This window comes from Daphnia pulicaria, chromosome 4 (assembly GCF_021234035.1).
Source record: "Daphnia pulicaria isolate SC F1-1A chromosome 4, SC_F0-13Bv2, whole genome shotgun sequence".
Lineage (NCBI taxonomy): Eukaryota > Metazoa > Arthropoda > Branchiopoda > Diplostraca > Daphniidae > Daphnia > Daphnia pulicaria.
This window is the reverse complement of record NC_060916.1, coordinates 20,040,053-20,161,540: the sequence shown is the minus strand read 5'-3', so window position 1 is coordinate 20,161,540 and position 121,488 is coordinate 20,040,053. Positions and strand designations below refer to the sequence as shown.

The window sequence follows — 121,488 nt, the reverse complement described above, 5'->3', positions numbered from 1 at the left end:
GCCAGGTGTCTAGTGACTGCCTGAACCACAGTGTGAAATGTGCAGGCGATGGAAAAACGACTCTGACCCGAGATAAGAAAACGAACACGCCAGCTGAGGGGGGCGCGGCGATTTCACGCTTCCAGCGTTCGGAAACCTATCGATTGAGGGGGAAGCGTGCAGGAGAGAAAAAAGCCTGAAAACTTCGTCGACTACGGTGCCGGCGGGGGGAATTTCTTTGAGTCGCTGCACGGTATATTAAACACAAAACCCCGAGGCGGCTTAAAAAGTATAGAAACAGAAATCAACATAGAGAGGTGAATATATCGTTATCATTTAAGAGTCGGCAATAACTTGTTGATTACCTGCCCCCTTCCTGTCGGCCACACTATTACGTCTTAACACAAATGTGGAAATTTTTGATATGGCCAGCACTAAAGATCCCTGGGAAATCAAGTAATCTAGATAAGGGAAAAGAGGTCGCGCCACGACTCTTGAATGAGATGCAGGGGATTAGATAAGAAAATCCAATTGGTCACGGACGAAACCATTCTTATTACATAAATTAATTGGATTCGGTGTGTCGTTAACAACTAATTGATGAAGCGGCCCTCGCCCTTTTTTATTTTACGAAGATTGATTCATTCCTGCGACGCCTTTATCGCCCAGAGGTCAAACAGAAAAGCTGCTATGCCCAGTAAGCTGCTATAAATTCACGATAATACCCTCTCCCAGTGTAGAGTCTGCGAAGCCTAGTTCCACCTATCACGCCAATAAATCCTTCTCTTTTCGATCTTCTATAATCTAGTTAAGGAACTTAGTGTGTAGAAGAGGAAAGCGAGAAAAAAAGAAAAGAAAAGAAAAAAGAATTGGAATTAGCCAGCCTGATTTTTCGCCCGTTTTCTTTGTACTAGTGATATTTTTCTGGGAAAAATAAAAAGAATTGCGGGTGAGTGGGCGGATGGCTGCCTTATGCACGTAAACCCCAGCTGGCCCACTCGTGATTGACGAGCTATGCACGTTGGGGGTTTTTACAATCAACTGTGAATCAGGCAAAGCTTCCTTATTAACGGGCGAACGGAACGAGTTGTTATTGCGAGCTTATTATAAGGTTAAAACCGTTCTCTCTTTCTCCCCCTCCCACTGCGACCGAGAGAGAGAGAGAGAGAGAGAGGGAGGGAGGAGTAGATCTTGGTGAGTTGTAGCGCCACTTGTGGATGCCAATCAGCACGATAGTCTCGTGAGAACACGCGAAAAAACGAGTGGAAGATAAAGCGAGGCCCATGTAAACGATTATTACACCAGGAGAGCATAGGGTTATAAATATAACCCCGGTCTCGCGTGTCCTGTTTACTTTGGCTGTTAAATAGGAACTGTGCTGTTGGCCAGCTAGCACAGAGCTTTACTTGCTCGTCGGTGTAATGTGGGGCCAGTCGTCGTTGTATCAACCCCCCTGCTGTTTTGCAGACCCCACCGCCCCAGCAAACCCGCCCCCGCTCTCTGCTGGCAGAATAATATTGGGATCCTTTCGCTGTCATCACCAGCCCCATGCCTTCGTTCGTTCCCCTCCAAACTTCCTCCTTGTTAAATCTCTGAGAAAAGAACCAGCTAGCGAGAAGCCACAGCCACACGGGGGGCTGAAATGGAGCGAAAAGAAAAATAATAAGAAACATTGGAAAAACACAGACGACCAGACCAGAGAGTAAAAAGTTTAAAAAAGAATAAACGAAACTATTTCTGGGATGAGCGTGTTTGCCTTCTTTCTTCTCTTCCAAATCTCCCTCCGCGGAGAGTTCTCCGTGGCATTTCTACTCCCTTATCTTTTTTCCATCTTTATTCGCTCTGTTGTATTGCCATCAAATAATTCAAGTTTATCTTCTCCTGGCTATGTGAAATCAAGAGCATAAAAACACGACACGACGACTACAATGGCTTTTCTCACCTGTTTCTCTCTATACATGGAAGATTATGTGCTTCGGCATTGACGAGACATCTGCTAAGCTTCCCCTTCTGAGAAAGATGTCACCACCTGGGGAGAAACCTCCTTTTTCTCTCGCTTCAACAGATACGTGACATTGTAAATATACGACATGCTTACAGGTTTTTTTTTTTTTCGTTCAATTTAAACTTATCTTATGCTCCAACATATCTAAATAGTAGGGTATTACATAAGGCGCATTATTTTCTGTATTGATCGACACTTTAGTAATCGTTTCGGCTATTGAAACCTTATGAGTCTAGAGTTCAGACCCCAATTAGAATCATGGTGTGGGATAGAGAAAAAAAAACTGATAATGTTTGTTGTACATTGCACGGATTAAGAATTTTAATTTTGTGTGGTTGTGTTTTATCCTAGTTTCATTAATTACTACTTAACTAACCAAGTTCGTTTCTGTCGATGATCCTAAGAGGAGAGAGTTCGACGAGTTGGATTGATTGCAGCCTTCGCATTTTCACGATTGGAATTCCAGATTCAGGGCACGAGCCAAAAACGCAAAGACCTCACTGTGTTCGTCAATCTGTCCAGACCAAGTGAAAAAAGAAGTAAGGGAAGAAGAAAAAAAAGAAAACGGCATCAGGTTCTTGTTATCTTATGCAGAAAAAGAAAACGTGAAATCAAATGAAATGAAATTGCGTCTCCTTTTAAGGAGGTTCTTACGATTTTCGAGGTGGGTTTGTTGGCACCATGACCGGCTTTAGTTTCGATGCGTATCATGAGCGGGTTGGTCTGTGTGGCAATCACATTGGCATATGGAAGAAACAACAAATATTTTTTTATTTTTCTTTGTTTAGTAAAATTGTGGTTAGACCTCATTTGAAAGAACCCCCGTACCTGTTTTGGACAGTCCCTGAACGTGTGATGCATCTGGGCCATATATTTAAGCGAGTGCAACGGCACGACACGGTCGTCGTGATCGGCCGTGAGCAACAGCATCGCCGGGTATTGGCCAGTTTCAGGTACTTTCAAGTTATGTAGCGGTGAGAATTTCAACAAATTCTCAAATGCCGCCTTCTCTTCGGGACTGCCGTAGTCGGACACCCAACAATAACCCACGGTAAACTTGTGGAACCGCAGCATGTCCATTACACTGGACGCACAAGAAGAAATTAACGAGAGCCAGAAATAGGATTAAGTTTCGTGAGTTGGAATAATGAGTCTTTGTTACCCGACGTGGGCAATGCCAGCGGCGTACAGCTCAGGACGTTGGTTGACGCAAGCTCCTATCAACAAACCACCATTAGATGCACCTTGTATAGCTAACTTTGAGCGGGAAGTGTAGCCATTGGCGATTAGATATTCAGCGGCCGAATGGAAGTCATCAAATGAGTTCTGTTTGTTGAATAGACGCCCACCATCGTGCCACGCTTCACCATACTCTCTGTAAATTGTTTAGATGAATTTAACCCCAATTTGGAAAAACAAATTACAAAAATAAACCCACCCTCCTCCACGTATGTTGGGAACAGCGAACACGCCGTTGAAATGTTGCATGAACACGATTCGGGTCACACTGAAGGCTGGCTATTCAACGAAACATCGAAAGGGTTATCATTAATACAGTTATCAATAAACGAGTTTCTGTCTTATTTATTATTTACGTACTTCAAGACTGATGTTGAACCCGCCATATCCATACATAAGACAAGGATTAGTCCCATCCAAGACGACAGTCTGGAAAAGGGGGAGACAAATTTAATTAATACGTGATAACGAGACAAAACAAAACCAAAAATCGATAACCTTTTTCTTGACGATGAACATTGGGATGCGTGAGCCGTCTTTGGACGGGTAAAAAACTTGCTGAGTCTCAAAAAGAGATGGATCGAATCCGTTAAGTTCAATTTGGCGGAAAACGGTTGGCTCGGCTTCCACCGATTCTCCGATATCACATCGATAAATGACGCCAGGAGTTAAAAACGAACCAAATTGGAAGAAAAATTCGGACGAAGTGTTTTTTCCAGAGAACTCACGCACGGTACCCATTTCAAGAGCATACGTTTTCAATAGTTGACCATTTTGCAAATCGCGCAATTGCAAAATATTCTGAAACGTAATAATGCCAAATAAAGAGAAACGATAATAACAAAAATTCAATTCATTGATCAATACTCATTTCGAACCTTGACATCGTGCATATAGCAGACGATGAGTTTATCTTTGTTTATGCAAGCGACCCAATCTAAAACGTCTGAGGGATCAGCTTCCAGCAGAGTTTTCCATTGCTCACGTTCCGGTTGATTGAAGTCAATTTGAATCAATCGATAGTTGGGGGCATCCTTGTTGGTACGGAAAACCACCACTGAACCGGTATTAGTTACATACTAAAGAAATATACAATAAATGCGATAAAGTAGTTCCCAAAAAGAATAATAAAAATATTTGAGGCTATTACTTCGTAATCCGCTTCCATCTTGTCAACTACGGTGGTCAGTTCGAGTTTACCGCTGATTGCTTGATTTGGCAAGGCAGTGAGATCACAAAAGTAGACGTTGTTGTATTGGCAGTCTCGTCCGGTTGTTACTATTAAATAACGTCCACAGTCGGTAACTCCTCCTTGACTGCAAAGTAATATCTTTCACTTTTAAAATCACATTTCAGCTAAATTAAACAAAAGAAAATATAATTTACATTCGCCATTTGGGTTCTTCCGGAAATTCTACAACAAGAATATCTTCACTTTGTTGCGTTCCAATCCGATGATAAAATAACTTGTGGTTTTCATTAGATGTGGTTTCTGAACCATCAGTTTTTCCTTGTTGTTCAGGATAGCATGAGTAGAACACTCCTTTGTGATCATGGGTCCATGATATTGAAGAAAATTTTATCTTTTCAAGAACTTCAGGAAAATCTTCACCTGTGGAAGTTTTGCCAACATATCTTTTAGAATTGAGAACCAATAACAAGTCACAAATGTTTTACCAGTTTTGACACATTTGAAATGTATGGAGTTCCAGTCTGAGCCACTCTGACTAAGACCATACGCAAAGATTTCACCATCTTCTGAAAATTTTTTCATTGAAAGAGATACAGTTCCATCATCTGATAAGGTATTGGGATCCAAAAAGATCCTGGGTTCCGACTCTAAAGAGTCTTGCACAAACAGAACACTGCCAAATTGATAAAGAATTATATTTTTGAATATGTGTCAATTACATCTATTATTCTTACCTGTGGTTTTGGAGGCCAGAGTTTTTATAAAAGAAGTAATGATTCCCCTTTTTTGTTGGGCAAGAATATTTGGGAAAATTCCACAGCTCTGTCAGTCTTGTTTTGATACTGGACAAAGCTGGACTCCCCTGAATATAGGGTGTTGTGAGCTCATTCTGAAGACGAACAAATTCCTGTGTTTCAGCAGAGTCTGGGTCTTCAAGCCAGCGGTAGGGATCTTCAACCTTGTAAAAAATTTCAAATTAGACATTGACATCTTAGAGTAAGTGAACAATAACAAATAAACAGATTCCAGCTGACATCTATCGAAAGAATAAGCTTTTTGGTTGTTTTACCGCAATTCCGTGCAAGTTTTCAGAAAAATCTGTGCGTTTAGCAATTGGATACGTAAACGACGACATGGTGCTTGAAAAACGAATTTGAGTAACACTTAATCTGGATTTGAAATCAGAAGGAGATAAGACCAAGCGGCTTTTGATATCTGTTTGATGCCGAGGAAAGCGATTTCGATTTCGAACGAAGAGAAAGAGAGATCGACTGCTGTGTGCTGTTGATAAAGAGTGCCTTACTGGGACTCCACAAATAGATCTCCACAGTAATCTAATATTTATCATAATTATACAAGAAACAAATGTTTATTCTCTACAAATTTATCTACTTTTGATGTAAGCTAAAAATAGTATTTCACTTATTTTGGTATAAAGCCTTTGACGGCGGTTTGTTGAAATCTGGCATCGTGTATCCATCTGTCAGAAAGTGAATTGGCGCGCGGTAATTTCTTTTTCGATTTTTCGTGAAGTATATTACTTTTAGGAGTTTGCTATAAAAAATGAACTCGTATATATTTGAAAAGGTCACAAAATATACTTGAATATATATGTAATTTAAAAACGCAAAATTCGTGGTCTGGATGAAACTTCAACAATTATTTCTTGCACGGATAGATAGTACCATTCTATGGGCTTTCTCACAACTTATTCCATATGTTTGAATAAAATATCAGAGTTTAAATTACTTACGTGGTGTAACTTTAACGCCTTTCAAACATTTTCAAATTTTAACGAAAGTCAGATAATTTATTTGCAGAATGACTGAACTGATCGTTTTTTTTTTAATTGCGATATTGTGAGACATTGACAATTACTTATGTTGTTTAGATCAGACGTCAGTGTCTGTAAGGAAAAGGACGAAAATAACAAGATTGAAAGATTATGTCGCATAACAGTTATAAAATCTTTAACAATTGCAACAACGGATGCAGGAAGTTGAATTCACGTTCATGTTAAAAAGTCCTGTTGGTTTATTTTCTCATTGACCATTTGGATTTTATGTCTCCCTTGTCACGACAAACATTGGCAACGAACAAAACATATTGTATGGGCAACAATAAACCGTTGTTCTACGTACGATGCTTCGGTTGACGAAATTTTCAAGTTACCAACCGACTCTTCCAATTTTATATCAGTGGCCACCTATCCAATGATGAATCCCCTTAAAAATAACTGCTTAATATTCAAGCAAATGCCCGACGAAAGTCATCTCTGCTTTATGACATTACGCTTACAACGAAAGAGCTCACAAATATTTCTCCTTAATTCTTTTGTACAATTTTGTTTTCCAGAGTTTTAGCATCCTGTCCTTGGCTTTTGATTCGGTACGATTTCTCGGGAAAACATTACCTTTTTTTGCCACCGTTCACCCCAACTAATGAAAGACGTGCCGCCCTTCGGTGGCTTGGGAGGGTATATTATATCCAGATATTAGATAAGTTGGAACCAGAAGGAAAAACAGTAGGGGGGTGGAGAGTGATCAAAAGAATTTTTATGAAAAGGCATTCGAGTCCATCGTGAGCACCCGTGCCTACGACGAACTTGAAAGCACTTTTGATCGGCTTCTACCTGTCCGTTGTCAATAATAAAATGAGAAAGATGACTCGACAAAAAAATCCATCTTTTTTACGTTAGTCACAGTGTATTTGCACGCAGCTGATCGTCATCACGACAATGCATCAAGGCGAATGAATTAAAATACTTGAAAACAAAATTTTGTTATATAGAATATGCAAGAAATGTAAAAATGATAGCGACGCCCACCAACATTCATTCAATGTGATTATTTCTGATCTTTTCCCCTCCACTAAACCTTTATAGAAAGTTGTTACCATCAACGCATTAATCAAGAAACCGCATTGGAAAACGAAATCCTAAAAAAAAGCCCACACGAATTAACAAATTACCGGTTCGTTATGTTCAATTTAACCCATCCGCTTATTTTAAAAAAGGGTTTAAAAAAAACGCGCGCGAACGAAAACAAAAAAGAAGCGTCAAATTGTTCAAATTTTTTTAAAAGCGGATCATGTAAATGGCTGTTTTTTTGTTGGTTGATGCCTTGTTGGGCTGATGTGATTTTAAGCTACTGAAAATTGGATCGATGTTTGTGGCTGCCAAACTGACTGTCGACAGATGGAGGTGGTCCGTAGTGCTGGTGATAGAGGGAGCTTTCCGACTGCGAGCGGTGACGCAAACGCACGCACAGAATGCACAAGACGATACTCAAGATCGTGCAAATCAAGACAGATAAACCTGCAACATTATTCGAATCATAAAAATTTGTTTGCACCCATGAAACGTCTCAAGTGTTTTGATAACATTACCAACAAGAGCTCCGATGGCGACAGGTTTGAGGCAAATGTGATCTGAATCAGATCCACTCTGACTCGTCTTTTGATCAGCCGTGAAATTATTGGATAACTCATCAGCTGCCGTCTCATCATCAGCGATGACTTGCAGGGCCTGGAACAAGCTGAGATTTTCGGACAGGGTCGTGTTGGCTTTAGCGCTTCTTGCGACAGAATTCGTGTCACGCTTTGTTAGCTCGCGACTGTTCCTCCAGTAGCACGGTTGAGTCTGCATTATTGATATTACAAGTGAGGATATAAAGAAAAAACGAAATCGTGAAGTCGAGAGAGCGTTGGAATGTTACCGGGCAGTGTCCGTGACACATTCGAATGTCGCACTCAAGGTACAGAGCTGGACTTCCAGTGAACCGGAAAGCTTTCATGTAGGCGAAGACTTGAGTTTCGTATAGTCCCGCATCCGTCCATGTGCCCCGGAATCGACTTATGAGCTTTTCGTTGATTGGACACCTATAATTTAAATCGATTGTTTGTTATGTCGTCGTTCATTTGCTTATTAATTTGTACGAAAAATCTTACCCGTTCTCATCAATTAATTGGATCTTTTTAGTAGCACCGTTGTGAGCGAAGCAGTTGCTAACGATGACATCAAATCCATCTAATGCGACAATTGTTGTTCCATAAATCCTATTCTATAGATTATTAAATGTCATCATAGTAGCCTACCAAATTGGCTACGCATGTAGACGACCAATGTCAATGGATCACCAACGCGAACCGGTCCAGTGACTCGTGCACCTGTTGTACCGTAGCCGGAACGGATTTCCATGTGGGCTTCTGGCGGGGTGAGCGTGAACGTCATCGGATTACCGGTTGCCACCCTGTCGGGAAAAAAAAATCGTTCACTTCTCAAATGGCCAATATTTCAATTGAATTAAAGCGAAACAACGACTCACCCCACGTCTAAAAAAGGAAAAGTGACCGTTTTCCAGTAATCGTAGCCATATTCGCAAGTCATCTTGTAATGCTCGTCCCATTCTTCCTCGATGAGCGCACTATACTGGATGCTCAGCGTGTTCCACATGAAATTTTTCTAATTGTTTCAATACGACAATTAGAGAAAAGTGAAGGAAAATCAAGAGTCGAATTAGAAACGCTGTCAGTCCAATTTCAAGGATGGTCGGGTTTGAATTTGCCGGGTCTGTGCTGTCTTGGTGAACTTTGGTATCGGAGGCTCGGAGCAATGACACTCTCGGGTTTTATTTAACCAAATTGTTTTTCTGCGGTGACAACCCTGGGATGATTTCCTTTTCTATCTATCGCCGATTCAATATCAGCAGAAAGGCTTGACGGAGAGGGAAATGAATCACACAAAGGGACCGTATCATGTATACACGGTCGGCATTGAATGTTGAATAGTGACGACAAAATAAAGCGGAGCGGGAGAGAGAGAGAAAATAAAAAATAAAAAGTAAAAAAAAAAAAAAAAATCGAGTCACGCAGCCAGCGCAAGGTTCTTAAACTCACTGCCTCTACTAGCTTATCGGACTCGGGGCTTGTTGTCAATCCTGCCCGTCATCTCTCTCCCGCGATCTGCCCGCGTGCGCCCCCGTAACGGTCCCTCGCCGGCCAACAACCCCCAAGTCTTGCCATCTATTGTCCTATCGATACTGTAAAGAGACTATGCATGCAGAGGCTCTGACATTGCGTCACGCCAAGTTGCCCTTCAATGCAAAACTTACCCTTTTTGTCAAAAGTTTCTTTCCCTTTTTCTTTCTCCGTTCTTTCTTTGCTCATTTTCTATGCACTCGAACTTGACTAAACCGTCCAAAGATTCTACACCAGCACATATCACCCAACGAGTGTACGACAACCCTGTTGTTTCCACGTCGAAGCAGAGAACTGATCGGCCCAGTCGTTCCAAGCCACTTAATTCAAAAAGCTTACCGTCGGTTGTTTGCGGCTGTCCAGATTGTGCGTGTTGCCACCCAGTGTACCGCAACGGTTCAGTTGGATGTAGAATTCGTAGTAATCACGACCGGTCCCGTTGACGTAGACGCAGAGTGGATCGTAAGCAAACCCTAGTTTTATTTCGGAGAAAATAAATGTTCATGAAAGATGTAAAATATTAAAAAAAAAATGTTCTTTCAAGTGAAAATACCGGTGGAGTAGATGATGCCGCTGAAGGATCCGTTAAAACGCAGTTTGATCTTCATGTAGTCATTCTGACACTCAGCTTCAATATCTTTCAAAGAAATTAATAAAAATTTGTCAGCTAGCTAATATTAAAAAAGGATAAAGTTAAAATACTGCTATATACTTAGAACTCGAGTCATGTTGAAACGCTGATTGGCCGCTTTTTCTTTTTCCCATCGGTTGGGTTTGTTCCAGTGATCGGGAGACGGTATTTCACCATCTGGATTAGGAACTGGTCGTTGCGGAAAACTTGGGAAGAGGCCGATACCCTGATCGGTTGTAGTGGGCCGTGGTGGTAGTCCGAAGGGTCTAGCGTTGTATGGCCGTCCGAAAATAGAGCCAACCGATGTTTCCGTCTTCACAAAACAAAATTGTCTTATTGCTAATAGAGATTTATTCTGAGCTAAAAAACAAAACATACGTGATCAGGAAAATTGCCTAGCGAAGGTCTGATGGGATGTTTGAGTTTAGCGTATAGCACCTGATGGTCTCCTTCATCATCAGGGTCTGTTCTCCGGTGATGGACGTCTAAGTTGGTCGACGAAGTGTTTAGATCATCATCTTCCTTGATTACTTCTTCGTGAATAGACTTTAAATGGGAAAAAAAATCTCGATTTGATTAAAAACTGAATGGTAGTTAAACGAATTTTTAGATCCCTTACCGAAGATGTGTCAATTAGAATAGCTGAAGTGTCGGCAGCTTCACCAATCCGAGCTACGATGTTCTGTTCGGTACTAGGAACGGTAGAGGCCATTTCGGTTGAGTACGAAGGAGCCGATGTTGAAGTGAATAATCCGCTTTCGGTGCTATGGAATCGCTCATCTGTCACCGCTTCTTCGGTTTCTCCCGTCTCATTGGTTTCATCGGTCGCCTGTTCCGTCGCATCTTGTTCGCTTTCAGTTTCGTGTTCAATCAGATCGATGGGTTCTTCTAACGCACGGGCTGTAATGATGAACCGTGGTCTGATGGCGTCTTCTTGGCCGACATAGATTGGATGGACCTCCTGAACGGATTTGTCGTCCAATTCTAATGCCAAAATCGCTGGCTTTAAACGGAAAATGAACATTAGACGACCGCTATATCTATATCAAAGACGTGAAATGAGTTCACTTTACCATTAAGATGAAAAGCAGTGATATCCAGATGCATTTCTTGTCGATGGCGCCCATCTTCCTTCCACCGTCGACTTCTGCAAAATGTCAATGTCAATTGCTAAAAAAGTTAGTTATTTAAGAATTTTTAAAATAAAATATAAATAAAGGATGAAACGAACGCGATGGCAATGTAGGAAAACTGCTTATCACTGTCCTGTTATTGTTCTTCGATCGCATAAAGTCTATGTATTATATTTATACGGTGTAACGCGCTGGACACGCTGAGCATTTTTATTCACGGTCAGCACAGAGAAGGAGATCAGACATTTTTTTTATTTTTTTAAATTTAAGGATGAAGCTAAAACCCCCCAAAGACTTGTCGAAGAGAAAAGATGTATAAAGTCCGGTAAAGAAGAATTCTTTTGACAATGAATTTCAAAAGTAAAAAGGAAGGAGGAGTTTGAGGTATTACACGATTTTGTCTTTTATTACTGTTTGTAGATAAGTGACGTCAGCAACTTCCTGTTCTTGTCTGTGTTGCTTTTTAACTCGTAGATCATATATCTCATTATAGAAATGTCTTTGTACAAGAAAATGGGAGGTCTTTCTTGACCTTTTTCTCCAAAAGTTGACGGGGGTCTCCTGTTTTCACTTTTCCCATGTCAACTTTCAATCCATTTCTACCACTTTCTATGTTTCGCCCTCTATTGTCCACCGGTAGCCTGTTATTAACCTGTTGGCTAGTGACTTAGGTCGTAACTGGCCCCATTTGGCGATTTCAGGAAATTCAAACACGCATACGTCCGTTGGTCCGTATGAATAAGGGGGAAAGGGGGAAAAGGGTTCCCGGGTATACGAAATCACTCTCGGTCTTTGCATCCGCTCTTTGCGTTTCGTTTTCATTCAGGAGGGACACCGCAAAGGTAAAGGTCAGCAACTAAAGACACTTTTATCTTTGGAAATAAACTCTTTTAGGAGTATCAAATAATTAACTGAATTCCAATTTTGATCCACGAAGATACGCCAATGAATTTAAATATGAATTAACAAATAATATTCCTACAAACGAACTGCGGACCTCGGAAAATCTAGGGAAATACATCCTGCGATGCGTTTGAAAATTTCAACTTACGTTGGATGGTTGTGGAAATTTGCGGTCGATACTGATCCTTAAGGTTTGTCTTGTCGATGGGAGGACGACAAGAAACAACTGGAGATGATCTCGATGGTCTGGTAGAAGTTTCACTGTTGTTGGATTTAAGTAATGATACACTGGCAACTCTTGAGATTGAGGAAGAGTCTGTTCACTTTCTCGCCACAACTGAGTCGCACTCGAAAGTAAATTTTTCAGCCGCTCTGCTCCAGCTTTTATAAGGATGTCGTGAGCGCGCGCCCGCTCGCCCCCGCCGCTGGTTCAACCCGGCCGTCGTGTTATTTCACGGGAAACGATGTTCTACCTGGAGCGACTCCGCCCCATAAAACCTCCCTCTCTCCATCAGCTGCCACCTTCTTTAACATCAAGTCAGTTTGACCAGCCAATGACAGCCATTCCATCTCGATGCAAAATGATCTCATCTTTCTTATCCCGGACTTTAAAATTATTTTGCCGAGCTATATTTTTGAATTGCGGTATTTTAGCCAACATAGGACAAGACCGTTGCTTGATGAATACGCCAAACAGGGGCTTAAACTTTTTCCAGGAACATGTTCAAGGGGGGGATCAGTGGGATCACCTATAAGTATATCGAATCGAATTTTTTGGTGGTGACATGTTGTTTGTTTATTTCCCGGATGTGTAGAACTCGCGCTGTTAGGATTAGATGACATATCTTTTTCTCAAGGGTGTACTATGTACAATACGCATTCTTTACGCATAGTATAAGGTGTATCTTCTAGACCGCAGGCTCGAATTCAATGAACCATGTTTATTTCATCAAAAGAATAGCTCTATCATCAAAGTTCACAGTCTTGCTGTTAATGACTCCATCCAAAAAAATTCTGAATTTAAATTCCGGTAGGTATAGTTGACAATCAACTAAAACATTAATTAAAAATTGATTGCGATATTAATTTGGTCCTGCGGGAAGGGTGTAGTGCTGGACCGTGCGAGTAACTAAATGTTTTGCAATTTCACACGAATTTGTCACGCGGCGGCAATCGATCGATTTTTCAAGACCAGTTGATAATCTCCTCTTTTTCTTCTTTATTCTGGCCGCCACCGCAACAGGTTATGCGGTGCCGGCCAAGGCCGTCGGAAATCAGTGTATTGTCTCTTCTCCCAAAAAGAAAATAAGATGATGAAGCATCAAAGCAAAACAATCGTTTGTCTGGGATTTTTCTGTCTCCGGGAGTGAAAGAACTGCAGACATGAGAGGGAAACTCTCATCACGATATAACCACCTCAGATATTAGACGACCGCGGGCCCAGCAGTTTGTTATAAACTATTCTTTGAAACACGGAGACACTCAGGATGTAATCGAATAGAAAAGAGATTTTTAAACCGAAACGAATTTCAAAAGAGCCCCAATATTTTTGTTTTTCTACTCTGCATAATGGAAAGGGTCAGTTGGGCCGTTGGGCTCCACGTCCCACCCCAAAAAACGAAAGTCGAATCTAAGGGAAGACATTAGTTATTGTCTATTGTCGCAACAACTTTCCTAATAGGCGTCTATAATAGAAACAGAAAGGGTATGATGCAAGAATTGCCCCTCGACTCTACGGTTGAGTATTTCCTCCGACGATGTATACTTACCCTTGGGATATTCCACTCTTTCCTATATTCGAAAATGTGAACTGCAAATTCATTGGAAAACTTTACGAACATAAATGCGGAAATTGTGTGTTGATATTCGAACTTTTTCCCACACTATCCAAATAACAACATCCAACTTCCGCTGAAATTCCAGTACGTGGAATCGCCATGGATAGTCAAAGGAAGCCCGTATGAAAACGCCCCTTTGATTAATCACTGATAATTGAAGGATATAAGCTTGATTAATTTTCCAATGATTTTCGCCATCAAAATTCGGACATGATTATTACTGACTTAGCATAAATTTATCACTGAGAAATGAATGGTTTTTCTTTGATTTTCAAATCATATATTCACTTACTTTTTACTGATTTAAAGTGAAGTTTTCAATGCTTTTTTATTGATTAGTTTTTCAATGCTTTTTTATTGATTGATTTTTCAATGCTTTTATCCAATGACTTTTTTTAGAAAATTCAAAAGCTAAATTTTACTAGTTTTCTTTCTCTACCAGTTTTGAACTCCTGTTGTCGGTTTTCCTTACCCTTTTTCTCCTTTTTTATTTTACTTACTTACCTATTATCTGTTAGAACCAATTGTATCATTGGTTGAATTTTTCCGTATCGGGACTTGAACCATCGCAACATCGAGTGGTAGCCAGACTCTATAACCAACTACCTATGACGTTGGACATTCGATAAATTTAGTCAGTTCAAGTATCTAATTCATACGTATAGGGCGTTGTGATAAACAATTTTTTTTTCGAAGAAAAAGAAAAACGTGTTGGTGGTGTGTTTGGTATTTTTATAATCATTAAAAAATCTTTCACAAAATCATGAAATAACATATAAGAAAAATGCTAGAAGTAGGATAGAGTCCAGAAACGAAATATTTGTCATTGCAAAATCAATTAGCGGATAGAAATTATAACCGAGCCCGAAAAAAATCATTCATTTATCACTAGAAATATCATTTGTCATTTAGGATATTATCGATTAAAGTAGGTCTCAAAATTATGGTATCTACCTTCATATTTACGATGATTGCGCTGTTCGCCTAGGAGTCGCTTTCGCGTTAAACCAAGACTACCACCCGTCTTACCATCATCATATGAAGAAGATTGATTCATTTTTATAAGCCCCGATCTGGGATTGAACACGGTACCTTTCGATCCATAGGAGCGTGCGATAACCATTGGCCTATGGTTGCACATTCGATTCTATATTAACCATGTTGACAACGCCGTATGTTTCTTACATATGGAAATTCACCCTTAATATCATTGATTTCGACGCAACAAAATAATATAAGTCAATGATTCTTCATAAGAAGAACGTGAAAAGCATTCCAAAGGCCTTTCAGTGATAATTTATTGATATTTGAGAAATCATTTGTAATGGTATTCATTCACTATGTTCACTATTTAGTAATAATCGGCAATAAAGTCAATGAACTATCAGGAAAATATTAATCGGGATAACTAATGATTTACATTGATAATCAGTGAAAATCAAATGATTCTGGAAATCCCTGTCGTGATATTTGTCAACTGTGCTAGGCTGCTAGCCACTGAAATATCATTAAAATTTATGTTGGGAAAACTTAGTGATTTAAACGGAGCAGTATTCAATCAATCAATAGAAATCATTGGATAAAAAATCATTCTCAGTGATAATTCTCAGTGGTAATCCCTGAAATATCACTGAAATCTGAGGAAAGCTCAGTGATATGAACTGAGAAGTAATTATAAAAATCAATAGCAAGCTGTATAAAAATCATTATAAAATCAAAATTACCGTTTGGGACTCATTGAACAATCATTTATTAATCATTGGAATGATTTCTTAGTGATAAATAGATGCTGATTATTGATTTGTAGGTGTCGATGAAGTATGGCAATAAAATGATAAGAAATTCAAAGGTTTACTGAAAATTACTGAAAATGTAAATATCAGTAGAAAATCAGTAATTTTTCAAAAGAAAATATTCCATGGATTTTTACGTTATGTTCATTGATTAGTTCAATGACTAAGTTAAGTTTAATCACTGCAAAATACTTCATTTTCTGGATCTAATGATAAACCAATGAGTTTTTTGGACTCTGTTCTAATTTTTGAAATATCTTTGATTTTCCAACGATTTGTTACTGACTTTGTAAATTGATTTATCATAGAAAATCATCGCCAGTGATAATTGCGTGACATTCTTACTGACATTCTATGACATTTCAGACTGTCTATTGATTAGTTTATGCTTTTCATTGATCTGCAGTGATTTTCATTGACTCATTTCCATACGGGAAGAATAACATCATCGCGCAGAGAAGATCTGAGAGTCGTGATGCATCGACAGCATTCTGGCCATCTTAAGAAAAAGAGTATAGTTCTATTTACTTGGATAGTGATGAGGCCAACGTCAACACACGGTTTGGGTGGCTATTATTAACGTGATGCTGTTATCTCAATAACGTGCGGTCACGACAGACGAAGTGACTGTGAATTATATCGTCGTCACAATGACCAGCAGCAGCTAGACGTTCAAATATTAAAGAAGATTGCGGCGGTTGCTTCTGTTATTTAGTCTCTTCCCACTTGACTAACTTCTATACGTCATCACCACCGCCGATTCGTTCACCCGCGGAGATGACGGCAACGTCCTTTGACCGCGTCCTTGCTAACTTTCCATAGAAACAAGGAAACAACAATGTCAACAGCTTGCGCACAATGCACTGTCTTATTTCATACCTCCTGCAGAAAATGTCACATAGGAGTCGTCCGGCGCCGGAACAGGCAAAGAGTTTTCGGGTGGCGAATTAGTCGACCTGTTTATCTCGAACAACTCTTTGTTTGCTGATGAATTGATGATTTTGGACTACCGCTGAGCCGCACGGGCTAATGTACTTTATGTATGGATTCTCACAATTCTATATATACCATCACCTTCAGTACATACCGACGTTCTTTCGTCTTTTGACCCCCGTGCGGTAGGCGAGGTATAGCTAACACGCAGACTCGCGCGGTCGGTTTCAATAATAGAAGACTACACAGAGAGAAAAATATTCAAGAGACGTGCAATCGACAACAATGGCTAGTTCCTTTGAATTGTGCTACCGTGAACATATTATTTAGTTTTGTGTCGTTGTTCTTCTTCCTGGCTGTCTCTCTGTATATGTATCGCTCTAACTTGAGTTCCTCAACTGATTCGACTCCGTTGAGACTTAAAAAATTTCTTCATTTCCCGACAACCAGAAAAAGTTCACCCTCCCTCTCTCCTTTCTCTTTTATGATTCACTCTCGCTGACAGGGTCGTCCGGGGGTTCACGATGGAAACCGAAATCCCAACCCAACAAAGGAATCAGACTATCCAGATCTAATACACTATAATATAGCGTATATATTGCTACTACTGTTTGGAGCCTTATTTGAGGGTCGCTTATAATGTTGTTGGAAAGGCACAAGAAATTCTCCCAGAAGCTCGGCTCAGTATTCACCATCAGCTGTCGGAAGTTAGTCGAAACCAGAATAAACAAAAGTGAAACTGGTGGCTTTTGAGATGATACCTGCTGGGAAAAGTATAAGAAAAGACTAGCTCTATTCTTCTCCGACTTTATATTTACTATGCATCCACTTCTGCCTGTCTATCTTGCTATTAGGCTGTTCTCCTAGCTGCTTATGTACTGAAATGGAAATACAAGAGTATAGGCTGTGTAATGACAACAAGATGGAAAGAATAAGACAGAGACGAATAATAATAAAACCAGTAAAAGAATCATTATACGTACACAATATAAAATACTGTTGATATACCCTTTGCGTATTAAATGATGCAAGTGCAGGTGCTCTCTCGTCGATGGAGCACCAAGCAGATGACACGACAACAACAATACCAAACCCAAATAAAAGAAATCATTGAAATGATTACAGAAATTCTGTATATAACCTGCTGCAATCAGAAGCAGAATAATCTAATAGTGTATAGCGGTATATCCAGGAGCAGGAAATGTTATGTATTCATACCGGTCAAAACTGTTGGCAAGCTGCTGACGGGTGAGCGAACAAATAAAGCGGCCGTCGCAACAACCTTCGTACAAAAGACATGATGCAACAACAAAAGATCCGGCCATGCGAAGACTCTTGCGCCGAGCCGGAGCTAATAGTAATACGAGGGATATTTTTAAGAGTATATCTCTTTTTTGAAAAACCCAGAACGAACTTTGCTGTTATGAGCATAAATAATCTGTCTGGAAGTACAACACTTACTTCAAAAGCGGGTCATGCTGTAAAAACACCCGGCCGGCACCCCGGCAATTGATACGCTATCGAATATTTGCTTTCACTTGAATCGGCAGTTTCCGAGTAGAATATTATCGATCCCATCAGGTTGGATCAGCATTGTCCTTCTCAATCCATCCTTGCAACACTGTTATATATACTTGTGTGTTAATACCTGGGAGGTGATCACGACGACCTGTCTTATTACACACGCCGAGCTGGGAATAACTTTTCCGAGTATGTTCAGAATTGTTTATTGCTCGGTAATAGTGATGTCACTTCACAGCAAGTTTATCGAAATAAAAAGTCACGCTATTTTTCGCCCCAAATCAGTTAGAAACATATAAGTAAAGTAATAATCAGTTTAGTGTTGCTTCAATGCCAACAACAGCAGCAGCTGATTGTCAAATTTCAGGGATGACGTCAACAATTTATATTTTTTGGATATAACTGCTCAGAGTAAATATATTTTTGAAGCCAATAAAAAATCCCCAGCACATACTACATTCAACAATTGTCCAAAGAATATAAAGATATAAAAGATATAAAGAATAACACTTTTCAAGCCAAATGGAAAAATTTGAAATTGATGTGCCTTCTTTTGTAGTCACAAGAACACGGTATCTTACATATCCCATGAGGATGTCGACAAATTCTACAGCGGACAAACTGTAGTTCTAGTTCTAGTCCGCTGTAGAAATCGTCGACATGCGCATGGGATATGTAAGATACCGTATTCTTCCATTAGGAACGTGTTAACGTCGCACGTATTGTTCACAGTTTTCGATGCCCATGGCCACATGGGCATATGCTATGTGAGGATAAAGAAGGACTAATTAAGAAAACAGCCGAAGGTGTACCACTTGGTGCACGGCTGTTTTTCTAATAAGTCCGGCCTTATCCCTCAAAATTCCGGTTATGTAGACCTCTTCTAAATAATAAACAGGCGTTGTTTGAATGGCCGACAATAGTTGGAGGATGGTACTTTTGTGCATCAAATAGGCAGGCCCATCAAAGTAGTACGGATACGTGCTCCATGCTTGGCCACTCATCTAACGCAACCATCTTGTCCCCACCTTTAATCAAAAGAAATCGATTATGTTTAAAATCTAGGGGAAAACAGTTCACTTTTATCTGTAGACACGCATACTACTTCTCTTGGGCTTGGGCTTGTTTTGCTGGCCAATACTCTCATCCACTTTCTGACTGTAAATGACCATTTTGGAAATATTGCCAAATGGATAAAAGTCTTGAACATAGTATGCTAGTTTGTGTACGTTGACATAGATGTCATCTGCGACTTTAAATAGAAATTCGATTTGGGGACAGCGGGGAGCGGGAGTAGATCCAATTGATAATTCCAGGAATCGTCATAGAACTAGGAAACTCTTGAGTATTCGAAATCTGAATGATGTCCTCATATTTTTTGCTTTCTTCTATAATACTGATTTGGGTTGATCTATTTGACGTTAATCCTTAAAAAAATGCAAATTAAATCGTGCACCGTCCAGGCGAGGTTATCCCTGCAACTGCTGTTTCTAATTTTATTAATTCGATTGACATGATTTTTCCATGTCTTGATTGAAAATGTGAGAAACTATTTAAAATTTAAATTGCGAGAATTTTAAGTATAATGTATATGCCATTTACCTCTCTTGTTTGTAATCAAGTTAAGAAGTTTCCCTCTTAATATAAAAATTAATACCTTTATATTGCCAACCGGTTTTGCACTAATTATTTTCGCAAAACGAACAAATGCTAACACGAGACAGAGACACACAGCACGAGTCTTGCTTGCTCCCTGTCTGACCCTCCAATCTCAGAGTGAAAGGGTTTGTTCCACAGCGCAATTTTTGTTTATATACAGTGGCACAATTGGATTTCAGTACGAACGTGATGGGCGCCTGCATTATTATACGTAATACAATACTACATAACGATCGCTTGCACGATAGATCCATAACGGACCACACACGATCACCTGAATGAACGCAAACACGCAATTTAAATCACAACGAAATTTTGAGTGAAATTGGATAAATAACCGAATTCAAATCAAACGAGATTCGTCGTCGGATTTCGTGGTGGCGTCATGATGCGCCATATAATCTCAACGATCGCCTTACCAGGCGTGGCCGGACGCGGTCGTCTCTCCCGCGATCCTCGTGAGAAAGACTAGCTCAGATATGCCCAAAAACAAATACAATAGTTTTGAAAGCGACTAAAAGAATCACACCATCACGAATGTGTCTCATGGAGAACGTCAAAGCGATGAAGCTGGAAAAAACCATCGTCACGCATCCATAAATAGACCTGCTGATGCTATGAGATTTAATTTAAAAAAAAAAAAAAGATTGATGACAGAAGCCGGCCAATGAACTTGGCACGGATAATTCCGGTTGAATTGATTTCCATCGTGATCTTTTCACAGCGAACGTTGTGCACTATACCCTTTTTTTGTCTAATGTTTTATTTTAATCTTTTCTCTTAGATAAATGAAGAACAAACAAGTCGCGCCTTCGCTTGAAAATGCTGGAATGACATTGCCGAGAGAAAGCAACGTACTTCACGCCGCACGGTTCAATAATAATGGCGAAAATGTTCACTAATATTTTATTGTTATTATCATTCAATGTTGAAATATTTTCGATACATAACAAGGCTGTAGTTATCAAGTGAGCCCTCGACTGGAACCTAACCAAAAATCTGAAATGTAATATATAAAGAAAAACACAAACAATACAAAAATCAACAGTTAAGCACACGATTTTGAACGAGGTGAGCTAAAAGGAATTTTTCAACAGCCTTCTTTAGAAATTGTCGACTCAAATTCTCGGCGTGCTATGTTTTCCTTATTTCCTCAATCTTCTGGGTGAGGAGGTCTAGCGGCCACGGAAGATGACCGGTTTCTTTGATGGTATCTTGACTTCTTGAGCGCCCAAATAAACACCATTATGGCCACATCTCTCAACAAGAAACAAATTTCAATGGGGCCTCGGACCGCTAAATTACCGCATATTTTTAAACGTTTGATGTGAACATTAAGGCCCTATATCAGTTGAGGAAAAGCTGGACTATTTCATTGCACGAATCGTTACCGTTTCTGTATCATTCGACTTCTTATCCCTTTTGTTATACCTCCTAGCTCCAACTCAATTCGTGAGCTGTTGGAGGAGCACACGAAGTCAAGGTACCGTACACCACCGTATACACAAACTGTATGCACAGCAAGGCTCAGAGTGCAATCACCTTTTCCATCCACGCCCCATGCCAACCATAAACCTTAGGAAAAAAGCGGACATGACGACGATGTCAATCAAAAGGCATTTCTCCAACACGACCTTATCCACTATACAGCAGTACCAGCAAAACTGTGTTTCTTTCCTCTTTCATGGTCTCTTCTCTCGAGGTATAAATATTCAACCAGTGCTGGTGTACCTGTACCCACTCTTTTTGGGCGCTGTATTCTTTGACGCATATCGAGATGAAAGATGCAGCCGTGCATGAAAGATGCCAGAGACGGCAGAGAGGGCCCCGCAGCAGAGATTTTCATTTTTCTCAATTCCAAATTCTCGCTGACTGAACTAGAACCGTTTGCGATGCCATTTCATTTCATTTACACAATTCTCCTTTTGAATAAAAGACAAATTTTAATACGGAAGAAGAACACCAAGTTTTGTTTGTTTATTTGTCTCTGTGCTTTTATGGGAGGCCGTCACGGCCTGCACCGGTGTAAGAGATAAGGAAAAAAAACGATATTACGTTCACCGTTAGAAGTTGTCACCATATACGAATGTAAAATCTCTTGCACCGCAAGTGAATAACTTAATCATCCATTTACATTTATTGGGAACTTAATCGTCCATTTACATTTGTTGGGAAAATTCCGAACATTTTTTAACGAAGGGAAGTGCAATAGCAGAGTGTGTACGACGCTGAAGAATTATTGCCGAATTATATTGTCTTTTTTTCTCGTGAAACTGATAATAATGGCTAAAAACAGTTTCCCCCAACCAGCAACTATTATCTTATCATTTTCCCTTTTTTATCCCAAAAGAACGGATCGAGGAAGCATGCCGTCACGCTGATTTCCTCTTCTTAGTTGACAGTGTATCTATCTATAACTTTTCCCAAAACATTTGCTGGACCCCGTCGGCCCGTCCTTCGTTCTGAATAGCCATAGCTTCGGTACTTTCGGTCACCAACCATCACTACGACCATCAGCATAGGCTACAACAACATCCGCCAACATAATGGCTTATACCGGCAGCAATAACAGCTGCTGAACAGTACCGCCACGATTTGAAGTATCATCCGAAATCGCATCTGCAATGCCCGAGAATGCAGTTATATCTTTTGATGCGACCGCGCATTCAAGAGAATATTTCAATGGAGAAAAGAAACGGTTTCATCACCTGAAAGCACAACCATTGAGTTGTGAGCACATCAGCAGTTGGATATTTTGAATATCGCTCTGGCTTTTCAATGATTTTAACATTTTTGAATCCGTTAATCCGATACTTTTGAGACTTTGTTTAGTGGGTATCATAATCGTGATGATGATCACTGACGTGCGAAAAATTTATCGTGGGTGGCCGCACATCAGGATTTCAGCAAAAATTGTCCAAGGAACAAATTATGTACGTGTAAAAATATGTACAACAAGAAGAAACACATGTAATGTGAGATAGAGCTGGCGGTCTTTGTGGGACCATTGTCGTCGAACAAAATACCCGTTTGGCGACATTGTAAAAGAATCGCCGCTTAAAAGGAACGTAATGAACTCGATGACCGACACTCTTAGCTACTTCCAGTGTGAAATTGACTTCTAAGAAATTGCTCATTTTGCCTGTGCACCTCATCTCAGTCTGGGCTAAAAGACGAATTCCTCGGCGGTTCAAGACAAGTGAACGTTGTGTGAAATGGCGATGAAAAACTATTTTTTTAAGACTCCTGGAAACTGGAAAGGGAAGCGTGGCTGATTTCGAGACCGAAAAGAAGAGTTGGTTACTTCCCTAGCATAAATATGTTTCGACATGTTTTGTTATATATTTCATTCCGGCCTTGAATTTTTGAATTATGCATTTAACCGAAAAAAATGTTATACATTTACACCCGCACCGTCCATTATTCGACTAGAATGAGAGCGTCGTGCGAAGAACACAAGGTCGTTTTTGTATCAACTATTTCATTATCTCATTCGCGGCCGACAGAAAAGAAAATGTACACAATAGAGACGCTTGACCAGAGACTAGAACGCAGCAGTTCCCTACTGAAAGATTAATAAAATAATAATAATAATAAAAAAAAAACATCCTTCGTTTTTTTATTTAAACGATCTAAAAAAAGAAGATTTTTTTTCTAAATTCTACACAGCTGGACGGTGGACCTACCAGCGAGTTGCGCTTTGCTCAATAGCTTGTTTTGGGCTTCAAAATGGGTTCTGTTCAGGACTTCAGGTTCAGCTATTCAGTCTTTATTTGAAAAGGATTCCTCAATCACAAAATAAGTCAAATATGACTAAATTTATAATGTTGATTTATTATCATGAATGTATTATTTGTAATTCTATTTTCTAAAAACATAAACAGGTAAAAGAAAATCTGTAACTTTAAATGTGTGGCAATGCTGTCCGATTATTCTGCAAATTGTTTTCGAATTCGTTTCTACGTTTCCATTTTCCAGATTGTTAAATATTTCGTTTGCAATAGAAATCAAGTGAAATGAAAATAATTAAACAATATGTAAAAGTGAGTAAAGCAAGTTCTGTCCTTGGTAGACTTTGGAAAACATCAAGTGGTATGTATATGCTTATCAAGAGTTTACCTAGGTGTAACCATAACAAAAGCTAAATTTTCACCAGAACTGAATCTGTTAATGAGTTATTTTTGCTTGTAATTACAGAAACAATGGAAAGATTTTACAGGCAGTCTCATTTCAAAAGGATCGGGTAAATAATAAAAAAATTTCTTTTCTTGGCAACTGTACATAGCCTTTATACTCAAAGCTCCAAAATGTGTAACACAAATAACATAAAATGTTCAAATAATATGCCTGATTTACAAAAGAGTCAAGCCTTGAAAAACTACACCCATCTCAAATGATTTTCTTGTCATCATGTGTTTACATCATAAACTAAGTATAATTATATTTTTTTTTTGTGTTCCTTAGTTTGTAGCAACTGCCAATTGATCCAACAACACTCAGAGAAACTCAACTCCTCCAACGTCCAGGCAGTAGTGTGAATAATACAAACATGTCCGAGGATGTGTGGCTGGAGTGTGATGACGAAGTCATTCGTGTACTGCGTATGCGGGAACTCGAGGATCTACTAAGTCGTAAATCACGAACTTCTGCCCTTACACCATACCTTTTGTTTTATGTTCAGGTAAAACTAAATATTTTAATAATAAAAACACAAGTGATCCGATTGATAGACCATCTTTGTACAATATTTCAGATAAACCAATCTGGAGCTAATGTGAAGTAGTCCCTGAACAAAGTGTTATGAGCCAGTTGAAAATTCATTTATTGCTTGCACATTTCTTTATATTAGTTTTTTGCTATGATTTTTCCACCTTGCTTTAAATTATCTGATCAAGTGGTGTAATAAATTGTATTAAAACATTCATTTAATCACATGAGGACACGTTTTTTTTTAATGGATAACTTAGCAAAATTACTTCTTCAATCCAGTACAACAGTTGTTTATATGGCTATTGATTGCAATCAAGGTTTAACGGGTGTGGGACTGTGGGTATGCCACAAAATGATGTAGCAGAAATGGGTTGCTGGTCGTGACGTTTCTCTCGATGGAAATTAAAAGGTATTTTTTGTTGATATCCAAGTGTTATCGAATTTAAAATGTTGGTTAGCATTATGAACTGAACGGAAAATGATAAAAGACTATGCCGTCTAGCGTAAAAGAAAGAAACGTTTGACAGTAACATGGTAACATGAAAACAAAACAATATCCGCTCGTTAACACTTGACACTCAATTGAAAGAACTAACAAAAAAAGGCAAGTAACTTTGATAATCACTTGGCTTAATATTCTCCCTTCCAAATTTGGGAAAATTGATGGACGAATCAGATTGATGAAAAGTTATTTTTAGAACGGAATCATTTTATTGAAACGGTGAGAGCGACTAAATACATTCAACATATAAAAGTCGATCCCCTTTTTTTAAAAATTAAGCACATAAAATCTTCAAAGAATTTCCTAGTTACCCATTTCTAGATTATGAATGAACGGACGTTCAACACCAATTTGACGACCACTAACTTAGTATTGATAGGCACTTCACGAAGTTTGTAAGTTGGTGAAACATTTTACACTTCAATGAAACAGTTTCAGAGGTACATTTTCAGCCGGTTTAGTCTTGTCCGAGGATATTTTGACCATCGTGGTCAGAGCAGGCGACACTTGTTTGATCTTCATCTGTACTAATCGATTCAAATTCATCGTCAGAACTTTCTTTAACGTCATCCTCCTGATCCCGAGAAAGATTCTTCGTAATTGTGTGATAAGATCTAAGTTCGGCTGGACTTAATGCCTAAATACAAAATTCGTTTAGTTAAAAATCAACATATAAAAAAGTGACACTTCAATTTACCCTGACGAATTTTTCAATTTCATAAACAACATAGTCTTTACGCTTCTTTTTGTGTTCTTCAATGCACTTCTTCTTTTGTTTCTTTGGCACCTTTCCCCAAAGAACATCAATTTCAGCAGGAGTAAGATTACCCAATTCGGAATGATGCGTCATAACGTAATAAGCAGCAGCACTCCTAGTAATGAAAAATAATTCAATCGTGCCGTCACTCTACAGTACAACAGAAGTTTAATTACGATGGTATTTGAAGTGGTTCAGTCATCTTCTCTGCTTTGAACAACGATTGATTAGTAGCCAAAGTAGATTTCAGGTCATGTTTGGTCAGCTTGGGATGTTTAGAGTACTTATCCATATAGGAATTGCAATACATTTCAAGTGAAGAATTTGGCTTTTGAAAAGTGGTCTTGGGGGGGATTTCTAAATCCTCATCACTATCTACATCTTCCTCACGCTTGACAGTTTTCTTTGAAGTTTCGGATGCCTCATCGTCCCAGCAGGCGACACTTGTTTGACTTTCATTTGAATTACTCGATTCTTCTTCGGATTCCTCATCGTCCCAGCAGGTACCACTCGTTTGCTCTTCATTTGAACTACTCGATTCTTCGTTAGAACTTTCTTTAACTTCATCCTCCTGATCCCGAGCACGATTCTTTGTAATTGTGTGAAAAGATTTAAGTTCGGCTGGACTTAAGGCCTAAATACAAAATTCGTTTAGTTAAAAATCAACATATAAAAAAGTGGACACTTCAATTTACCCTGAGGAATTTTTCAAATTCATAAACATAGTCTTTACGCTTCTTTTTGTGTTCTTCAATGCACGTCTTCTTCTGTTTATCTGACACCTTTCCCCAAAGAACATCAATTTCAGCAGGAGTAAGATTGTCCAATTTGGAATGATGCGTCATAACGTAATAAGCAGTAGCACTCCTAGTAATGAAAAATAATTCAATGGTGCTGTCACTCTACAGTACAACAGAAGTTTAATTACGATGGTATTTGAAGTGGTTCAGTCATCTTCTCTGCTTTGAACAACGATTGATTAGTAGCCAAAGTAGATTTCAGGTCTTGTTTGGTCAGCTTGGGATGTTTAGAGTACTTATCCATATAGGAATTGCAATACATTTCAAGTGAAGAATTTGGCTTTTGAAAAGTGGTCTTGGGGGGGATTTCTAAATCCTCATCACTATCTACATCTTCCTCACGCTTGACAGTTTTCTTTGAAGTTTCGGATGCCTCATCGTCCCAGCAGGCGACACTTGTTTGACCTTCATTTGAATTACTCAATTCTTCTTCGGATTCCTCATCGTCCCAGCAGGCACCACTCGTTTGCTCTTCATTTGAACTACTCGATTCTTCGTCAGAACTTTCTTTAACTTCATCCTCCTGATCCCGAGCACGATTCTTTGTAATTGTGTGAAAATATTTAAGTTCGGCTGGACTTAATGCCTAAATACAAAATTCGTTTAGTTAAAAATCAACATATAAAAAAGTTACACTTCAATTTACCCTGACGAATTTTTCAATTTCATAAACAACATAGTCTTTACGCTTCTTTTTGTGTTCTTCAATGCACTTCTTCTTTTGTTTCTTTGGCACCTTTCCCCAAAGAACATCAATTTCAGCAGGAGTAAGATTGTCCAATTCGGAATGATGCGTCATAAAGTAATAAGCAGCAGCACTCCTAGTAATGAAAAATAATTCAATGGTGCCATCACTCTACAGTACAACAGAAGTTTTAATTACGCTGGTGGTTTAAGTGGTTCAGTCATCTTCTCTGCTTTGAACAACGATTGATGAGCCAACGATATATTCGCAGGGACATCAACATCTGGGTGTTCGAATTCTTCCATCTCCTCCCACAGAAAATAATGTTCAATCCTGATTATTTTAGTTCTAGACGTATTTGGTTTTCTTTCGTTTGCCATTCTAACATATCTGAAATGTAAAAAAAAAATCGTTGAGCCAACACTCATACTTGAATAACAGGGTGACCGTTTTTAATGAGCGAAGTCGATCGATAAAGCAATTTTTTATCATTCAAAAGCATTTGCATAATTTCAATGAAAAACTAAAGGGCTAAACTTAACTTTAAAGTCACTATTGGTACTACAAAACCATTACTGCGAATGTTAAAACATGCACGGTCATTGGCGAGAGACTCTCATACGAGGCCGAGAGATGAGAAGATGAGAGTTGAGCCCGGAGACCCACCATGTTTGCATGGAAACCTCGCTTGACGCTTCAGCCACTTATTCAAAAAATTCGAATGGCCATGCCACTTACAATAAAACATCATAACATAGTTAATTATTTGAGAGGAAACAAAAGATTAGATTAGATTACCGAAATTGAAGAGCCAAATAACGTGTGACTGGCGTGAGACGTTAACTCTGACGAGAATGCACAGACAGGCACAGTGAATGTAGAAACTAAAAGTCTAAAAGCCTGAAAGGGACGCTATCTCCTCTCGAACTCGCTCCTCTTTTTTGGGGCGTCCCTAAACTGCGAAAGCGAAACGCGAAACGCGAAACGCCTAAAATGCGAAACAGCTGTGCGAAACGGACCCAAAAGTTGGGACCCTGTTTCGCATTTTAGTCTTTGGGTCCGTACTAAACTGCGAAATCGGTGTTTGCGAAACGTCGCAGTGTAAACGTCTTGGTAGCAGACGACAATGGACGCCGTCAACAAACAAATTGTTAAGTTTCAAATTTTCGAGTTTCGCGCACCTTATGGCTGGTCTATTTGTGTGTTGACTATGAATGGAGTAGTTGGACATCCTGCGTTGCGCATTCTCCGCAAATGCGAAAATCTCATTTGTGTCCAAGTAAGTCTGTGTCGCCTACAGCGTCTTATGGAAAAACCAATTTCTCCTCGGCAAAAAAATTGTTTTCTTATCTATGACTCTGATTTCCCCCCCTTTTCTTCTTAACAGTGAATACTTTATTCATTTCTCTATTACCTAATTTTTATTGCTATCCCCAATTCAATCTGGTTTATTTTTAATTAATTTTTGTTTATGACTGTTTCTTTTTGTTCGTCTCCTGTAGCAGACGATTCTAGACGTTTCCATACAGAATCGACCACGCTACGAACGAAATTCTTCTGCTACAGGAGACAACAAAAAAACCAGTCACAAACAAAAATTAATTAAAAATAAACCAGATTGAATTGGGGATAGAAATAAAAATTAGGTAATAGAGAAATGAATAAAGTATTCACTGTTAAGAAGAAAAGGTGGGAAATCATAGTTATAGGTAAGAAAACCATTTTTTTGCCGAGGAGAAGTTGGTTTTTCCATAAGACGCTGTAGGCGACACAGACTTATTTGGACACAAATGAGATTTTCGCATATGCGGAGAATGCGCAACGCAGGATGTCCAACTACTCCATACGGAATACCTTGAATGCAATATGCAATAGGTGTTTTTAATTAGAAGATTGGTATAAAAAAATTAATGGAACTTCTCGTTTCCATGTATCAGTATCAATCAGATTAACATTCTTAATTTTAAGGGAAGTTTTAGTTGATTAAATTTTAGCTTGATTTGGAACATGGTAGCTTTGATTTTTAGTTTGATATAAGGCACTCATACTGTTATGACCGATTATTTCTTTGTGCACGTATCTACTGGTTGATTTAAATTATTTAATGTAATGTATAATCCCTGGGCCATTACCTAATATTTTATTATTTAAAAATATCACCATATCGTGCTGCTCTATGCCTTTCATTAGTTTAATAATCGTAAAATGCGCATTAAAACATACAGGGGAAGTGGCGAAGAAATCGAATTTGATTGCCCCCCTTCCTCCTTTAATGCCTCATCATAGCGGGAGACAATGAAAAATGGCGGCAAGCTCCTTCAATTTGGACCTCTGTGGAGAAAAGGAAAACTTTTTGTTTCGCAAGATGTTTCGCTCTTTAGTATGCCCTCCGGCATTTGGTCCCGCGAAACGGTTCCAAAATTTTGGTCCGTTTCGCACAGCTGTTTCGCATTTTAGGCGTTTCGCGTTTCGCGTTTCGCGTTTCGCTTTCGCAGTTTAGGGACGCCCTCTTTTTTGTACGCTTGAAACAAGTATGACTTTACTGCCACCTAGCGGCCATACTGTAAATCATATGAATTTCAGGATTTAATGTGTTCATTTGAATTTGAATCGTAACGTTATAATTATGATATAATAAATTATAATTATATTAATAATACAATACACCACATGATCATCCAACATTCAATTATTTAATATTAAATGCTTTTATTACATGTATTTATAATTCATAACTTAAAATTGTTAGGTACTGTATTTTTTAAATTTTACCTCTATATCGCCACCATGTGAAAATTCCGCTCTGACGGAATCTTCTGACCGCCGTTAAAAGCGATAAGACTGATTGTATTTGAGCCAAACTAATTCCGTTGAAACTCGTCACACTTATTACGTGATAAAATATGGATGTCTCTTATATATGGTTATGGTCTCTTTTTCTGTATATTGTGTTCTTGTGTGTCTGTTGTTCGGTTTGTCCCGTCAGTCCTGGACTCCTGTCAGACTAAAACTCTGTTGATGCTGGGTAGTATATAGGGCTTGGGACGGTGTAAGATTCAATTCTGGTCTAAACTTTGCTGATTCAACTCTGATTTAACTCTGTGTAAAATCGTGAATTCTGATTCAATCATTCGAGAAATATTTCTATTAAAATTGGCACAATTAATTTTTATTCTCTCGATTCTCTAATCAAATCTTCTATTGTTAAAACTCTGAAATCACATTGTCTATGATCGTTGGAATAAGGTTCTTTAAGTGGGCGACCGTAACGGCACAAGAGCCGATCTCTACTCTAACAATTTCAGTTAGGGAGATAAAGGCTACAGCTGGTCCACCATTGATTGCTTGTCTTGGTAGATACTCGGGTGCTAAAGAATCCTCGTGTTTGGAAAAACTACCGGATCCATTGCCGGAATACTTTCCTGCCTTTGAAATTACTTGGCTCTTCTAAGCTAAGGCTAAATAATGGCTCCGCTTTGAAATTGCAGATTCACTTTTGAATTCGAATTCGGTATTCAAGCCACCGGGTACGTCCGCTTAAAAATTCTACGAAATCTTAACCTCACAGGCCGAAAGACAATTTATTTTCCCGCTTAACGGTGGCAGAAGGATGCGCCTATTAGGCGTAATTCTTCAACTAACTGTAGTTGCTATTTGCCAACCTGGCCTAAGTCTCCTTCCTACCACCCGGCCAATAGACTTATTCCAGAGTTTATAGAATACTAGAGGATTTGAAAAGATTTCGAATTCCATAAACCGCAATACTTTCAGATATGTCCTAATCTAATAGACGTAGAATGATTTAACTCAGCTCAAAGATTATAACCAGTCAAGAGTTTAATCGTACACAATTACTAACGGTGCGAGGCTGCACTGCCAGTGCTAGCAAGCAACACACTGATGCACTGATGTCAATCATCCTGAAAACAAGCTTTATGTGACAATTATAAATGGTGTCTATTTTTAAAAGCAAGGAATTTCTGAAAATTTTCTGCTAATCCCATGAAAGCGAACTGCAGACCAGCGAGACGGTGATCGAGTACGTGCTGCTTCGCTGATTTCGCCAAATTTAAGGTATCAGTCACGAGGACTATGACAATATCCAAATTTATTCCGAACAAAGACAAATTTGCGTTTTAAAATATATTGTAGAGATCGTCAACTAAATTGTACCTCGTACCAACAATGGGCTTGCGCTTGTATACAAATTGATAAATATTTAATAAGAAATAAGGCCTATAAAGAACATACTATTAAGTTGCCTTTGAGATAGGACAGTTTTTAATGCAGGAAATAAGATTGTTAGCATCATTCTTGTATTCAATGGAGCGTCCATCCTTTCCATTAGTATAAATTTGCCGACACAAATTTCAAGTACGGTTCTGGGGAAACCCAAGCGATTAAAAGAAAGGAAGCGCAAACCCCCCACTGACATCAAAGCCTCGAACAGTTTTCCAGCTATTGTCATCGAATATTGACGAACTGAAAGTCTTCTGAAAACTTTTTTTTTCTGTAATAGAATAAAGCATTACAAACTCCCAATCTACGATGACAAATCAAAAATCCAAGACCGTGTCCCTTATTCCCCTTCTCCTTCTCCTCCCCTATGACGTGTATTAGTCGAAACGGAAAAAATAAAGACGATCGTCAATGTACCGCGAATCAAATATTTTGGAAGGACGAGGAGAGCTGTTACAAAAGAAACTAATTAAAAAGAGACCACCACCGACGATTCTTTGTTAGGAAAACGTTTGTACACACAAATCAAACAATGTCGGGAAAAAACATTGTCCTTCATATATTTATAGGAAAAAGGTCGTGACCAGAACTGGTGTCCGGCATGGATGCAGAACAGGTACAAATAACTGATAACTTAGTTGGTGGTCATAAAAGAAGAGCCAAGTCAAATGCGAATTTGTTTTTTTCAAATGCGAAAGGGGCGCGGGTGTTTTAAAAATTATTCTATTTAAAAACACGCATGTAAGGTGCAGCAGAATTTTGATGCCGGTTGAAATTCAATTGCAGTTGATGTCGGCTGTTGAAACTGCCTGGATGGCGCATACAAGCTGGATTGTATGCCTGCGTTGGGGGACAAGGTGATGAGCTGAGAAACCGCGGTGGTGATGACGCTGAATACGGATTGTGCCTTTGTTGTTGCTGCTGTTGTTGTTGTTGGTTCTTTTGGTTATTCTTACTCGTCTTGATGCGGATGCAAACGCACACGGCAAATAGCATGGCGGATATCAACACGGCGAAGAGTATTCCGAACGCCTGTAGTACAGAATAATCGTTAAAATTTGCGATAGGGAAATTAAATAGTAATTTAGGTCACAACGAACCATAAACAATTTTGATGGCGTCAGACAGAAAATTGCTTCCTCGGATGAACCGTCTGAAAAGTCCTCGTCTAAAAATGTAAAATGTGTCAATTAAGATTTTATTGCGTTGCTATATTTTGAATGTGATTATACCCGAAATGGACTTGGACGTGTATCCTCTAATTGCATCATCAGTATTTTTGGTCGAAGTGGCCACACGAATTTCGACGCTATTAAAAACGTCCACTTTGTCGATAATGGCGCCGTAATTCGGAATACTGTTGATTGCTAATGTCAGATTGCTGCTACGTAGTGATCCAGATCTGAGTCTAGATTTCGAATCAGTAAAAGTACTGAGCGATCGATCACTGTTTCTCCCTCGTGACTGAAGATTAATGAAACAAACAAAAAATTATCTTTCAATTCAGCGGAAATGACGTCACACGTTTTAATTACCGGACGGGTAGCGGCTTCCGACATTTCCTGGGCACTCAATTGACGTATGGATCCGAGTTGGCCGAAGCCTTTTCCTTCTGTAACTTTGCTGGAATTTGTTGCTCTCCCTTTCCGCCGGATCAAATTGCACGGGTTCTGTGTGCCGTTCAAAATAGTCGAGTTAGAATTTGTTAATCAGACCGCTAGATGGTTCCACCGTGAGTCGGAACTCGAGTGAAAAACCAGCGAAGGTTGAAAAATGGGAAATAGGAGAAAGCGGGGCAAGTGTAACGGTCTGGAACCAAAACTGTAATAACAATCTTAAAAAAAAAAGACTTATATCCATATTTTTCCAACTGCTCTTTGGCCTTTCATTGTCTGAAAAATTAGGGCTCGAGCTGAAATAACGACAACACTCTACGCGACAATAGGCAATTTCGATATATGCGCATATTTGAAATAGTTCGGTTGTGGATCAAATTCCCATGACGCATTGATTTTGTTTCGAGACTCCCAAACATAAGTAAAAGTAAATTAGTCACGATTTTCCAATTAGAAACGATCACTTGGAATGGAGTTTACAACAATTCTCTTTCGAGTTCTAAATACGTAGGATACAGAGCTCAGTATTGGATTCAAATACATGGCGGATGTTCATCGTATGTAGGCCGATTCAAATTGATAATTGCTGCATCTAACATAAATCAGTCTTGTTTCTAAACTTTCCTTTTATGCCGCTGAATACGAAATCCGACTAGTCATTTTAAAGGAAGGAAACAAAAAAGGGAAGATTTTCTGACGTGTACACGAACCCACCCAATTATTTTAATCTGAAATGTGGGTGCAACAATCTCCTGCGGTCTGGATTCCTTCTGAATCTGGGGGAAAAACCATAATGCGGAAGGAAGACTTATGCAATCCATATTGCATATGTACATGGGGATATTGAATGATGACCATACCATGAGGCATTTGCCCTTGCAGACGACGACGGTACATTTGAGGTGAAGATGATCGCGGTCAGGAAATCGGAAGGCTTGGAAATTGGCGTACAACAACTTAATGATCGAGCCCGAGCGGTTGATGATCCTCTCCTGGACATTGGGTAAAATGGAAGTGTCCAAACTGCAACCGTCTGAATCCAATAATTCTTGCTGAGATTCGTGAGAACCGTCGTGAGCCACACAACTGGTTAGCCGCGTGTCCAAGCCAACTGCATCCGATAGACGACAAAAAAGAAAAAGAAAAAACGATGGCGGAAGGGGAGAGAGAGAGTTAAGAGGTGAGAGAATACCTATAGCAGCTAGTTCTATTGATGGTCATCGAATGCGTGCGGCCAATAGCCATACCCAAGCCATCCCAGACCATCTGCTGTCTATACTATTTTTTTTTTCCCTTTTTTACTTTACAACAACCCGTCATTATTATTTTTCTTCCTTCCTTTTTTTTCTCTCTCTTCTTCTATAACTTTGAAAATATGATTGCTGAAATATCCTTCACGCTCTGGCGGCGTTATTTAACGACCCAATTATCATATTTTCTCGGTTCTTCTGAGTCGTCTTATTCTCCCCTTTTAGTTTCTACTTTTGTTTTAATGCTGAACGCAAGTTTTTATTTTTATTTTTATTTTTTACCGGTTTGTCGAACTCGGACGACAACAGTGGCTTCTTGGCCGACGCGTAGGTAGCCTTCGACCGGGTTTCCGGTTGGATCTGTCCCGGCCACGATGTCCATCCAGCAGGTGATTTGGTCGCGCTGTTTGGGCGCCGGTAAAAGTTTGAGGGCCCCGCTCAAAACCATACTAGGAGACGCAGACGGCGTCTTGCTGCTGTCTCTATTCATTTCCAATTTTTTGGCTGAAATTTCCCGGAACAGGCACAGCCGCACGAAAACAAAGAATAAGAAAGAAGAAAAGGGCGAAGAAAATATATTCTTAGATTTGTTGTGTTGTGGATGGAAAACATATGTACACACGCCATTGGCTAATCTGGTGAAATGGATATGAACTTACCTTGATAGGAGGTTAAAGGAAGACCCGAAAGCTTTCCAGGCGAAGAAGTTGTTGGGGTCAACGAGTTATTCATCAGGGGACGGAACGGCAGAAGCGCGTTCTTGATGGTCGTGGCCGGCGGGCCGGCCTCGTTTCTCCGTCCGCTCTTCTCGAGCAAAGAGAAAATGGCCGAGTGCCGCTGCTGCAGACTCGACGGTGGTTGCGTCACCGGTGACTCTGTACTCGATTTTTCAGAAGTCTGTAGCCGACAGCGGGTCGTCATCTTCTCATCAACGGCCTGTTGAACGTGGTAGTCGTACTGCAAATACAGCGACAATTCCAACTGTCTCGATCCATCCTGTTTCCCAAACGGCGCAAATCATCAACTACATATTCTCATCCTCAATCAGTAGATACGCCGGGTTGTTGCGGTTGACTCTCTCAAACACACACACACACGTTCAAAAATAACTTTGAGATTTTTGTGTTGTTTTTCAGACACATAAATAGCTGAAGAATAGGAGAAAGAAATAAAAAGGAAAACGGGCCGTGCGACGAGTTGTGAACTCGAGAGCAGCAAGTTTGACGACGAAGAAATACTTTCCCTTCGTATTTTTCGACGTGTGAAAGAATGTATCCCCCCTCCTCGTTATCATCAATCTCACAAGTGAAACTTTCGGCAGTTGACAAGATTTATACAGCCAGCACAGTGCGCAGGGAGGCAAGAAAAAAAGCTTATCTCAATTTTTGATATGATTTATATCTATAAGAAAGGGATGCTTCGCTTTCCCCCCTCCCAACAACAACAACAACGTCATTTTTAAAACAACGCGTACCTCTGACTGAATAAAATGGATTCCACATTCGGAGGAATTGAGAGCCAGCCGGAGCAGGCGGCTGCCGGTGCCTTCCGCCCGACACGAAGGGCTGGTAGCGAATCCATTGGCGTAAATTAATCCGAAAAACGGTTCCTGAAGACTGGCCATGATGAGCAGGGAATCGCCGCTACAACTGGTTTCGACATCTATAAAAAGAAACAATTGGAAATACGACAAAATGCCCCGTTAGTCGTTAACGACTACAACAAAAAGTCGCATCCGCTCCGATGGGCGCTATATACGCAATAACGTAGTAGCTAGGAGTTGCGGATGAATGGCAAATTTTTATACTCATGAAAGGATGAGACGGCGGCTTAGTGTGTGCGGCGACGACATTGTCGGTTGTGGCGATCGTGCCCACCTGGTAATAATAATTGAAAAGTAATTTCATCCAAAGGTCCTGCGGATGTTGGCGCTCGTGTGTCGCCGCAATTATACGATTCTCAAGGACTTACGGCAGCGTTGAAAAGTGTCGTTATGATTATGATTAGTCCTACAATTCGTCGTCGAAGGAGCGGCATCGTTGGATGACGGACGGAACAATTCGTCATGCCCGCGCCGGAATCACCTGGAAAAAAACAAAAACAAGGAGGATAAAGATATAAGGTAAAATCTAGATGTGATTATTAGCCACACACAGGGGGGAATCATCAGATGATGACGACAACGAGGGGTCTACTCTTTTTTCGTGTGCACTACCCCGTCCACCCTATTCACGCTTGGCAAGTCAAGGGCACATGCCGACCGACCGCTCGTCGACCGACTCTACAGATAGTAAATCAACTCGTTCTTCTGTAACATACACGACCGTGAACTATTTTCTTTTGATCGTTTATTTTCTTCTTCTTCTTCTCAGAGTTCTCTCGTTTTTCCCATTAGGGGGGCGGTTGTTTGCAACGAAAAAAATTTAGTCTCTCACGAAGGGATATGCAAATTCCATCCCGTTTCTCCCGCTTCAATTCAAATTACTTCTGTCCGCTCAGGAAGAATGATTAGGAAATCGTGCCCGTGGATGGGTAGGATTTAATACCCTGTTGTCTTCCGGAAATCCAACTATACTATATAACCTATACGTATGTTATCGTTTGGAGAAAACTAGCTCGATCGCATGTATGCTTATATCCATCTGTTCCAGACGAATAAATAAAACCGATCGTGCGACTGGATGGGCTCATTCTTTTATTCCAGCCTTAGATATATGGAGTCGTTCCCGAATAACAATAAACCAATCAACCAGACCCCTCAATTTCACTGGGCACCGACGTGCCTCCCACTAAAACTGGACTTCACAGAGAATTTTTGTTTTTTTTGTTAACTCGTGAATCCATGGATTTCTGCCGAACAAAAGACGAACCGTTCAAAATGCTTTTTTTTTCTTTTGTTTTGCTCTTTTCCCTTTTGACGTCAAATCTCCAGTCCAAGTTTGTTCACCTTTTTCGCAGTTGAATGGTTGAAAACAATAGCGACCAGTTCAACAGGTGGCTGAAATGAACCGCACAGGAACGATTGACTAGTTATACTCAACCGCATAGAATAGTAGTAGTCCACCAATCAACGCGATAATTCCAATAATAAAGTATGGACTTACTTTTGATGATGATAGAAGAAGCGCTCCTTTCGTCGTTGCCAATGGAGCTTGGCATTTCCAGTTGAACAACACAAAACCACAGATAAAGTAATATCGCACTTGATCGAGTCTTCTTCTTTCCACTGTGTAGTATCTAGTTGTATAAGAATGTGTGTTGCTGTTTGAAAAGTGAAGAGATAACGACAACACCAGGAGTTCTATCGTGCTGAGCGTCGAGCGATCAACTGACCAAGCGTTTGTGTTCCAGGCGGCACCTGCTGCATGTAGAAGGCGGTGCGCGCGCTCGGGCCCGCAACTGTCTGTGAATCCAACGCCCACCTGTATAGCAGTGCTACATAGTGCTGAGAGAAGAGAGCCCCGGCATATACTGGAGACGCCCCGGTGTCTGCGTTTTTCCAGCAGTGCGCAGCGTAGGCTACCTACTACTATTCACCCGAAGCAATGAGGTAACGACCCGCCGGTGGTATTCTCTCTCTCTTATTCTTTCATTCTTTCTTTCCCCGACTGTGCAGCACGCCGGGTTACGTTGGCCTTATATCACTCTGGCCAACGAATAATTTTTTTTTCCTACTTTTCGCCATAAATTATTCACCACAGGGGCTATTATAGAACGAAGGAAAATAAAAAAATAAAAAAAAAGTGGCTACTATACAATAGTATCAATTGAGTCTGCGTTGCGGCCAGTGGCTCTCCTGCATATCGCCGCCGTCGATGACCGTAGTGTGGATCAGGGTCAATGCGCACTAACACTAGTTTCCGGCGTGGACGAACGGTGCGAGTAAACTACAACAACAACAACAAGAAATTCCGTTAGCACTCGTGAAAATAGCCCTGCGGTTCTTGCCTCCTCTGTGCCACAAGTAGCAGCATTGGTTCGCTACCGAGAATATTTGACGAGCTGAAGACCGTCTAAGACATGGAGAGCGGAAAGAAAAAGAACACAGAGTAGTAAAGTCAGAGTAAAGTCCCGTTTGCCGGATTGAGGGATGACTAGCGTGAAAATACAATCCGTATGCGCACGACGCGTGTGAACGTCCACGTCAAAAGTTGTATTTAGAAATAAATACATCAGCAGGCATTTGGCTTGTAGGTTTTTCTTGGTGGAATCGAAGCTTGGTCGATTCAATTAAGTTATTTATTTCCGACAGTTTTTCCGATGCGCTCTCACGCTGGGTCAAACATGTGTGCTGTGCGCCCATAACTGGGCATTAATCTTGTTTTGAAAACAAAAGTTAACGACTGTGACACGCGGCGCTTTTTCTTTTTATGCATGCATGGTTGAACCTACCAACACAACAAGTGCCGGTAAGGAGAGAAAAGAGAAATAGGTTAAAGAGCTAACAGTCCCACTTTCGAGAAAACTATCGAGACCAAACGGAGATCTGTCAAAAAATAAAAAAATAAAAATAACAACATTTTGTGTATGAATGTGTGAATGTGTGAGGGAATCATCATCAACCTCGCGGTGTCTTTCGTGATCAAAAATAAATACCGCCTTCTGGGGGTAGGCCAGCCATGATGAGATCATCATTTGAATTCGCAAACGCGGTCAGCGTCTCACTGTGTATAGGGGGGAGGCCGGCCGGCGCAGATGTGACCTGGAGCGCTGTTGGTGTGCGGTCACCGTCGATCCATCGATCAGCGAAGATTAGGTCTGCTGTCCCAAGTCGAATGGGAAAAAAGACGAACACAGTCGGCGGTTCGTGTTCTATCCGTCTTGGGCTTTCCTCATACAGGTGAATAATGAGCACAGCCATCCAACCGTAGCTACGGACGTATATCTTTGACATGGAAAGTTGGAAAACTGGTTGGAGGAATAAACATTCGGTCGAAATAAATAAAGACTTTTTGAGAGGAGGCTTTTGAGGCTTATACAACCAAATCCAATTGAGGAAGACCCGAGGCATCTGTTATTTATCTTCTTTTGTTAGCTTTTGTTTCTTCTCTGTTAGCCTTGACATTGCGTGTTTTATTTCCCGCTTTACCAACAATTCTGTCCGAGTTTCCCTTTTTCTCGTTTTCTGACCAGTTTTTTTTTTTTTTCGTTTGAAAATTTTGTTTTAAAAGTCCAGCCACGATCAGTTCTCATAGAATTATACGTATCCTACCGTCTTACACATACACAAGTGAAAAAAATAAAAACCTCAAAGGCCTCCGTGTGAGAAAAACTTTCTCCTAATCGCTAGACAAGGCTTAACTAATAATCAACCGACTTCCCGTCTCCTACCGGATGAAGGACTTCAAGTTCACATAACACGAAACAATGTCGCACTTTTTATTTCTATGTTGAATGAGACGCTAAATATTGGCCGACTTGTTTTGATTGTTTCATTGTTAATATTTTTCTTGGTCTGATTCGCATGAGTTTAGCAACGGGATCAACTGTTCGTCAACGCCCTTGCAAAAACAAAAACTTAAAAATTCTATTTTTTAAAAACAAATAGTCGTATCGAGAATAGAAGAATAAAAACAATGCAGAAACAAAAGAATAGAAATTCGCCCTGGCGGCTAGTTTTTACTAGAACACAACTATAGGTCCTCCTCGTCATACTACTCGTTTTGGCTGAAAAGATAACCAGCTTGTGGTCCGAGCGGAAGTCCACGAAGGATTGTCTAACGGTATCAGTTAATCATTATAGTTGGGCTAGGGACTGAGGGGGCTATTAGTGCCGCCAAGCGCCAACCTTCTCACCAGCTGACCGTCTGGTCTGACTGTTACTTTCTTCTTTTTCGTTTCCCAATTTCTAATTGAAAAAAAGCAAATGTGAAAAATAAATAAAGGCGGAGAAATTGGCACACGCTTTGTTTTCTTCTAGTACGGGACTTTGATGATATAAAAAGGGGTTGTTTACATTGCAATAGCGTTGCGGTAGAAATTCACAAGAAAAAAGTCATTTCGCTTTTTTTTTTGCTTTCGTGTAATATAAGTATCAATAATAAAAGTAAAATTGTTTTTCTGCGTGATTTTTGATAGTCAGCTGTTTTATTTTTTCGATTCTGACGATCCGTTCAGCTGAAACTTTCCGTGGTGCCCAACACCGTCAACAAACTTTCGGGCTCCATGGATGGATTCCTTCAAACATCAAAAGAGGTCAATATACTTTGATTGGGGGGATAAAATTAGAGGTTGGATTACCATTTCTAGAACGGGAAACCCGTTATCAAATTCGTATTGTAGTGCGTCTTCTAAAGACTTGGCTGAGTAAGTGGCATAATAAGCTGACTGACGATCTGCTTGCATACATTTTTGGGGGAAATTTTTTAATGAATCTGCTAAATTGACGGCCTGACCAAGGGCTATATATAAAAAAAAAAAAAAAAAAAAAATCCGGTTATTGATCGTAAAATTCATTAAACGCCTTTCTGCTTTTGTGGAATTTATGTTATCTTGGAAATTCACCCGTTCCGCAAGAAACAACTCGGTTGGCCAATCCCCACTCAAGTGCCTCTTTAGCTTTAATTGGCCTTCCTGTCAAAATGAGATCCATTGCTCTAGACAATCCAATTAATGCTGGTAACCTTACTGTTCCACCATCAATTAAGGGGACTCCTGCAATCACAAAAGTGTCAATAAGTGTTATCCAATGGGTTTATTATGTACCTTGAATTGTTAGAAAAGTATTCACCAAATCTTCTACAGAATACACCCATCACGGCTGTGTCCTCCACTACCCTCATGTCACACAATAAAGCCAGTTCGAATCCTCCAGCAACAGCATATCCACTAACAGCTGCAATTAGAGGCTTTTTTGTCAACATTTGAGAAGGACCCTGAACAATGGGGAACTAAATTATTTTAACTGTCTAGCATTCAAAATAATATTTACATACCATGGGGCCTCTTTTTTCTGGAACAATGCTAGCATTGCCTGTGCTTAATTCCTGCAAATCATACCCTGCACAAAAGTTTCCTCCTATCCCATGAAGTACAATAGCACAGACTGATTCATCTTGATCAAACTCTTCGAAAGCTTGGACTAATTGTTCAGCGGTGGCATAATTGACACAATTACGTTTGGTTGGCCGATTAATACCAATCGTGGCGACCGCTCCAATCTTATTTTTTAACACCAAAGCATTATTAGATTCACCTTAAAAAAAGGTGGAAGTGGAAAGCAACGAATTAATATTGTCGAAGGATATTGGAAAACAAATGATATTATACTTATTGCGCTAGAATTAAACCTCTTGAAAAACAGGGCTGGACGACGAAGAAAAGATGTTGTTATTATTTTGAAATGGGTCATCATGCCTTGCGTACCAAGACCGAACGTCATCTGTTTTGGGCTTCCGGCCTATGCTCACTGAAGCAAGCAGACGAAAAATTGGAGATTCTTCTTTGCAGTTACTCAGTTAGCCAGAGCCCCAGAGTAGCCGATCCCTCAGACCCTCACAGTTGCTTTCACATTCACCTTGCGTTACACACCTTTTTTAGTATAGTTTCAGAGAAAAAAAAAATTATTTTTGGTATGGAATTCCACTTAAACATCAACAGGTTCTTTCAGAATCCAATTACTAAATTCCGTGGACAAGATATCGCCAGGTAAATTTGCTAATTCATTACGTGTTCTTTAAGATTTTACGCATCAACAAGTTGTTTCATCTGCACAAGTGCGAATTTTTTTTCTTATTGTAATCGCTAATGAGTCATTTCTTGATTAAAAAGGTGTGACCCTGAGCTTTGGAAAGTGGTGGATTATGTTGGTGAGGCTTCTCGTGTAGCTCAGAATCTTCATAGGCCAGTAACTATAGCACACTCATTTGTGAATTCCAATCAAACTCTATACATTATGACAGATGCATCTGCCAACAAGTATACATCCATCAATCAACAATCTGATCCTAATTTGTATGAAATGAACCACATCTTACATATTCTTTTACAGAGGCAATGGAGCTATTTTGGGCATGCTTAAAATTGGACCTAAAAAACTTTTTCTACTGGACAAGAAAGGATTTCAAAATGAACTTGATCCACTTTGTGTTCTAGACTTCTATATCCATGAGTCTTGCCAGAGAAAGGGACTTGGAAAACTATTGTTTGCTCATTTTTTAGAGGTACGTATGGTGATAATTTAAATTTGTTATTGCTTTCTTATGCATTTGAGTAAACTTCTAGGATGAAAAGCTGCATGTTCATAAAATTGCAATCGACCGCCCGTCAGAAAAATTTCTTGGATTTCTTCAAAAGCATTATGGCCTTAAGAATTTCATTCCCCAAGTAAACAACTTTGTTATTTATGAAGGATTCTTTGATAATGATGATCACCAAGCATCAAGTAACCCATCGGCTGGCCGCAAAAACTCAAGGTATTTATTAGAGAAGCCATTAGAAAACGAAAAATCATTTGTTAATGTATCAAAAACTTTGTAATGATAGTTCCCTACCTAGCCGGTGTAACAGTATGATGGCACTAAATGCAGCTACCGAGCAGAGTATCAACTTTGGAACTCGCGGAAAACAATCTGTTACCGAATGCTTGTATGATGAAACAATAAGCAATCAAAATGATCTTTGGCGAACAAATTCATTAGTTAATGTCAACACATCGCCTACTGCCCAAATCTCAGTTCAACATCAACCCAAACCGTTCGCTACAGATACTGCATCCAAATTTGGCCATCATAGATTGTGGTAAAAATCTTATTGGTTCGACTATTTAAAAAAATACCACGCGATGGATTTGGTAATTAGAAATTGGTTGTGTTTGAATCCCGTCCTTTTCTCCATCATCTACTCGTTATTTCTCCATCTATTCGTTGCCAGCTTTAAAATGATGATTAATTTCCCCGTTCTTTTTGTATAGAATCATAGAATGTGTTCATGTTTTGTGAGATTAACGAGATTGTTACTTGCCTTTAAGTATTTATCCACACTCAATATGCTTTTGCGTACTTGTTATTAATTTTTCTCATAACGACGTCGAAAAAATTACACTAAATTATGTAAATAAAAATAACCGAGATTACACTAGTTTAGTTTTTATTTATGCTTGACGTTGTACAACATACAATATAGCCTTAGCAGAGCGAACTAAACGTTGGCAATTTAGGATTTTACCTCGAACGGAGATCATCATGTAAAAAATTCAAGAGTCTCCAAATATATAATAGTAGGCAGCAATCAATGGTTGAGATAGAATGGGAGAGTGACGATCAAAATTTACGTTCAAAAAGAAATTTGCTTTCACCAATCGAATCTCAACACTTAACTACAGTCGGGTTTTGAACGCTGAAACAAAAGTCTTCGCCAGATGCATTAAATATGAATTCAAGCAATTGCTTGAAAGAAAAGAAAAAAAAATTAAGTCAACGCAGACTGAAAAGGTCACCCGCTGAGGGTAGTGGAACAGCCGAGACGTCGGGTAGCTGCGAAAGATCTGGTAGACTGGAAACGTGAGAACGCAATTCTTCGCGAACTTGGTATACTTTGGATAATTTCTCTTTATACTCCTGAAAAAGGTATAAATTAATTTAGTTTATTATGTTATCAATGCCAAACTAAAGTAAAAAAACAAAGATGTGTGTTAGGTCACATCCCCTACCTGAAGTCTTTCTTCAGCTTGAACTAAAAGTTCTTTCTGTGCTGCCGTGAAATCATGCAGCATTTTAGTTACCGTTTTTCGATCCTCCATCTCCTTCAACAATCGGCCATTGTAGTCATTAAGTAACTCAACTGCTTCGTTTACTTTACCAGTTAACATTTCTGCTTGAGCTTGATCTGAATAAAAATAGATTTTGGCATTGCCACACACGAAATTTCTTGGAAGAATTACCTGAGATTTTTGAAAGCAAACTGACATCTGATACTTCAGGAGGCAATTCAGTAATTTTTTTCCTGACAATACCATCACTTGATGCTGCATTTTCAAGGGTCTGAAGTGCTTTAACAAGTTCTTCAGGTTCTGGAGCATCATTAGCAGGTAGTTTTGGAGACAAAGTTATGTGGACTTCTTTCTTTCCTTCCTTATCAAACTGTATCACTTCATTACATTCTGATTTTCTTCGTTCTTTCTTAGTTTTATCAGGATCTTCTTGCTCTTTGTTTTCTTTGACATTTTCTAACATTTCGCGGCTCTCACCCCTATCTCTTCTTGATATTTTGACAGGGGGTTCTCCATTGTCAAATCTTCTCTTGAGACATGATTCTGCATGAAGGTATCATTTAAAATTACGTAATGAAAATTATTTCTATAGCTTATACCTAATGATTTTCTGAATTCAGCAATCTGTTTGGAATCAAACATGTTTCTGTCTCCCCAAATATTGAGAATTCGTTCTAGTCTTTTCTGAGTGTTTTCATCATTGACAGCTTGACCCATCAATTTAAGGGCTGGAGCAAGAATTGGACCAAAGTGATCTCTAAATTCTGGACCTTTCTTTCTGCTGTTCTGGATGACATCGTTGACAAGATAGATGAAAGTGAGTTTTCGACTGTCCTTGGCTAAGAAATAGAAATGCTGGAATTTAATTGGAAATGTGGATTTAGGAATTTTTTTTACTACCTTTCGTGAATTCCTTTAACCAAATTTTGACGATACTAGCATGGTGTTTACGGTGGTGGATTAACCACAAAGACAATGTTTGAATACTTTGTTGAGAGTTGTTTAGTTCGGCTAATTTTTTCTCTAGTGCGGCATCAGAAAATCCTGACATTTTGTAGATTAATCTCCATAGATTAAGTTTCGTCTATTACGTTAACCGCAAACTCAGTCCCTAAGATTTGTGAGTCAGTCTTCTCTTCTTCTAGAATCTCGATTAGGTAAAGTAGCAGACAAAAATGCACGAATTTTTTTGTCTGTATTTCATGAGAACCATCCTCTTTTTCCGAATTTTGATTTAGTTTATAATAAAAAAAAGAACAACAGTCATAAATTTATTTCGTTTTATTCTATATTTCATGTTTTTAAAATTAAAATGTAATAAAAAATCACCCAGTTAACATAAATATAAGGACTAAATTAAAACAAATGCTTTCTATGTTTAAATTGGAAAATAATTTACAAGTGTTTGACAACCCTGCTGTTCGCTAGTTTGTTAGTCTGTCAAAATTTGTCGAAATTTGTCGACAAAATCATCACTGTGTTGGTATTCAATAGGTTGTTGTGTATTATTTAGATCAACGCGTGCAATTCCTTTAGTTCCAAAATACAGCAATATGAGGTAAGCTTATGGTATTCATATTCACATGATCATAAACTAAATTAGTTTGAATTCTTTTTAAGCACACCGGAGTTGAGCGACGTCGACATGCTGGTAGCCAAGAATGAAAATGAAGGAAAAGAAGAAGACGAAACCAAAAGCAAGCACAAAAAAACTAAATTAAAGAAGACTCACAAACACAAGAAAAAAGATGAAAAGCCAAAGTAAGTTTCCAAGTTTCAAAAAATTCAAACTTTTCCCGTGTATGTATTATAGATATACAAATCACATAAATTATGATATTGTTTTGTGTTGACGAAATGAATGTTGCAATCCCAATTTTCTACCTTTCAGGAAAAAGAAACGTAAACAGAAGAGGGATCAAAGTTCAGATGAATCTGAAAATGATGAACAAAAAAGGAAGAAAAAGAAAAAGATAAAAAAGGGAGAATCTGATGTGGAAACTGAACCTGCAAAAGCAAGGAAAACTCTGAAAAATGGAGTGGAAAATGGAAAATCTCAAGAAATTACCCTTGTAGATTTGGAAGAAGAATTGAATCTGGAAGAACTAATGAAACAAAAGGTTTTTCATCTCATAACATTATTTTGTAAGCATTAACAATATTGAACTTTTTTTTACAGGAGCTGCTGCAAGCTAGACTTGGTGCTTACGATTCTTCTTGCTCTGACACCGAAACCAAAACGATCGAAGTAAAAACTACTGAAAAACTACGAGACAAATTGAAAGAAATCGAAGTTTTAACCGAAACGCGAAATAAGGAATCTCGCTTAATTCGGGATAAAGAACGGATAAGAGAAAGGGAGTCAGAGCCAGAACGCAGTAGAGAAAAAGAACGAGAACCTGGACGGGACCGTGAAAGAGAAAAAGGAAAAGAACGAGATCGAGAAAAAGAAAGAGATCCTGGACGAGAAAGGGATAGAGAAAAGGAGAAAGAAAGAGAAAAAGAACGAGAAAAGAGAGAACAGCGAGATCGACAACGTGAGCGCGAGGAAAGAGAAAGGAAAGATCAACGTGAACGAGAGGAAAGAGAAAGAAGGGAAAGAGTCGAGCGCGAAAGAAGAGACCGATCTAAAGAGAGACGAGATAGAAGAGACAGAGATATGCGGTCGAAGCGCGAGAGAGAAGACCGAGATCGAAGAATGCGTGATCGTGACAGAGGTCGTGAACCAGACAGACGAGATCGCCAAACTAGAGAAAATGAACAAGATCGTGAAAGAGATCGTAATAGAGACTGGAACAGAGATAGGCCGAGAAGAGATGATCACAGAGATCGGCCAGGTAAAGAAGATCAAAGGCGTTCTACGAAGAATGGAGAATCTAGCAAGCCAAACGAGTCATCATCGGAAGATGTGTAAGAAATTTGATTAGCGTTTATGTAGATTTTTCAGCTGTTAATTGTTCCTAATTTCTGTTGCGTATTTATTAGTCCACTGGATATTGAATTTGAGGATGAAGAAGAAGACGAGGATAAGATTATTGAGCAACGCCGTAAACAGAGGGAGGAGTTGCTTAAGGTAATGCAAATTCTGAATATTTTAAACAAAGAACCTATTGGCAGTAAACATTTTTTTCTACCTACATTTATCACAGAAACTGGGAGCTCCTTCAGAAGACTCCAGCCAGTCTTGGAATGTAGAGGGCTACGTATCTGGAACATCGTCACCTTTCAAAGAAGTGCTAAACGAAGGCGGAGAAGATTCTATGATGAGCACTCCTAACATGTCGTTTGATTCTCCTATCATCGTGACAAAAAGCAGCTTTAGTGATGTGGATAGGCAGAAAGATTCTATCAGTGGTGAACCATCTGGAAAAACTGACAGTCAAACGGATACCAGGGAAGCGAAGCTTGAGGAAGAGAAGCGTGCTAAAAAGAGAGACATGTTCGCTCCGGAAGCTGATATGTTTGCGGAAGAGTACAGTGTGAGTTTCTATTTCATTATTTTTTTTCTAGTGTGCCCATATTCAATCCAGTCTACTCACAAGTAATTTCAGTTAGTGCCGAATATTACTTGCGTATCTTCGTAATTTATTTTATGAGCCTACTATTTTGTTAGAAAAATGTTTAAGCTGATGGCATTGAGATTATCGTAGATCAATAGAAGAAGCCGTGTCCGACTGCTCCTTTGGCGACGTCGTTGAAAGCAACACTTCGGCATCTTAGCTTCCTCTTGTATGAGCACACTGATGCACCATTTGTCATTCGAAGTCATGTTTGAACAATTTTAATAGCAGTTGGAAACCATTTTCTATGTACATTTAACAGAGTCCTGCTACCGCTATGGAACAAATGAAACGCGTGTCAGACAACCCTAATCTAACTGACAACTGGGACGACGCCGAAGGTTATTACAGAGTTTGCATAGGAGAGACTTTGGATGGGCGATACTCTGTATATGGTTACACGGGCCAAGGTGTATTTTCGAATGTAATTCGTGCAAGAGATCAACTTCGAGCTGGCCAAGAAGTGGCAATCAAGATTATTCGCAACAATGAGATCATGTGAGTGTTCATCAGTTGCGTATATTCCCAAGGAAGTATCCAGTTGTCAATGCACATAGTTTTCATTGAGTTTTATGCATGCTTATCAGTTCGCCTTTATAGCTGTTCTTGATTTACAGTGGATGAACCGATCGGGCAGCCCAATCAGTTGGGTATTAATCTGTTTGGATCGAACTGTTTACGTAATGCTGTGAACTATGTGCCTTGTCATCAACGGGCTTTCGCCGGATATCTTTTCCCTTATGATGGCGAGAGATGATGCCAATTTTTTTAAGTGGACACAAATTTAAAGCAATCCTCTTTTGTTCTTTTCAGGCATAAAACTGGGCTCAAAGAACTGGAGATTTTGCGAAAGCTCAACGATGCCGATTCGGAAGACAAACATCATTGCGTTCGACTTTTTCGACACTTTTTCCATAAACAGCATTTATGCTTGGTCTTTGAGCCGTTAGCTATGAATCTGAGAGAGGTGACATCACTATAAATTTATATCTATATTGATTTATATTTCATAATGCTTTCTTTTCTCCGAAGGTTTTGAAAAAATACGGCAAAGATGTCGGGCTCAATATCAAAGCCGTCCGATCTTACAGTCAGCAACTTTTCCTAGCGCTTCGGCTTCTTAAAAAAGTCAATATTCTGCATGCTGATATCAAACCAGATAATATTTTAGTAAGCCTCACTTAAATCCTCAAAAACATTAAAACTCCAATTTTTACATTCCTTTGGTTAATCGCCATGGAATACATTTAGGAATTTAAAATAAGTTGTAAAGATTTCGTTGTTTCACAGGTTCATGAAAATAAAGTAATGTTGAAGTTAGGTGATTTCGGATCAGCATCTCACGTTGCCGAAAATGAAATCACGCCTTATTTAGTCAGCCGTTTTTATCGATCTCCTGAGATTAGTAAGTAGTAGATTAAATCCCCGGTTACAATTTTCAAAGGAACTCTACAATACTCACTATTTCTACCTGTAGTTTTAGGAATGCCATATGATTATGGCGTTGATGTCTGGTCTTTGGCTTGCACCATATATGAGTTGTACACTGGTAAAATCTTGTTTCCTGGTAATTCAAACAACCAGGTAAAAATTTAATGAACTTTCTGATGTTTGATTGGTTTGTTCAGTGTTTCAAGATGTATGTGTTTTTGTGTACATTTAATTTGTTAGATGCTGAAGCTGTTCATGGATTTAAAAGGGAAATTTCCTAACAAATTGATCAGAAAAGGAGCCTTTAAAGATCAGCACTTCGATTCCAGTTTTAATTTTCTATCCCGCGAGGTGGATAAGCTGACAGAAAGGGTATTTTTAATTTTATTAAAATGAAAAAAAAATTCTCATTATTGCTTTATACCTTTTTCACTCATTTCTCTTTAATTGCATTTTGTAGGAGAAAGTAGTTATTATGTCTACAGTAAATCCAATACGTGATTTGCAAAATGAATTAATCGGGGGTCAACATTTACCTGACGACCAATACCGAAAAGTCCTGCAATTACGGGATATGCTAGACAAATTTCTAATGCTCGATCCAACTAAACGATTAACGATCCACCAAGCGTTAACCCACCCATTTGTGACGGAAAAGATTTAGAATTCTTGAATTCGACATCTCATGGCTTGGAGATTATTCGCCATTCGGTGGATATTTGATGAACTTCGATTTAGTTCAATACTTTCTTTCGCTCCACTATTCCCTTATCTAGCCTACTCCTGGATTTTGAATGAATCGAATGGTTTGACAATACACCATGTAGTTTAATTATAACAAAATTTGTTAGATTTTTTTTGATTTTTTTATTCAGCTTTAAAGGTCGTCGCATCGCATAAAAAGCCAGCCGGAGCATAGGCAATGACAAGCATCGTAAATGCCGTTCAGGCGACGCCAACGCCATGTGGGCAAAAGACGAAACTAGTGTCTGTCGTCAGTTCGGCACTGAAAAGTCGAGGATATGTTATAAATGTGGAATGGACGCGGTTTTAAATTAGAAAAACTCTGTTTAATTGGCTCTTATTTCACCAATCTGACTATTTACAATTATTGTGGCTTGTGGTAAGTTTTCGAAACGATCGTAAAGAATGCTTTGTATCTTTGGACTGGGTTGTGTTGGGGAGTGGGTGACACTTGAAGCTCAGGAGCTTACCTCAAAGCTGTTAAATTACATTAGGAAGAAACTTATTGGCCATTTGTTTAGTATTGAAAAGTGATATTTTGCCATTTGTATGATATTTTCTTCTTAAGTGTACAGGTCTGAAATTCTGTGAACTGATGGTGAGGCAAAGAGTTGTAACGTTGAAATGAAATGATTGTGGAATATTTCCCCTCATGTATTTGACTTTAGGTATATTTTAAGTTGATATATATTATTAAAATCTGGTTGGTTTTAATCAAGGTATTTCTCATCATCTAACTTCTAGTGTGAACATATTCTCTAAGACCAAATTTGTATATGTCACAACTCACCAGTGCATATGCAAACATAAGTTAACAAGAATTACTCTAAGGAATTACGCTGGTAATTTTCATTTTTCTAACTGTAATTGTAGTAGTTTGTGTTTCATAGTAAGCTTTTAATGCTTTCTTATTTGGTAAGCATGTTTGGGAAAGCTAGAACAATTGACTCCATGATATCATTACAAATTTGTGATTTTGTTTTAACTTTTTTCTTTTCAGGAAATGAGTGATCCAGAATTTAGTGCTTCTGAAGAAGGCATATTCGTTGCTGAAACTTCCAATCAATCCTCTTCTCCTTCCAAATCATCTCGTGGAACTAGTAAAAGAGGAAGAGGAAAGTCAAAACGGAGTAGAAAGCTGTCTAGTGATAATGACTCCTCTAGCAATGGCCTTCATGTATCAAGTCTTAAGCATGTAGGAAAATTTCGATATTTGTCAAATTTGACTCAAGCCGAGAATGCTGAAGCGGACTCTGCCAAACCGGTTGCTAGCCGAGGGAAAAGAGGGAATGGGAGGGGCAGAGGAAGAGGGAGGAGCTCTTCTAATCACATGACCTCTTCCGTGAACACAAGCGAACTGTCGAATCAAGTTAGTAGAAGTGGCCGTCGTATCAAACCTAATAACCGTTGGGCACCAGATGCTGATTTTGATCCGGGCCCAGTTACTAAAGTTCTTCCTACTCGTCAACGCAAGGCTGCCGTAAAAAGTGCTAAAACGATTGCCCAAGAAAAATCCCTTCCCGAGCAGCATAGTACTACCGAAAACGATGCTGACAAGGACGAAGAAGTGGCCACCTTAGAAGAATCCATCCAACAGATAGATTCTTCCTGTGAGGATCGCCTTGCAGATGTGGACAACGAAAGTAACAAGAGCAGCAGAGAAGATGAAGTTCATTCACCTTCTAACAACCTAGTTTCAGAAACGTCTGAAACAGGGCAACAAAAGCCAAACCAAAATCTCGAAGAAAATATAGAAATCACAGAAGAGGTCGACACTAAAGCCGACCTGAATGAAATTGTTGAAGTATCTTCAACTTCCCACGACATAGCACCAGCTGTAATTGACGATCAAGACCTCACTGTTGGAGATAATGACGCGTTCATTCAATCATCTGAGATCTCGGTTGAATTGGTTTGTTCTAATGAAATTGACCAAAAACATATTCCTAATGAAGAGGATGTGAAAATTGTTATGGAAGATGATTCAATGCAAATCGAGCCTGCGTCTTCTGTTCCAAGCAGTTCGCAGATTTTTTTGGATGTTGTTGAAAATTGCAATAGTGAAATTACTTCAGAGGCTCCGAGGTCAGAGTGTGGCAAAGATCTTAATCATGTTGATGCCAGTGATTCGGCGAGCAGTGAACGTGAAGACTTTTCTCAGGGATTGACCGTGAAAGAGAAAGACAGTGCGACCGATCAGTTGTACAACTCCTCAGCTGGTAACACTCCAAGGGGTGACGATGAAGCCTTCGATACCCAGTCGGTGCTCATCTCACCTAAACCTGTTAAAGTGAAATCAAGGTGGCGAAGGACTAGCGAACTTGAGCAAGTGGTTGGTCGCAACGGGAATTCGGATCAGAGTAGCTGTAATAACAGCCCACTCAGTATGTCACCAAAAACGGGTTGCAGTCTTCCAGTTCCGTCTGATAATAGAGAGAACCAATTGGAAGAAAAAAGCCGAATGGCGCTGAGCGAGAATGTCGCAATTATTCAAGAGAGATTGAAGTCTTTTGAAATCGTAGAGGAGAATCAATATTTGACGAGCAGAAAGACCAGCAAAGAGGTCAAGAGAATGTTGTGTGATTGTTCTCTTACAAAAGAAGAAATCGCTCGTGGTGAACTGGGTTGTGGAGAAGATTGCATCAATCGACTCCTTATGATAGAATGGTAAGTAAAGAAATTTCTATTCTTAAGGTAACTTTGATTTTTAATAATCTTTTGTCTACTTTTAGCGGTCCGCGTTGCCAATTAGCAGCTCGGTGCACAAATAAACGTTTTCAGAAAAGACAATATGGGAAAATCGAGGTGTTCAACACAGAGAAGAAAGGAGTAGGACTTCGTGCTTTACAGGACATGGATCCGTAAGTCTTAAAACTAATATGAGAGTTCATTTTCGTTTCAACTAACGTTCAATTTTTATCGAACAGAGGAGATTTCATTATTGAATACGTTGGTGAAGTGATTGATCCTCGAGAATTTCATCGCCGCGCTAAAGATTATGCCCGCGAAAAGAATAAGCACTACTATTTTATGGCTTTAAAGTCGGACGCCATCATTGATGCCACACAACAGGGCAATGTATCGCGATTTATTAATCACAGCTGCGATCCAAATGCTGAAACACAAAAATGGACTGTAAATGGAGATCTCCGAGTTGGCTTTTTTGCACGTAAAAGTCTCAAATCAGGAGACGAAGTTACTTTCGACTACCAATTCCAGCGCTATGGTAAAGAGGCCCAGCGTTGCTATTGTGAATCTTCCAACTGTCGGGGTTGGATAGGAGAAGATCCTGAAAAGGAAGACAAGAATCGGGATAAAAAAGAAAAGCGAGATCGGGAAAAACGTAAAAGCCGAAGTATTTTCAGGTTTGTACTGAGATGATTTGTGAATCTTTCAAACTCTTAACAGTTTTCATTGCAAATATTTAGGGATGAGGTCAACACCATTGATCTGGAAAGTGAAATTGAAAGATTGGTTACGTTAGGAGTGAAAAATCGCACCGAAACTCTTAATCTTTCACGTCTAATGGTACGAGCCGAAGATTTTGAAGCTCGGAGGAACATCCTCACAGTATTGCGTAATGCAGAGCAAGCATGCCGGTAATTTTAAGCTAGTTCTCCTATGTTCTAGTCGTGTTATTAATAGAATTTATTTTTCCTAGGCGATTGTTTTTGGACTATCATGGTCTCAAGTTGCTCTGGGGTTGGATGGTTGACGCTTCCTCCTTTGGCCAAAGTTCTGAAAATGTTCAGTTCAAGATTGATCTATTGTCTACGTTATCTAGCCTTCCAGTGCCTAATAAAACCATGCTGTTGGACAGTAAGTTGATATCAATTGTTGAAAAATGGACCATCTCGGTAGAGCCTCAGTTGGAAACGGTAAAGACGGAAAACTCAACTGAAATAGAAGAATCGTCAGAGAATCAAACAGAACTCCCCAATCAGGTACTGTTTCAATCTTAAATAAAAAAAATTCAGTGTCTAATTTGTTTGTTCCGTTACACCCAGGTCATTTCCATGTCTTCTCAATTGCTTGAATCGTGGTCAAACTTGAAAGAGGTTTTCCGGATCCCCAAAAAAGAACGAATTGAAAAAATGAAGGAGCACGAACGTGAAGCTGATCTTGAGTGGGATATGATTCCAGACGTTATAGAACAAACAAATAAGCAAAGTAGCTATGATCGACGACCAAACAACCATCACCGAATGGATTCGGGCTATCGAGATCCTAAGGATAGGGACAAGTCGAAACGGTTGAGGGAGTCTCCTGATCGAGAAAATCGCAAGATCCCACGATTGGAAGACAAGTAAGAACATTAAATGATACCCTTAAATTAATACTCATATTCATTCGAATCTGTTTTCTTGGTTTAGTATTTCTAAGGAGGAGCGGAGAAGACTATTTGCGCTTAAAGTTGCCCAACAAGATGAAGAGCAGCGAGTAAGGCGATGCCGGGAAGAAGACGTTTGGAGAAGACATTTAGAACAATGTCTATCATTTGGCGTCGAACCAACCGTAAGATTATAACTATATTTTTTGCGCAAGTTCGAATGTCTGATTGGGAATATTATTTACAGATGACTCCACTTAACTGTGAACCAACCCCTTTCATCAATTCAGCCAGCCCTGGATTTAGTATTGGATTACCTCAAGTTATTTGGGATCCTGTTCTCGGTGTTTGGCAACCGTGTTCCGATGAACATGGTTCATCTTCGGCTAATCTCTCTGCTCTTACCCCACTGTCTGAATCCAGTTCAACTAATCAAGCAAAGGTATTAAAAATTGTTCAGCATCAATTATTAGATTGCCTTTCTGTTATTCGTATTGTTTTAGATTCCAAATGAACCTCCTCTCCTTCATCTAGTCATACCAAAAGGCTATAATCCCACTGTCATGGGTCCTCTGATCATGGACTTTGACTTATGCAAACATGAAGCCTCGGGAATCCCGTATGTTCCAGCTTCACTCGTGTCCCCATTAGAAAATGATACTCTCATCGCAGGTTCTTCTCTTGGTGATCTTCAGGATTCTTCTCTTTTGTCATCTAAATTGCCTCGTTTCTGGCGGCATTCCGTTGACGAACGTGGTCGCATCTATTATTATCACGTACGTCTGCGACTACCCCAGTGGGAAATTCCAGCACCAGAAATTGATACGCCCGATTTCAGTTCCGAAGAGGAAGAAGACGTTGAAGAGGCAATTGAGCCCATCACATCAACCGCCATTACCGAACCGGTAAATTCTCCCATTTTAGAAAATTCTAAAGAGCAAGAAAAAGAACGCCGAAGAAAACTCCTTTGTCACGAAAAAATCATAAGCCCTCGTAGTGAATTCGAACGAAGTGATGATGCTCAAAGATATCGTGAGCTTAAGGAACGAGTTTTGCGCCAAAAACTTGCTCGTATTCGTGAACGGGGTCTCTGGATTGAAGAAACAAAGGCTGAAGAAAAGACCAAGAACAGAGACAAAGAAAGGAGAAAGTTAAACGAAAAAGAGAAGGAAAAAATGAGAAAGAGAGCCAAAGAAAAATATAAGCGTTCTTTGCTCAAGGGAGATGGGCGCAAAAAAATCAAAGTTCCGAGTACGAAAGACGTCTTGGAGCCAGCTGGATTAGAAGATAAAGATGGGGAGGCTGCAGCCAATGGTGAAGGGAATGATTTAAGTGTGGATAGGTACATGATGGACGGGTCATTGGATGACTACATGCTCTTAGGGGAAGGTGAGGACGAGGCTGGTGAACAAGAAAGAAATCGTGACGTATCAGCCAACACAGTGCGCAAAATTAAGGATGCTTTCCGCATGAAAATCTCATCTGATATCGTGAACATCCTCAATCCATATCGCCGACCTGATTGTAAACTAGGACGTATAACTTGCACGGATGATTTCAAGCATTTGGCACGGAAGGTATTCACTTTTAATTTTTCATGATTCGATGTTGAGACTATAATGCTTTCTTTGGATGTTTTAGATGACACATTTTGTATTGGCTAAGGAGCTCAAACACTGCCGTAACATTCAGGATTTAGTGGTAAACGACAGTGTCAAGCATAAAGCAAAGGATTTTATTAAGAAATACATGGCGAAGTTCGGACCTGCTTATAAACGGGGTAACGACGAAGACGCTTGATCCTAAAAAAATTTCCCATGTGAAAGTGTATCGGCCGACTGTTTTGTACAATGTATTTAGCTGCTGCAACTTTTATCTGTTTTAAAGAAAAACAACAGAAAACGATGAATATATGAAATTTCAACGATTTACAAACAAAGTCTAAAAAATCCTTTCCAAAAAATTTGTGGTTTTAGACTTAAGTGCAAGAAAAATGTCCTAAATAGTTACTCGAATCCATCGATCTTTAAGGTTTGCTAACACCCTATCACTGAGCTAAGACGATTTGAAATCTAGTGGCTGCCTCTGGTGGCATCCACATCGGATTACGCAATTTAGCCCCCTATGAGCTGACGATCTTTTGAACGATGATGATGATGACGAATTATGCCGACTTGTAGCTGTACCTCATGCGCGATGGAGCTGTCATGTGTCATTTCATTTTACACATTCAATTGTTTCCGGGACTTAGATGGGTTGGCGAAGGTGAGCACGATGAAGTTTTTTTTTGTACCTGGAGTGCCATGTTTTATTTGTAGGCGAATAATGATGTTGATGTTTGTTGTTAGTGAATATTGACAAGGTAGTTAGGTAGGTATAAAGGGCTAAAGCTCTAATAATTAATCCCTATTTTCTCTTAACACACTTATGAACCTATTCCCCAAATTCCATAACATATTGCTTTTGCTACAAATTTCTACATATGTAGGGCCAAAACATTGTTTAAAATGAAACAAACTTGATATGTTAATATAAAACCCCTTGTATTATTTCATCATTAAGGAATGTACATAAATTTCTTAAATTTAATAAACAGAGACAGAGAGTCTGTTCACAACAGATAGTTAAGGATTTGATAGAAGTTAAGGAGATATTAATTTAAAAAATGGTAGGTAGCCATTTTGGCTTCCTGGGTTGCTGACAGTAGAACTCCACCGACAGTAGAAACCTAATATTTTAAATAATTTTTAAAAATTTCTTTGTATGCGTCAATCGAACTCCAACGACAGTAGAACTCCAAAGACATAAGAACTCCTTGTCGCTTAGTAGAGTTCTGCTGTCGGGCTCGGGCACTGGAGTTCTATTGTCGGGTATTTTTAATAATAAAGGAGTTCTTATGTCTTTGGAGTTCTACTGTCGATGTAGTTCTACTGTCGCATACATAGAAAATTTTAAAAAATTATTTAAACAAATTGGGGTTCTAATGTCAGTGGAGTTCTACGGTCGCCATACCGCCAAAATATCCAAAACTAATCCACTTTTTCAGAAAAATTTTAATTAGTTTTAGTTCACAAGAAAAATGTACAAATAAGAAATTTGAAGTTGAAAAAAAAATCGATTTTTTGCTACCCAGTACCAACCACTAATGATTGTTTTATTTAAAAAAATCGAATTTTTACGACTTTGGATATCAGTTTTACGAGGGTCTGGGGAGATATAGTCATGGTAGGCTTCCGGGTTAGACTCGTGACCCTCCAAAAGTTTTCCTCAGATCATGCGCCTTCCAAGCCCACATTCGACCAGAGCTCTCCGCTCCTCCTGGTATTCACAGTGATGAGTGACCACCGGCGGGCGTTGGTTAGTGGTTAGTTAGGGAAACGGAGCCACAAAAAAGAAGGGAACCCAGATCATGCACTTTTCTACATCTAAGTCATAGACTACTTCAATCGCGGCCGAGTCGGGTAAGTCGGGCGGTAAGTCTCTTGGGAAATGGCGCAATATCGTCTTTAACGAAGACACTGGTGGACAGAATTTTAGCACCTAGCAGGCGAATAGCATTACGAAAGACTGAAAGTAAAAGTTAACATCTTAATCTGATTAAATTGCGCTGTCGATTCACGGGCTCTATGAAGATGTGACTGCAAAAAAGGGAACATTTGGAACGTTGAACACCAAAAGCAGTTCACACACGAGTCGGTCCATGACACCGACCAATAATTAAGAAAAACTCTATGAAATGAAACAAAAAGTATTTCATGCGATTTCATGTTAGACATTCATGCATGACAAATAGAAAATGTTCAACAGCTTCTCAGCGATTGTCAACAATGAAAGAGATCAATATTTGTCTAAATTTGGAGAAAATACACATGATTAATAGTCATATGGCAAAAGGCATTGCCCGTGCGATCAAAATTGGGAGAGCATTTTTAACTTTTGGTGAAGACGAAGCAAAAGAAAAGAAAAGAAAAAAAAACAAAAAAACAAATCTAAACTTTTAGATTGACATTATTTGTTGGTCACGGAATTGGTTCTTCGGAAATCGCCGATGGGAACATAAAAGCTTTGAATGGGACATCGCCCAAAAGACCAATGGAATTAATCTACTCGTCAGTTATTAAAGCCTCGCTTCCTAAAACTAAAACCTCAAAGCTAGATCTATAGAAGAACAACTTGGAACTGTAAATGTGCTGTAAATGTCCACAACTTTCTAAGTTTTGAAAAAGAAGTCATCACCTTTGTAGGATAGGATAGGATCTTCTTTTGTGAATAACCTTTTTGGATCTATCAGCCATTACAGTAGCAAGATGGAACTTTCCCAATGAATCAGCTACAGATCCAAATGAGAACAACTATTTCTGGATAGTAAAAACGAGACTACAGGAATTGAAAATGCCTTGTTTTTTACTTAAGAATCGATAGTAGTTAAACGGAGAACGACAATCCTACAATGAGGAATTAGATAATGACGTAAACAAATCCTTAATTAGATCGACAAAAATGTTTGTAACGTGATTAGAGTTCACACACCTTAATTTCATTACCCAACAATTTGAATCTTCTATTTCTGCCCAGCCACATGCTGTAAGGCCTATGGAAGATCAATCCTGCCGCTTGATTCGTCCTATTCGCTTATCGATTCTGAGGTTGCTTTTTTTTATTTCACACTTTAAGTCCGAAGTCCAAACAAAGGTCGCCAAATTCAATGTCCAAAGTTCGGAAACTGTCAAACTCCGAAGTTACACTACAGTGTACATTCTACATTCTACATTTACAATTACAGCAGACAGCATTGCATAAAAAACAAGCCAACTTGCCAGCGTTGCTGGTTTTATGTACAATTTTTACTTAATTTTTTTTTGTTTTTACTTTTTACCGTTTTTTACAAAGAATAAAAACAAACCTGATCGCCTGATGTGTAGATGCGCAATTGCGCACACATTCATGATTTATCAATAAGTTACAGAAAAGGAGTTAACTTTTATTCCTTTAAGTCGAAGCAATTTTGACGGAATTATAAAAAAAAAGTTCTTTATACAGATTTTACAGATGTACTTTTTAAGCAGAGCTTATGTTTAACTTTGCTAGGGGATGATTTCATGTTGCCAAAAGCATTTTGTGTTATTAGCTAGCAAAAACGAAAAAGAAGATTTTCAGTTAGTATTCAAAACAAAATAACCACTACTGATTAATAAGAATGACAAAGTATTTAGAAATCCACATCAAAGTTTGGGACCGTTTTCTTACAAGTTTCTGAAAAATCTGCCAAATGGTAAAAATACACGAAGAGAAGGTGAGAAAAAATGATGGAAAGATGGATTGATAGAAGATCTTCTATCATCATCATCATCGTCAATCGAGTGACGATTATGTTCCCGGAAAACATGAGGTTGTCGAATGGAAGAAATGGTAGTAGTGGGAGATGATGTGGACGTGTGATGAATCGTAGATTTTTCGGAGACATCAAAGATTCCAGAGAAAAAATCTGACAATAAATCAATGAGATGAGCTGCTGATTGGGAACCATTGTCAGTAAAATTCGACACTGATGACGTATTGGTGATCGTAAGGTTGAAAGATTTCGACTTTATTGCCGACTGTTTCGTTGTCGATGAAGCATTATTAGACCCTGCTTTGACTGTGCTGCTGTTTGTTTGGGAATCCAAGTCTAACAACCACACAGTTTGCAATATTAACTAAAGGTTACGAATGAAATTACTAATTTAAGATTACGTGTAGAGTTCAAAAAGTGATTCGAACTTCCAGAAATTTCTTCACTCGAAATATCATCACTTGCAGCTATCACCAAATCGGAAGAGCCTTTAGGACTTTTGTTAAGACTGGGGGCACTACTCACCAACTCGATGATAAGTGCAAATAAAATTGCAATGCCGAGTTTGTATGCGAACATCTAAATAACAGTAGAAATGTTTAACTTAAGGTCACATTTTACGACAAAGGGGAAAAATCTTACCTTCATGTCGAGTGCATATGATTAGCCTGTCCGACGTACGCGTTCGCTTTTCTAAGACTGTGTTGTGCATGAGAGTGACAGTCCTAGATGTAATTTTTACTTTAAGGCATGGTATCCTAAGGGTAATTGGGGCGAAACCAACAAATCACATTCGTTTTTACTGGCATTGCCTCTATCGGTATTCTAGTTTATTACCTTTTTAAATTACCCTATACCCTAATCTATAATCTATAACTTCTAGTTTCCGAATACACGTCACTGAAAAAGTTTTTTTGGTTATCTTTTTTAATAAAATTATCAATCTTTTCAAAATTTTGTCCACAACCATGGAAGGCATGCCAGTGTATTTTTATACAAAACTATCACGACACGGCTTGCACACGATAGGACATAGGTCAGCTCATCCACGAATCGGTGTCGGGTCATTCATACGATAAATTTGCCTTTCTTCGCTAGTTTATTCAATTTATGTTCCTTCTTTTCGTTCTTCTTCTTTTTGATGTTGGCATTTCTTTTCTTCTGTACGTCTTCCTTTTTCTTTTCCTGAGCTTCAACGCGTTCACCCCACTTCTTTTTACTTTGTAATTTAATTTTATCCTTTTTCTTAATAGATTTAGCGAGCAATTCCACATTGTCTTTCACCTATAATAACACAAAAGAACAGTTTCAGCATCAAATTATCTGTTGAATATTAGTAAGTAGCATTTACCTTGACACCTTCAGCCCTTAGAAGAGCACCTTCCCATGCTTGTTGTTCTTCAATACTTCTTGCTTTTTCAATATCACCTTTAGCCTCCAAGAATTTAACCTTTTCTTTGGTTTTCTTAATTTTAATCATTGCTGCTTTTGGATCTAAGGTGGTTTTTTTCAGGATAGGTGATGTAGTAGTCAGCTCACCAAAATCAAATTTGCTGAAAACCATGCGACCTTCGCTGTTGAAAATGGGCTTAGGTGGTCTACTTGTGACTGTTGGCTCAGGAACTTCTGTTTTGACAGTTTCTGTAGATGGAAAATTTGAAGATGCTGTTGCTGCTTTAGTAGCTTGTGCCAGTTTAGCTATTTTGGATCTCATTTTGTTATTTTTCCTTTTCAGTTTTTTCTTCTCAATTTTATCTAACTTTCTCTTGAGTTTGGTTTTCATTTTTTTGTCAGAAAAATCCATTTTTTTCCCTGAAAAACAAGTCTTAATTAAACTGATTGTTAAATAATAAATATTCATTAAAAAATAAACACCTGTGAATTGTGAGAGTTTGGCTGCAAGGCGCTCCTTTAATTCTTCTGGATTGCATGCACGATTTCCCACATCAACTTGCTTTGTAGAACTGATGTCAACACTGATCTCGTCACCTTCAACATCTTGTACTGTAGAAACACCCTGAGTTGGAATATTGGTCAATAAGCTAGAAATGAAAAGGTCTTCAGAGGAGAGTTGCAACTTTAAAGCTGCAATGTCGATGGGCCCTCTTTTTTCTTCCGGTTCTGGACTTTTAGGATCCATTTTCTTCATATTTTGTTTGGTAGATAGTTTTGAGTTTTTGTTTTCCGTTTTACCATTTACCAAAATAGCGGGAGCCATAACTGGGCTGGAAGAATTCTTCCCTGATTTAGATTTCCTTTTATCTATTTTCCCACTTTCAAAAGATTTACTCATTAAAAACTTTTCGTTATTTGAAATTTACAAAACGTTGTCCTTCGCAACTGCTAGAGTAGACACGTTTTTGTACTGCTGCTGGGGATCGCCATTTTGCTCACTAGTTCAACAACGCCAGGTAGCGGCAGTTTCTCAAAGCTAATGCTCGATACAAAATGAGCGGGTATCCTTTAATTTTTATAAATGGTTTCTTTTTTTTGCCATGCTTTCTATTTTTTACTTATAAAATAATGCAATCGTATTATCTTTGGCAAAGAACTTGTCTTTAAAGAAGAAGAAGCTCAGAAAGTCTACAGTGCACAACAGAAAAGCCCTTTAAAACGAAAGAAAAAAGAATCGCGAGACAACAGCGCGAGTTAAAGAACTATTTACTATTTACCAGAGCGCACCTTTTTAAAAATCTTTTGACCACCAACAGCACCAAGTGGTCGTTTTAAAATGTACTGACTAGTTTAGGAATTGTATAATAGTAGACATCACAACTCAAATAATGGTGGAACTGATCTAAAAAACTGATGATGTTGTATTTGTATTGTTTACATGGCTCATAAAGTGACAAAAGTAAATAAATAGGCACAATGTCATTTAGATACAAATGAAACAAAAATAATTTGTAACCAGCACAATTTATTTTCTTTCAAAAAACACCAAGTAAAAAATATTACCTCTATCGAGACTTAAAGATAAAGTCTTATAAAGACTTAGAAAGACTAATTGAATTTTGATGTAAGAAAAATTGTGCAGTAACAACTTTTTCTTTCAAGGCTAAGTACGATTAGTAACAAAGGCCTGAAGAAAAAAAAATTTACATTATATGCTATGAGTACTAACACCATTTAAATTTAAAAACTCACCAAATATGTGTTCCAAAAGACAGCCACAAATTGAGCAACAACCACTCTGTGTTGTAGGGGTATGAAATAGAAATTTACCATTTGAACCATTGGCCAAACCTACACAAGTATATCAAAGTTATTATGTTATGAAAATATAGCTTACAAAGGTCAAATATTTCAGTATAACAACCTTCCAATTAGTAACCAGAATCTCAGGAAAATCTTGTTTTACTCGAGTAGATATCTGTTTCGGGCCTTCCCCATTGAGAGTTCCCATTGTGCTTAAGAAAATTACAAGGAAAGTTGGTGCGAATAAAAGCTGATCAACTGAGACTTTGAGAAGAACACCTTTCACACCAGGAGATTTAATGTAACGATCTAAAACATTGTACCACCCTCGAATAGCAGGTCCCTAGACAATTAAAAAAGTTAATCAACTCCATTAAGTTATGTAAATGACTTCAGTTACTGACCGCAACACACAGTCCAAAACCAGCGAATTTTGCAGTTCTCAAAAAGTTATAGTCTTTTGCTTCTTTCTTTTCAACAAATACTTGGGACAAAAAGTCTCCGGTTCCCATGAGAATTGCTAAGCAAAATTGGTTAATAATAGAATGCCATTTCTTTAAGTTATTTAGTACATGCCTGTTTGAACAGCTTGAATTCCATAAGGATATTTATGGAGCAAATTTTTATATATTTTGGAGATAGATGACATTTTTTTACACAAAACTATGAAAAAATTTTTCACAAAAGTAAAAAATAAACTCAACACTCCTCGTGTCAACATGATTGCCATATCGCATTTAATATGCGCATGAAAGCAACGCAAAATTTTTTTTTACAGAATTGGTCGCAGACTCGCAGCAACGAGACCTTTTCGTAATTATAGGCTACTATAACCAGACAATTTCTATGATGAGCCAGTGCCTTTTAAGCAATTAAAAATTCGGGTCCCTCTAAGTTGTTGGGTTATTTCATTCATGAAACTAACGATGTAACTCTCTTTCTCTAGTCGTTTTGATTCGAAAATCAAGACCAACGTCAGCCGCGGTTCAACCCGCTGTAAAAAATAAGTCCGTTGTGCCTACACAAGGAAAATGGAAAACATGAACCAATTAAAATATTATTGATTCCACAATGAGAGTGTGTCTACTTACCCTGTGATCAAATACATATACTAGCTTTTCATAATTCGACAAATCTTGAATACGATCAGCCAATGTCATGATCACGCTTGGCCAGTAAGGAATTTCTCGAATAGATTTCTAAAATATAAATGAAAAAAGACTGACGTTCAACAGCAAATTTAGTACATGGACAGGTTTACATCAGGAGAAGTGAAGATGCACGGGTATGAATCCAATCCTTTAGGGGTGTCTATCGGTTTGTTGGGATGGACATAGCCCGGTCCACGGAATGATTCAAGACCATTTACATCCAGTATTAAGGAAACTGCACGAGCATCAGCTTTTCTCTGGAACGCTTGAATTCTAAAAAAGGCCAATATAATAAATTGTAATAATTTAAATTATATTTGGCTATGAATTTCTTACAAGTTCACATAGTCCAAACTTTGCTTTGCACATAATGTTTTTAAATCCTGAGGAGTTGAATACTTAGAAAGCACTTCATAAAAGTATAGGGTGAATTTTGAAACACTCAAGCACTTGAATTTTATAAGCCACTGGAAAAGTTGTGGGGAGGTTGGGGTTTTGAAAAGCCCTAGTCTTCTTGTTTCTTTTAATTGGAAAATTTTCGCCCATGTGTCCAATTTGGCTTGAGTTTCATTGATTTTCAATAATGCTGGAAGATAATTCCATGAGGCCATCTCTACATTGGCATCCAGCAGATGTGTAAGTATTTCACATTCATATGCAAAAGAAGATTTTAATGGTTCCATCAAAGGATGATGAAACTTGATGTCACTTGTTTGGCTTAAATTGTGAATTTGAGGCAGAAGTTCTTCCAGATTGTTTTGTTTTGATGATCCAAAGGCAGATAATTTTTCATAACTAGATTGAAATAAAAATTTTTAAATGTTGTTGTGCTGCATAATAAAAAGAAAATTACAATTCCATTAGCTCTAATCTGGCTGAAGCAAATTGAGCAAGTTGGCCAAGTAGATGAACAACAAGTAAATCTAACTGTGTGGTTTTAGAGAATTCTTCAGTTCGCTTGCATTCCATTCTTAAAGTATCATAAGCAGATTTCAGGGAGTTTTCCTTGCGTAGAAAACTTTTTGGCACAAGGAATAAGAGGGCCATGTATGATTTCTCTGTAGTAGCCAGTTGGGATAAAGTTCCCATGAGATAAGGCCAAATTCCATTTTGATTCTTGTTAGTATCACGTTCCTTGTCCTAAATACAAAAATTGTGAATGATTCGTACAAGAATATAAGTTAAATTATAAACCAAATTAAATCACATACTACAGCATCTTTGCATTTATCAAATGAAGACTGAGCCAAGCCGTTGAAGTAGGTTTGAAGGAAATTTTCTTCACGATTTGTTGCTAGAACGTCTGCCATTTCTAGCCATCTCGATCCTCCATGGACTGAAGTATACCAATGTTTGTAAATATTTCGTCTGACTAGTCTGCTCCAAGCGGTGGAAATCTAAACTTTTCTGTTCAACCCACCATTCGATAAATTGGCGGCTTGTCGTTTTTACAGTCCTCTCAGAGTCTCAGAAGTCAGAATGATAACTTTAGGAAATTGAAGGTTTTTTTTTATTTTATACTTTTTTTATGAAATGAAAATTAGTAGAGAATACGATATCGGATGCGACGAGTATAATACATTTAATCACGATCAAAAAAAGATTTTAGTTGTTAAAATGTGCAGTTAGTCACGTTTCCGGATGGGTAGATCTCTGGAACGGTCTGGAACAGAGCACTGTGCTGAGTACTCGTCAGGTTATTAATATCATTTTCCATATAATAATGCTAACAATTCTAAAATAATTCGTGCAAATTATTTATCCAGTGTGCAATTACTGTCCTACCAATTTAGTATTTACAATCATATTTGTCCGTATCATTTAAGAAAATTTATTCTACAGCACTTCCTTGTCTGTAATTATTATGCAAATTACTGCATGAATATATATATATTGTACATTATACAATTACTTGGCTTTTCTAATCATTTGCTATTTTTCCAGGCTATAATACCTTTTTGATGCGTCTAATATAGTTTGTTACTATGAAGTATGAAGTGAGATTTTTTAAATAAGCGACACTATACACTTTTATAAAGGGAAAGCCGTCAACCGTATATTTATTAATTGCAAAGAGGGCCAGAGCAAAAGGGGAAAATTCTTTCAGTATTTACAATACACAACGTTGTGGAAACACATGAACGTAAAACCCGCTCATGCGATCCAAATAAAAAAACCCAGCCCTTATTGGAAGAAAAATATTACAGAGAACAGAGACGGTTGGATGGACGAATTTTCGGGACGCCAATACAGTCATCTCAATACACAAAACGAGACAGGAAACGAAAAGAAATTAAAACGCAAGAAGACCTTATCTGATTACGCTATTCAGAAAATAACGAAAACAAAAGAAAGGTCGTTTTCTACAAAAAGTGTGGAAAGAGAGAATTTAGAACAATTGGAATAATCACTTATGCACAAATTTCTTTTTTTTTCTGAGTAAAAAATAAAAAAAGAGGAAAGAAAAGAAAAAAATCTTGATCGTCCTTGTTTTTTATGATTGAAAAATTAAATAAATTCTCTCGTGGATGTTTCGGCTACAGAAGCTTTTTTGACATGTTGTCCAATGGTCTCTTTATTATATAGGTCACCCAACGACCCGGTGCCACCCGAATTCACACGCACACACTCACGCATACAAGGAATAATAATGAAAATTAAAAAAAAAAAGAAGAGCGTACATGCACACACAAAAGTTTTCCTAGCACACAGTTTGGTTTACACTCTTTCTACAAGGAAAAGCGAAAGAGCTCAGATGTGGTCAACTGTCCAAGTCTGCTTTTCTCACTAATATTTCGATACTTACAAAATAATCTAGACTGTGTGAAACTGGGAAGAACCATTTTTAAAAAAGGAAGAGACATTTTGAAGAAAAGAAAAAAGAGACAGACCAAGGCCCACTTGCAAAGAAAAATAAAAACGAGCGGAAAACAAAAGAAAAACAAACAAAACGGAAAAAAATGTCCAAGTTATAGCAAAAAAATTGACGGTTTAAAAAAAAAGATTAAGAACGGTCATGTACATTCACAGACAACATCCCTACTACGTTCCAACTATTTAAAGACGGGCTTGAACGCGGTAGGGAGATGACGGCACCCATCACCAAAGACGCTCAGAACGACATCAATTCCACTCCCCGTAGTACGACGCTCGCGACGGCGCTGCAATTGGGACATAGCTGCGCGGGATCGGCAAGCGACCGTAGATGCGGGAGTAAGCCGAGTCTGTGAGCTCTGTTTCTAAATGACAAAAGAAAAGAAAACACAAGTTACAAAATGCGCTGAAAAACAAAAACAAAAAGACGGAAATTTTGATTCGGCGTTAGAAAAAAGGAAGCATCAAGCCATCAAACTACGTAGTTCATTATTCTAAATCATTCGGTTTCCTTTCCGTAAACAATCCGTGGCCATCATCACTCGGGTGCATAGGTTTTCAGTTCCAGCACGCTTCTGTGGTCAATTGAAACGAGGATATTGCCACCAGATGTTTACAGCGTTTTGTCCATTTTTGGCCGTAAACAAAATGGATCAGTGCTTTAGCAAATAAATTTACCAGACCGTAAAACGAACTTTCAAACGAGCTACACATCGATAAAGATTGCCTCCGCTAGGAATGTTAACCGTTTGACATGAAGACTACACGCCGTCGGCTGCACGACAGCAGCACGATCAAAAATAGAAAAAAACAAAACAAAATATTCTTTGCCAATAAAACTGACAAAAGAGAATGCTGCATAGTTTATCAATGGGAAAATAAAGAGACAAAGACAGAGGGAAAGAAAGAAGCAACTTGTCTCAATGCCTTACCAGCAAATAACAAAAAAATACAGCGGAGAGAAAGTAGCCCAACAACCTGGTCATGCATCCCAATAACACTCCCATTCTGCTGCGTCTGGTCGAACAATAAACACAAAAAAGAGAAAGAATTTGATCACCCATCGATTCACAAAATCGTGGTAACAATTGGTTTTTCATTTCGTTTCGTTTTTTATCTTGTCAGATGCCGTCATGAAGGGCACAGCTGGAAGCTGTGCGGAAGAAGAAACCCTGGTTTTGCGTGTAATTTCGAACGAAAACCAAGGTGGTCGTTTAAAAAGGAAAATAAAAAATAATAAAACTAAAGTCTTTCATGTCCAAACAGCAGTCAAAAAGTAACGGAAAATAGCCATCGTAATGGTCACAACAACATGGCGGTTGCTAATTTCTCTTACGAGTGAAAAAAGAACCGAAATGCAGAAACGATGTGAAGACATTATGTGGGTTGTACCGTTGGAAATGTTGCCATCTCGGTTGCGGTCGTCTGTTGTCGTCATTTTGGATATAAGGTAAGTGAACGTAAGGGAAAAAAACAAGGAACAAAATTTTGGAATGGAATAAAAATAAAAAGGGTAAAATCAAAAAAGGGTAAAGAGGAGTAAAAGGATAGGAGTAGGAGGAGGAGGATATTTATGGTGGCGTCAGTGACTTCTCGTTTTTAGCTGTACGGCGTGCTGAGGGTGCGGATGTTTGCCACAGCTTTCTTGTACGTCTTGATCGTCGTGGCCGTGTCTGTCAGCGTAATAGACAAGAAGTACACGTCAAAGGTAGGTCGATCGCACTTTTGTCAGGTTTGCAACACACAAGCGCCATCGACAAGTCGATGCAATTTTCATTGCGATTAATGAAAGAAACATAGTCAAAGGAGGTGGGAAAATAAAAGGGCGGGGAGGGGGGGATTCTGGTTAGGCAACAGCTACAGAAATGAACGCTCGGATCGGGTGCGCCTCATCAGTGACGACGTGTCATGGCGAATGCGACCCTTTTAAAGTCTCGTCCGAGTTGATGGTCCATAAAAAGAAGTTATAGGTCGGTAGATGAATGCCAAATACAGAGGAGAGAGAAACGAGAGAAAGATAGATGGCTAGTCAAAGAGTGAGTGAGAGAGAGAGACTTTCTATTTAGGGAGGGATTCAGTAAGGTGGTACGGTACGGTATGGGAACGGGGGAAAGGACTCACCTGGGCTGTATCCATGGGGATGGGAAGGTACCCACGACGTAGGATTGCGTTCGAAAGGATAAGCTTTCCATAACCGTTGAATATCGGGTGTGACGCTGCTCGGCAGCGAGGCTGTGCGTTTCGCGTACGAAAAACGGGAAAAAGCAAGGGGAAATAAGATCAATAAAAAGGGGAAACCATTTTTTCGCTTTTGACGATTTCCTTTCTCACGGTTGCTGCTTTGTATTCTTTGCGTGTACGCAAAGGAGAAGGGAAAAAAAAAGGTTTTCTTTTGATTGAAAAATCGGTAATTTCATATTCTCCCCCCTTTTATGATCATTATCTTCTCTTTGACTTGTAATATTAAAGATATAGCATATAGCAACCGTGCGGATGGAAATGACGAGGCTGAGGTGGATGCCAACCAAAGGAAAGGGAAAGTTTGTATCAGATGTGTTTTTTTGTATGGGAATATAATAATAAAACGTAAAAAAAAAAATGTCGTGATTCAGTGCGACACCGTAGTACCATAAAACGTGTCACCCAGGTATAAAAGATTTGCGTTGGGAACGTTCAAATAGTTTGTGCATTAGAAATAGTTGTCAAACCCAATTACCCATTCCGCTGTCGAAGCTTCGCGAGTGCCACATTTGATGAGTCTGCATGGGGTGTCCATGAGACAGGGCAGCTTGGTATGTGCCCACATGTGGCGTCATCTTCATTTTGATCTCGGTTCCGAGCTCTTTGACCGGCTTCTCATTGGTGTTCTTGTTCTTCACGAAGTTGGAGACGCGAGCACGCAGACCGCAGTAGTAAGGATCGTCTGCAATTCATAGACAAAAAGGGGAACAATGAAACGGCGAATTTATGATAAAGAAAACTCCTCAATGGCCCATAGACAATCGATTCAAAAATTATTTAACAAAAAGGCTAAAAAGAGAGAGGTTGGCTGTTCTTCTCTTTGCCAACTCATCATTAAGGAGTCGAAAGCAGCTCGGAATCATTACATCGCGGTAGCAGCGAGTAGCTTCCACGAAACCAATCCGTTCGTCACACACACACACACACACGTTCAGTGAAAGTCTCTTCTAGATTGGTCATCGGCCCAACTCAAAACACTAAGCACTATTGTACGTAGAGTTATCCAATCATGCCTATGCTGAGTAACAAAGCCGCAACACTAATCGACACGGTTGTTGGATCCTCCGTTGATTGCACAAGGGGGCAGCAGCTAGACACACTTTTTAGCGCTGGTGGTTGTTACTTGACTATAGAAACTCTCACCGTATTTTTTGTCGGTCGACAACAGCTTCTCTTTGCTGGGCCGAGTTGAAGCGAAGGCTTTGTATCCATTCTCGTCGATTTCGTCGTAGTCGGGCTGTTGTGGGGAAAGAAAGAAAAAACAAAATTTTAGTATTTGTTAGAAAAATTGGGGAAATGAACTTTCGTCTTTTTGTCGACGACGGCTCACTTTTGGAATGTTTGAGCCGTAAATGCCATTGTCGCGAGGTGGTAGTTTGGGTGGTTTGTCGCCACGTTTAGTGCCAATGACCGCGTTCGAGTTGGCCGGTATGGTTCCGTTGCCGTTGTTGCTGTTGCCATTGTGCGACGAGCTGCCGCTAGAGCCGCTGCCGGCCACGCTGTACGGGTCCTCATCGGGAATGGGAATGCGCGGGCGATTGCGAATGTCCGAGCGCTTGCTGACGGGTGGCATCTTGGATTTGAGCATATCCATGGCCACAATGTTGACAATCATGACCCAGCAGGGACAGTTGAGCAGCTCCATATCGTTCTTGGCAAAGGCGATGGCCGTGATGCATTGCATTTCCAGTTTGCGGCGATCGGGATAGGCCCGTTTCAGTTCGCGGGACACGTTCTGCTGGAATTTCTTCATGTCGAACAGCTGTTTCACGGAGGGATAAAACCAAAAACAAACGGTGATTAGTTTCACATCACAGCAGGTGTTGCGTCATCATTCTCTTACCAGGTAGCCTTTGCCGAATTCCAGGGCTCCCTGCGGCAGCTTGAGGATATCATTGCCGATGCCGTTCTCATCCGAAGTGTTTTTGATGTAGATGTTACTCTTGGAAACGCGCTTGATGTGGATGTTTCCTTTCTCGTCCATGCGGACCTTGGCGCCTTCGCCGATCTGACGTTTGGCTTCCTCGGTCCGGTTGTCACGCATCGGGTTGTCGAATCCGTTCAATCCAATCCTATCATTCACGAATGAAAAGATACAAGGGGGAAATTAAAAATGGCGTCACGAGATAAAACAAAAACAATTCAATTTTAATTCAATCAATCGTCGAGAGGGAGTTTCCGCTCGACCATTTTGTGTTGTTGAGTACGGCTGCATTCTTTTCATTTCTTCTCCTTCATTTGGCCGCCTCCCGATTTGTGTGTCAATGGAACGTGGAGGTTCCAAAGGCATTTTTATTTCCTTATAAGGCCGTCACCTGGCGTTCGTCGCCTGGGCATCTGCTGGCAGCCAAGAGTTTTCTCGCGTGTCTTTCCTTCTTCTTCTTCTCGCCGTGTGCCTTGGCTAGACGCCACGGTTCTCATTTTCTTTTTCTTTCTCTCTTTATATGCGCAGGATCCCGTTTGACACATTTGGTTGCATGAATCCGAGTGTATATAAGCCGAGCCGGGGGGAAAATGGGTCACTTTGCCCAGTTAAGCGCGCAACAAATAGATCAGCGAGCAGAGCGTGTACAGTGGGAACAGCTGCTGGGTGAAACGAGCCGGTCTACAACGTTGTTGTCACTCGAGTGTGGTGAATGCCCAATCGTATGTACATTTAGCGCGATCCGATGAAAGAAAACGCAGCGCAGACAAGAGAGAGAAAGAAACGCCGAGAGTCAACTTTCGCCCCCTCGAGCTTTTTTTACTAAGCGATGAGAGGACGGATAGGAGCCGCGTGTACACACAGTTTTGTTGCTGGCGAGTCGGGACGATTGAGGCTACGCGGAAGAACTCGACTTCCCCATTTCTCGTCATTGCGCAAGTCGTCACCGGCCGTCTCTCATCATCTGCACACTACAGTTGTATAAAGAAAAAGTTTCGACGGTGGCGGTGGTGGTGGCGCTTTCTGCTCGGCCGCTCCCTCCATGACACACAGAGCCATGCCTGACCAACTTCATTTTGCATGAAATGGACACAACAAGACGGAAGCCAATTTTGGTTTTTCTTCCTCTCGTTGAATCGAAAGTTTGTTGGCTCTTTCTATGTTTTGATATTGAAGGCTCACTTACTCACTGAGAGGTTCAGCGGGACGTTACAAAAAAAATGACACGGCTGAGCAACGAGAGGTGACTGGCCAGGAATAATAATAAAAAAAAGATACAAATAAAGAGAAAATCGGAATGAAATTGTTACCGGAATCCGTCGAAACCATCGTCGCTTCCGTTAATCTGAATGGGGATGGCCCGGGCGTACGCTTTGGCCACACGGCGATTGCGTTCCATGACGATGAGCTTGGCCCAGATCTCGTCGTCGATTTGATGCCATTTGTCCAAAACCTCTTGGATGTGGTCCTAATCAAATCATAAAAGAAAGAAAGAAGAAAACATTAGCAACTTGATTTCGGCGTCAGTAAAAATAGTTTCATCGACATTTTCTTTTTATTATTATTATTTTCAAACAATTCCATTAGCGATAGCGATGAATCGACAGCGGAGCGGACGCACCGAGTCGCATCCAGTCACGCTCCAGTCATTTAGAAAGTCTCTCTCTACAAGCTATTATTAACAACAGTCATAAAGGGATGCGATCGACGACGATCGCAGCATTGCAAAGTTTTGAAATTCAAAACTCCAATGTTTTTCTTTTTATTTATTTGTAACGAGAAACCGATCGTGAATAGGAGGAAAAAAACGAAACTAGAGGACGGCGCAGCTTCCATCTTCACGACACTGTTAAATCGCCATCATCACCATCAAAAAGTGAAATGTTTGGGCACGCGCTGAAACATGAAGACGCATGTTTGTGTTTACCAAAATCGAAGAAAAGAAGAAGAAAAAGAAGAATTTCAGAGAAGAAAGAAGAGATCGGAATCGACGGGCCGTGACCGCCGTCCGGAGTCACAACACGATCCCGAGAGAGACACAAAAGCTCCTAACCGAAACTTAACCCAACAAACATAGAGAGAGAGGAAAAAAACCCATAAAAATTGAAAGAGAGAAATAATAAAAAAGAGGAGATGTAGAAAGAATAGAAAAAGAGTGAGGCAAAGGGAGTACGTAATAAAGAAAAGAGGAGAGAATCACGCGACGCGCGGCCCAAAAAAAGTCACACGGACACCGCGCGTCCCTGACTCAGCAGCAAGTCGGTTCAAGAAAAAAACAAACGGGAAAGAAAAAGTGAAAGGATGCTTAGAAAACAACTCCAAATGTCTTATCTTCTCTCTTTCTATAAAAGTCAATATCGCCGGGGTCGTGTAAAAAAATAAAAGAAATAATAAAAAAACAAAACTGGGGGGCAAAAAGCCTCCAAACATCAGCGCTGGGAAAAGGAAAAAAACATGCGGACATGACTTTCGTTTCATTCCCGACACATTCGAATGGTGATTGCCAAACTGAACCGCGAAAGATGGAAATTTTCCCTTCTAATGATTTCTTATGTTTCTTTTTGGGAAAAAAGGAAAAGGCCAGGAGCCTTTCAGGCCGGTCGTTGCTACGTGTATGGGAGAATAGCTCATCAGCAGCACTACTATTTTCAACGGGCGATGCACACAAAACGTAGATAGAAATGTATACGGCGCGGCCGGTAATGTTCGTCCTCTGACGAAATCGCATTACCGCAGTGAATGAGAGGCGATGCTTTAAGGGAAAAAAAAGGGGGAATTAAAAGTGCCGGGAGATTCTAAACGTAAATAAGATGCGACACGGGTTCTTTTTCCACGCGATGCCCGTCCTTGGATAGTTGACAATTGTTTGTTAACTCTTGAAATTCCACTACACGCCTTTCTCTCTTTCTTTTTTTAATTTTTGTTGTTGTTGTTCTTCTTCTTCCCTCTTCTGAATAGAATGTGTAATTAGATGAGCTCCGAAAGCTTTATATATATCTCTAGACGACTTTTGTGCTCTTCAATCTCCATTCTCTTCCGTCAAGTCGTGAACCTGACGCTTGACCTGCCTTATAATATCAAGTCACGTCACAACCTCTTTGGCCAAAAACATAAAAATAAAAACGCACCGAAAAAAAATGAAGGAAACACGAAGAATAGGGGTCGTTCAACATCTAGAGAGACTCGGCAATGGATATAGTAGTACGCTCTAGACATAATAAGGTATACGTCGTCATTTCTGTCATCGAAGGATGACGAATAGGGACGGAAAAGGAGGGAAGTTGTTACTACTCAATTCCGACATTTTAGTCCCCTTTCACTTTCCGCTTTTCTTTCTTTTTTCTTTTCGTTTCCCGTCATTTCCTGGTGCATTATGAAAAGGTGCGTCGTTCGTGGACACGAAAGCGAAACCATTCAACCTTTCAAAGTTGACTTCCTCGTTCGTTCCCACCGAGAAGAAGAAAAAAAGGCGCTCGTTTTTTCTTCTATTTTCTATTCTTTTCTTTGACTCCGCGATTGTGTAAGAATGCCGATCTTGTCCGTTGAATATTTGAGTGGCATTTGTTTTGAAAATGTTAGTACTCTGTTTGGTTGCTGAAGGGTTCGCTGCTCTGTTAGGCCGAAAGCACAAGTGCTTCTAGAAGAAGAAGAAGAAACAAGACGTACAACGTATAGCCTTGACTATTGACAAATGTGTCGACATTTCCTCTTGACCAACTGGCATCCATCAACGTAGCGATCGAGGGTCTATAATACACACAGGCCGCGCTCGCAGGTTCCGTGAACTTTGGAACACGAAATGCCAGACAGAATTTCTTTCATTCTTCTTTCAACTATCTCGTCTTGTTTCTTACTCTTACATATTCTAAGAGACAACTATCAAAACATGCACAGCTCCGAGCCACCCACCTCCCAACTCCCACGTACTCCATCTTCTTCCTTTCTATTGTGTTGATTTCATTTTTGTACAAAAAAAAAGAAAAAAAAATCTTACGTATGGTAGTATATACCTCCCGGAAGAAAGGAAAACAACAAATTGCGGGTTTCTATATCTATCAAAAGCCCCCCGCCATCAATTTAGATATTTTTCTTCTATCCAGGAGAGAGGCCCCCCTTCACTTAATCTCATCTTTTATCTCCATCTTCATCTCTCAACCACCCCCACCGCCAGCCACCTACACCGATCTTTTTTCTTCTTCTTCTTCTTCCTATGCTATGAGAAGTTCCTAGACACATTTTTTACGTTTAACATGTGTATAATCTCGTGTTTTTTCTTCTCTGATTTTGTTTAGTAAACGCGTACGTGTACAGTGTACAACTTCGGAGGGGGGTGTCCAGTCGATGGCGGATCTTAACTCGGGAATTGGAGGGGGTCCTTCACGGTAGGTATATAACATTTATAATGCTACACTATATGGCCAGATTTCTCTTCTTCTTCTTTTTCTTCTGTTGAACAGAATGGGGAAAAAAGGTCACGCACGGGGTGGGGGGAAAAATACGGAACGAACACACAAAAATGTCGATTCCAACTTTTTTTCTTCTTCTTCCCTACCACCACCACCAGCACACACACACAACAACGGCCACTATATGGTACCATCATCTCTCTTTGACTGCTTTTTTTGTGTGTGTGTGTTGTCTGCGTGTGTTATGCCGTCCTCTCAAAGTCAGACAAATAGATGCCAAGGGGCCCCGTATATATCAGATGGAGTTGAGCGATTATTTACGTTTTTTCTTCTTGTTCCCTTGCGCATAGACGTATTCACCCCCGTGGTGAACAGAGAGGAGTTCCTATACGTCCGTCCCCAAAACTAATAAACCTCTTTTTTTTTTCTTACAACTCGTAAGTCATAAAAGTTTACGAGCTTTCTCTAGGAAATGTGAATAAGTAGACAGACACAAGGAGTGTATAGGAATTAAGGGGGGTATTTTCAAAACAACAAAACGAACGTCGAGAGATACGAGGAGAGCGACGACCAAGTTGTGTGACTCTTCCGCGTTCTATTCTTTTCTTCCGTCCTTATCACTTTCGACTCTCAATAATATCAGCGTGAATTATTGGCTCGTTCATGAGCCACTTTGGATCTTTATCTGACGTCTGGTGGCGCAGGAGAAAGTAGCTGGAACATCCAGGATGTCGTCTGGGTATCAATATGATTCGACACAAGTTTCAGAGCATTGGGGGAAAAAAAAACAAAAAGAACAAAGTCGTTTTCTTCCTTCTACCCGAAAAATTTCTAAATATCGTCCGTCTTTTCCTTTTTTCTTTTTTTCTGGCAAGTGATTTTCCGTTTCTCCCTTTTTGGGTGGGTGAATTTGTATTTTTCCCCCATTTCGTGTAGCGCCCCGATTCCATTCGGAATCGAGAGTCTCAATCTCCGACTGACTTTTGTAGCTGCTGCCTCCGCCTCTCAATTTCTCTTCACCTTATTGCGTCTTCCTCCTATTTCTCTTTCTCTCTCTCTCTCCAAACACATCGCCTCCTTTTTCCTCGCTTTCTGATGGAGAAACAAAGTAAACATTTCGTAGACGACGACGTTAGGAAAAAAAAACAAAATACCAACATTTTCCTTTTTTTTCGTAGGTTGTTTTTCAGTGTGTGGGAAGAAGAAGATAAACAAGCTGAAGAAAGAAGAGAAAAAAAAACTGCCTCTATCATCATCGTTTAAAAACACACAAGAACCAACGCGTGCTGGGCTCCAACTGACACGCGAACACCCCCTCACAAAAATAAAAAGGAGAAAAAGATAAACAAGAAGAAGAAAAAAAGATGCGAGAGAAATCGATCAGATGCCTATCCACACCATCGGTAGACGCTGCTATCTTATCCGAATCGGCGTTACAAACAATGAGGGCAAAAAGGAGAAGAAGATGATGAAACACAATAAAAAACAAGAACAACAAAAGCATTCAACAACAAGCAACAACAACAGTTTGTGGTGCATCACGACCGACCGGTATATGTGCGTCCGTCTGTTCAGAGGTGCGGGCTGTCTTGTTATTGTTATGATGATTTTTTTTTTCTATTTTTCATTCTTATTATTTTCAATTTTGTCAGGAGTGCACGCCGGTACTTTCTACATGACGTCGAGGGGAGAAAAAATGAAAGAAAAGGCGGACAAAATACAACTCTCGCGAGAGAGTTTCGATCGCTCTCGATTGGAAGTCGAATCTAATAGCAAGTCATGCGAAACCGTTAACTGAACGAACCCCCGGATGTAGTGACGTGTCCAACAACAACACGAACGGCCATCCAAAGAAATTTGGATGAAAAAAGGCAGCGATGAAGAAGAAGAAAAAAAAATCGATAAGAATCGGAATAAAAGAGAAAATGCGGCCAGAAAAGTAAGAAGGAGACGATGATGTGTAGCGCTTAATATGGAGAGCCAAAGTCTCAATTTGAACAATGGCCAACTACTTGTCGGAATACGTGGAACTGATGGCTCCCAAAAGGGATTGGCGATTTTTGGACATGGAGAAAAAAGGGAACTTTCACTTGTTTTCGGCCGAAAAAGGTTCATCATTTGGGTTCATCAAGTCGCTCGCTCCCCGCAGAGAATACAGGTCCGTTTGCCAGTTCGCCCGGCTGCCAGATTTCTCTTATTGACATGCAATAATAATAGTCATAACTAACGCAAACAAAGCAGAAAACACAAATTCGGTCGCCAAAGACATTCGATGGCTGCTGGAGATTAGAGTGAAGGAGGCCCCGGGCCACGATTACCTTTAAGCTACCACCACCTTCTGGCTAATCTTCATCTGACATCACCGTTTTTTTTCCTCCATCGTGAGCGTCTCAACGAGGCGATATATATGGGTCCGTCGTGATCGAACGGTGCCGTGACGAGGACTAGACAATCCAAGAAAAGGAACGCGGGAGGAATCGAAGGAAAGGAGAATGTCTTGGAGTGGGCGTCCAGCCATTTCCGACAATTCCCCCAAAAAGAAAAAGTGATAACGGTCTGTCGCTGCGCCCCGGCAGTTCAAAGATGAATGGAAGAAGAAGAAGTCAGCGCGAAAGATAGAGCCAAAATAAAATAAAAAAAAAGGGGGCGCACGGCACAAGTTCTAAACAGCACCTTGAGAGATCACGCCGTGTTTTCGCCTCGACAATAGAGAGTGAAAGGATTTTTTTATTTCGGGGTTTTTCGGATGAAAACTGGCCATTTCTCAAGGCGATTTCAGCTTCTTCCCACTGTCTCTTTTTACCTCCTTCGCAGCAAATCTGTTCCGACTCCTCGGGAGGCAGACAGCGGATAGAGAAAGGTGAGGATAGATGGCTGCAACACGCAGACAATGATTAGGGCCCGACCAAATGGATCTTAAATGCAACAACAATGGAGCAATGAGACGGCTATACGGTCGCCCCGAATGACACACACACACACCATTTGGAAATGTCCGTGTTTTCTCTCACTTGTTCACCACGACACGAAAAAAAGAGAAAAATGAAAAAGAATCAAAAGAGAAAAAAGGGGGAAAATAATAGCCTCACAGAGACCGTGTTAATGGTACGCATTCCGACATTCGTGACGCCCGCTGAGCTGCGGATGGGGTGGAAAATAAAACGGAACGAATCATCATATAGAGGGGTTGGAAAAGAGTAACTGGAAACACTTTCAAACGCTCGACTCACTCAGGGAACCTCTGTGTTAAGTTGTTTTCTATGGGGTGTGTGTGTGTTCTTTGATGGTTTTTACGCGGTTCCGGCAGTCGTGGCAATCAAGAGGACCAGCTGCTACATTTGAAGGCGACTCGCCAAACAATGACATAAAGGTGAGGTTCAAATAATGTTACGTGAGAGATTGAACCGTTGAGAGAGAAAAGAGAGAGGCGAGTCAAATGTAAGAAAAAAGGTGTAAGGAGAAGGGCAGCAGCAGCCCCGAAGAAAAGGGTGCGATAATTTACAGTCGCCAGTCAAGGTGAGACAACGCTACAAAAGAATAATATAATCACACAAGCACTAAACACAATCTCAAAAGGTGTTCAACATAGGAAAACGTCGCCATCAACTTGTCAAATAACATCGGGATCAACTTTTGTCATGTCCGGTGACTCAAAAGAGTTTCAAATCGGCTATTTGGCAAGTGAGCCTTGAACTTTCAAGAGATCCTGGTTTCTTTCATTTGAATTGTCCCCAGAGCAATGCCCTTGGTTACGAAAGTAACGACAACATACTCTAGTCAGATTTTAAACAAAAGAGACGAGAGCAGGAAAAATTTCGAAACGTGAAGAATATTGCCTGCCGGCCTTTACTAAGATTATAAGTCGCCCCCGCAGACAAAATGAAAAAAGACGAGGTGAATCTCTCCTTTTTGTCTTGCGTAATCCCATTGCTGCGGTGGTTGTTGGCCTTTTCATTCGGGGGCCACCAAAAATGGGCCTATAAACGCACAGGATGCGGGGTTTCTTTCCCCCCTGATATTCCAGCTTCACGCCAACACACACACAAGAGACGACGCTCACGCAAACCGAAAAAAATCAACGGGTGGAATAGGAGGGAGAAAAGGTCCCGAGACGAAACAAAAGGCGAGGATCACATGATTCGAATGAATAAAACAAATTTTCTTCTTCCCGAGGAAGTTGTTGGGATTCTTCTGCATACGGGGGAGGGATAAAGTTCCGCTGGATTACGAAACGCCCGTGTTGAAGTGAGTCAGCATGGCAGCCAAAAATACCAGACGGGGAAAAAATATATATATATGTAAGATAAGAAAGAAGTGAAATAATAAATCTAAAAAAAAGGAAAAACGACGCAGGAGAGCTTAGAAACTGAAAAGAGTCCTGGTGAGACTCGAGGCTGTAGCTGTAGTGCTCTCTGTGTATGTTCGGCGGCATTTACAACATTAAATTTATGACATCTTTTTTGTTTTGGGCTTTCGTTTGGCTGTTGCCAAGAGCTCAACAAAATTTGATTCACCACGCACTATCGCGCGATGGTTGCAAGAGTTGTCTTTATGGAGAGAGAGACCTGAATGCAAGCAAACTAAACCGGCTTCTCCTGTCCTGACACCCCGGCCATTTTGTGTCAAAAGCGTACGCTTATCTTCGATCTTCCTCCGGCCTCCAAAAGAAAAAAATAAACACGAGAAAAATTATAATGCCATCGCGCGTCCTAGTATATGATGGAAGATGGTTTGGCAAAGCCGTTTGCCTTTTTTCCTATTGGACTGCTCCTCTTCGTGCATCAACGTCACCTGACTAGCGAAACGGTGAAAGGAAAACGATAAAAAAGCGAACCGCTGCGAGCGGGAGAAGACGAAACAACCGACAACTGTTATATAGTGTGCGTATTATAGTGTGGCTCAATTAGTTCAAGGGAAAACAACCGAGGAGATAAAAGAAGAAGAGAATGGAGGAGAAGAAAAAAGGGATTGGAGATAAACCACACACGTCACAGAAGGTCCGGAGCGCAAAAGATTCGGCTAAAGGGGAAAAAAAGGTAGAAGAGAATGGAAGAAACGCCAAATCGCTTGACAGATTCGTCGCTATATTGGGCTAGGATAATCACGGACAACATTTGCATGCGATCTTTCACGTGTATATGCACAGTGTATATTTATTTCTATTATAGTTGATGGCCAGAGACCTTGTAAAGAAGAAAAAGACAAATCCCCCCTTCGGTCAAAGTGAATGTATAGCCAAGATCGAAGAAAAAAAAAGTTGCGGATGGATGGATCGATTTGACGGACGGCACATGAGTAGAAATAAAATACCAGAAGGAAAGAGAAAATAGTAACTCGTTAGCGTTTTTCGCTGAGATTTTTCTTCACTATAAGGTTGGCAAGAAGAAGAAGAAAAAGAGAGAGAGAGATCGGCTACCTTTCTCTATTCTAATACGGCAGGTTGGATTGTCAAGGTAAACTGGTCAGAGAACCCTCTCTCTTTCTGTTGTGCCGCGCCGGGGCTTCAGAAGGAGAGTCGTGGTAACCCTGGCGACGGCCGAACGACGACGACGATATGACGGTTGCCGGAGAAGCAAAGTTGAGTGAATGTGTTTGCTCCATCATTTTCTGGAGCTGCCGGGGTGATGATAGAGAGAGTGATTGAGGGAGAGAGAGGTAAAAGAAAAATGGAAAGGAAGAAGACCCCACGCGTTCCGCCCATTTATTCTTAACCTTTTTTTACTTTTATTTTTTACCTTGAATATATGTGTGTGTAGTTGATACCTGTCTCTATTCGGCTGTAGAACATGAATACGCGGAAACATGCTGTGCACACCCCAATTACCATTTAGGCGAAAACCGTAAAACACTACCGACAACAACAGCAGCAGTATAACAGCAAATGAGTTATTCGGTTCCCCCCCAACTGTACTATCGTTGTGTGTTTGATATTTTTGTTTTCATTTGTAACTGGCAAGTTAGCGAGCCGAAAAAGAAAATAATAAATGACCAAGGCTAATGGCGAAAAGTATATAGGTGCATACACGAAATAAGCGAGGACTTTGGGAAAGAAATACCTAAAATACTACTGACAACAAATCCTTTTAGAAAAGAGAGAAAAAAGAGTTATTAAGGTTCGCTATGGTTAGTCGAGGTCGAGTGCGAAATATTCGCTTGTTCTCAGAACTCCAGGTGATAAACATGTGACCATTGGCGCTTGTCGTAAACTCTAAGCTCCTTCAATAAATAGGGGACCCATCAGCAATAAGAGATAAGACCTGGAGAGAGAGAGCACTATGAATAAAACGGACGGACCGACCATTTGTCATCCAGAAACGACGGAAATGAATGTGCGGACCTGCGTACAACGCCAGACAAGTTCTCTTTTTTTTCTTTCCTTTTTCTCTCCCTGAAGTACACATGCCGCCGTTCCAATCGGATAAAACCTTTTTTTTCCATCTCTTTGAAGTCCGGCATGAAATGGCACGAATCGCCCAGCATGTATGTATTAACCTTGCCGGGAGGATGAGCCCGCACTAACCGAACATCCCCGATTTTTCTTTTTGGTTTCTTCTTTTTCCTCTTCCCAATTTTGAAACAAAAAAGGAAAAGTAGCCACTACCAACTTGACGACGTTGTAACATTTGAAACACGACAACGGCAACAAGGAGGACCCCGACCATATCCCCACAGTCGAGTGGGAAAGAATGGCGTCGGAGAGAGGAGAAGAAAAACAAAAACGGAAAGCGTGAAAGAGATACGCTTACACTTTCCGTTGGTTGTTTCTGTTACTTTTCCATCACGACTTTTTGCGAGATGCAATTTTTTGTTTTTGCCCTTTTATTTTTTTTATTCTTTTTTTCTTTTGACTATAAAAAGCGGGGAACAGAGCTCCTCGACCGGGTGCGCACCGATGTCTGCGTGAGCGGAGGGTCACGGAGGTGCTATAGCTCTTGGGGATATGACGTTAGAAAACACCAAAAGCCACCACACAGTGGAAATGGGAAGAATAACATTTTCGTAGCCAACACAACGGAAATTTGAAAGAGAGAAGATCAGTTTGGAACCTTTTTTTTTTCCTTGAGGGGGGAACCGCGGGTTAATCGCACCGTTTAAATTGGTAACTATCGAACGGGTAAAAAAAAGAAATAGAATCGTGATCTGCCTTTGCATAATAGATCGGGCTGCTGCTGGATTGGAGAATCCGATTATAAAGCGTACGATATAAATTACATCAGCAATGTCCAACCCAAAGCAAATACGTCAGGCCAGCAGAGTCAAATTCCCTGTGCGGGGGAAAGTAAGAGCTGCGCGCCCGCTGTTATTTCGTTGCAACAGCTCAAAATGAGTAGGAGCTTTTCCTTCCTTTGGCCTCTCATTCTCTCTCCTTCTCTCTCCACATGGAACACACATATAGCCGCAAGACAGGCGTGAATCCATGTGCCGTGAATTTATTTTATTTTTTTAATAGCAGGGAGGGAGAAAGAGAGAGAGAGAGACGACCTTGTTCCAATTTTGGCGGAATGGCGCCGGCGGAAAAAAAAATCATATCCACAGCTCAACGTGAAAAATAGAAACAACACAAGACAGAGAAATAAAAAGAAGAAAAACAAAAATGTGATCAAATAATTAAGAATTGAATTCTCCCTCTGGTCGTCGTTTGCCGCCACAATTGCGGTGAATGAGAACCCCCCAAAAATCCATGGGAAAAAATTCAAGAGAGAACCGCCAGAAGCGAACACACACACACATAACAGTTTCAAGGGGGGCCCAAGAAAAAGTCTGCGGCTGATTCAGCATAACCGAGTGCACTAGACCGCGTACACACACACAGGGTGTACACACGACGTATAATACCGTTAAAGAGAAATCCTGCCTGACTAGACGACGGTTTGTTGCGCAACAAGAACTCAAAATAACGCGGATGCCTGCTGTCTTTTTCCCCTATTTTTCTTTTTTTCGCTTGTACAGAGCAAAGTGAATGGCTAAAGTGTTGCGAGTACATTAGGTGTAGCGAGCGGATCGGCACAACCAATCACAACCGTTGGCCGTGCCAGGCTGCGCCGATGACGCAACGAGAACCGTGATCCAATAAAGAAAAAGAAGGAAAGAAAGATATTGATGGCAAAACCGCAGCCATAGGAGAGAGAAAGTGAACATGTTCGTTACACAAAACAACAGCGCAACCGAGCAATTTAACATTCAATTGCCATTAACAAGAGCTGCGCTAGTCAGACAAACGAAAATAGATCGAACTCGAGCAACAAACATTTTCCCTTTTTCTCTTTCTTTTGGCTTTTTCTTCTGTGTGCGGATGACTCCAAAATTAACAGTCAGATATGCAACCAACAACCATATTTTGTATTTTATCTTCCGAGTTTGGTCTCGCTCGGGAGCACCGGCAACTGCATTTGGCAGCGCGTGATGAGGAGAAACTTTGAGACTTTTTTTGAGAGTCCAACTCGTTTGTGAGGCCCACCTCCTCCTCCTTTTGCGCAGCCGTTTTTCTGAACGAGATACTTAATTAGTCCACGGACAAACACGGCCGATGCTCGACTACATGTATATAAATCAGACGCCACTTTCTTCGACCGTGTGCCCGTGTGTATCCAACCCGGTCCTGTTCTTGATCATCATCATAATTTTTTAAACTACCGTTTTCTTTTTCCTACCCACCTCCTCCTTGACCAGCTGAAATGTCTGCACTGTGTGTGTGTGTGTGTGTGTGTATTCAAGGCACATACCACCGGCAAAAAAATAAAATAAAATATATAACCGAACGATTATACTACCAACTAAAAATATAAATAAACATAAAAAATAGAACTGGCCCTCCTGCTGTGGCCAAAGGGTCGAGATGAAATTGCTCTTCAGCCATGGATAAGAAGGGGGAAGAGAGTCTAAGTAGACCCCCGGTTTTTTTTCTACACTCAATCAAGATGGACATACTTTTTTTTTCAAAAACAAGAATTCGTGGAACAACTTCATTAATTACCGCGAGCGTTTCTTTTTTTTTTGTTTAAGTTAAAAGAGAGACCACATCACTCGTGCCAGATGAAAGCTGGGCAAAAGGTGTCAAGTTATTACGAACGCAACAAGGAAAGAAAAATGAGAACAAAATAAGACGGAGAAGAAAAATTGAGAAGCTGCTGCTGCTTTTTTATCATTGAACATTTGGAAAGAGACTGTCAGTTGTACTAATTTTGCAAGTCCCAGATTCCGCCACGTTCTATCCACGTTATAATGCCCAGCGCATTGATATTCGACAGGACAAGGTCGCTGGACTAAAAATATACAACGACGACAGCCGTTTTCATTGACAAGCCCAGAAAAAAAAGTGACAGGTAACCGCCTACCTCCCCAAACAACAATTTTGTTAAAAGAATAAACTTTTTTTCTCTTTCTTTTGTAAAGCCATAATTTTGCAAGGACATTGTTTTGCTGGAAACTCAATTAAAGTTGTATCTCATTTCCAATGCATTTCCTCGACAGTTGTCCAGACGAAAAAAAAACACAGCTCATTAGTATGCAAGGAGGAATCAAGGAGCGAAAAGAAAAACATCAAAAGAGACTGCCAGCGCCGAGTTGATGAGGCTTTGCTGTTAAACCAGTTCAACAAGTTCTCGCCATTTGCGTCTCGATGATTCGTTCGTATAATGTGTTATGCTTTGTTATACAGTATATTCCACCAAAAAATTATCGTTAGACTTTGGTCGGTAGGATTTTGTGACTCGAGGCTTTTGGCGTGGCCCGGTTCAGGGACGCAAGAGATTGCATTGCGCCAGATCACCACCTCGGGGCAAGAAGGCAGCAGGTTGTTTGGGACCACGCCCGACCTGAGCTGCCTTGCTTTTTTGTTTTTTTTTGGCACAAAATGTTGTTACGACGACTGCGTACGTGAATGCGTAGTAGTACATGGCGGGAGGCCAGTCCAATTTAAAAGAAAAAAAATATATATAAGAGAGATAAAAAAAAAGTAGAACAAGAAGCGGATCACCTTCACTTTCTGTTACGGTGAAGCAAAGGCATTCGCCAACATGGACTTCTTTGCCTTTTTCATTTTTTTTCTCTCTTTTTTTGGGTCGTGAGCCAAAAAACATTTTTTTTTGTTTTTTAAAATAATAATAATAAAAAAGGAATCTTTTGATTTTGAAAACCTGATTGGTAGTACTTCCATTTTTATATTTTTCTACCTGTCTTCTCTCCCCTCCATTTTGGTTTTTGATTTAGAAAAAAGAAAAAAAAAACACAAGACAGGGAAATTGATTCCCACTTTGTATTCATTTATTCTGATGGAGCTGATGAAAGAGGCGAGAATGGCTTTTCAATTGAATTCGATTATTTGAAAGTCTTGCGCAACCGAGCGTTACATTTAATACATCCGTACATCCGCCGACAGAACGGCCTTTTTATTTTATTCTCAAAAAAAAAAAAAGAGGGAAAATTAAAGGCATAAATCCTTGATTGGCTTTCTCATTGTTTTCAAGTCGTTATCTTCGAGAGCACGGAAGAGGTCGGACACGAAAACAATCAAACAATTATTTAGAAGAACCACGTAATAGAAGAAGAAGGAGGGAAAAAAAGCCAACCAGTCAGAGCATATATAATACAACCAAAAAACTAGATTTCGTTATTGTTGCATAGCGTCAGGGTCAGCAAATGTCGTAGACTCTGCTATCAACATATCAGCCACGCCCAGCGAGCGAACGAACGAATGAACGAAAAAAAAGTAAGAGGGAGATTTATTTTGTGCGACACATAAGTAGCTAACTCTTTTGATACTCAAGGACTCGACGCCCAAATAAGAGTTTTTTTGAAGGTCTCATTCCAATTTCTGCTTGAGGAGAGATACCTCGTCCATGTCTACCTCGCCAATCATTTGGAACCGAAAAAGAGAAGACACTGGCAATTCAACTGTCGGATTTGAAATTTTCTTGTTTTACAACCAACCCCGTAAACGGAGAACGCTCTTGCATGCTATCGTGACCTCGACAGAGGGGCCTGTCGGCTGGCTAAACCAAACTGATGTGATTTCCTGGATATTTTTGCCTGGGAAAACAAAAAAGAAGAATGCGACTGACTGACAGACAGACCCCCTTGTTTTTGTTTCTCGTCAGGTCCACGCCCAAATGGAATCGGCATCGCTCTTCAAAGTTTGTCTTGTTTTTGTTTTTTTTGTTTTTTTTTGCGCATCGCGACGTGTATCCTTGAGAAAGTGATTTTCAATGCCAACCAGTCCAGACCGATCTGGTCCTTAACAATATACAATTATAATAAGATAAAAAATCTATTTATCATCGCGATAAGAAAAATAAAAAAGACGGGTCTGACGAATTTTGTTATTGCCAGAATTCTAAAGTAGATACTCCACTCTGTTTGAAATATTGACGTTTCATTTCGTTGGAGATGGAGAGAGAAAGACAAGAGATAAAAACGAATTAAAAAACAAGAGTCTCGGGAGAGCAGAGAAGCGTGTAGTGCTCACTTTCTATCTCTTTTCACAATATTGATACACATAAACAAGACGAAGCGTGATACGAATCTTACGACACGTTTTCACCACTTGGTGGAGGAACGCTCTGAGAAAATGAGAGGAGACGCGGTCGGCCAATTCTGGCTAATAAGCAAGTAAGGGAATGAAGAAATAAAAAAAAAGTACAAGACGTTTCGAGATCTAACCAAAGACCCAGAACAAATACACACAACGGTGGACGAAAGCGAAAAGTGTAAAGAAAAAGAGAAAGTGGACTTGTTTGCGCTGAAATTCTAAACCAAAAGAAAAAATGGGAGGCTCGAGACAGGCCGGCCAGTCGCAGTAATGTTATCCTATTTTTTTGTGGTCTTCCTATATCGAATTGACAGCAAGACTACCTGGGAATTTTTTTTCTGTTTCTTTTTTTACTATAAAGTTTAAATGTCCATCAGCGTGAACATAACTGGCGCCGGCCGATATTTTTTTTTTTTTCACCCTATCTATCACGATAAGTTGATTCTTTTATTTTTTGCTTTTACTTTTTGCTGTCCTTGTCGTTTTTTTTTTTTTTTTTGCTGGTCTCGGTATCGTAAATCAGACTCCGTATATGGTCGCCGGGACACACAAGTCGACAAAGCCCGTCCAGCCTCACCATGACGGGCTTCTATAGCCATCAACAGCAGCTGAGCAGTCTCTCTTGTTTCTTTGTGTGTTCAACGTGATCGACAAGCAGGAAAATCGGGATAAAAAAAACACACACATAATAACGAAGAGAGATGGAAAGAGAGAGAGCTAAGAGCAGTAAAACTGAAAATGGACTGATGGATGCATCAGAAATGAAAAGAGACCGAGAAATGAACCTGCTGGTCCAGTTTTCGCTACAAGGTTGACTCCCGTTACGGTAATAAAAGCTCGGGTGAGTGAGTGTGCTGGGGGAAGCCAGTGTTACACATCTACCATGATGGTCCTAATAAGGCAATGGGTTTGGGTTTGGCACTGCATTATTTTTTCCAGATGTTCAAAAATGGCCAAGCGAACGGGAAAGTGAAAACAGGATTACAGACATTTATTTGGTTCTCTTCTTTCTTTCTTTCGTTGGTTTTTTCTTCTTATTTGACGGATTGATTGTGTTATTGCTGCACCACGAAAAATTAGCGACTACAGCAATTGTTACACGTACGGCACTTTTGCAACCATTCGAAAAAACAGAAAACGCACGCCAAAGGAAAACACGTACGCAGCGGATAAATCAATATTGACAAAGTCAACCAAAAACCAAATGTTTTCCAGTACTTTTTTGGGGTGGGGAGAGACACAAGAGAAAACTACCGAAGCGGCTAGCGCTGGATCTCAAAGTTATTGTTCAAACGACATATATTTAGATCCTATATCGGGAATATTATGTATTTTTGTTTGGCAACGACGCCACCACCGCCGCCGTGTTTATTTGTTTGTTTGTGTGAGATAAATGCAAAAGTACGAATAGCTATGAATAAGAAAATAAGGGAGCCGAAAGGTGGAAAAAAAAGGAAAAAAATTGTCAAACAAACGACGAATCGATGAAGGCGACAGCATATGTGACTGCCGTTCGGAGAGCGTAATTGCCATTCCATTGCCAAAAAGAAAAAAAAGGGAAGATATATAATAGCCTCTCGAAAAGAGTGGGAATAAAAATGAAAAAGAGACATGACAGGAATTCTCAATCACCAATTCTGGGTGGAACGAGGCGAGAAGTGAAGGATAGACGATGCCAAGGAGATTTGTCAAGCGAAATAAGAGAATAACCAAATACAAAAAGTCTGTATCGGATGAGGTCGCCAAAGAAGTGAAAGGTTCTCTCATATCACAACATTATCCGCGTAAGAAGAATCAAAAGAAAAATAGCAAAAAAGCTCAGCACCAAAGAGGTGGAGGAATCGTCGTTGTTTTCATCTCTTCTTTCTTCTTCTTCTCCTCTTTGCCGGGATTTAACCAAAAAAACAAAAAAAGGCGAACGAAGAGAGATAGAGAGACGAGAAAAAGAGAAAGACCCGGCGTGTCCTACATTCGCTAGCCGGTTTGAGGTGGTGGTGAAGCTCTGCTGAGCGCAGCAGCAGCAGCAGAGTATATGGTAGTCGAAACATCGTCTGCAGTACAACACAACTACACCACCACCCCATAAGAGTCGAGAGAGAAAGGAGACGAACAAGTGGTGAGGTTCTTGTGTGTGTGTGTGCGCTCAGGCACGTTTGCTTCGCTTCACATTGCGGTCGAAACGGACCCACGCACCAAATGTCCACGCAACAGACGAAAGCTCATTTTGGGTGGGATCGCGCAAAATCACGATGACCATAACCAGCGCTAAGAAAGATTTTGTGTGTACTAAATATCCTCCCTATTTAGGAGCAACTCTGTCAAGGGGCTACTTGTGGCGTTGTTCTCTCTCCCTCCCTTTGAGCGAAAAATAAAAATAAAGTGGTACAAGTGGAAACAAATACTAGCCAGAGAGAGACGATGAGTCGTTCATTTTCTTGTTCCAGGAATTTGTGTTGACCCGACACGGGCGACGATTCATTGGCACCTGTGAGAAAAAAATGGACGGCTCTGCCTATACAACGTGGGCCGTGCATTGGCCGCTAGATAAACACGACTACCGGTTATATAACTGGTGGTAACGATGACCGATCCCTAGCTTCCCCAACTGTTGTCACCACACACAGACGACGAGACGACGAAAGAATGGATCATAATTTTTTCGAGTAGGAAATCAAACAAACGAAATAATGCCAACGTCATGGCCGCTGCTGCACGCACAAGTGTGTGTTCCCCTTTTTCTTTTTTGGTTGTTAATGTTCCCGTAATTGATACCTGACGATGGGAAAGAGAATGGCTGATGATCGTCATCATGACAATATCCTCCCCTCCCGGTCGGTGTTGTCACCCGACCGGTGAAAACGGACGATTTCTCCCTCCCCCCACTCTCCTTATAAAGTAAAAAAAAAGGACCGCGGCTGGCTGGTTCTCTCACGGTGTTTTGGCTTGAGCAGCCAGCGACACAAGAGGGAGGCGCTCATGACGGCATCTCCTTTATCTCTTTCTGCCTGTCTGTCTCTTCTCCTTCTGCGATCATCACGCCGACGTGCAACTGAGCGAGACGGATCATTGTGGAAACGAGCAGCGGACACCAGCGTTTCCGCCGACCTTGCCACTTGTTCCATCCTCAACACGGCCCCTTTGCTATATCTAATGAAGATGGTCAAATTTCTCTTTGGCCGTTCAGCTGACACGTAGCGGGTCTTGAAATATTTGGATTTTTTTTTTTACCTCCTGGATCCGCTCGCCGAGATTTCCCCCGGCAGCCGCCCATTCAAAAGGGGCGGAATAAACAATTGTTCCGACTGAGAGATCAAGAATCCCGTTTTGCTTCTCTCACCGAGATGAGAAATAACCGCGCAGACATGGAGAGAGATGAGATAAAGCAAAAGAGGGCAATAGAAAAGAAGAAGAAGAAGAAGAAGAGAGACAAGCCGGAACCAGATGGCTCATGGATCCGATATATAGAGGCACACAAACAACAACCAAAAAAAGGGGACAGAAGGCGGAGGAGGGATGAAGATATATAGGCGAAGTAGCAACAAAATAAAAAGATCCGTTTGTTCATTCTTCGTCAAGTGGAAAATGATAATAATTTTTTCGCGACATAAATACTACAATCCCCCCCGAAAAATGTTATTGCCCCTTCGTACTCTGTCACTTGTTTTTCCCCCATTCCATCCATGGGTGTGTGTGTGTGGATATAACCCACCAAACGACCTCCTCCTATTTTCTCTTTTTGAAACATTTTCACCGATAAACCCGTGGTGGTGGTGGTGCTGCGAGAGAGCCACACGACAGCCACTACTGGTGCCACTGCCGGCTACTACACCCTCATTTCTTCTTTTTCGATAGCACAGGTGAACCGGGTCGAGAGAGTGAATCTTCTTCTTCCCTTAAGCTGGAGGCCACGAGCTGACCCAGTTATTCCTCTAGCCAGAAGAAGAAGAAGAAGAACAGGCATCTCCGGGCCAGCAGCAGCTAGCACAAGCGCAGCAGCCCACATATCCCAACAAGAATACGAAAATATACAAGCTTCTCTTTTTATTTCTTTTTTCCTCCTCCACGATTCTTCTCCTTGCCTCTTCTCCTGTTTCGTTCTTTTTATATACACCAGCAATGGATTACGGCGATAGGTGTGCATAGAAGAAGAAGAAGAAGCTCGTTGAAAGGGCATTCTTGAGTCTTCCTTCCTTGTACAGTCAAAAGAGGAGGAAGGCCACATTATCTGACCACAGGGAATACCTGACTGACTGACTTGACTTGACTCTCTCTCTCCTGAACGTCTGATGTATTCAACCAACCCACCTGTTGCTGTTCCTGGCTGCCGTTGATGCTCCCTCTCCGACTGCACCCAGTCGTTATTTTAATTTCTTCTGACCCGGGAATCAGAAAAAGCCAAGAAAACGAACAAGAAGAAGAAGGAGAAGGGAAAGAAGAAGAAGAAGACATGTATGTAACCCCCCTCATCATCAAATGCCTATTACAAGTGGGAGATATATACATATACTGACTGGTAGCTTTACACAGCCATTGCGGAGCACATACCACGCGAGAGGAGAATTGTAAGCCCGTCAGAAAAGGGGATAAGACCCGTTGAGAGACGGTGGAATGAGTGTCGAAGAAAGAGAAAGGAAAGGCTTCCAGAAAAAAACAAAAAACAAAAAAAATCTGGTGTCTTATTTCATCCCTCTCCCCCCTTATTTCTTTCGATTCTCCAGTTACACACTCGACGACAAGGATCTGTTTAATAAGAGAGAACGAGAGAGAGAAAGAAAGAGAGAGACAGATAGACGGGGAAATGAAACAGGACTGGAAAACTCATTAGACCAGAACAAGTGCTTCCAACTATTTGATTTAGTTTGATTCTCATTTCACTTCACCTGGTTTCCCCCCCCCCCTTTCCTGCCTTGTTTTCACCCGCGGGATTCCATCATTGTATGCATAGGGTTTTTCTCTTTTCTCCCCGTCTACCTGTTGTGAGCGGCTACTACACCTTTCAAAAATATGTGGTGCACAGTGGGCCTCTTTGTTCAAGTGCGCTGACGTCTATCTCTTATATTAAAAATGGCTGCCCTGATTCAATTTGAGTCGACTTTAAAGTGACACAAAAATTTCAAAAAAAGAGGAGAGGAAGCGGCGTTACGAGAAGCGTGCCGCGTGATTATCCCGCAGAGTTCAATTGGCACCGGAGCATGGGGGCACACATATATATATACAATGACACGGAATGCCAAAAAAATATAAAGTAAAGCTCGTTGTTGTTTCGGTTGTTCTTACCTTGTAGAGTTTCTCCTTGATGTGCCAGACGTCATCCTCCTCTTCAGGGAAGTTGTCCAAGTGGAGATCGTCACGGGATCGTGACAAGATGCGGCGTCGTGAAACCATGTCCTGTCCTGTAGTTGGCCCGGAGCTACAACAAAAAAACAAACAAAGAAATTAGAAAATTAAATTCAGAGGAAAGAGAGAGAAAATCAAAAGGAAAACGATCACGAAATCCTTCTCGACTATCTTTTGTTTTTCCTAATAACTTTACAGTCGTGTACTAGTGCGACAGAGACAACTGAATAGAGGAAGAACAGATACACATGATAAGAGAATAAATTCAAAGGACACACGACATGTCTGGCGGAGAAACAAATCTATTCAATGCACAACTAGGTCATCAATAATTTTTTGTTTTCCCCCACGAGATCCCAGTGCTCAAGTTCCTATTAGACGAGCCCCCTGCACAAGAAGAAGAAGAAACGACAATAATAATATGAGATCTAGGCTACTAAGTACAAACACACATTTTTCCTTCGGCCTCCAAAAAGACACATTGACAGTGGCTGGCTTGTAACCACAGCTCTTAGGCTTTTAGCCCTTTTCCCACGACCGATAGATAAAAGACAACAACAACAACGACCGAAAACATACCAACTGTGTTCACTGTGTTGGGAAATGAAATGACGGGTAGCAGACTAGCTAGCACTAGCAGCAGACTACGAGTGTGTAACTAACTGCCCCCACCGTTGCCTGTCTTTTGTATTATGTCTCTGCCGCTCTTGATGTTACCGTTGTTGTTGTTTTTTACGACGCCCAACTTGTTGGCTTTGTAATATCCCAGTCACTCGAAAAGACACATTTTTTTTCCTTTCTTTCTATCTCTATCCAGATTTTTAGTGGCTAGTAAAAAAGAAAGAAAAAAACAATCATAAACGCCGGTCGGGATCTTTTCCAAGTTTCATTTGTTTTGACTGGGGATGGAGAAACAGCCTAAATAACAGTGGAGGCACTCTCTGATGAGATTTGCCACGAGAAAATTATCAAATAAAATCTAAACTCAAAAATTTAACCAGTTGCCGGCTCGTTTACGTCCTGAGAAAAAGGACGATCCGACGCCGCCGCCGAAAAACAAAAACGAAAAAAGAAAAAAACAACGAAAAAATAAATAAAACGATATCTTTAATAACATATAGATACATTGGAGGGGGAACTTTCTCTCATTTGGCTAGAAAAAGGCACCCGAACACGCCGTTGAGCTATAGCGTTCACGCTCGTCGTCTGCACTGTGTGTGTGTACTATACGAATATCGTGTGTGTGTGTGTTGTTCTTTCGGGCCCAGATCGCGTCGATTGTGTGTCGTGCTTGCGTGAATCTTCTTAGCCCAGAGAGAGAGAGAGAACCCCGGTTGATCAATTACCCACCCGGTCCTGACACCGCTGGCAACATCCGACCGTAGCGCCTTATAGGAAGAAGGAAGACACGAGGCAACAAACGACGAGCGTGCTGATGAGAGTCATTTTTGTTTTGCCTTCTTCCTCCATCTATCCCCCCCTCTCTTCATTCTTTCTTTCTTTCTTTTTCTTGTTTTACCTCCTCAAAGTGTTCATAGAGAGAAAGCCCATTACAACTGATTTATAGAGGAAAACAACGGCGCACACACGCACGCATGGAGGAGAAAGAAGAAGAAGAAAAAAAAAACCGAGAAAAAACGAGGAATAAAAATATTCCGACAAAAATATTAATAATAATAATGCTGCAAGAAAATGTGTGTGTTGAAGCCAAGCCAATGTTACAATGCAGCGTGCAGCTGGTGACCGACTTGGATAACATTTTTCTTCTCACTGAACGGCAGCAGCAGCACCCAGAGCGCTGGGCATTTTTTTGATTATCTACATCATAAAGCGAAAAAAGAAGGAACGAAAGAAGAAGAAGAAGGCTGTGAGCTTGACGCTTGGCTGCCCGATGAATCGTGCTTTTGTCTAGTCGATCGCCTCATTTCCATTTTTGTTGTTTTGTTCCTCTTCCTGCTGCTACTACTACACACACACACCTCCCTCTTCTTTTTAACGAGAATAGCCTAGGCCTATGGTTTTCTAGAGTCCGAACTTCGACAACAACAACAACAACAACAACAACCCACAAAAATAGGAGGCGAGGAGTTTTCATTCTTTGTTCTCCGTGTTCCTTCATTCATCCGTGTCCGCCCTAGAAATATTCCTGCGGAATGGAAAAAGGCGAGTGGTACTGTACCATTTCTTCCAGGAAGTAAACAACAACCACAGAGTGAAGCGAAGGAAGACAACGGAATGGAGAATCCAGTCAGCCGGCGCGAGTGCGGATGAGCGTGGATGTGTAAGGTTCAATGTTCAAAGGCGGTAAAAATAAAATGAAGGAAATTCAAGAAAATGAGGAGATCGTCTCTCTGCTCGGTGTAACAGAAACGGAAAATAATTGAGCGCTATCCCAAATGAACGAACGAAACAAAAACCCAAAAATCGAAAATGAGGAATACCCCACAGATGAGAACAAGAGAAGAATCGTGAGAAACCCCGAAAAAATAGTCACCAAAAAGTCTAGTGCGGAAAATAGTTTCCCCCCCAAAACAACCATTTTCTCCTAGGAGAAAATGAGAGACCCCATTTCTTGGGGGGTCTGTTCTGAAGGGTGACAATTGCGCATGCCGACATTCCACACTATCGTTCACCGTAGAGAGAAAGAACCTCCTGTCCACCGAATCCACACGGTGTGCGGTAAGATTCAAAAATGGGATGAAACACGTAGGAGAAGAATGAAAAAGAAAAAAATATAAAAAAAGGTCGGATAAGATTTTGTGTGTATAGTCAACTTGGAGAAAGAAAGAGAGAGATCTCGTCGGGTCCTTTTTTTTCTTTCTTTCTCCAGTTGATTGTGACACGTGATTATGCGTGGCTAGGAGAGAGTTCCGCCAAGAAGAAGAAGAAGAAGAAAAAAAAAGAGGTTCGTCTTCTTCTTCTTGTGCAGCTTTTTTTGGTTCTCTTCTTCTCCGTTTTCTTTCTTTCTCTTTATTTCCTTTTCGTGCCACCAAGACTCTCTCTCTCTCTCTCCTCTTCAACTTTTCTTTCTTCCGCAACATATCATAAGAGGTCAGGGGTCATGAAAACGTGTACCATACACGTTCGTCAGGTTTCCCTTTTCCTTCATCGAACTGACGGCGGGGCTGGCCCCGTTCGTCCTCTTTATTCTTTTCTTTCTTTTTATTTGATCGCAAAAATATCTAACCTGGTCTATTTTTCTTTCATTTGCCCTCCTCCGCATCTGGGTTTTTTTGGCATTGCGTCGTGATTGGATCTAGTCTCATTTGAGAGCTATTGATGCTGTTTTTATCCAAGGCCGTATAAGTCCGATACCCAAATACAGACTAATACTACCCACTGGGCTTTCGCCAGCAATTATTATAAATCACGCATCATTTGGCCACCACACCGGCAGCAGCCGAAATCGTAATCATATGTAATGATAATGACACCCCCAGAATCAACCGTGACCGAGTAGCCTTGATGCGAAATCGCTATACAAAACAGAGACACGACTTGGGCAATCATGGAAACAAGAAATCAGCTTAAGCGAATAAGCCAGCCAAGAGAGAGAGAGAAAAAAATGAACATCAACAAAGAGGAACTACGATTTGTGATTATCATTTTTCCATCCCCGAGGAGACGACACCAGTGCAACATGTTGTGATCAGATTCTTATTGTTTTTTGGCATCCAAAATAATAGCCATCGGGGGAGAGTCCGAGTATATCTACGAGAACTTATTATACGGGGATAAACACAAAAACCTATCCAGCATAATAATAAGTCTTTTCTATTCAAGAGTCTTGTTGTTTCTTTTTCTTCTTCTTTACAGGTATTTGGGTTGTGCTGGATTTTTGTTTTGGTTTAGACGATGAAGAGAAGGGTCTCTCAGTTCTACTTAGTCTTTAAGCTCGAGGTTCTCGCTTTAATTGGCCGAGTCCCAGTCTCTTGTGTTTGAATCGACATTCTGTTGCGCGAAATAGGTCCAGTCAAGGTCTGCTCCATTAAGAGAACGGACCTCGAGGGAGTCATCATCTCACTCACCCAGAGAGAGAGAGAGAGAGAGAGAGAGAGATAGGCCACCTTATCTTTCGTATTTTTTCTTTTTCTGTATCTTTAAGTGGGCAAGTCCTCGTCAATCAACAGCTGGTTGGCTGCTGGCACTTTGGCTGACTGCTGTGTGCTAAAACAATTAAAGATGCCATGCGCTCCAAAGGCCGCAGAAAAACTAATCATCGGCTACAGGCTCCCCATAAGCTTGTATCTACCTGTTGCGCTAATCAAGATTTACATGAAAAGAAAAAAAAAAAAAAAATCTCTTTTGGTTAAAGGTCGTCCTTTCACGATGGAACGTAATGCCAAAATGAGTTGGTTCATCAGAAAAGGTGTTTGCAATTGCAGTTGAATGAGAGGCGAGACGAACGCGAAAATGGGAAGATGTGAGGCAACTCGGCAAGAAAACGCGGGACCGTGAAATAATGCCATGTGAAACACTCCCTCGACATAGCCACCATTACACTGCAAAGGCCGTCGACGATGTTTTTCTTCTTCTTCTTTTTACATTCAAGGTGATCGCAGTCGTTTAAGAAAATAAAAACAGACTGAAACTCGGACGTACTATACACCACCAACCTGCTGCTGCTGCTGCCGGCTGCCTTGTGAGATACGTCCGTCTTATATAGCTCTTCCTCCCGGCTCTTTTCATCCGGGTCTAATATTCGTCGGGACCCTGTTCCGATACATCGGTATGCCATCATCTGCTGCCTTCGAAAGACAAAAATGCTATCCTCCTCTTTCTGGTATCAAGGGCGAATCTCTCTTAAAGCTTTCCCAAACTCTTCCTTATTGAAAGGGCTCGAGAAAAAAAAGTGGAAAAAGAAGATGATGGAAAACAATCGCGCCATTCTCCGGCTCTGCCTTACTAGGAAGTTTTGGGTTTTTTTTTCTTCTTCTTCTTTCTATTTTTGTTACTCAGAGACTCTCTCAAACGGCGAGGAATAAACGATTCGAAACCACCTCCCTTCGCCACACGTCGGGAATTGAGAAGAACGCACTTGTGCCAGATAGCGGGACGAATCGAATGGATCGTGAATCCAAAGAGATTTGATGCCTGAATACGTGTCTGTATACACACACACACACATACTAGTACAAGCGATAAGAGGGGAAAAAAATAAATAAAAAGAAACACGGCCGCGGAATGAATGGTGCATACATCGTTGGAATGCTAGACCCTTCCGCCTTATTTCTTCTACCTATTCACTCTCTCCGGTTTTTTAAACTTGGACCGAGACAAACCGTAAAAGAGCTGCTACCCCGCCGCTGATCATTTTCCACCCCACCGTATTGTGTTAAGCGTTTGTATCAATGTTCTTTAAAGCGCAATGTGTACGCTTCCTCTTCACGTCAACGGATGGAATAGTGGGCCATGAGCAGGTTAAAAGAGGCCACTTCGAGCAGCTCCAGCCAAAGAGGAAGGAAAGAAGAACCGGTGATCATCGAACGCCGAAAAACTTTCCCTTCGCGAAGGAGTCTGGCAAGTCTCAAAACTCCTAGTGTGTCTCGAGAGTGTAGATAACAGAGAGAAGAAGAAGAAAAGAGGAGAGAAAAGAATGGAGAGGGCGGATACTCATCACCGGGAGAATAGGGAGATGAACGCCGAGGCTTTTTGTGTGTTGTGCAAGTCCTCATTGCGGCGACCGGTGCGCGAGCGCCGTCCCACCGATCAACCCACAGAGTCCCACAGCCTCGCAGTCTTTCTCTCATCCTCATTCGGCAATAGTTTAGTGCTATTTTATTCTCTTCTTTCCTTCTTCTTATTCCTTTCTCCTCTATCTCTTCTGTTTTTCTCTCTTCGTCGATTCATCTTCTCCGTCAACTCTCGGAGATCTTTGGCCTGTTGAGGAGGCCCACCGCACGTGTGGAGGGGCCGCCGTCATCCTCGGGCTCGCCCGCTTCCGAGCGTCGCACTGCCGCCGGCCCATTTGCTCTGTCATCTCTTCTGCATCTCCTTTCGGCGGGATTCAGTTGACGGGACGGCCCGTTGTCACACTTCTTCTTTTTTTTTTCTTTTTTCTTTTGCCTATTTCCTTATTCATTAGCTTTTCTATCTCTTCTTCTTCTTCTTTTCCATTTATTTTTCCCGTCTATAGGAAACATTCCAACATCAACAAAAGAAGTGGTCACGCGATGTAGGAAGAACAAGTTGTCCAGGGCTGTCCCGTCATTCAGAAAAAGGAAAAAAAAAGGAGAAATTGATCGGCCACTTAATTCTGGCGATGCGCGATTATTCTTCCGCGATTTCGACGGACTCAAAAAAAAAAAAAACACGACGGACGATGGAAAGAAATTTCTACTTGTCGCCATTTTTTACAAGACAATGCTGGACTGGTTGCATTGCATGCACGGGCGGAGCAACTGAAATCGAGTCGAATTCGGGTAGAACAAGTTGATAGAGACGAAATGCCAGATAAGCGAAAAATAAAACGAAACCGACATTTGACGTCGTTGTCGTCGTTTTTTTAGAAAGCGGAGGAGCCAGTAGACGAAACTGGGTCAGTTGTTTGCCTCCTTTTTCTTCTCGTCTTTCGTCTTTTCTCTCTCTCTCTCTCTCTCTCTCTCTTTCTTCTGTGTGTTTTGTTTGTATTTTTTTTCCTCTTCTTCTTCTTCTTCGCCTGGTACACAGCTGCGTGTTAGCTGCAGCGGTAGCCAACACTCTGCTACACCGGTGCTACCGAAGGGAAAAGAGGAGGAGCGAAACCAGAGGACCGCAAGTAACCAAGACAAAAATAATAAAAAAAAATTTTTTCTTTTTGCTGGAAAATGTGAAGGAAAAAAAAATGCAACACATGCTCTTCATCATATCTCAGCCCGGTGAGAAATACAGTAATAATGGCGGTTAATGGGGGAAAAAGCAACGGGAAAGAAAAAAACAAAACTCGAAGAATGGCGAAGTGAGCCGAGCGGAACCGCTATGTTTCTACGGGATAAGGGCATCGGTCCGTTGTGCGTACTACTACTACGCTGCTGGCCACCATGTGTCGCTTGCGCGAGCACGTTCTCCTATCTGTGACGCTTAACTTACTAACACAGTTTCAACACATGTCCCCACACAGTAAAAAGATGAGGATAAAAATACTGAAAAAACCTACACAGCCGGACGAAAAGAAAGAAAAAAATCACACAAGTCATTTTCTTAGACCCCCTTTTTCTTTCGGATGTTTCGCTTCGCTCCGTTTCTAGCTGAGAGCTATCACGGTATTCTTAGACTGCGGCTATAGCTAACTAATGGTGATGACAGGCGATGATCGTTTTTGCTTACCTCCTTGATAGATGAAAAAACTGTTGAAATGTTGCCGTAACTCAACAAAATAATAATTCACTCCGGAGTGATGATGATGATGATGTGTGTGTGTGAAGCTCCAAATCGAGAGAGGAGGGTTGTAAAGAAAAAATTTGGATTTCTTTTTTTAGCTGATTGTAAAATCAGATTCGAAGATTGTCATGCTAATAGACCCAACTCCAGAGTCTAATATGACGGTAATATTCACTTGTGATGATGCGTTGAAAAAGACGGCAAAATGGTGTGGGGGTGGATTCACTATAGATTTCAATTTGCAGACGATGATGATGAGGTGAGAGGAACCAAATGAAAAATAACCAACCAAGACAAGAAAAAAAAGGAGCACAAAAGTAGACGTGCACCGGGCTGAACGCTGGGACGTCAACTGATTCGTGTAGCCAGCGAGAAAGTGGCTGTATAGCTGGAACCGAGAGGTTTGCCAGGTAGGGCAGCAGGTAAAAGACTCGAGGGATGGGAGGAGGAAAAGGAGGAGGAGTAAAGAATACGAAAAAATAAAAATAAAATAAAAAGAACCCAGCCAAAAAAGAATCTGGCGCTGGTTGCGAGGGCCCTCTATCGGATAAGTGCAGCTCGCCTTTTTTTATTTTTTGAGAACGTCAGCTGCCCTTTCTCGGTCCGTGGGAGGAGGACGTTTATAGCTCGGCCGAAATAGTTGTGTGACGTCACTGAGAATGAAGCACCGTGTGATGTGTCGTCATCGTAGACACAAAGGAAGAACTTTACTGGCCATGGTGGTGGGAAAGTTCTTTGGCGATGCTCTAAAAGGTGACTGCGGATGACAACGTCACCGGAGGCCGCGAGCCATCGAGGGTCAGGGGTGGCCACTCAACCATTTCCTTCGCCTCTTAACGAAGCCATTGATCAAGGGAGACCCCCATTGACCGTCGTTTTTCACTTTCCACAAGCAAATGACGGCTTCAAAAGGGTTTCCAGAGAAACCCAAGTGTCATCAGGTGAGGATGAAGAGGTTAGCAACACACCGTTTAGCACAATCAGCCTAGTGATGATGACGGCATCATCACAAAAAAAAAACAGCTTCCGTTCTGTTTCTTCTTTCTCTTATTTCGGTTTGCAGCATTAGCTCTCCGCCATTCGCCAACTTGTGCTTATGGTTTGCGCGAACGCAAGGCGTCTATACCTTCGAGTTGATTCCTCAATGCCACAGTGTCAAAGGCGAAGGAGCGTTCGCTCGCGCTTGTAATTCATGACTCCCCGATACTTTTAACGACTTTATCGCAGACATGAGTGTTCTAATTACGCTGGCGTGGTGTCGGCAAAAGACGACGGCAGCCTTAATTTGATGTTGCCAATGGCATCCACTCGACCCCAATAACATGTTGTTTTTTTTTGTGATTTTGTAAAGTCGATAATTACGACTTTCTCAATGAGTTGTTACTGTTTTTCTTTTTTGTTAAGGTGATGTTTAGGCCGCGCTCGAGTGGGACGGCTGTGCAGTTTTTTCAAGCAAAGGGGGACGAGTGACATGGCGAATTCTGGCAGTTAACAGACTACGATTTCCCCTCGTAATGACTCAAGTCTCTTAAAAATAAAAATACAACCGAGAGTCGTGACATTGTTCAAGTCGCTATTACCCTGACGCAATGGCAAGAAAACTATCAAGGTCGCAGAGATGAGACACGCCACGCCCCAGTCAAAGCGGTTCATGCATCAGGACAACCGTTCATTTTCTTTTTTTTTTCACCAACAGGTGATAATAACAATAAAAAAAGTCGCTCATTAAAATGGCTGATGTTCGAAATATTCAATAAAAATAGCAATTTTCAACAAGAAAAAAAAAGTAGACTTGTCAAGTCCAATCTACTTTCACTTTATCAACGGGGTAGTAGGACTGTACCGAGTGTCAGTCGCTCATTATAAAATGGCTGATATGGAAACTTACAATAGCAATATAATTATGGGGAATACACAAGACCAATCGGTTTTTCACTCGATTTGGTGTGGCAGCAAAGTGTTTGATGTGTCGCAAAGATTGCGCCCACAAAACCCCGGCCGGACAGATAGAAAACTGGACACGTTGATGTGCGGCAAGGCCAAGAAAGCTGACAACGGGGGTATAGAACAGCCAAAGGAGTCGTGACGCCGATGAACTAAATACCGTTGTCTGCTCGATGATTCAGCTAAGCCACGAGAAAGAAAAAAACACCAATTTTTAAAAAGCTTTTGTGTGAAAACGAGCGGCTCGCGGTTCAGATTGGACCACAGAAATGAAAACATTCATGAATCCACTTATGCAGCAGCAGCAGAGACAACAAAAGAGCGCAAAAAAAGTCAAATGGGATAAGAATAGAGAAGAGAGATATTATTTACTAACAATAATAACAACACCAAGCGGCGGCGGCGGCGGCGGTCAGCGGCTGTAGTATATAGAGGGGGGGCCACGCCTGTGCACGATTTTATTTTTCCTGGTCAGCCACTTTTACCCGACTTTTTAGATGAAATATGTCTAGACCTCAAAGAGAACGCGTCCGGTTTTGTATATTCCTCCCCCCTTCTTCGTTCTTTTCTAGTCTTCTTCTACATATACTCCTTCTGGCCAATGATAATCTATCGGGGCGTTGGCTTATCTACTAAGAATCCTCGATAGAAAAGGAAAGAGAGCAAAGAGAAAAGTTTCACTTTCCTTTTCACTTTTTTGGGTTATGGTGAGGAGGAGGAGGAGGAACATGTTTTTTTACTTGATGTAAGAGACGATTACTTTGAATGTTGGGCTGCTTCTGGCGGAGAAGAGAACAGTGGTCGTCCGAAATTGTTCGGCGTGACCAATAACTCAAAGACAAAAAAAAAAATAAGGCAACAAATAAAACCATTCATTTCTTTTCTGACCGAAGAAAAAATGTCATCATCGCCGTGATTGAAAGTCGAATAGCGCTCGATTTTGGGCGGCCCCTTTTTTGGTCGAATCGAACCGTTTGGAGAAAGAGAAAGAGAGGGCAAAAAGAAAGCAAACGCAATATAATGAACGGCTGTCACCTGGTTCCAGGGAGGAGTCGCATCGATCGATGATACATCACGACTTTTGAGCGGCCTAATCGAACCCATCAACTCGCATTCAATCGGCACGATTCAAGCCGTGGGCCTTGACGCAAACGGCTCCTTTCTTCGACAATAGCAACCGCGTCGCCGATTTTCCTTTTCTCTCGGTCTGGTAAAAACGACCCAGTGAGCAACAACAACAACAACAGAAAAAAAAAATCTGGAATAAAGAGAGAAAGAAGAACTCTCTCACACGAGACTTTTTGTGTTGGCTGTCGTCATCCATCAGAGGCGAGGAATTCCGTTTTTCCAAATTGACGGCGATCAATGGAACTGATTGAAACCTGGCGGACGGCGCCACCAGAAAGACCCAAAAAATAAAAATAAAATTTTTTTTTGTGTGTCCTCTCTTCGTCAAATCCGACTCGCAATCGAAATTCATCTCGAGCGGAAATGCAACGTTTTCTCCAGCGCCAAAGAATTTAACAGCTGAAGCTGCGATTTCTAAGCGAATTATGACATTGTCCGAGAAAGGAAAGCGTATTCTCCACGATGAAGGCCTCGCCCTCAGTCGAGTAAATCGGCTCTCATCGTAAAAAAAAGCAGATAGTAATGCTTCCAGCCTGCGTGCCTTCATTAAGATGAATCGGAATCTGGTTCCACGGTGGTCAGACGAAAAGAAAGAAAGAAAACGTTAAAATAAAGAGGAATTTCGACTGTATGCGGTTGAGGCTCACAGACTTGCTCTAAAAGAAGAAAGAGAAGTTCAAATTGAACGGGCGGGAATGCGATAACGAGTGAAAGTCCTTTTTTTAAATTTTATTATCTATCTCAGTAGTACTTCGGTAGTACAACCGAAATGGACGGAAAATTTGAAATTTGTATTTCCTTTTCGTTCTCAGAAATGTTGGAAGTTGGTCGGTTAGTCCGAACGACGAAAAAGTATATATACAGTCATCAAACAATGTCTCCAAGTCTCTAAGAGGCGTGGAAAAAAAAAATAAAGCAGCGGTACGATTTTAGAGAGCTGCGTGATTTTATTGTTTTCGTACGAGTGTGAGTATGTTTCCCCTTCTCTCGCTGCTATCACCACTGGCCAGTTCAATCGGTATCCAATAGTGCGTTGATTTCACTTCGGACCGGAACTGAACGGGAAAATCGGAACCATTATCAAAGCAATCGTGACGATAAGAGAAAGTCTCGATTCAAGGACCGATAGATAATAAATGGTCTTCATAATTTTACCCCTTTACCCTGACCATTTCTCTTTCAAACGAATTGAGATTTACTCCTTGAGAAACACAAAAAACTTAAATCCTAGGGCACTTCATTTGGTACAGGAAATGTCTAACAAAATACACGACAATTAGTGGAATAACTGAAGGCATTGGCGTGTCCAAGGAACCAAACGCTATCAGGTTGATTAATACGCAATCATTATAAAAATATAAATGGCCCGGGTGCATGGCAATGAGTCGATGCGGGCCTTGGCTGACGAACGGGGAGGGGACTGCATTAATTATATGCATATAGCGAGAAGCACGAAACACGATCGCATGGACGGCCCGGCTGTATCTACCGGGAGGAATTTTAAAAAAAACAAAACAAACGCACACACAAAATCAAACAAAAAGAACAGGTAACCAGCAGCGGGATAAAGAGAATTATTGCCACATTCCGCGGGAGCCCCCGATTCTGCAACAGCTTCAGAATTGTCCTTGAATCGAGGGCGTTGTTGATTTCCAAGTTCCGTTTCCATCCACGGCATCTTATCTCGCCTTTCGATTTAAATTCTGTCTGTCTCGGTTACTCTATTTTTATTGCTACATTTCTTTTTCCCCCTTTTTGTTTTATTATTATTTCCATTCAGGGCGCTCGCTATTTTTCCAGGGTTCGTTCATGGGCTCACGCTGACCGTCAGTGCTTTTTAATTCCAGTTAAATTGATACTCAATAGCTTTGGCGAAGCGGCCAGAGGTCCCGCGCCATGAATCTACGATTTAAGGACTTTTGAAATTCCCAATTTTTTTTTTGTTTTTCCAAAGGTCGACTATTTCATAGCTGCGTGATAAACCGAACGTTTTTCCCCGTTTTTGTGCTCGAAAGCGGATCTCGAGTCCAACAAAGGTAGGGGCAAGAGATAAAGCGAAGCGGAAGCGTGACGCAAGTCGCAGCTTTTCTCGACCTTGACTTTGTTGATCAATAGTTTTCACTGGATTCTGCCTGCCATTTGAGCATCCACCTATTTAAGGTGTTTGACGATAGCACTCTCGTTGGTATGGCGGCCGTGTGTCCATTTTGGCATCGGCACATGTGGATGTGGTATGCGTGGGAAAAGACAACCGGGGAAATAAAAGTGAAATCTCTTTCTGTCTTTGAAGTTATTTTTCTGTCTTTCTTGGTGGTGAATTGCGGTGACTGGGGTGGCGCCCAGTTGACCAGGCACGGGGGGGAATTGCGTGATCCGTCGCTGATATTTCACCCGAATATCGAAAATTGGCGCAACTATCTTGCAAACGAAGGCATCTGTAATCTGAGTGACACAGCACAGCATGGCGTCACTATCGCTTTCACATACTGACCTACATTATCAACACACTGCCCAATTAATTCTGCTCAGCTTTATCGTCGAGATGGGAGATTTTTAACGGCAAAACTAATTCGGCACGTAGCCTATTTCCCGGCCGAAATAATAAAAAAAAAAAAAAAAAAAAAAGGAAAAAGAAAAAGTCAATCAAGCGTAATCACGAAGGTCGATAAAAATAAAATTTGTTCCGGCTGGGAATTTAACAGGATTTTTTTCCCAAATTGTGGATTAAAAAAAATATATACTCCTTGAGAGAGTCTGGGTCAATGCTGTACAAAATCGACAGACGCAGTAATTATTCATCGATGAAGCAAAGAAAAAGTATGCACTTTTGTTCGCCGAACCGAAGCCTTCCGGCACGTCAATGAAGGCCGCACGTCGGATCGGCTGTACAAGAAAATATTTCAATTGCCAGTTTTCGTGGGAATCGCGGAAAGTGACTGTCCAAACAGGACATGCAAACGGCAGTACCAGTACCAGGAAAGGCAAGAAGGGCATCGTGCATTAATATTCCTACTCATTTAGTGTTAAAAGATCCAACAACAACAAAACGACGGGCCTCAAAACTCGCGTGGATTTGCGATCAACTCCAAATGACGCACCGACAGCGACTTGGAGATGAGGTTTGTGCGTGAGTTGTTCACCTTGTTGAAGGCGTTTGCACTTCCAAGACACCCCGAAGACTGTTTGAGATTTACCATTTTTAGAGTGACGGCTCTGTTACCTTTTTTCTTTTCTCTCTCTCAAACTTGAGAATTAAAAAAGAAACGAAGAAGAAGAAAATAAAAAGCGAAGGTGGAACGATCAAAATCCCTTTCACTTTCTATCTCGCACCAGAAGCGAATGCTGTCGGCAGCAGCAGCTACAAACGAAAAAAAAAAAAACATTTTTTTGCCAACAACCTTGAGTGCATGTTGAACGAAACAAATCAATGGAAAAATAACAGGTTCCCCCCGCCGATAGAACTCGGATGGCTAAGAAAAAAAGGAAAAGTTTTTTTGGAAGAATCAAACGAGAATCTCATTCGGCGGCCAGGAGAGTGTGCGTAATATACACTTGTCTGTAAACCCACGGCTGCTGCTGCTGGTTGCTGGTTGCTGCACCTTGCACGAACAACATACCGGCAGGCCAAAATCAGTCCGCTATGGTATTAAATTATTATTGCCGTGTTTTTCCTTCTCTTCAATTTCTTTTATTCTTGCGTTCGCCCAGCTCCGACTGCTGGCGCCGACCGTAGCGTGGCATGTATATAGTGAGTGAGAGGGGGGCCTCCGGGAGACCGACCGTGTTACTGGCTGGCCCTCTGTTACTCATCAAGATAAGTTGCCCATACACATGCAACCCAAGGTCGTCCAGGGCTCACAGCTGGTTAACAGGCACCGGACCTGACAAGGTTGGAGGAAAATTTGAATGTGAAAATTATTTTACTTGGCGTCTTTCTGCGACGTACGTACAGTACGTACGTCTAACTACGTCCAACTATAATAAGAGAAGCGCTGCCGTCCCCTTTCCACCCTTCTTAATCTTCGTTAAATATACACGTATACGGGTACCGGGAGAAGGAGAGCAACTCGAAGATGGCGACGACGACTGTCCACGCGTGAAATAATAATAATGACGGGTAAATCCGAAAAGACTCCCTCCTCGTGAACGATCCCACATTTCTTTTTTCTCCCCCATGTGGGGTCGATTTACTTGCCAACTGAGTTTCACGGGAGATTCAACGGCGTGATATCTAACACCTTGATTACCATTATCTTCTTTCGCGTCAACTTCTTCTTCTTCTTTCTGGCGTCTACGTCGTAAATTCTCTGGGCTGCAAAAGGGATTTCGATTCACAAGTTACACTTTTAAAAACGGTGTCTGTATTGCGTGCTGGGATGAAAAGGACAGGCGGCGCCTCTGGTGGTTGGTTCCTTCACGTCAGTCCGCCGGTGACTCCTTGGCTATTATCGCGCTCCCATTCCGACAAACTCATTGGGCGTCTCACATGCCTTGCCATGTTCCAGTGAGCACAGCCCAATTTTTTCGCCTTGTTATTTGAGCGTCGTTCGTCATCCGCCGGCTTGTCATTTCAATTTGTATTATTCACTCACGCTACTGCAGTTTTTACGATAAAACAACCTCTTTTCTTTCTCTCTCTTTCTTATCCCGAGCATTTGGGGCTTGAAAAGACTGTTACGCTCGCCTTTGTTATAATAAACCGTTCATAATATACAAGTGGGTTTTCCGTGATTTTGTTGTTAACCGATTGGAAAACGCGCAGACGAATTACGTCACGTGAAAAAAAATCTCTGGATCATAAGAATTAGGCGTTTTCTTTTTACGGCGAGAGATAAACTCCTGCTGAACTACATTTCGACCGTAATGATCGTCTGTGTAAAACGAGGACAATTTGGAAACGAAGTAGGCAAGTGCCAGTACGTGAGATAATGGTCTACAATCGCAAATTGTCTATAATGCAGAACAGTTTCTCTCTCTTTTTCCTACCGAAGGGTAAATATATATAAGTGCTGTATGAATAAGCGCATCGTGATGGTAATCGCTGTCGTTGATTACAGTCCCAAGGTGATCAGAAGCAGAAGCCAAAGAATCATCAAGCTACTGCACCTACAACAACTACTACTACTACCACTAGCTCTAGTAGTATAGTTAATAGTACTACAGCTTTATACTATTTATAAATACAGGATTTTACGACTGTGGGGTTAGGTATAGGAACAGGAGGGGGAATGAATGATGCAAGGGAGACGTTTCCTGGGCTCAGGATTTTTGTTTATCCATTTAAAAGAACATATAATAAAAGATTTGGGACTGCACAGGTAGAGTCGTAGAAGGTATAAAGGGGGTAGAAGACATCATTAGATCATAAGGTGGGATAAAGAAGAAGAAATAGTCTCCAAAAGCTATAGATTTTGGGATGGTGGGCGCATCTTCTTATAAAGGTAAAAAAGAAGAAGAAGAAAAAAGAAAGAATCCGTCAAAGAATTTGGGAAATGAAATGCTGTTTCCTATTGTTGTTGTCGTTGGCTAAGGGTGTTGTGTGCGTTCCTTTTGGAATGCTTTTGAAAGATCGTTTCACAATAAGAAAAAAGAAGAAGAAGAAGAAGAAAAAAACAGGCAGAGGGAAGAACGAAAGAGAAAGGAAGTCACAAACAAAACAAACACAGACAAATAAAAAAATAAATGGTTGGCAGAGAGTCGGAGTATGGAGCCTGACATGTTGTGTGTGAGTTTCGGTAGCGATTCCGCTGCCAGATTACCTTCCACTCCGGGGGCGGACAGTCGGATAAGTCCCGTCTGTTACTATATTTGTCTTGTGTTGTGTGTACTATACTCTGCATACTGTGGACGACTACACCAAGGTCAACGGGCTTTGGCTTTAGCGTCGTTGTCGTCGTCTACGTGAGCGCTTCTCCCCTCTCTCTCTTTTTCTCCCTCAATTTTAAAAACGACAATTTATTTTTAAAATAAAATAAAATAACGCAGTTGCCGTAAGACCTGCTGGGACAACTCTGTGGTAGGTGGGTGCCTGGGTGGGTGAATACCGAATATTGTACAACTTGTATAGCTGATACCGGGCAGACCGACCTGTAAATGGATGGCGGCCTCAAGGTCGACGCATATCCGGTCAAAAGTTGAACATAAAAAGGACGAATGGGGAGGAGGTCCAGCGGACGCAAACAATCAGGATTCACTCTCCGAAATAGTGAAAATGGTGCTGGTCGCACTCTTATTTCACTTTCTTACTTGAATCTTTTTGTTACAAAAAGTTCTTAACGAAAGAAAGAGAGAAAAAAAAAGTAAAGGTTACTGGGGGGTAAAGAACTCGTAAAGCGATTTCATCATTTTGTGTAATGACGACTTAAAAACCGTTAAACGAAGACAAACATGAAGAAAGGAGAACAAGGTAAAAGAAACGGTAAGCATTTCAGCTGCTGCTGCTGCTGCCCATTCAACGCAATGAGCAGCGGAACCTACTAGAAATGATTGGGAAAACCACTTGGATCTCCCGATTATTTTTTCGTTCCCTATTGTCAAGAAAATGGGAGGAGGAAGGAAGTCGAGGAGGGGGTTGAAAAGGCGTTCCCTAATTGTGTGGTCGAAAATGCCCGCTAAACGAATTCATTTGGGCCGATCACGTTGGCAAGAGTCCCGAAGTCGATTTTCCACACGAAGAAAAAAAAACGAGCGCGGTCGTTCCGTCCGTGATCGTTAAAAAAAAGGAAAATGAAACAAACTATACAACAAGGGGGTTAGAAAACGGTAAACGCCTGCAAGCATTGCAAGAGATCTTAAGAGAGCTTTTATCCCTTTCGACACTTCTATTGGGTCACCCTGATTTTCAAACGCGTCAAATTAAAACGAAAAAAAAGTGAGATTACAACATGTTTTCTGTGTTATGACGTCATAACGTTGAGCCCAGAGACCGCAAAGAGAGCAAAGTTCAATCGAGAGTGACTTGCATCTTGGCTGTTGATTGCTCTCCAAGGTTTCAATCTTAAAGACAGAGAGAGAAGAAAAAAAAGACATTCTTCCTAATTGGAGGTTCCAGTTTTCAGAGTGAGATTTTCGGGGCGTCGATGTGCAAATTGTCGTAACGCGGTTGTGTCGTAACACAGGGCTAGCTGCCATCATCACGTCTACCACACCAGTCGTGTCTTTTTTCCCCGTTTTTATTAGAAATATTTAAATTTCGAATCATTAAGTTTGTGGAATAATAAGAAGAAGAAAAAAAGGGGCAACAGCAGACGCAGATGGGGGAAAACAACTACGAAAAATACAACAATCAACAGCAGGGACCATTGTTTTCTTCCCTTTTTTCTTTTACTGTTTCTTGGAACAATGCTCTTTTATCGTTAAAGAATAAAAGGGAGGAAAAATGAAGGCAGTAAAAGAAAAGAAAAAAAAAAACGTAGGGAAAAAAACAGAAAAGAAGAAAAAAAAAAAGAGCCAGAAACGAATCAGAATGTTATTCTACATTCGAGATTGTATTGCTAGGAGAAAACGTTCCCCCGGAGTAATCAGAAGAAAATATTTCAAGGTGAGGACATATAATGGGACTCGTTATAGCAACTTTGAGTAAGATGATATGGCGTTTCGTCCTTGTCCGCCACACATACGGGACTGATTCTATTATATCACATATATAGAATGACTAGTATAGCAGCTAGCTAGCACCACCGGAGTATTTTAAATGACCACAAAAGCTAAGACGTGAGGGCCAGACGATGAGATAGGAGATGAACAAATCGGAACCTCTTACATTCGAGTCACAAAAAAAAATAAGGAACGCAGGGGAAGAAGAAAAACCCTTGACAGAGTGGAGAAATCAAAATAACGACCGTATATACGATCCTGCGATGTGTAGTGTCGCGTTCGCCCCTTTTGGGAACGTCTCTATACGACACTCACGGAGTCTCTGCAGGTTCCCCAGAAACTCGCCAGATCACAATAGATTGTCTACTAGCACCAAACCATTTTTATATGCGCTGCAGCAGCAGCAGTCGAGTCGCTTTCTCCTGTCCTCTACTCTCCAGCTGACAAAAGATGGTGAAAAAGAAGAGCCGGGAAAAATACAATAACGCGTCTAATATATTTTACGTACGTTTTGATATTACTTCCCTGAATGACGCAATAGCCAGAGGACAGAGAGGTTCTTCTCCGTCCCCTTCGAGGGGTGATTATTCCACAATAGTCCGTCACGTAGACGAGAGACTCGCAGCATAGGGAAAATGGAATAATAGGCGAGAATACAATTTTCTCTCTCTCTCTCTCTCGAATTCTCACTCATCTTCCTTTAACTTCTTCTTCTTCTTCTTTTCGATCTCAAAAGCGAGGCCTAGGGTGAATAATTACTCGGCAGATCTTCATCTCTGGTGGGAGAAGTGAGAGAGAGAAAGCTGTGGGCCTATTGCGCTCACGCTGCAGGTAGTCGAGAAGAGCTGGGGACCCAAACGCGCACGCTCTCAAAATTATAGGTCTATTCACACACGCACGCAAAGGTCGACGAGCGCAGCAGATACATACGGACGCCTATCTTCCCTCTCTCTCTCCACTCTGCACCACCAGTCTCTCTCTACACAATACACCAAGCGTAAAACGCTGGCAGCGTTAATTAAGGCCTTAATAGGCCACATTTAATTTGACCTAGCGAAAAAGAAGAAGAAGAACCGAGGAGATAGCACACGTAACACACGGTAAGAAGAGGAAATGGGTCTTTGGGGCATTAGGTCTCTTCTCTTTTTCTTCCATTCTTTGTTTTAGTTGGAAATTTTTAACGACGACCGGCGACGACAGCCAAGAAAGACAACCGTTTCTTTTCCTATTCACGCGTGCAACATCTGAGAGTCTCAGCCAAACAATTTCCCGAGCCTTGAGAGATAACAAGAGAGGGGGAAAAATAATCTGCGCAAGGCGAAAGCAATGAAGGATTCGCATGCCTGATGCAAAAGTGCATGTTTTCATTTTCAGAGGATGGATGCGCCGCGTCTTCGGCAAAGACACGTCCCTTCGCTCATCCCGCGTGCCGTGGTTGTCCGACCGCAAAAATAGTAAACATACCAAACGATCGACATTGTCAATCCGATTTTAACGAAAAACAAAAAACAAACAAAAGGAAACAGGTTCTACCGTAATTTTAGTTAGCTCGCCCACGCTATCATCATAAAATCGTGTTTTTCTTTTCCCTCTTTCTCTCTTTCTCTCTCCTTCGGGACCCAAAAAAAAAAAAAAATAATAAAAAAAAAACTGTTCATTTTGCTTGTCGTTAAAAAATGAGAATAAAAAAAAATGAAAAACAATAAACCTCGGCGTTATAGTAGCTATTTGGACTGTCAGTGAAGAAGAACCCGCCCGACTTTTCGGTGATTTGCTTTCTTTTCTTTTGTTGTTGCTGTTGTCGGTGTCTCTCGTTCTTTTTTTTCTTCTTCTTCCCGTTAATGAATGTGAATATCGTTCGGCGTAACAAAGCGAAAAGTGTTTTAAAAAAAGGAGGAAAAAAAAAGGTCGAAAGTGGCGAACGATCGTGCGATTGGTAGTACACCGAACAAAAACAAAAAATCGAGTGTAATAATAATAACCATTTTCGGTTATGAATAGTCGTCTTACCGGTAATTATCGCGCTGTACGTTTGAGAACCGTTGTAGGGTGAAACTTTTGTTGGCCAAACTCTCTTTGGCTGCCGTTTGAGAGTTGTTAGCCGTTGACCTTTGAAGCGTCCACATTTTTCCAGTTGTAAAAATACCAACAGATTTTTTTTTCCTTTTCTTCCCGTTCGAAACTAGAAACTTTCAACTTGGAACCAAAAAAAAATTCAAGTCGTTGATCGTGTTGCCCGCAAAAAACTGTAATAATATTCACGACTAACACAGCACAGGATGTCTTTCGGGATAGATGTCAAAAACCAGTCGGCGCTAGGGGGGGATATTGAGATGAGTGCTGATGGTGGGGGTGTAGTGAGCGCAAGAGAGAGAGATCCGAAGAACGAAAAAACCAGAGGTCTTTAGCGATGCACAGTCGGAATTTGAATGCGCTTTCCAGGCTGCCTGTTGGGCCGATGTAGTGTTTGCTCTGTGTGCTGATCGCGTCGTCGGGCGCACGCCGAAACTATCCCGCGTGAAGCGGTTACGAAGGCAAAACCTAAGGGGAATGAGGCGGCCGTTTCAAACCAATGAGTTTCCCCAAGGTGCACCAAGATCTCTATGAGACAGTGCCATTGTTTAAGAAAAGAAAAAAAAAAAAATTCTTTCATTTTTTGTTTTCTTTCTCTTTTACAACAACTTTATTCCCCTACGTGTTGCATTGCACGCCTAGGCTGAACGCTCTATCTCCGCCTCCTTACGTATTTTTTCCACGAATGTATTGTAGCATCGAGAGGCCGGGCTAGCCGACAAGTGGGGGACCTGCTAAACAGAAAAAAAAAGAGAGAAGACGAGGGCCAGGATCGGGCGACAATCGAACACCACCGCCAACCGCCACCTCCCATTGAACGACTCGAAGATGCCAAGGCAGTGAGAACCTTCTCACGATTTTTTTCTTCTTCTCTTCTATTTCTTTTCTTATTTTTTTCTTCTCCCCTCTTATCCCAAACTGCCGTAAAGAAAATTTGAATACATTTTAAACAGGGATTATAGGTCACTTTTTTTTTTCTCTTCTTCTTTCCTACTAAATGCCTGGCCACCCGCTGGTAGTCTATCCCACCAGCATGTAGCATATGAGATATGTACCATATGATGTTGGCTTGATTTTGAACCAACAAGCAACTGAAACGAAAAGAAGAGGAGTGTGTGAAAGTTTTCTCTGTGTCAGATTGAAAATGTGAACGAGGAAAGAAACGCAAAAGTTTCGTGAATCCCGTCACTCGAAACCGCGTGAGTCAGTGCGACGCCAATTTCGAAAGAGGTGAATAAGAGAAAACAAATAAAAACAAACTATCAACGAGACGAAATCAAAAGTAGACAAAATAAAAGAGAGAGAAAGAAGATGCAACAAGTGCTTTCAGGTAAAAGAAAAAAATGTAGTTTTTCCCTTTCATTCCTTTTTTGTTTCTTTGCGTTTAGTTTGTGGAGGTGGCTGGCCACTTTTACTGTCAAGTTTGCAGAACAGTTTATTTCTCTTTTTCTCTTTTTTTTCTTTTTCTTTCCAGTCGAGTGGTGATGTCCGTGAGCGCCTTGTCTAGTTGCTGTCACGGCTAGAGATCTTTGCTGGAGCCGCTCCCTTGGTGAATGTCTCTCTCTCTCTCTCTTTCACATGTCCCTCACAGTCGCGGATCATTGAAGCATCGTACCATATACGACATCATCATCATCAGAAATTCTCATATCTTTTCGTATAGAAGAAAGGAAAAGTTTTCTCGAGTGTGTGTGGGAGGGGGGGGAGCTCATTTCATTCATTTGCGTAAACAAATTAAAGCAAATCGTCCCCTCCCAGAAATATGCAAGACACGCGCGAGCTGCCACATCAGCTGATGGTCTCGGTCAATAATATAAATATTTTAATTTCCCGCGACTGATGCAGTGATACCGCCTGGCTGGATGCGCGTGCCGTGTGTTTAGCGTGGGAGGGCCACTGGAACGTGCCACTCTCGAAACCCTATACGAACGGCACAGACACTTTCGTTCTTTTTAAATTGCTGATTTCTTTACAGTTATTTATTTATTTTTGTTTTCGCTTGAAGAATGATAAAAAAAAAAAAATAGAAAAACAGAGAAACACAAATGAAAAGTTCATTTTGGCACAGAGCGACTGGACGGGCAAAGCGAGTGCACGCGACGTGAGACCACAACAGGGTGCAACCAGTTCGGCCCAACCCATTTGTATCAGACGCCACCCTTTTACCTTTCTACCGTTGCCGTTTGTATTATTTGGCCTGGGTACTCTCGAACAGAGTGCTGCCTCATAAGAAATAACCAAACACAGCCCAGGTATACCACATCACACTCCCGCGATGTTGCTGATCATCATCATCATCATCCTCCTCAGAAGCTTCCAAACAACGAAAGACGAAAGAAAGAAAGAGAAAAAAAAATGTTTCGTTTTTTGGGATTTTGTTGGTTTTTTCCAGACAACCCAAAATAAAAGAGAAACAAATGAGAGAAACCCAATTCCCATTTTTTGTTATTTTTATTTATTTTTTTTTTTCGAAGTCACGGGGCGTGGAGTCGTCGCTGTTTCGTAGCACATCGTAAACTACCACGGCTGTGCAGCTGTGCCGGAAATCTATGGCTTTTCCCTTTTAGATAATTGATGTGAGAAGCCCCCATTAAAAAAAGATAATAGCAAGAAACGGGAATGAAATACAAACAATAAAAAGATATGTGGGGGGAGGAGGGGGACGACCGACGAGAGAGAGAGAGAGAGACGCGCGCGCTTCGGTTATAATCATGCCGAGAATGGTGAATTGTTGAATGCCGCACGTCGTACAGTATGCACCGACCGAACGTGTTGCGTGATCCCGAAAAACCGAACTAACAAAGACAACAAAAAAAACCTACGGGCCCAACTTTCCAACCACAAACAAAATGCGAAAACTCGTCTTTCCTATCGTTAGCGTTTAAACTTATCTCTCAGATTTATCAAATTGGAAAAGGAGGATAACGCAATGCGGAAAATAAATGTCAAACAAAAAAAAGTGGTTTTGACGCTGCGCATTTGATGCTATCACGATTGTACCCGATTGTATACGTACAAATCGTACATAGAAGAGCGAATTGAGCCCAGAAAAAAAGAATTGGACGAGATAGAAATCAAGAAGTAACGCAAGAAGAGAGTTCGAAGATGACGAGAAAATCTACGACGGGGACAGACCGGTCATTCGCATCCGTTACAAATTCACGGCGGGTGGGAGGGAAATCATTTTCTCGGTGCTTGTTTGCTCTCTCTCTCTCTCCCGGAGATGCAACAACAACGGGACGAGTGGAGAAATCCAGATGAACGACATGACGGCAAGCAAAAGAGCTTGTGATGGATAAAGGATCAGATCCAACAGCTGAGATAACTGCAGCAGCAGCGAGCCTAGAGAAAGTTTCCCAGGAGATTGAACAGCAAATTTTTCTTTCGTTTTTTGATGAAAGTGAAAACTTTTTTTGAGTTGCGCGATCATTCTTGTTGGGGGTACATGTTCCACCAAAATACGGGCCATTTAACGGAACAACAGGTCTAAAAGCTGATGAACGAAATAACTGTACGAAGGGCACCATGATGAAATGTTTGCGCAGTTATGCGCGCGCTATCACTTTTCAAAAAAACGCGCACAGTGGGGGGAACTCTCCGGTGCACGAATTTTCATTCTTTCTTCCCATTTTACGTATTTTACTTTTTTTTTTCTGGGTTACCGGTTTCGTCATGGCGTCCCCAACGTCACAGGTATTTTGTTCGGCTATGAATTATCGATTTCTGTCGAAATCGACTGTAGAGAACATGAAATATTAATTTTAGAAGCCTGTCCCCCATTTAATTTGGATTCTTTTTTTAAGATGAAGGAAAAAAAAAGATCGACAGTCAAATTTTTAGACTGATACGTCTGATAAAATCCATTTAAAAGGGCCGATAATCCACAACACGATATTCAATATTCAAGTGGGGAAGAGAGGGGGGAAATACTTTGGGCCACCCGACACAAATTCCCATCTATCAACAGATGAAAAAAAATTCAGGTCAAAATACCTCTCGCGCTTAGAGCAAACGCTAGACGTTGAGTTAACTCAAAAAAGTTACATCGATGTAGTATATGTAGAGACCAGGTCGGTGTTGTCGGCCATCGGGTTGCCGCCGTTGACGACCTCCAGAGTTATTGCGCTCTCGTGTAATACCAATAACATTAAAAGACACAGGGGGTCTTGTAGAGCCGCTTTTATTTCATTTGATTTGATGTTATTCCATTTTGCCCTTTACATCTAGAGCGACGTGACGGCCAAGGCAAACTATCTCGACTCGTTGTTGTGTGTTTCCCTTTTTCTTTTTTTCTTCTTCTCTTCCCTTCACGTTGATGTGCTCCCTTCCCCCCAACCGTTTTTTATTGCATTTTAGTACGTTTGATAAGGAAATTCGTTCCCCTTTAGAACAGCATTTGTCCCGCGTGTATCGGATTGTGTTCCTGGAATTTCTCCAAGAAAAAAAAATGCATAAAGAAAGAAAGAAAAAAGCCGGCCACTTGCTGATAGTTATTGCCGTCGTCGTCGTCGTCCCTGTCGTCGTCGCCGTCGTCGTAACTTCTTTTCCCTTTTCATATTTGTTTATTTTACTTTTTTCCTTTCCATTGCCGTTCAAGTTTAAGTTAAGCCGAGCCAAAAGCGGCCGGCCAGTTGAGTTTTGATGAAGGAGAGTCCTAGCTGACAACGATTATTATTTCATCAAGGGCTTGCTTGCTTGTGTGTGTATGTGCTTTCATTTTCATACAAAGCGCAAAGTGTGTCTAGAGATTATTTCATTGGATAATGACGACGGTGACGACGGCGATGGCTCCAAGGACGAGACTCCCACACATTTACCTAATTAAAAATAGAGATCGAGCTGGTAATAGTTTTAGCCTTTACCAGTCTCAGTCTGTCCCCCCAGACCCCTTTTTGGTGTGTGTGTGTGTGTGTATGTTTCTCTACCAAATTGCGGTGGGCTTCTGTGGCATCTGCTACTACCAGCCTTAAGACTACTTGTCGTTACAATGTTACTCCCAAGACCCCAAAGTTGTTTGCTCAAGCGAGTCATTGCGTCACCTTCAAAAACGCAAGAATGGCAATTCAGTGTTTCTCAAGATCGCGCAAAGTGGTAAAGGTCGAGACCATCAAGAGAGAAGCCAGAGAGAGAGAGAGAGAGAGAACGGATGCTGCTTCGCTTTGATAGGCAGCCTCCAGCATTCCTTATAGTGTAGTACGTTGTTAGGATAGCTCAAAGATAAGTGAGCCCCTCTCTCATTACATTTGTCCGCAAAACATAATAGTCTTTCCAGACGTCGTTCCATTGGGCAGGACAACGTCAGACCGAGACATTTCACGATGGTCCGGGTGGTCTCATTTCAACACCGTCGAGAAAAGGCAACAAGAAATGAGACATGAATGGAAAGATGCCGGACGGACATGTGACGGTTCACCACCACCACACAAAAGCCGATCGTCGACACGCATCAAAGTCTCCGCACTCGATATTTCTGTAATATCTGGTCGACTTTTTTTTTTTTTTTTTTACTTGCGCAGCTCGAAAGAGAGAGAGAAAAAAAGAGAAAACGACAGTGAAACCATCAACAATTCGCTTGGGCTTTTTTTTTTTTATGTGATCAAAACTATAATATAAAAATAACAATAAAAAAACGGGATCCATATAAAAAATAAATAAGAAGTCACGACCGGGGAATATGCCGGGGCCCCCTAGCGTAAAGCGAGTCCGCACGGGTAGTCGAGTGCTGTTATTATTCTCCCTCTATTTTTGTGTTTTTGACAACAAAATTGGACGCGGTCATATAACTGAAAACATTAAAAAACGGAGAACTATAGTCTGATAGTCGGCATAACTTTCTTGCGATCCCTTCCACAGGTCTATCCCTTATTGTTGGACCTGCCTTTTGTTTTCGTTTTCGAAAAAGAAAATAAAAAACGACCGTCGCTGTGAGTGACGTAAGAGAGCTGACCGACCGACCGACGATTATGGAGCTGTTACCGCACGTTGCCAATCGCCCGGCTCTCGATAGCAACCGAACATTTTGGGTTTTTTTTTTTTTTTTTTTTAACTCAAACTCAAATAATAATGGAAACGATTTGCTGGTGGAAGGATGGAGAAAGAATTAGAGAGAGCAGTTAAACTGTTGCTCGGCAACGCGTACGCTTCGACTCTGGGCAAGGCCGACCGAGAACCAGCCAGACGGATCAAGACGACTTCCAAGAACTGTGTGCACGCAAGTGCGTAAAAGAAACAGCACACAAGCAAAATAAAACAAATCTATAATGGATACAAAAGTAGTAGCAGCAACAGCTTTTTAAGTGTAATCGGCTTTTTTCTCCTCTACAAACCAAAGAGAAATGGGAACGACCGACTGAGCTGAATCACACAGCAATCAATCAGCATCTATGATTTCTTTGGGTTCCTTCTGTCCAGTGTCTTTTCTTCTTCCACATGGAATCTACAAAGACAAGCCGTTGTGTCTCTCAAAAGTTTCAACAACGACCAGCTACCGGTCGAGTCCTACATTCTTGTTGGGCCAACATTGGCCGGGCTGGCCGTGCTTATTTCTTTTATGTTTTTGTTTGTTTCGTTGGGAAAACATTCCATTTACAGGGTCCGCTTTAAACTGGCCCGATTCCCGTTGATAACAAGCTGCTGGCGAGCCGAACCGAGTCGGTCACACGGAAAACAAGGAGTAATTAAAAGATTGCTTTATCAGTGGAAGAAGAAGCACAAGCAGAAGCATAAAGATGAGAACAAAACTAATGAACCGCTCCCTTTGCGGTACCGAGGTACACCGATGAACAAGGACGGGCCCGATTGTCAAGCGTGCGCGCTCACGCACGCGCTCTCTCTTTTTTTTTTTTTTTTTTTTTTTTTTTTCGGCCACATCCTCGTCTCCTTTTTGTCTCTTTCTAGGTTCTTTCTCAGCGACTCTTCCAATGACAAAAATAAGGCTTCTCCCATCAAGATTGGTCTCTCTCTCTCTTTTTCTCTCTCTCTGGGTTATTGTTTCATGCCGCAGTTGTCAAGGTCCAGCCGCTGCTGGCTAGATCCGGACACAGTGCTGTGTGTACATGCCCCGTCCGCAACGCAGTAATTCTTTTTTTCTTTCTTTCTTTCATATTTGATGGAGTGGGAGGGAAAAATGGGTGTCATCGTCATCCACGCTCTCTTCTTTTCTTCTCACCGGCAATCAGTGTAAGCTAAACTATAGCGCCCGACGCCGCGTACTGGCCAGTGCAGTAAGTCGGGTGAAACCAACAAGGTAAAGCCAACAAAATGAAAAAACAACTAAGTCAACCACTTCTTCTTCTTTAGTATTCCATCGCTTTAGTAGATCAAGAGCACCCCGACTCTTTTGTCATTTTCATTTTTATGTGCGGCTGTTGTAAAAGAAAAATAAAGACTCAAAATAAATAGAAAATTAAACCAAGGCTGCCGCTGTTGTTCACTCCCGTTACGTGACACTGGACACAAGTGGCCAGCTAGAATGGAATTCGCAGACTAGCTTCTCACAGTAAAGAAACAAAACACCTGGGAAAAAGAATATTAATAAACCTCCCACCCGCCTTACCTGCAAATGAAAAAAAAACAAAAAACAGACCCACACCCATTCACACACGAGCGAAATGAACTCGATGAATGCCTGTCGATTGATTCAAAAATTCACCTACTTTTTTTTTCGTTCTCACCTGAGTGCGGCGAAGGAATGCACCTTCTCTCCACACACACACTCACGAAAGAAAATAACACAGCGGATTCTATAAACGATAATTTTGACTTTTCTTTTTTTTTTTTAGATTCTAAATTGTGCCCAACCCGGTCGTTTTGTTGGTCGGTCGGTCGGTTCGGTCCCTCCGTCTGGGGCACCGTGAGAAAAACGTGTCACGACGCGACGCTTTGGCGGGCGCCCACTTTCACGAAGTCTGATCATTTTCAACATTGGTCGCTTCTTACGATTGTTATAGCGTAGCAACATGTATACGACCCCGTCGACAGCCGCATTATAGAAAAAAGAAATGGAAGAATAAGAAGAATAAAGGGGTTCAGTCTCAAGTTCAAGGCTGTGTCTTCGGTAATAGTATGGGTTTTTTTCTCTCTCTCTCTCTCTTTTTCTCTCTTTGACCGTAGCCCATAGAAATCTGTGTGGGGTTAATTACGCCGGCCGTTCATATATATCCATCTTTGTCGGCCTCGTACATTCCCAGTCCCCCGACGACTCCCATCTCCGCTGTATAAAGTACAATAAAGAAACTGCTTAGGCCGACGTCTCAAATATATAGCAGATAGTCATCTCAGAGCCAAGAGAAACGAGACAACAACAAGAAGAGAAAGAAGAAGTCACGCAGACTTTGTTTTTCCTTTTCTTTCTCTTGAAAGAAAAAACAAAAAATAACGAAAATAACCAGAGCCTCCATTATTTTATGATACCAACTTTTCTACTAAGACGATATATTGTATTAGTTCGTCCCTCCACCCCGTCAGCGCATATATATACACTTTATACAGGGAGGATGGAGCGTGAAAATCGAGAGGGCTAGTGAAATGGCGCCAATGCATTCAAAAACTAACCTGTCGGGTCGCCGGGGTCGCCACAGACGACCAACCAGCACGTAGGCATCATCAATCGACCATTTTTGTTTTGTGTTTTGTTTAGTTTTTTCGTTAAGGGATTTCTCATTTCCTTCGTGCGTCTATTCAAAAGCAACGGCTGTAACTTACCGTGCGCGCAGAGAATTTCATCTTCACCCTCTGAAAATAGAAAACAACGAAATCTCCATTTTCTTTTCTTTCTTAAAGAAAAAAGAAAACGATTTTCCTCGTCCTGTTTTCGTATTCTTTTCGTCATAATAAATGTCCAGCGTCTTCCCGATGAACCCTCTCGTTTGATTCTCTTGGTAGATAAAAAAAGAGACACGCCGAGGAAGAACGAGAGAGAAATACTAGAGAAAAAAAGGGAATAAGATCTGAAAATAAAAAAAAGAGGAAGCTCACACAGGTGCTCTGCTGTGACTGGACCCTACTGGACAGGAAGGGTGAGCGTGGGCCGAATAACTCATTGCCTTTTTCATCTTCTTCCCCTTTTCTTCCCCCCTTAGCTTTCATTCAACCATCACCAGTCGGTCTTTCATGAAGGAGGTACACAAATCTTGACAGCTGTTTTTTTTTTTCTGTTGGTACAGCATATCCTTCCTTTCAAACCCCCGAGTTCAGTTTGAAAGAGAACTAGCTGTTCACGGGGGAGTTGCGGGAGTCGAAACACCAACGTCACGCTGATTCA

General features: G+C 40.8%; 13 protein-coding genes and 1 long non-coding RNA gene across 24 annotated transcripts; 4 read left to right on the top strand and 10 right to left on the bottom strand.

The window, feature by feature from the left end:
* Positions 1 to 2,148: 2,148 nt before the first annotated feature.
* Positions 2,149 to 5,836, bottom strand: LOC124337514 (prolyl endopeptidase-like). The gene is made up of 13 exons (XM_046791532.1): positions 5,485 to 5,836; positions 5,150 to 5,373; positions 4,901 to 5,088; positions 4,610 to 4,835; positions 4,374 to 4,539; positions 4,102 to 4,302; positions 3,722 to 4,024; positions 3,584 to 3,652; positions 3,423 to 3,502; positions 3,147 to 3,359; positions 2,813 to 3,068; positions 2,639 to 2,707; positions 2,149 to 2,498 (listed from the first exon to the last, which is right to left on the bottom strand). Exons 1-13 carry the CDS (start codon positions 5,761 to 5,763, stop codon positions 2,433 to 2,435), a joined length of 2,340 nt encoding a protein of 779 aa, XP_046647488.1. The 5' UTR covers positions 5,764 to 5,836; the 3' UTR covers positions 2,149 to 2,432.
* A 1,701-nt stretch (positions 5,837 to 7,537) lies between these two features.
* LOC124335963 lies at positions 7,538 to 12,401 on the bottom strand. The gene is made up of 13 exons (XM_046789472.1): positions 12,208 to 12,401; positions 11,097 to 11,170; positions 10,643 to 11,026; positions 10,402 to 10,569; positions 10,105 to 10,336; positions 9,946 to 10,029; positions 9,732 to 9,865; positions 8,741 to 8,877; positions 8,511 to 8,665; positions 8,364 to 8,442; positions 8,132 to 8,294; positions 7,803 to 8,055; positions 7,538 to 7,731 (listed from the first exon to the last, which is right to left on the bottom strand). The coding sequence occupies exons 2-13, from the start codon at positions 11,148 to 11,150 to the stop codon at positions 7,562 to 7,564; spliced, it is 2,013 nt and encodes a 670-aa protein (XP_046645428.1). The 5' UTR covers positions 11,151 to 11,170; positions 12,208 to 12,401; the 3' UTR covers positions 7,538 to 7,561.
* An 11,318-nt stretch (positions 12,402 to 23,719) lies between these two features.
* On the top strand, positions 23,720 to 24,682 carry LOC124335994. The gene is made up of 4 exons (XR_006916986.1): positions 23,720 to 23,895; positions 24,001 to 24,046; positions 24,268 to 24,484; positions 24,557 to 24,682. It is a non-coding gene; the product is annotated as an uncharacterized LOC124335994 (long non-coding RNA).
* Positions 24,683 to 25,369: 687 nt separating this feature from the next.
* On the bottom strand, positions 25,370 to 28,195 carry LOC124338098. 2 transcript variants are annotated; one of them, XM_046792164.1, is made up of 7 exons: positions 28,056 to 28,195; positions 27,800 to 27,990; positions 27,456 to 27,569; positions 27,219 to 27,393; positions 26,701 to 27,158; positions 26,468 to 26,639; positions 25,370 to 25,652 (listed from the first exon to the last, which is right to left on the bottom strand). In XM_046792164.1, the coding sequence occupies exons 3-7, from the start codon at positions 27,560 to 27,562 to the stop codon at positions 25,473 to 25,475; spliced, it is 1,092 nt and encodes a 363-aa protein (XP_046648120.1). In that variant the 5' UTR covers positions 27,563 to 27,569; positions 27,800 to 27,990; positions 28,056 to 28,195; the 3' UTR covers positions 25,370 to 25,472. The 2 variants fall into 2 exon arrangements, with proteins under 2 accessions (XP_046648120.1, XP_046648121.1); XM_046792165.1 differs by lacking the exon at positions 27,800 to 27,990 and having other exon boundaries at positions 27,456 to 27,647.
* A 3,991-nt stretch (positions 28,196 to 32,186) lies between these two features.
* LOC124336716 lies at positions 32,187 to 37,878 on the bottom strand. Its single transcript, XM_046790497.1, has 11 exons — positions 37,467 to 37,878; positions 36,334 to 36,446; positions 36,170 to 36,239; positions 35,837 to 36,024; positions 35,022 to 35,358; positions 34,645 to 34,866; positions 33,973 to 34,223; positions 33,032 to 33,166; positions 32,729 to 32,960; positions 32,597 to 32,664; positions 32,187 to 32,528 (listed from the first exon to the last, which is right to left on the bottom strand). The coding sequence occupies exons 1-11, from the start codon at positions 37,519 to 37,521 to the stop codon at positions 32,220 to 32,222; spliced, it is 1,980 nt and encodes a 659-aa protein (XP_046646453.1). The 5' UTR covers positions 37,522 to 37,878; the 3' UTR covers positions 32,187 to 32,219.
* A 2,375-nt stretch (positions 37,879 to 40,253) lies between these two features.
* On the bottom strand, positions 40,254 to 41,758 carry LOC124336718 (carnitinyl-CoA dehydratase-like). Its single transcript, XM_046790499.1, has 6 exons — positions 41,632 to 41,758; positions 41,298 to 41,557; positions 41,093 to 41,237; positions 40,867 to 41,016; positions 40,603 to 40,763; positions 40,254 to 40,539 (listed from the first exon to the last, which is right to left on the bottom strand). Exons 1-6 carry the CDS (start codon positions 41,741 to 41,743, stop codon positions 40,450 to 40,452), a joined length of 918 nt encoding a protein of 305 aa, XP_046646455.1. The 5' UTR covers positions 41,744 to 41,758; the 3' UTR covers positions 40,254 to 40,449.
* On the top strand, positions 41,705 to 43,435 carry LOC124336719 (alpha-tubulin N-acetyltransferase-like). The gene is made up of 5 exons (XM_046790500.1): positions 41,705 to 42,009; positions 42,133 to 42,279; positions 42,353 to 42,524; positions 42,586 to 42,776; positions 42,847 to 43,435. Exons 1-5 carry the CDS (start codon positions 41,705 to 41,707, stop codon positions 43,103 to 43,105), a joined length of 1,074 nt encoding a protein of 357 aa, XP_046646456.1. The 3' UTR covers positions 43,106 to 43,435.
* Positions 43,433 to 45,265, bottom strand: LOC124336717 (regulation of nuclear pre-mRNA domain-containing protein 1B-like). Its single transcript, XM_046790498.1, has 5 exons — positions 44,972 to 45,265; positions 44,671 to 44,910; positions 44,243 to 44,614; positions 44,012 to 44,187; positions 43,433 to 43,919 (listed from the first exon to the last, which is right to left on the bottom strand). Exons 1-5 carry the CDS (start codon positions 45,120 to 45,122, stop codon positions 43,776 to 43,778), a joined length of 1,083 nt encoding a protein of 360 aa, XP_046646454.1. The 5' UTR covers positions 45,123 to 45,265; the 3' UTR covers positions 43,433 to 43,775.
* Positions 45,266 to 45,471: 206 nt separating this feature from the next.
* On the top strand, positions 45,472 to 49,895 carry LOC124336715 (serine/threonine-protein kinase prp4-like). Its single transcript, XM_046790496.1, has 13 exons — positions 45,472 to 45,629; positions 45,692 to 45,832; positions 45,963 to 46,191; positions 46,251 to 46,981; positions 47,057 to 47,144; positions 47,221 to 47,550; positions 47,894 to 48,129; positions 48,445 to 48,598; positions 48,664 to 48,801; positions 48,922 to 49,036; positions 49,109 to 49,215; positions 49,303 to 49,434; positions 49,523 to 49,895. The coding sequence occupies exons 1-13, from the start codon at positions 45,625 to 45,627 to the stop codon at positions 49,724 to 49,726; spliced, it is 2,610 nt and encodes an 869-aa protein (XP_046646452.1). The 5' UTR covers positions 45,472 to 45,624; the 3' UTR covers positions 49,727 to 49,895.
* LOC124336714 (probable histone-lysine N-methyltransferase CG1716) lies at positions 49,760 to 56,063 on the top strand. Of its 2 annotated transcripts, XM_046790494.1 has the most exons (14): positions 49,760 to 49,868; positions 49,938 to 50,185; positions 50,375 to 50,474; positions 50,551 to 50,648; positions 50,807 to 52,473; positions 52,539 to 52,667; positions 52,734 to 53,171; positions 53,235 to 53,405; positions 53,468 to 53,750; positions 53,814 to 54,112; positions 54,180 to 54,321; positions 54,384 to 54,578; positions 54,640 to 55,713; positions 55,778 to 56,063. In XM_046790494.1, exons 5-14 carry the CDS (start codon positions 50,810 to 50,812, stop codon positions 55,934 to 55,936), a joined length of 4,554 nt encoding a protein of 1,517 aa, XP_046646450.1. In that variant the 5' UTR covers positions 49,760 to 49,868; positions 49,938 to 50,185; positions 50,375 to 50,474; positions 50,551 to 50,648; positions 50,807 to 50,809; the 3' UTR covers positions 55,937 to 56,063. The 2 variants fall into 2 exon arrangements, with proteins under 2 accessions (XP_046646450.1, XP_046646449.1); XM_046790493.1 differs by lacking the exons at positions 50,375 to 50,474; positions 50,551 to 50,648.
* Positions 56,064 to 59,281: 3,218 nt separating this feature from the next.
* On the bottom strand, positions 59,282 to 61,873 carry LOC124335769 (surfeit locus protein 6 homolog). The gene is made up of 5 exons (XM_046789216.1): positions 61,344 to 61,873; positions 60,820 to 61,280; positions 60,111 to 60,752; positions 59,870 to 60,047; positions 59,282 to 59,804 (listed from the first exon to the last, which is right to left on the bottom strand). The coding sequence occupies exons 1-3, from the start codon at positions 61,759 to 61,761 to the stop codon at positions 60,537 to 60,539; spliced, it is 1,095 nt and encodes a 364-aa protein (XP_046645172.1). The 5' UTR covers positions 61,762 to 61,873; the 3' UTR covers positions 59,282 to 59,804; positions 59,870 to 60,047; positions 60,111 to 60,536.
* A 495-nt stretch (positions 61,874 to 62,368) lies between these two features.
* Positions 62,369 to 63,396, bottom strand: LOC124335915 (protein Mpv17-like). Its single transcript, XM_046789424.1, has 5 exons — positions 63,243 to 63,396; positions 63,071 to 63,186; positions 62,788 to 63,009; positions 62,616 to 62,714; positions 62,369 to 62,550 (listed from the first exon to the last, which is right to left on the bottom strand). The coding sequence occupies exons 1-5, from the start codon at positions 63,394 to 63,396 to the stop codon at positions 62,527 to 62,529; spliced, it is 615 nt and encodes a 204-aa protein (XP_046645380.1). The 3' UTR covers positions 62,369 to 62,526.
* Positions 63,381 to 65,179, bottom strand: LOC124335914 (KICSTOR subunit 2-like). Its single transcript, XM_046789423.1, has 6 exons — positions 65,029 to 65,179; positions 64,671 to 64,957; positions 64,154 to 64,612; positions 63,928 to 64,090; positions 63,758 to 63,865; positions 63,381 to 63,684 (listed from the first exon to the last, which is right to left on the bottom strand). Exons 1-6 carry the CDS (start codon positions 65,125 to 65,127, stop codon positions 63,511 to 63,513), a joined length of 1,290 nt encoding a protein of 429 aa, XP_046645379.1. The 5' UTR covers positions 65,128 to 65,179; the 3' UTR covers positions 63,381 to 63,510.
* Positions 65,180 to 65,851: 672 nt separating this feature from the next.
* On the bottom strand, positions 65,852 to 112,565 carry LOC124337496. Of its 9 annotated transcripts, none has more exons than XR_006917399.1 (10): positions 112,164 to 112,565; positions 92,067 to 92,199; positions 72,167 to 72,324; positions 70,776 to 71,004; positions 70,263 to 70,694; positions 70,076 to 70,169; positions 69,408 to 69,614; positions 68,813 to 68,923; positions 68,084 to 68,364; positions 65,852 to 67,056 (listed from the first exon to the last, which is right to left on the bottom strand). XR_006917399.1 is itself a non-coding variant. In XM_046791502.1 (9 exons), the coding sequence occupies exons 1-9, from the start codon at positions 112,277 to 112,279 to the stop codon at positions 66,941 to 66,943; spliced, it is 1,596 nt and encodes a 531-aa protein (XP_046647458.1). In that variant the 5' UTR covers positions 112,280 to 112,564; the 3' UTR covers positions 65,852 to 66,940. The 9 variants fall into 9 exon arrangements, 4 of the variants coding, with proteins under 4 accessions (XP_046647458.1, XP_046647460.1, XP_046647461.1 ...); XR_006917401.1 differs by lacking the exon at positions 68,084 to 68,364 and adding an exon at positions 67,624 to 67,708 and having other exon boundaries at positions 66,840 to 67,056; positions 112,164 to 112,564; XR_006917400.1 differs by lacking the exon at positions 65,852 to 67,056 and adding an exon at positions 67,624 to 67,708.
* Between the last annotated feature and the right edge of the window lie 8,923 nt (positions 112,566 to 121,488).

Bases quoted from the DNA above. Each gene is read 5' to 3' on its own strand.
- LOC124337514 (XM_046791532.1), bottom strand. From the start codon at position 5,763: ATGATAAATATTAGATTACTGTGGAGATCTATTTGTGGAGTCCCAGTA. The intron at 3,653-3,721 runs GTTATCGATTTT...CCCCTTTTCCAG, and splicing joins TGTTCATCGTCAAGAAAAAG to ACTGTCGTCTTGGATGGGAC. The intron at 2,499-2,638 runs GTAAGAACCTCC...TGGTCTGGACAG, and splicing joins ACAAACCCACCTCGAAAATC to ATTGACGAACACAGTGAGGT.
- LOC124335963 (XM_046789472.1), bottom strand. From the start codon at position 11,150: ATGGGCGCCATCGACAAGAAATGCATCTGGATATCACTGCTTTTCATC. The intron at 10,337-10,401 runs GTATGTTTTGTT...TGTTTTGTGAAG, and splicing joins TAGGCAATTTTCCTGATCAC to ACGGAAACATCGGTTGGCTC. The intron at 8,295-8,363 runs GTAAGATTTTTC...TTTAAATTATAG, and splicing joins CAATTAATTGATGAGAACGG to GTGTCCAATCAACGAAAAGC.
- LOC124338098 (XM_046792165.1), bottom strand. From the start codon at position 27,637: ATGGCAAACGAAAGAAAACCAAATACGTCTAGAACTAAAATAATCAGG. The intron at 26,640-26,700 runs GTAATTAAACTT...TTTCATTACTAG, and splicing joins GAACCACTTCAAATACCATC to GAGTGCTACTGCTTATTACG. The intron at 25,653-26,467 runs GTAAATTGAAGT...TTTTGTATTTAG, and splicing joins AATTTGAAAAATTCCTCAGG to GCATTAAGTCCAGCCGAACT.
- LOC124336716 (XM_046790497.1), bottom strand. From the start codon at position 37,521: ATGCCAAGCTCCATTGGCAACGACGAAAGGAGCGCTTCTTCTATCATC. The intron at 36,447-37,466 runs GTAAGTCCATAC...GTTTTTTTCCAG, and splicing joins TTCTTCTATCATCATCAAAA to GTGATTCCGGCGCGGGCATG. The intron at 36,240-36,333 runs GTAAGTCCTTGA...TATTATTACCAG, and splicing joins CGACACTTTTCAACGCTGCC to GTGGGCACGATCGCCACAAC.
- LOC124336719 (XM_046790500.1), top strand. From the start codon at position 41,705: ATGGGTCATCATGCCTTGCGTACCAAGACCGAACGTCATCTGTTTTGG. The intron at 42,280-42,352 runs GTATACATCCAT...ATTCTTTTACAG, and splicing joins ACAGATGCATCTGCCAACAA to AGGCAATGGAGCTATTTTGG. The intron at 42,525-42,585 runs GTACGTATGGTG...GTAAACTTCTAG, and splicing joins TGTTTGCTCATTTTTTAGAG to GATGAAAAGCTGCATGTTCA.
- LOC124336718 (XM_046790499.1), bottom strand. From the start codon at position 41,743: ATGACGTTCGGTCTTGGTACGCAAGGCATGATGACCCATTTCAAAATA. The intron at 41,558-41,631 runs GTATAATATCAT...CCTTTTTTTAAG, and splicing joins GTTTAATTCTAGCGCAATAA to GTGAATCTAATAATGCTTTG. The intron at 41,238-41,297 runs GTATGTAAATAT...CCCATTGTTCAG, and splicing joins CAGAAAAAAGAGGCCCCATG to GGTCCTTCTCAAATGTTGAC.
- LOC124336717 (XM_046790498.1), bottom strand. From the start codon at position 45,122: ATGTCAGGATTTTCTGATGCCGCACTAGAGAAAAAATTAGCCGAACTA. The intron at 44,615-44,670 runs GTATAAGCTATA...ACCTTCATGCAG, and splicing joins TGAATTCAGAAAATCATTAG to AATCATGTCTCAAGAGAAGA. The intron at 44,188-44,242 runs GTAATTCTTCCA...ATTTTTATTCAG, and splicing joins TTTGCTTTCAAAAATCTCAG to ATCAAGCTCAAGCAGAAATG.
- LOC124336715 (XM_046790496.1), top strand. The intron at 47,145-47,220 runs GTAATGCAAATT...CATTTATCACAG, and splicing joins AGAGGGAGGAGTTGCTTAAG to AAACTGGGAGCTCCTTCAGA. The intron at 49,037-49,108 runs GTAAGTAGTAGA...TTCTACCTGTAG, and splicing joins TTATCGATCTCCTGAGATTA to TTTTAGGAATGCCATATGAT.
- LOC124336714 (XM_046790493.1), top strand. From the start codon at position 50,810: ATGAGTGATCCAGAATTTAGTGCTTCTGAAGAAGGCATATTCGTTGCT. The intron at 54,113-54,179 runs GTAAGAACATTA...TTCTTGGTTTAG, and splicing joins ATCCCACGATTGGAAGACAA to TATTTCTAAGGAGGAGCGGA. The intron at 54,322-54,383 runs GTAAGATTATAA...TATTATTTACAG, and splicing joins CATTTGGCGTCGAACCAACC to ATGACTCCACTTAACTGTGA.
- LOC124335769 (XM_046789216.1), bottom strand. From the start codon at position 61,761: ATGAGTAAATCTTTTGAAAGTGGGAAAATAGATAAAAGGAAATCTAAA. The intron at 61,281-61,343 runs GTGTTTATTTTT...CTTGTTTTTCAG, and splicing joins CAAACTCTCACAATTCACAG to GGAAAAAAATGGATTTTTCT. The intron at 60,753-60,819 runs GTAAATGCTACT...GTGTTATTATAG, and splicing joins TAAGGGCTGAAGGTGTCAAG to GTGAAAGACAATGTGGAATT.
- LOC124335915 (XM_046789424.1), bottom strand. From the start codon at position 63,396: ATGGCAATCATGTTGACACGAGGAGTGTTGAGTTTATTTTTTACTTTT. The intron at 63,010-63,070 runs GTCAGTAACTGA...TTAATTGTCTAG, and splicing joins GTTTTGGACTGTGTGTTGCG to GGACCTGCTATTCGAGGGTG. The intron at 62,715-62,787 runs GTTGTTATACTG...ATACTTGTGTAG, and splicing joins TTCTGGTTACTAATTGGAAG to GTTTGGCCAATGGTTCAAAT.
- LOC124335914 (XM_046789423.1), bottom strand. From the start codon at position 65,127: ATGGCAGACGTTCTAGCAACAAATCGTGAAGAAAATTTCCTTCAAACC. The intron at 64,613-64,670 runs GTAATTTTCTTT...ATTTCAATCTAG, and splicing joins AGATTAGAGCTAATGGAATT to TTATGAAAAATTATCTGCCT. The intron at 64,091-64,153 runs GTAAGAAATTCA...GGCCTTTTTTAG, and splicing joins AGTTTGGACTATGTGAACTT to AATTCAAGCGTTCCAGAGAA.
- LOC124337496 (XM_046791502.1), bottom strand. From the start codon at position 112,279: ATGTGGACGCTTCAAAGGTCAACGGCTAACAACTCTCAAACGGCAGCC. The intron at 70,695-70,775 runs GTAAGAGAATGA...TCCGTGAAACAG, and splicing joins AATTCGGCAAAGGCTACCTG to CTGTTCGACATGAAGAAATT. The intron at 70,170-70,262 runs GTGAGCCGTCGT...TCCCCACAACAG, and splicing joins ACGGCTCAAACATTCCAAAA to CCCGACTACGACGAAATCGA.